At 45.8% G+C, this 142,953-nt stretch overlaps 1 protein-coding gene and 1 long non-coding RNA gene across 6 annotated transcripts; one reads left to right on the forward strand and one right to left on the reverse strand.

Annotated features, from left to right (window-relative positions):
- Window positions 1-48,819: 48,819 nt before the first annotated feature.
- LOC141074830 (uncharacterized) lies at window positions 48,820-81,206 on the reverse strand. The gene is made up of 4 exons (XR_012227216.1): window positions 81,055-81,206; window positions 79,163-79,189; window positions 66,578-66,607; window positions 48,820-49,054 (listed from the first exon to the last, which is right to left on the reverse strand). It is a non-coding gene; the product is annotated as an uncharacterized lncRNA (long non-coding RNA).
- Window positions 81,207-81,272: 66 nt separating this feature from the next.
- KDM3A (lysine demethylase 3A) lies at window positions 81,273-113,999 on the forward strand. Of its 5 annotated transcripts, none has more exons than XM_073562078.1 (28): window positions 81,290-81,405; window positions 81,682-81,871; window positions 82,276-82,454; window positions 90,456-90,611; window positions 92,004-92,114; window positions 92,879-92,981; window positions 93,203-93,327; window positions 93,420-93,489; window positions 93,571-93,653; window positions 93,731-93,883; window positions 97,974-98,140; window positions 98,561-99,093; window positions 99,175-99,376; window positions 100,204-100,418; window positions 100,493-100,645; window positions 100,777-100,872; window positions 108,826-108,953; window positions 109,036-109,195; window positions 109,295-109,467; window positions 110,209-110,445; window positions 110,573-110,744; window positions 110,860-110,950; window positions 111,056-111,186; window positions 111,368-111,487; window positions 111,581-111,720; window positions 112,433-112,609; window positions 112,696-112,830; window positions 113,363-113,999. In XM_073562078.1, the coding sequence occupies exons 3-28, from the start codon at window positions 82,284-82,286 to the stop codon at window positions 113,441-113,443; spliced, it is 4,083 nt and encodes a 1,360-aa protein (XP_073418179.1). In that variant the 5' UTR covers window positions 81,290-81,405; window positions 81,682-81,871; window positions 82,276-82,283; the 3' UTR covers window positions 113,444-113,999. The 5 variants fall into 5 exon arrangements, with proteins under 5 accessions (XP_073418181.1, XP_073418183.1, XP_073418182.1 ...); XM_073562079.1 differs by lacking the exon at window positions 81,290-81,405 and adding an exon at window positions 81,466-81,599; XM_073562080.1 differs by lacking the exon at window positions 81,682-81,871 and having other exon boundaries at window positions 81,273-81,405.
- The last annotated feature ends 28,954 nt before the right edge of the window (window positions 114,000-142,953 follow it).

Raw genomic sequence — 142,953 nt, forward strand, 5'->3', positions numbered from 1 at the left:
ATTTGATGCTTAGATGCGAATAAAATCGGTTCATCGCCGGAAATTCTGATGACAGACGGATCCCTGGACAAGAAATCTTTGTGCGATTTCGTACCGTTAAAATCGGACCGATTTTTTAATGGTTGTGTGTGACTCCAGCCTAAATGTAAAACCGTCTACCCTCCACACCATGCCAAAAAATTATGGAGACGTATGATTTTGTATCCTAACCGTAGATTGAAATAATCTAAACAAATATACAGGTCTGTAAAACTCACAGACAGTATGCAGATGTCATCCATGTACAATCCGTGTTCTGTCTTTTTTAACATTATGACTTGTAAGGGAAGCTTTGTAATTTTTTAAAATATTTTTTTTTTTGCGGGGGGATGGAATATAAGAAAATCACTAATGGTAAGAACAGGCACATGGGACAAACACTGATGAAAATTAGATTGTTTTTTTTTCCCGTATGAAAAAAAACAGACATCTGAATGAGGGCTTACATGTCTTTTAGGATCTTTTCAAGTTCATTCTCAGAGGCGGCGCCCCTCTGTGTTGCTTGCCAAAGCTCACTCATCTACCAACACAGTCTTGGTAAACTTATCTTCTCAAGTTCATTGGAACATACAGCTTGTTCTCTATCCAAAACTTTCCCTTTTGTCAAGGTCATGCTGAAACTTGTCCTGTTGTCCAGTCATATGTAAGCAAAGCATCTATGGGTTATGCAACTTTCTGATACAATATCTGTATATATTCCAGATTTAGATCTTTACTTGCTGTCTTAATTTAGGGTATGTTCACACTCCGTGTTTTTGCCACAAAAAAAAAAAAATTTAATGTCTCGGGCAAAGCGAATGTGAGGTATGAAATCTCATACATATGTTGCTTATTTAGAAGTTATTTAGCAGTTTCATATTTGCAGTCCTTCAGCCGGTTTGCAGAATTTTTCACCCATTCCAATGAAAGGGGAAAAAAAACATAAAAAATGCAAGCAAAAATCCATAGTTTTCATGCAGCTTTTTCTTGCCAGGGGAATCGTTTTTGATGCACAAATGTCTGCAGCTAATGGTGTGCACATACACATGGGAACATTCTTTCTACTAAACATATGGCCAGATTCATTAAAACTTTTTATTATGCTTTTGTCTAGTTTTTGGTGTTTTTAGCCGGATTTTAATTTTTTTTTAAGTTATTTGTTATTAAAAGTCTATTTTATATGTGTTTGCTTTTTATTTATGTTCGTTATGTGTGTTGTGGCTCTTATTTTCCAGATGTTTTCGGCCGATTTATGAATTGCGGCTTTTTAAAAACTCACAAAATGTTGGCGCAAATGTACTCCAGTGTCCCCGAAGTGATTTTTGGTATTTTATGTGCTAACATTTTAGTACATTTTAGCAAAGCATGTGACTATCTGCTCTAAAAAGGCAAAAAAAAAAGTAAAATAAAAAGCAATTTTTATTTTGCGCAAAAATCATGTAATATAATACCACAATACAAAAATAAAGTGCCTTAAACCCCCCTCCCCACAAATGATTCGGTCCCTTTGTGTTTTAACTCCTGATTATTTTCAGGTTCTCGGATTGCTGTCAATGAAAGGGAACATTCTTGCTTAGATTTTTAACATGTTTATAACCAAGTATTTTCCTCGACTCAGGAACTATGCGTTTGTTTTTATTCACTGACATCACGTAAAAATCTTGTATATGGTGATAAATTATCACATAAGGTGTGTTTAAAAAAAAAATAGTAGAATTTTTCAATTCTATATTGAATAACCTTCATTACCTCAAACCGGTAAAACTCTTTTAGCTTCTGAATTAACCCCTTCATGACCAAGCTATTTTCCAGGGGGGGGTTTGTTTCGCTTTAATTTTTTCCTCCCCTTCTTCCAAGAGCGATTTATAATTTTTAATTTTTATAATTTCCCACCCTCACTGCCGTTTGAGGGTTTGTTTTTTTGCGGGACAAGTTATAATTTTGAATCACACCATTTACTTTATCATGTGAAAGTGGGAACAAAAAAATTTCAAGTTGTTTTGAAATTTAAAAAAAAAAGTGCAATGCCAGAATTGTTTTTTTGAGGGTTTTGTATTTACCATGTTTGTGATACGGTAAAACTACGGTCACGGGGTCCTCTCCGATACCATACAATCAACAGAGCGAGGGAAGTGTGAACAATCCCAAGACCTTTATTATAGGCAAAACTAAAAGGTTCATAAATAATCCACCACACTGAGGATACAATAGTCCAGAACACGAATGCAGTTCAGTAACAGGATGAATGTCCAAGGAGATGAGAGTCCAATAATCTAGCAGAGGATAAAATGGGTCCATATGCTTCCCCTTCTCTCTGACGTGCTGTCTTGTCTTCACACGGTCATCACCCCAAAGGGTCTTGAGTTGAACAGCCCCTGTCCTCCCCAGCCCCCTCCTTATGTCCAGGGGTAGGTCAGACAGGTTGGGGTGGTTTTCAGGCCTCCCAGACCTGATAAAGGTGCCTTGGGGATTAAGGCACTACAGGGGGTTCATCAAAAGGCATAGATACAGTCAGGCTGCAGACAGTAAAGGGCCTGTCACACTAAGCGATATCGCTAGCAGTATCGCTATAACGTCACTGGTTTTGTGACGCTATGGCGATATTGCTAGCGATATCGCTATGTCTGATACTTACCTCCGACCGCTCCCCCGCTGGTTAACGCTGATCGCGCGATAACGTCCTAGACCGTTTCTCGTCGTCAGCTTCCTGCTGGGGCTTCCTGCTGTGGAGACGAGCGACGCGTGGACGCGGGCGGGAGGACGTCAGGATCACCTCGTCTGACAGGTAAGTAGCGACCTCCAACCCCTGCAATGTCGCTGGTGAGATCTGCCTGTGTGGCAGCTCACTAGCGACCACTTAGCGATGCACCAGCGATCCTGACCGCGTCATATCGCTGGTCCGGATTGCTGGTGCATCGCTAAGTGTGACAGTACCTTAAGTGAGCTAATTCAATTATCGGACTTTTGGAAGGTAATTGAGACTCTAGACAATATGGGGAATACACGGAATGATACAGAGCAACAAGAGAACACTATGGAAATTTGTAAAATATAAATATACACAAAATGATACCCACATAAAATATCACACCATCACAACTACGGTAAAATTGACCTGACAATATGACTCTTCAGGTCAGTACAAGTATGCAGATACCAACCATGTATAGTTTTAGTTTTATTTAAAAGGAAATTTGTAAAAAAAAAAAACAAATAATTTTTTGCTTGAGTAGCCATCTTCTGAGACCCGTAACACTTTCATTTTTCGGGATCTGGGGCTGGGTGAGGGATTATTTTTTACATTTTTGCTGATACCTTTTGGGGTGGATACGATGTTTTGATTGCCTCTTATTGGATTTTTATTGAAATGTTGCGGAAGCCGAAAAACGTAATTCTGGTGTTTTGATTTCTTTTCTCATTACCCAGTTTACCGATTGGATTAATTTAAGATATTTTTGGTACATCGGACTTTTACGAACGCAACGATGCCAAATATATGTATTTCTTAGGTTTTTTAATTGTTTTATTTTTAATGGGGCAAAAGGGGCGGTGATTTGCTCATTGTTTTTTTAAACCCCTTCACGACCTTGGTCTTTTTTGCTTTTGTGTTTTCGCTTTTTGCTCCCCTTCTTCCCAGAGCCATAACTTTTTTATTTTTCCATCAATATAGTCATATGAGGCCTTTTTTTTTTTCAGGGTGATTTTTTTACTGTTGTCCGACACAATTGATTGTACCATATAGTGTACTGTAAGGCTATGTGCGCACATTGCGGATTTGCTTGTGGAAATTTCTGCGCAGTTTCTGCATCTCTTGGCAGAAAATGCAGTTGAAATTGCGTGTGGCTTTGATGCATTTTTGATGCGGATTTTCATGCGGATTTATATTCATTTTTGTAACCTAAATAAAGATTACAATTCATTTTTTTTAAATAATATATGTCATTTCCTTGTTCAACCTCTTCTTTTTCATTCTCCATTGAAGACCATAATATGATTACATACTGTTCTGCCTTCTTCCACGTATGACGCTGTGTGGAGTCTAGCATACGGCTAAACCCTTCATCCCCTCCCAGTAAAAAGACTGTATGGGTGCTTAAGTCTATATTTATTGAGATGATGTGAACAAGAACGGTAGATGATAACGAATGATATAGTGGAGGAGATTGGTGAACACAATTGTGGATGAGATCGGGTAAAAACTATAAAGAAACAGACAGTACAGTATATCAGTACTGGCAGATAACAACAGCAGCAGTAATACAGGGTGCTATTATAACGGTAGCAGGCATTATTACAGAGGTTGAATAATACAACACACAATGCAGTGAAGAGAGATATCTAAGCAACTTAAGGCTGCCAGCATTACACTAACTGAACAGGGATGCATCTAACTTCACGAAGTGCAAGAACATTGCAACGAGCTAGAAATACATTGCATATATCATGGGGGCTGCATTATGGCTAGCTAGCACAGATACATAGCACTTATCACATAACTGCATTAAACCCTCACCAAAATCCGCTTGACAGAAGCAGTGATTTTGCAGAGAGCAGAACACATGTGAGTAGCTCAGAGATCCGGGAGAAAATGGCTACAAGCTTCCTAGCCCGGGAAACCTGAAGGGGCGGATCTAAACAGAACAACTATTAAAGGGAAAGGATTCTAAATCAATGAACAAGAAAGAAGGGCAAATATGACATCTAATGGCCATAGTTGGAATAGCACTTAATAAACTTCTTGCTGCACATGAATGGGCAGAATACATACCATGCTCAAATATAATGTTTACACCCACAAAACAAAACAAATATAAGTGAATTTACAGTGGGGAAAAAAAGTATTTAGTCAGTCAGCAATAGTGCAAGTTCCACCACTTAAAAAGATGAGAGGCGTCTGTAATTTACATCATAGGTAGACCTCAACTATGGGAGACAAACTGAGAAAAAAAAATCCAGAAAATCACATTGTCTGTTTTTTTTTCATTTTATTTGCATATTATGGTGGAAAATAAGTATTTGGTCAGAAACAAGCAATCAAGATTTCTGGCTCTCACAGACCTGTAACTTCTTCTTTAAGAGTCTCCTCTTTCCTCCACTCATTACCTGTAGTAATGGCACCTGTTTAAACTTGTTATCAGTATAAAAAGACACCTGTGCACACCCTCAAACAGTCTGACTCCAAACTCCACTATGGTGAAGACCAAAGAGCTGTCAAAGGACACCAGAAACAAAATTGTAGCCCTGCACCAGGCTGGGAAGACTGAATCTGCAATAGCCAACCAGCTTGGAGTGAAGAAATCAACTGTGGGAGCAATAATTAGAAAATGGAAGACATACAAGACCACTGATAATCTCCCTCAATCTGGTGCTCCACGCAAAATCCCACCCCGTGGGGTCAGAATGATCACAAGAACGGTGAGCAAAAATCCCAGAACCACGCGGGGGGACCTAGTGAATGAACTGCAGAGAGCTGGGACCAATGTAACAAGGCCTACCATAAGTAACACACTACGCCACCATGGACTCAGATCCTGCAGTGCCAGACGTGTCCCACTGCTTAAGCCTGTACATGTCCGGGCCCGTCTGAAGTTTGCTAGAGAGCATTTGGATGATCCAGAGGAGTTTGGGGAGAATGTCCTATGGTCTGATGAAACCAAACTGGAACTGTTTGGTAGAAACACAACTTGTCGTGTTTGGAGGAAAAAGAATACTGAGTTGCATCCATCAAACACCATACCTACTGTAAAGCATGGTGGTGGAAACATCATGCTTTGGGGCTGTTTCTCTGCAAAGGGGCCAGGACGACTGATCCGGGTACATGAAAGAATGAATGGGGCCATGTATCGTGAGATTTTGAGTGCAAACCTCCTTCCATCAGCAAGGGCATTGAAGATGAAACGTGGCTGGATCTTTCAACATGACAATGATCCAAAGCACACCGCCAGGGCAACGAAGGAGTGGCTTCGTAAGAAGCATTTCAAGGTCCTGGAGTGGCCTAGCCAGTCTCCAGATCTCAACCCTATAGAAAACCTTTGGAGGGAGTTGAAAGTCCGTGTTGCCAAGCGAAAAGCCAAAAACATCACTGCTCTAGAGGAGATCTGCATGGAGGAATGGGCCAACATACCAACAACAGTGTGTGGCAACCTTGTGAAGACTTACAGAAAACGTTTGACCTCTGTCATTGCCAACAAAGGATATATCACAAAGTATTGAGATGAAATTTTGTTTCTGACCAAATACTTATTTTCCACCATAATATGCATTTAAAATGAAAAAAAAAACAGACAATGTGATTTTCTGGATTTTTTTTTCTCAGTTTGTCTCCCATAGTTGAGGTCTACCTATGATGTAAATTACAGACGCCTCTCATCTTTTTAAGTGGTGGAACTTACACTATTGCTGACTGACTAAATACTTTTTTTCCCCACTGTATATCTATATATCTCTATATGTGCGTGTGTGTATATACAGTATATATATTATGTGATGCAGTGACCCCTGTGACAGCTAGGGGGTGCTGTATGGGCTTCCCAGGACATGCATGCAGGCATTTCCTTTATTGTGATGGGGAAATGGTGAGCGGCAGGATTGTAAATGGCCGATATGTATCACAGGGGTGGGTGCCCTGTGATGGAAGCCGGAACATGTGTTGATCAGCAGAGGTACTGCTGATGGTTTCTGTTTTACAATGGGGAAGCTTCCAGGTGACTTGGTTGGATGGCTGGGACCAGTCACCTACAAACCCACCCAGGGGTGTGTGTCTGAACGCCCAAAGTAAAGCCTGTGTGTGTGTTTGTGTGTGGCTGGGTGTGTAAAAAGGACCTGCAGTGAGGTCATGACCATGTGATCTATACCTCAGCTGTGAGCGTGGCTATGTACCATATAATGTGCCTGAGGTGGGTTACATGGGCAGAGAGAGTGTACCTGAATGGTTCAGGCGGCAAGGTCCTGTAAGGCCTGTGTGTTGGCAGATCCTGGGAGTAGGATTGGATCCCTGAAGAGCACATGGGGTAGGCTTTGGACCTGGTGAGGCCGGTATGTTTGGAGATCCTGGGAGTAGGATCGGATCCAGGAATAGCACCCGGTGAGGCCTGTGTGTTGGACGGTCCCAGAATGGGCTGGACGTCCTGAATAGCCCCTGGACAAGCCATGTGTGTGCGCAGAGTCTGTGACGGCCTACGTTTGGGGGAGCTACCCTCCTTCTGAGGATCTGGACTGTCGGTACTGCACAGGACACAAGGACGGTGATCCCAGTTCGGCAGCTTCCCCAGGGACCAGGACTGACAGGAGGTCAGTTGGTGGAGCAGGAGATCCTGAGAATGTAACCCTGGACATGGGGAAATAACTGTGTTTAGTGTGCTGTTCCGTTTAAGTTATGCTTCTATGATTTCTATGGATTGCATTACTTCCATGCTGAGTATAATCGCCTTGCATTTGCTCTGCAGCCATCTGCTGGTCTTTTTTCTATATAGCAGCCTGCAATTAATCAATCCTCATGGCATGCCTTCCACTTCTGGTTCAAGGTTCAGGTCTCCTTTTCCTCCTAGCACCCATTGCTATTTTCACTTTCTCTGGGAGAGACATGCTTGTACCGAGCTGTGAAAGGCATCAGTTTTATGACCACTTTGTTGTTCACATTCTGCATTTCTGGAGAACTTATTGTATTATCAATCATATGCTGTATGTCCAGATTTCTAATTAAACAAGTCTAGACTACACAATCCCTGGTGTGCATCATCTCTCCAGACGCTGAGAAACATTGGTCCTGTCTGCACTGCATTGAGGAAACGAAGATAGGACCTCTCCCAGCCCCTATTCACCAGTCACATCTTCATTCGCCTCATGCGGGGACAGAACATTTAGGCTATAGAGCCTGCGTGCTGGACATGGCACAGCCTGTGTGACCACAGGTCTGAGAGCGAAGCTCTATTATGAACATTCATCTGTCTGATGTAAGACTGTTGCCTTTTCTTCATGTTCCTCAGTGGTTTATGACTGCAAAATAAACCGTATGGACTGTTTATGTGAAAATCCCATGCCTGACCATATTAATTCGCTGCCAAGTGAGTATCCCCCAGTGAGTATCCCCCAACACTAACAGTAAGTGCTATCATACAATATATATATATATATATATATATATATATATATATAAGAACAAAAAGGAAATCCAGCAAGAACTCAGCAAACCAGGATTGGAGTAAAATGGTGCTTTTCTTTATTTCTTCAATAAGGTTAAAAAACGACCCACAAGGATCAGGAACCAGAGTACATGGCAGAAATAAACGCAAATGGGACTACGCGTTTCGGCGACCTAACCGCCTTCTTCACGGTCCAAACCTAATTTTACTCCAATCCTGGTTTGCTGAGTTCTTGCTGGATTTCCTTTTTGTTCTCCTATTGAAGGATTTACTCCTAATCCAGTCCGTGCAGGAACTTGATTACCAGGTGGGAAAGACCCATGAGTCTCATTGCTGCAGCTGGACACTGACATACATACATATATATATATATATATATATATATATATATATATAAAATACCAAGCCCAAGGTTTAGTAATGAACAAGTGTCAGCCAGATACCCACATTAATAAAACAATACTCCCAAAGAGTTAAAAACACACAAACACGAAATCAGCGTGAAATGTAATATCTGTTTATTTTTCAAAATATTTATTAAAAAAAATTGTGTGGGCTCCCACATAATTTTCATAACCAGCAGAGGGAAAGCCAACGGTTGATGTTAATATTGTGGGAAGAAGCCAATAACCATAAAGGTTCCCAGGCTATTAATACCAGCTCACAGATGTTTGCTTAGCCTTTACTGGCTAGTTTATAGGGGAACCCCAGAAAAAAGTTGACATGGGGTCCCCCTATAAAATCGAATCAGCAAAGGCTAGGCACTAGGCAGACAGCTGCGGGCTCATTTTAATAGCCTGGGAAGGGAAGATGTTTATGTTAGGCGTCGGATTCCTGGCACTGCACAGCGGGAATCCAGAGCCAGACATCCTGCGGTCTCTCATGCTCCTCCGACCCCTGCTCAGCAATCATGGCGAGCCAGGCATTCCCCTCAGACTCGTTCTGTGAGCCTGGATGTTGCTGCCACCTCTGGTGCAGCAATGGTAGCGCAACCTGCTTTGCAGGGAACTGCTCCAGAGGCTAAGGCCTCGTGCCGTGCTACTGGGCATGCCCGCAACTTGTCCTCTCAGTGGAGAGCAGGGGTCACATGTGCAGGTCCTATGTCGGATCTGATTGGTCCTTCCCAAAGTACTGGAAGGTCCCGGAAGCGCATGGCTATAAAAAGCCCGCATGGCGGCTCGGCCATGCATTAGTTTAGCATATTATTCTGTGTGTGTATGGTGATGGATGTATGGACTGGTGTCTGACTCATTATGAAACCCCTACCCTCTGATATTACGAGTGGTGACCGAGTGTGAATAGTCAGCTCCAGGGTTGTGGCAAGCTACACGCCACTTGCTCCACACCTACACTAGCGTCCGTCGGCGCCCGGTCCTCGGAGCCGACGCTTGCGGCTTTTCTCTGCCGCTGCGCTGTAGTAACAGCAACTATTGGTGTTCGCGGCTGCGACGCCACACACAGGCCTCTGTGACGCTAACAGGGCCTGTGCCTTTGCTTTAGTGTTCTCCAAGCGACTCTGTGTTTGTACGGAGTCGCCCTTAGCGTTCGGGTGACGTTAACCCGAGCGCAGTCCCGCACCTACTATGTGCGTCTGCCATTGTTCAGCAGCGGTCTTGTCACCTACCGCACGGTGGACCCCGGGCGGCGAACGCACCTACTATTATTTATATTTGGTGCGTTCCGCCGACCCTAACAGTTTATTGGCACCCCCAGGCTAAAAACATCAGCTCTCAGTCGCCTCAGAAATAGCCTCGCTCTTCCCATTTGCCCTGTAGCAGTGGCAAGTGGGGTTCATATTTGTGGGGTTGATATCACCATATATATATATATATATATATATATACAGCTCTGGCAAAAATTAAGAGACCACTGCAACATTTTCAGTTTGTCTGATTTTTCTCTTTATAGGTATATTTTTGAGTAAAATGTAAATTGCTCTTTTATTCTAGAAACTACTGACAACATGTCTTCGAATTTCCAAATACTAAATTTTGTTTTTATTTTCGGAAAATGAGAAACGGTCAAAATAACAAAAAAAATGCAGTGCTTGCAGACCTCAAATAATGCTAAGAAAACAAGTTCATAATCATTTAGAAATGACAATACTAGTGTTTTAACTCAGGAAGAGTTCAGAAATCAATAATTTGTGGCATAACCATGATTTATAATCACAGCTTTCATGCGTCTTGGCATGCTTTCCACAAGTCTTTCACACTGCTTTTGGGTGACCTGATGCCACTCCTGGTACAATAATTTAAGCAGTTCTTCTTTGTTTGATGGCTTGATGTGGTGGTCCTTCATGGCGGCTTGTCCTGCTGGAAAAACCAGTCCTCAGAGTTACCTGAGCAGAAGGAATCAACTGTTTTTCCAGGATAACCTTGTATGCGGCTTCATTCATACATCCTTTGCAAAGATTAACCTGCCCAATTCCAGCCTTGCAAAGGCATCCAGAGATCACTGTGGCTTGTACGCCTCTCCAGGTCTCCGTCTAACCATTAGACAACCAGGTGTTGGAAAAAGCTGGAAATTCGACTCTTCAGAGTAGATTACCTTACTCCAGTCCTGTATGGTCCAATCCTTATGGTCTTTGACAAACTTCAGCCTGGCTTTTTTCTAGCTTTACTTGACTTGAGCCTTGCCTCTAGGAGCCTGTTATGAACTGTTCTTGCCGCGCACTTCACTCCAGCTGCCATTTGCCATCCCTTTTGTAGGTCACTTGATGTTATTCTGCAGTTGCAGAGTGACATTTGAATAAGATTACGGACATCCTGGTCAGTGGAGAGTTGTTTTCGCCCTCTGCCGTTCTGTAGCTTTGCTGTCCCCAGTGTCTGCTGCTTCACCTTGTTGTAATGGACTGCTGTCTTAGAAAGTTTAAGGATGGAGGCAACATGATGCTCACTGTATTCTTATGCTAGTAAAGCCAGAATTGAGCCCTTCTTTTCCTCACTCAAGACTTTTCTTTTCAACTCCTTTGGCATGGTTAAAAGTTTTTTTTTCATTCCTATTACTTTTTGGATATTACTAGCACTTGTTTTGCCATCCAGATTGTTCTATTGCAAGAGGATTGTGAACACCACAGCAGGGTTTTTTATTCTTTCCTTTATTAAATAAGATTTGGTTCAGATGATCACCTAATCAGAAGCACATTAAGTAGAATGAGGTGTACTCTGGTTGTATTTCAATTGACACTGGAATGGCTGGAATGGAATGGCTGTCAGACATGTAGAGAAGCTGACTTTTATAAAACTGTGCAGTGGTCTCTTAATTTTTGCCAGAGCTGTATATATACTGTGTATATATATATATATATACTAGCTGAAGAGCCCGGCGTTGCCCGGGCATAGTACCTAACTGTGGGACCCGCTCTCTTCCTTAACAGCCCCGCTCTGCACCCGCCATCATGCTCTCTCCTTCCACAGCCCCGCTCTCCATCTGCCGTCCCGTTCTATCCCTCCCCAGCCACGCTCTTCATCCGTGTCCTGCTGTCCCTCCATAGCCCCGCTCTCCACCCGCCATCCCGTTCTATCCCTCCACAGCCCCGCTCTCCACCCGCCGTCCCGTTCTATCCCTCTGCAGCCATGCTCTACATCTGTGTCCCGATGTCCCTCCACAGCCCCGCTCTCCACCCGCCGTCCCGTTCTATCCCTCCACAGCCCCGCCCTCCACCTGCCCTCCCGTTCTATACCTCCGCAGCCGCACTCTACATCCGTGTCCCGCTGTCCCTCCACAGCCCAGCTATCACGCTTACCCTTATCTGCAGGAGGGTAGCGTGACCGGTCAGCGGTCCCGGTGTCAGCGTAGAACTTCAGACCTCGGGGCTGTCAGAGGGGCCCGTGTAGGAACACAGTTTGGGAGGTCGCAGGACCTGTGGAAGGGGCGGAGCGCTGGTAGAAGCACTCAGAGGCTGCAGGACCTAGCACCACGTGATCTGTGACGTCAGAGGGGGCGGAGCTTATCGCAGGGACGCTGAGGTGACGGGCAGGGGTCTCAGAGAGCCAGGGGTTTATACAATAGCGATGGTCGGGCAATCCAGAAGTCATACACAGGAGGAGCAATGCGGTACAGAATCAGGCAGAGCAAGAATGGTCAGGGAAGCAGGAGGTCAGGCACGGGTCGGGCTGCATGGTACAAAATCAGAAAGAGAGAGGGTAGTCGAGGGAAGCCAAAGGTCAGAACACGGGTCGAGCAGGACAGTACCAAATCAGAAAGCCAAGAGACAAAAACCAGAAACCAGACCAGATCATGCACACCATAGACACGAAAACAGGCGAGAGGCACTTAGCAAATACAGGGTCGGACACACTCAAGTATGAAGTATAAACGACAGGGAAGGTTGCTCGCCTGTGACTATAAATACCCTCCCTGAGGCCAAAGAGAGGCTCTAACCATTAACCCTTCGCTTGTCAGACCAAAATTCCAGATACCATGACAGTATCCCTCCCTCAACGGGGGGGGCCTCCGGACCCCCAGGTCTTCCTGGGTATCGAGCATGATATGCCCTGACCAGGCGATCTGCGTGTACTGACCTGGCCGGCACCCAGGATCGATCCTCCGGGCCATACCCTTTGCAATGGACGAGGTACTGCAAAGAACCACGAACCCCTCGAGATTGCACAATTTTTTGCACCTCGAACTCCATGTGGCCGCCACTGATATAGGCGGTGGCAGAGGAGTTCCTCTCTCACAGAACCTACCGGTGGACTGGTTATTAAAGGCAAACTCCACCAGTGGTAATGCATCACACCAGTCGTCTTGCAGTGTAGCAGTCAACCATCGAAGGATTTGTTCCAAAGACTGGTTGGTGCGCTCCGTTTGTCCGTTACTCTCCGGGTGATAGGCTGAGGAAAAAGACAAAGATATCCCCAACTTCCTACAAAAGGCTTGCCAAAATTTTGCTATAAATTGTGTCCCCCCATCAGAAACGATATTGGTCGGTACCCCATGGAGACGAATGATTTGGGACAGGAAGTGTTTAGAAAGGACCTCGGCAGACGGTAGTTTAGACATGGGTACGAAATGTGCCATTTTCGAAAACCTATCTACCACTACCCAAATGACGGTATTACCCTTGAAGGGGGGGGGGGGTTGGTAATGAAATCCATGGACAAATGAGTCCATGGTCTTTCCGGAATTGGCAGTGGTACCAATTCCCCGGCCGGCCGGCAATGAGAGCTCTTAGAACGGGCGCACACCCCACAGGCCATGACATGCCCCTTAATTTCTGTACACATTGATGGCCACCAAAACATTCTCTTTACCGCCTCATAAGTGGCCGCAATACCTGTGTAACAACCCTGCTGGCATCACTGCATGGCCTCCCATCCCCCGCACACCAACTTACTTTCTGCTTCAAGCCATGCTGTGAATTCTGTCTGTTGCCAGCTCTGTGCCTCTGCTCTCCATGTTTCCAGACTGTGTGTATAGGGGGGCGGCGTCTGAACTCTCTGGTTCTTATGCAGTCAGGGTGCACCTGTGTAATCTGTCCCTGACCAATCACCTGGAGCCCTTGACTATTTAGTTTCGCCACTCCCACTGAAACATTGCCTGTGCAATGTTTAAACTCAGTTAGCTCCTTGCTGCTGAGCTAGCCAGGCCCTGTCCTATGTCTTGCCTTCTCTGCAGGCTCTTAGTCTGTATTCCTGTGTCTCGGTACCTTGCCTAGCATTTCTCTGTCCGCCTGCCAGGAGGCAGAATATCCTGGTCCTTGAGTCTTGTTCCCAGTGCCTTGTCTGTTCTCTGCCCGCCTGCCAGGAGGCTGAATATCCTGGTCCTTGTGTCTTTGTCCCTGTCTCTCTGTCTGAACTCAGTCTTACCTTTGTCTATCAGTCTCCCTTTCTCCTTGTCCGTGGCTCCCTTCCTTGCTGTGTCTTTCCTTGTGTCCTCCCTATCTGTGCATCTGCACTCTCGCAGCTTTATCTGTGCATCTGCACTCTCGCAGCTTTATCTGTGCGTCTGCACTCTCGCAGCTTTATCTGTGCGTCTGCACTCTTGCAGCTTTATCTGTGCGTCTGCACTCTCGCAGCTTTATCTGTGCGTCTGGACTCTCGCAGCTTTATCTGTGCATCTGCACTCTCGCAGCTTTATCTGTGCGTCTGCACTCTCGCAGCTTTATCTGTGCATCTGCACTCTGGCAGCTTTATCTGTGCATCTGCACTCTCGCAGCTTTATCTGTGCATCTGCACTCTCGCAGCTTTATCTGTGCATCTGCACTCTCGCACCTTTATCTGTGCATCTGCACTCTCGCCGCTCTGCCTGCTCGGCTCACTAGCCTCTCTGTCTGCTTGGCTCTCTAGCCACTCTGTCTGCCCGGCTCCTTAGCCGCTCTGCCTGCACGGCTCCTTCTGCCGCTGCAGTACCTCTTGCTGCAGCTTCTCTCCACAGATCTTGTGGTTCAGCTTTGCTCCACTCCTGCTGCCACTGCAGAACCTCTTTCTGCAGCTTCTCTCTGCACTTCTGCCTTCACCTGCACCCCCTGTGTGAACAGGTCCAAACCTGTTCCTTCTTATTTCACTCCTGTCTGCCTGCATCCATACCTGCACCTCCTGTGTGAACAGGTCCAAACCTGTTCCTTCATATTCCACTCCTGCCTGCCTGCATCCATACCTGCACCTCCTGTGTGAACAGGTCCAGACCTGTTCCTTCATATTCCACGCCTGCCTGCATCCATACCTGCACCTCCTGTGTGAACAGGTCCAAACCTGTTCCTTCATATTCCACTCCTGCCTGCCTGCATCCATACCTGCAACTGCTGTGTGAACAGGTCCCTACCTGTTCCTTCTCAAGCCGTGCCCGCCTGTCCTGTGTCTCAAGCCGTGCCCGCCTGTCCTGTGTCTCAAGCCGTGCCCGCCTGTCCTGTGTCTCAAGCCGTGCCCGCCTGTCCTGTGTCTCAAGCCGTGCCCGCCTAAACCAGTGTCTCCAAGCCACGCCTGTTTGCCCAGTGTCTCCAAGCCACGCCTGCTTGACCTCTATCTGTTGTACCTTCTTGCCCTGTGTCTCAGTCTGCCTGTCAGTCACATCTGTCCAAGTGACTTGTCTCCAAGTGGGATCAGCAGCCACAGCCAGACACCACCCTGGAGTGGCACCCGACAGCTATCTGCCGCACAAGCCTGACCTCACCATCAGAGGCTCCAGTGAAGACCAAGGTAGCTGTCGCAGTCACGCCCCTTCCAGGGTAGTCTGGTCTGTGGCACAGTGGGGCCACAACCCCCGGCTCGCGCCATTCAGCCAAGGAGCGGGCGTGACAACCTGGGTGGGCCCCCAACTTAGAATCGTGAAACTCCCATAAGAGCTTGGACCGTAAGACCTGTGGTACAAACAATTTATTAGGCGGTTTGGCCCTTAGAGCTAAAGATTGAGCCCCCACAATCTCCCGCTCCAACTTTGACGAAAGCTCGGCTATCACCACCCCGGGTTGAAGAATGGATGAGGGAGGATCGGGGGCAGAAAGCGGTTCAAAACTTCGTGACAATGCGTCTGCTTTCACGTTCTTAGAACCAGGCCGGAAAGTTATGGAGAACTGGAACCGGGAAAAAAAAAATGACCACCAGGCCTGTCTGGGAGTCAATCTTTTTGCTGTTTTGATGTACTCCAAATTCTTATGGTCAGTGATAACCGTAATTGGATGTTCTGCCCCTTCCAAAAAATGCCTCCATTCTTCAAACGCCAGCTTTATAGCCAAGAGCTCTCTATTCCCCACATCGTAATTTCTCTCTGCCGGAGAGAATTTCTTGCAAAAAAAAAGCACAGGATCTGAGATTAGTTAATGTAGACGATCCTTGGGACAAAACAGCCCCCACCTCGGACGCATCCACCTCTACCACAAATGGCTGTGACGGATTGGGCTGCACCAGAACTGGTGCGGACATAAAGCAATTCTTCAAACTCACAAAAGCTTGTTTGGCCGGAAGGGACCAATTCTTTATATTGGCCCCCTTACATGTGAGATCGGTAAGAGGTTTCACTATCTGAGAAAAACCCTTGATGAACCTCCAATAATAATTTGCAAACCCCAGAAAATGCTGCAGACCCTTCAGGTCCTGGGGTTGGACCCAATCCGCAATGGCCTGCACCTTCTTGGGATCCATACGAAACCCCTGTGGAGAAATAATTAGCCCTAGAAAAGTTAGCTCCTGCACAAAAAAGGTACACTTTTCTAATTTAACAAACAATTGGTTCTCCCTGAGTCTCTGGAGAACAATCTTAACATGAGATAGGTGAGACTGTTCGTCTGTGGAAAAAAACAAGATATCGTCTAAATAAATGACAACAAAGCGGCCAATCAGGTCCGCAAAAATCACATTAATAAAATTCTGAAAAACTGCTGGTGCGTTAGCGAGACCGAATGGCATCACAAGATTCTCAAACAACCCTTCAGTAGTAAGAAACGCCGTTTTCCATTCATCCCCCTCTTTAATCCTAATAAGATTATAAGCCCCCCTAAGGTCTAGTTTGGAGAACCATTTTGCTCCCGAGAGTTGATTGCACAGATCGGGGATCAGAGGTAAGGGATATGCATTTTTAACAGTGATTTTATTAAGTTCCCGAAAGTCGAGGCAGGGACGCAGGCCACCATCTTTCTTTTTAACAAAGAAGAACCCCGCTGCTATTGGAGAGACCGAAGGTCTGATATGCCCTTTACGGAGACTTTCCTTTATATATTCTTTCATGGCCAAACGTTCAGGCCCTGATAAATTAAACAGACGGGTTTTGGGCAATTTGGCCCCTGGGACTAAATCAATGTTGCAGTCAAAAGGCCTATGTGGGGGTAATGCCTCAGCCTCGCTTTCGAAGAACACGTCCTCGAAGTCTTTCAGGCACTCCGGAACGCCCTCCAGACACACAGAAGACTCCAAGACAGGTTTTGCAGGGGAAACACAACACACAGCTTTATAGGAACACTTATTACATTTCAGACCCCATTTAACAATTACCCTGTTTTCCCAGTCAATTACCGGGTTGTGCCGCTGAAGCCATGGCATACCCAACACCAGCCCTTCAGGTAGATTATCCATGATGAAACATCTTATCTCCTCCTCATGGGAGGAGCCAACCTGTAACACAAAGGTATTGGTGGCATAACGAATCCCCGAACGGGTGAGAGGGGAGGAGTCAATTGCCACGATTTTCAACGGGGTCTCTAACCTGACTGTCCCTATCTTGGCCCTGGAGACGGTGCTGGCACTGACCAGGTTAAGAGAGGAACCGCAGTCCACCAAAGCTGTGGAAAAAAAGCGACATTTGTCTACCAGCAGTTCAACATCAAGCAATAGCTTGGGGCATGAGGAAAAAGGTACCTGCGGGTCTGGGCAGCCTCCTCGATCACTACCCAGACCTAGTAGTTTCCCGACGGCTGGGAGGATGAGGGACAGGACGGACAGTCTCTCCTCCAGTGTCCTGCTTCTCCACAATAAAAGCACAGCTGTTTATCCCGCCGGCGTCTCCTTTCTTTCTCTTTGATGGATGTGGCACCAATCTCCATAGGTATAGCACTGGCCCCCACCTCCTTGCTCTCAGCGAACAGAGGTGAGTCGGAGTGCATCACCCCTCTGGCCCTTAATCGTCGATCCATCCAAACTGCCTGTGTCATGGCATCTTCCAAGGTATCAGGAGGCGGATGCAGGGCTAGTGCATCCTGAAGGCGTTCTGCTAAGCCCCTACGGAACAGACCGCGGAGGGCCGCATCGTCCCAAGTGACTTCCGCTGCCCACCGCCGAAACTCAGAACAATACCACTCTGCAGAGTGCCGACCCTGACGTGCGCTCATCACCATGTCCTCCGCCAGGCGTACTCTATCAGGCTCATCGTAGATACGGCCCAAGGCCTCAAAAAATGCATCCACAGTCGTACGTTCTGGTGCTGTGGGTGCTAACGAAAATGCCCAGGCTTGTGGGGCACCTCGCAACAGGGAGATAACTACCCCCACCCTTTGAAATTCTCCCCCGGACGAGCGAGGTCTCAGGGAGAAAAACAATTTGCACCCCTCCCGGAACGCTCTGAACTCCTTTTTGTCTCCAGAAAAGGAGTCAGGCAGTTTAACCGGGGATTCAGGGGACGTAAGGGATACATTCCTACTCTCGGAGGACATAGCCCCTTGCACAGTATTAACCAGCTGATGTTGGGTATGAGCTATACTGCGCTGTTCAACACTCATTTTCTGGAACATTTGGGAGAGCTGCTTCACTTGCTCCGACAATGCCTGCATGGGGTCCATTACCGCAGCAGACCCCCACACACTCACACACAAGTATCAGAACAGGTAGTAACAGAAGGAAGAGTGGGGGGGGGAGGAAAAAGTAAAGGTCGCTTATAATATCACGCTTACCCTTATCTGCAGGAGGGTAGCGTGACCGGTCAGCGGTCCCGGCGTCAGCGTAGAACTTCAGACCGCGGGGCTGTCAGAGGGGTCCGTGTAGGAACACAGTTTGGGAGGTCGCAGGACCTGTGGAAGGGGCGGAGCACTGGTAGAAGCACTCAGAGGCTGCAGGACCTAGCACCACGTGACCTGTGACGTCAGAGGGGGCGGAGCTTTTCGCAGGGACGCTGAGGTGACGGGCAGGGGGCTCAGAGAGCCAGGGGTTTATACAGTAGCAATGGTCGGGCAATCCAGAAGTCATACACAGGAGGAGCAATGCGGTACAGAATCAGGCAGCGCAAGAATGGTCAGGGAAGCAGGAGGTCAGGCACGGGTCGGGCTGCACGGTACAATATCAGAAAGAGGGTAGTCGAGGGAAGCCAAAGGTCAGAACACGGGTTGAGCAGGACGGTACCAAATCAGAAAGCCAAGAGACAAAAACCAGAAACCAGACCAGATCATACACACCATAGACACGAAAACAGGCGAGAGGCACTTAGCAAATACAGGGTCGGACACACTCAAGTATGAAGTATAAATGAAGTATAAACGACAGGGAAGGTTGCTCGCCTGTGGCCATAAATACCCTCCCTGAGGCCAAAGAGAGGCTCTAACCATTAACCCTTCGCTTGTCAGACCAAAATTCCAGATACCATGACACCAGCTCTCCACCCGCCATCCCGTTCTATCCCTCCACAGCCCCGCTCTCCACCCGCCGTCCCATTCTATCCCTCTGCAGCTGCGCTCTACATCTGTGTCCCGCTGTCCCTCCGCAGCCCCACTCTCTCTCCACAGCCCCGCTCTCTTCCTCCACAGCCCTGCTCTCCCGCTCTCTCCCTCCACAGCCCCACTCTGTTCCTCCACAGCCCTGCTCTCCCGCTCTCTCCCTCCACAGCCCCGATCTCTTCCTCCACAGCCCCGCTCTCCATGCACCGTCCTACTGTATCCGTCCGCAGCCCCGCTCTCTCCATCTGTGTCCCGCTCTGATGCTTCGTCATTGGTTGGTGTCTGATGCTTCATGATTGGTTGGTGTCCCACTCTGCTGCTTCGTGATTGGTTGGTGATACACACACATACATACATTCACTTTTTTATATATATAGATATATATATATATATTTATATATATCTCCACACACATACATGTATATATATTACATAGTCTCCTTTATTATGTATACTGCTGTTCCTTATACAGTGCCCCCTTTTGCCCTCTCTTGCTATGTACAGCACCGTCCCTTACATATTGGATTACATAGAGCCCTGTTTTTTATTACATACCGTCCTCTCTTCTTAGATATATAATGCAATGATGGCTGATGGAGCATGGGAAAGGTTCTTTTCTAATGGAGGAGATGATGGACTGGTAGTCTGGGCACCACCTCCTCCATCAGCAGTCATTTTATATCTAACAAGAGAGCAGACTATGTAATGAAAGACATCGCTGTGAACAGCAAAAATAACAATACACTATGTACATAACAGCAGAGGAAGCTATATAATAAGGGACTGCACCATATATAACTAGAGAGAATGGTATGTAATAAGGGACGGTCTTATACATTACAAAAAGGAAACTATGTAACTAAGGATGAATGGTGTTATACATAATGAGTACACTATATGCTAAGGGACTGTGTTAGATATAATAAGTGAGTAAACTATATACTAAGGGAATGTGCTATACTGTACATAAAAAGTGACTACTATACTGAGGGATGGTGCTATAAATAATAAGCGAGTACACTATACACTAAGGGACTGCGCTATACATAATAAGTGAGTACATTATATACTAAGGGGCTGTGCTATGTATAATAAGTGAGTACACTATATACTAAGTGACTGTGTTAAACATAATAAGCGGTAATAACTTCCTCCACCTCCCCCTGTTCCTAAATCCATTATAAATCCCCCTTCCTCCCTTCCCAATCCCCCCACACCCCTCATTGTCCTGCTCCTGCACATCTCATTATTGTCCTCTCCCCCACCCCCATCATTGCCTTCTCCCCCATCACCACCATCATTGCCCTTTCCACTACCTGCATCATTGCTTTCTCCCCACCACTTCATCATTGCCCATTCCACCTCCTCCATCATTGCCTATTCCACCCCCTCCTTCATTTCCTCCTCCCCTATCATTGCCGTTTCCACCATCATTGTCCTTTCCACTACCACCATCATTGCCTTTTCCCCCACCACCCCATCATTGCCCACTCCACCACCTCCATCATTTCTTCCTCCCCACTACCTCATTATTGCCCTTTCAACCACCAACATCATTGTCCTTTTCACCACCTCTATCATTGCTTTCTCCCCCACCACCACCATGATTGCCCTCTGTCACCCCCATCATCGACTTCTCCCCATCACCCCCACCTTTGCCTTCTCTCCATCACCTCCATAATTGCCCTCTCCACCTACACACACAGCACCATTCACCTCTCTGCATGTTCCCCCACAGAGCTACGCAAGCACGCATGTATGCGCGCACACACACATATACACACACCACCACCACTCATCTCTACACACACATACGTACGTACACACAGCAGACAGCACCTCTCACCTCTCCGCATGCTCTTCCGCAGCCACAGCATCACCATCGCCGGCAGCTTCCTCTCACTGGCACAGCGGCCGCGGCGCTGAATGATGATGTCATCCAGTTGCGCCGCTGACTGCTGTGTGAGACAGGAAGCGTGGGCAGGAAGCAGGATGGATCGCTGCAGCTCTGCTGCCATTTTCTCTTGTAGGCAGTTGAACTGCAGGGATCTCTTCCTGTCTGCCGCACATGAGGGCAATCTGGCCAGGGGCCCCCCCGGGGCCTCGGGGCTGAATAAAGAGGCCTTACTGCCCTCATTATTAGCCGTTCTGCAGGGGCCCCCTGGATCCTCTGGGCCCCAGTATGTCCACCCGAGTTCTTTTAACACCTTTCTGCCATGAGACGTACTATCCCGTCCATGTGTCCTGGGACTTAATTCCCAGGGACGGGATAGTACGCCATAGCGATCAGCGGCGCCCACGTGGTGAGCGCCGCGGATCGCGGCCGGGTGTCAGCTGATTATCACAGCTGACACCCGGCACAATGTGTCAGGGGCGGTCACGGACCGCCCCGACACGTTAACCCCTTGCATACCGCGATCAAACACAATCGCGGTGTACCGGGGGTTAAAGGGAAGAATCGGCAGCGAGGGGGCTCCCTCCGTGCTTCCCTGAGCCCCCCACGGCAGCGCAATGTGCAGCGCTGCTGCGGGGGGCTCCTTCCCTGCAGGCCCCCGAATCCAAGATGGCGACGGGGACCTTCGGGGGCCTGCAGGGAGCCGGCTTCCTCAGTGCCTGCAAAGCGCAGGCACGAGGAAGCCTGCTGCACTGCCTGTGACAGATCGCTGATCTGTCACAGTGATCTGTGATGTGACAGATCAGCGATCTGTCACAGGACAGTGATGTCCCACCTGGGACAATGTAATAAAGTTAAAAAAAAAAAAAGTGTTAAAATAATTTTAAAAAAATCGCCAAATAGATTAGAAAAAAAAAATATTCCCCCAATAAATTCATTTTTTGGAAACAAAAAAAGAAAAAAAACAATAAAAGTACACATATTTGGTATCGCCGCGTCCGTAACGACCTGCCCTATAAAACGGTCCCATTACTGTCCCTTTAGCGAACCCCTTAAAAAATAAAAATAAAAAACGAAGCAAAAAATAATGATTTATTATCACACCGCCGAACAAAAAGTGCAATAACGCGCGATCAAAAAGTCGCATATAAATATCCATGGTACCGCTGAAAATGTCATCTTGTCCCACAAAAAACGAGCCGCCATACAGCATCATCAGCGAAAAAATAAAAAAGTTATAGCTCGCAGAATAAAGCAATGCAACAATAATTATTTTTTATATAAAATAGTTTTCATTGCATAAAACCGACAAAACATAAAAAAACGACCTAAATGAGGTATCTCTGTAACCATACTGACCCGAAGAATAAAGCCGCTTTATCAATTTTATCGCACGCGGAACGGTGTAAACGCACCCCCCCAAAAGAAAGTCATGAAACGCTGGTTTTTGTTCATTCTGCGTCCCAAAAATCGGAATAAAAAGCGATCATAGAATCATAGAATCATAGAATCGTAGAGTTGGAAGGGACCTCCTGGGCCATCTGGTCCAACCCCCTGCTCAAAGCAGGATTCGCTAAATCATCCCAGTCAGATGTCTGTCCAGCCTCTGTTTGAAGACTTCCATTGAAGGAGAACTCACCACTTCTCGTGGCAGCCTGTTCCACTCATTGATCACTCTAACTGTCAAAAAGTTTTTTCTAATATCTAATCTGTGTCTCTTCCCATTCAGTTTCATCCCATTGCTTCTAGTCTTTCCTTGTGCAAATGAGAATAAAGTTGATCCTTCTACAATGTGACAGCCCTTTAGATATTTGTAGACAGCTATTAAGTCTCCTCTCAGTCTTCTCTTTTGCAAACTAAACATTCCCAAATCCTGCAACCTTTCCTCATAAGACAGGGTTTGCAGACCGGTCACCATTCTGGTCGCTCTTTTCTGAACTTGCTCCAGTTTGTTGATGTCTTTTTTAAAATGTGGTGCCCAAAACTGGACACAATATTCCAGATGAGGTCTGACCAAAGAGGAGTAGAGGGAAATAATGACTTCACGTGATCTAGACTGTATGCTTCTGTTAATACATCCTAGAATTGCATTTGCCTTTTTTGCTGCTGCATCACACTGTTGACTCATATTCAGTCTGTGATCTATTAGTATACCCAAGTCTTTTTCACATGTGCTGTCACTTAGCCCTATTCCTCCCATTCTATATATGCTTTTTTCATTTTTATTGCCCAGATGTAGTACTTTGCATTTCTCCCTGTTAAAAACCATTCTGTTAGTTGCTGCCCACTTCTCCAGTTTATTTAAATCTTTTTGAATCCTCTCTCTCTCTTCTCTAGTATTAGCTATCCCTCCTAGCTTTGTGTCATCAGCAAATTTAATCAGTTTACCCTCAATTCCTTCATCTAAATCGTTGATAAAGATGTTGAACAATACAGGGCCCAGGACAGAGCCCTGTGGTACCCCACTTGAGACATTCTTCCAACTGGATGTGCAGCCATTTACGACCACTCTTTGGGTCCGATCACTAAGCCAGTTATGAATCCACCTAACAGTTGCCTTGTCCATTCCATACTTAGTCATTTTTTCAATAAGGATTGTATGAGAGACTTTGTCAAATGCTTTGCTGAAGTCAAGATATACTATATCTACAGCATTTCCTTGATCCACCCAATCAGTGATACCGTCATAGAAGGAAATTAAGTTAGTCTGACATGACTTATTAGTTAGAAACCCATGCTGACTCTGTTTAATCACTTCATTCTTATCCAGGTATTGACATACATGTTGTTTAATAATTTGTTCAAAGATCTTTCCTGGTATAGAAGTCAGACTCACCGGCCTATAGTTGCCTGGGTCCACCTTCTTCCCCTTTTTGAAGATAGGAACAACATTTGCTTTGCTCTTCTCCAGTCTTCTGGCACTTCTCCTGTTCTCCAAGAATTTTCAAAGATTATGGAGAGGGGTTCAAAAATTTCTTCTGCTATCTCCTTCAGTACTCTGGGGTGTAATTCATCTGGACCTGGAGACTTGAATTCATTTAGGTTAGCTAAGTGTTTCCTCACTATCTTTCTGTTTATAGATATCCTGGATTCTTCTATTCCCTTAATAGGACAGTGAATAACAGTTGATGTTGCATTTCCTTTCTGAGAGAAAACAGATGCAAAATAGGAATTTAAAAGTTCAGCCTTCTCAACATCCTGTCTTACCATTTCATCATTTTCATCCTGTAAAAATCCTATAGCATCTTTGACTTTTCTTTTACTTTTGACATATCCCCAAAATCCTTTATTATTGCTTTTGACATCTCTTGCAAGCCTCAGTTCATTTTCAGCTTTAGATAATCTGATTTGTGCCCTGCAGGTTCTGCAGACAGCATTATATTCTTCTTTAGATATGCCTCCCTCTTTCCATTTTATAAACATTTTTTTCTTCCTTTTTAGCATGTGCTTAAGTTCTGTGTTCATCCATCCTGGTTTCCTTAAATGCTTCCTATTCTTCCCTCTTTTCGGAATTGTTAACAACTGTGCTTTGAGAATTTCATTTTTCAAGATTTCCCATCCTTCCTGGACATTTTTGTCTTTAAGGATATCCAGCCATTGGATCCCTCCAATTCTCTTTCTGAATCCCTTAAAATCTGCCTTTCTGAAATCTAACCTTGACGTCTGAGTCTTCACAGGTCTTCCACCTCTAGTAATCCAAAATTCTAAAATAGCATGATCAAAAAAGTCACGTGCCCGAAAATGGTACCAATAAAAACATCAACTCGTCCCGCAAAAAATAAGGCCTCACATGACTCGGTAGGTCAAAATACGGAAAAATTATAGCTCTCAATATGTAGTGATGCAAAAACTATTTTTACAATAAAAAGCGTCTTTTAGCGTGCGACAGCTGCCAAACATAAAAACCGCCATAAATAGTAAATCAAACCCCCCCGTTATCACCCCCTTAGTTAGGGAAAAATAATAAAATTAAAAGAAAATGTATTTATTTCCATTTTCCCATTAGGGTTAGGGCTAGGGTTAGGGCCAGGGTTAGGGCCAGGGCTAGGGTTAGGGCTGAGATTAGGGTTAGGGGTGTGTTGGGGTTAGGGTTGGAGTTAGAATTGGGGGTTTCCACTGTTTGGGCACATCAGGTGCTCTCCAAATGCAACATGGCGTCTGATCTCAATTCCAGCCAATTCTGAGTTGAAAAAGTCAAATGGTGGTCCTTCCCTTCCAAGCTCTGCCATGCGCCCAAACAGTGTTTTACCCCCACATATGGGGTATCAGCCTACTCAGGACAAATTGCACAACAACTTTTGGGGTCCAATTTCTCCTGTTACCATTAGGAAAATAAAAAATTTGGGGCAAAAATATCATTTTTGTGGGAAAAAATTGATATTTTTATTTTCACGCCCGGGCGTTATAAACTTCTGTGAAGCACTTGGGGGTTCAAAGTGCTCACCACACATCTAGATAAGTTCCGTGGGGGGGTCTAGTTTCCAAAATGGGGTCACTTGTGGGGAGTTTCAATAGTTTAGGTACATCAGGGGCTCTCCAAACGCACATGACACCCGCAGACCATTCCATCAAAGTCTGCATTCCAAAACGTCACTACTTCCCTTACGAGACCCGATGTGTGCCCATACAGTAGTTTTCTCCCACATATGGGGTATCAGCATACTCAGGACAAATTGGACAACAACTTTTGGTGTCCAATTTCTCCTGTTACCCTTGGGAAAATAAAAAAATTGGGGACTAATTGATCATGTTTGTGGAAAAAATACGATTTTTTTATTTTCATGCCCGGGCATTATAAACTTCTGTGAAGCCCTTGGGGGTTCAAAGTGCTCACCACACATCTAGATAAGTTCCTTAGGGGGTCTAGTTTCCAAAATGAGGTCATTTGTGGGGGGTTTCCACTGTTTAGGTACATTAGGGGCTCTCCAAAGGCAACATGACACCCGCAGACCATTCCATCAAAGTCTGCATTCCAAGACGTCACTACTTCCCTTTCGAGCCCCGACGTGTGCCCATACAGTAGTTTTCTCCCACATATGGGGTGTCAGCGTACTCAGGACAAATTGGACAACAACTTTTGGGGTCGAATTTCTCCTGTTACCCTTGGGAAAATAAAAAAAATGGGGACTAAAAGATCATGTTTGTGGAAAAAATACGATTTTTTTATTTTCACGCCCAGTCGTTATAAACTTCTGTGAAGCACTGGGGGGTTCAAAGTGCTCACTGCACAATTAGATAAGTTCCTTAGGGGGTCTAGTTTCCAAAATGGGGTCTCTTGTGGGGGGTTTCCACTGTTTAGGTACATCAGGGGCTCTCCAAAAGCAACATGACACCCGCAGACCATTCCATCAAAGTCTGCATTCCAAAACGTCACTACTTCCCTTCCGAGACCCGACGTGTGCCCATACAGTAGTTTTCTCCCACATATGGGGTATCAGCGTACTCAGGACAAATTGGACAACAACTTTTGGTGTCCAATTTCTCCTGGTACCCTTGGGAAAATAAAAAAATTGGTGACTAAAAGATCATGTTTGTGGAAAAAATAAGATTTTTTTATTTTCACGCCCGGGCGTTATAAACTTCTGTGAAGCACTGGAGGGGTCAAAGTGCTCACCACACATCTAGATAAGTTCCTTGGGGGGGTCTAGTTTCCAAAATGGTGTCATTTGTGGGGGTTTCCACTGTTTTGGTACATCAGGGGCTCTCCAAACGCGACATGGTGTCCGATCTCAATTCCAGCCAAAAACGTCAAATGGCACTGCTTCCCTTCCGAGCTCTGCCATGCGCCCAAATAGTGGTCTACCCCCACATATGGGGTATCAGTGTACTCAGGAAAAACTGCACAATAACTTTTAGGGTCCTGTTACCCTTGGAAAAATAAGAATTGAGGGTGAAAAGATCATTTTTGTGGAAAAAATATGATTTTTTAATTGTACCGCTGTACGTTATAAACTTCTGTGAAGCCCTTGGGGGTTCAAAGTTCTCACCACACATCTAGATAAGTTCCTTGGGGGGTCTAGTATCCAAAATGGGGTCACTTGTGGGGGGTTTCCACTGTTTAGGTACATCAGGGGCTCTCCAAACGTGACATGGCGTCCGATTAGAATTCCAGCCAATTTTGCATTGAAAAAGTCAAACGGCGCTCCTTCCCTTCTGAGCTCAGCCATGCGCCGAAACAGTGGTTCCCCCCCACAAATCAGGTATCAGCGTACTCAGGACAAATTGCACAATAAATTTTGCAGTCCAATTTCTCCTGTTACCCTTGGTAAAATAAAAAAATTGAACCTGAAGTATTTTTTTTGTGAAAAAAAGTTAAATGTTCATTTTTTTTTTAAATATTCAAAAAATTCCTGTGACGCACCCAAAGGGTTAATAAACTTTTTGAATGTGGTTTTGAGCACCTTAAGGGGTGCAGTTTTTAGAATGGTGTCACTTTTGGGTATTTTCTATCATATAGACCCCTCAAAGTAGCTTCAAATGTGATTTGGTCCGTAAAAATAAAATGGTGTTGCAAAAATGAGAAATCGCTGGTCAATTTTTAACTCATAACTTCCTAACAAAAAAAATTTTGGTTCCAAAATTGTGCTGATGTAAAGTAAACATGTGGGAAATGTTACTTATCAAGTTTTTTGTGTGCCGTATCTCTGTGATTTAAGGGCATAAAAATTCATAGTTGGAAAATTGCGAATTTTTCAAAATTTTTGCCAAATTTCCATTTTTTTCACAAATAAACACAAGTTATTTGAATGAAATTTTACCACTAACATGAAGTACAATATGTCACAAGAAAACAATGTCAGAATCACCGGGATCCATGGAAGCTTTTCAGAGTTTTTACCTCATAAAGGGACAGTGGTCAGAATTGTAAAAAATGGTCCGGTCATTAACGTGCAAACCACCCTTGGGGCTTAAGGGGTTAAATTTAACTGGTGAAAAAAAATCCAAAGTTTGCAAAAAAAAGCGCCATTTTCCGATATCTTTAGAATCTCCATTATTCAGGATCAGGGACTGCGTGAGGGCTTATTTTTTGCGTGCCAAGCTGAGGTGTTTATTAATACCATTTTGGGATAGATACAATGTTTTGATTGCCTGTCATTGCATTTTATTGCAATGTTGCGGCTACCAAACAAACTAAATTCAGGAGTTTTGTCTTTTTCTCGTTACGCCATTTACCAATCATATTAATTTTTTATATATTTTAATAGGATCGGTCGTTTCTGAACGCAGCAATACCAAATATGTGTATTTTTGAATTTTTGTTTTTATTTTGAATAGAGCAATAAAAGGGGTGATTTGAACTTTTATATACAAGTATAGACCAAAAGTTTGGACACACCGTCTCATTCAAAGAGTTTTCTTTATTTTCATGACTATGAAAATTGTAGATTCACTCTGAAGGCATCAAAACTATGAATTAACACACGTGGAATTATATAATTAACAAAAAAGTGTGAAACAACTGAAAATACTGTGTGTCTTATATTCTAGGTTCTTCAAAGTAGCCACCTTTTGCTTTGATTACTGCTTTGCACACTGTTGGCATTCTCTTGAGTAGCTTCAAGAGGTAGTCACTGGAAATGGTTTTCATTTCACAGGTGTGCCATGTCAGGCTTAATAAGTGGGATTTCTTGCCTAATAAATGCGGTTGGGACCATCAGTTGTGCTGTGCAGAAGTCTGGTGGATACACAGCTGATAGTCCTACTGAATAGACTGTCATAGACTGAATTTGTATTTTGGCAAAAAAAAAGCAGCTAAGTAAAGAAAAATGAGTGGCCATAATTACTTTAAGAAATGAAGGTCAGTCAGTCCGAAAAATTGGGAAAACTTTGAAAGTGTCCTCAAGTGCAGTGGCAAAAACCATCAAGCGCTACAAAGAAACTGGCTCACATGAGGACCACTCCAGGAAAGGAAGACCAAGAGTCACCTCTGCTGCGGAGGATAAGGTCATCCGAGTCACCAGCCTCAGAAATCGCAGGTTAACAGCAACTCAGATTAGAGACCAGGTCAATGCCACACAGCGTTCTAACAGCGCAGCAGACACATCTCTACAACAACTCTTAAGAGGAGACTTTGTGCAGCAGGCCTTCATGGTAAAATAGCTGCTAGGAAACCACTGCTAAGGATGGGCAACAAGCAGAAGAGACTTGTTTGGGCTAAAGAACACAAGGAGTGGTCATTAGACCAGTGGAAATCTGTGCTTTGGTCTGATGAGTCCAAATTTGAGATCTTTGGTTCCAACCACCGTGTCTTTGTGCGACGCAGAAAAGGTGAACGGATGGACTCTACATGCCTGGTTCCCACCGTGAAGCATGGAGGAGGAGGTGTGATGGTGTGGGGGTGCTTTGCTGGTGAAACTGTTGGGGATTTATTCAAAACTGAAGGCATACTGAACCAGCATGGCTACCACAGCATCTTGCAGCGGCTTGCTATTCCATCTGGTTTGCGTTTAGTTGGACCATCACTTATTTTTCAACAGGATAATGACCCCAAACACACCTCCAGGCTGTGTAAGGGCTATTTGACCAAGAAGGAGAGTGATGGGGTGCTACACACTGATGACCTGGCCTCCACAGTCACCAGACCTGAACTCAATCGAGATGGTTTGGGGTGAGCTGGACCGCAGAGTGGAGGCAAAAGGGCCAATAAGTGCTAAGCATCTCTGGGAACTCCTTCAAGACTGTTGGAAGACCATTTCCGGTGACTACCTCTTGAAGCTCATCAAGAGAATGCCAAGAGTGTGCAAAGCAGTAATCAAAGCAAAAGGTGGCTACTTTGAAGAACCTAGAATATAAGACATATTTTCAGTTGTTTCACACTTTTTTGTTAATTATATAATTCCACATGTGTTAATTTATAGTTTTGATGCCTTCAGAATGAATCTACAATTTTCATAGTCATGAAAATAAAGAAAACTCTTTGAATGAGGAGGTGTGTCCAAACTTTTGGTCTGTACTGTATATATTTTTTAAAACATATTTTTACTTATAGCACAGGGGTCATGCCAACCCCCGAGATCATGTGTCACGAGTGCTGATGGAAGGGGTTTGTGACAAGCTTCCAGCACAATCATGTTAAATACCGCTGTCAGAGATTAACAGCGGCATTTAATATGTTAATAGCCGCTGTTGGATCGCAATTCCACCCGCAGCTGTTAGGGGCACATGACAGCTGATCAGATCAGTTGTCATGGGCCGGAAAAGATGCGGGGCTCAGCGCCGGAGATACATCAAAAGGGAATCCATGATTTAATCGTCATAGGTCATGAAGAGATTAAATATTTTTGAACATTTTTTTTCAATTTTTACTGTTTTTGATAGTCCCCGTAGGAGACTTGAAGCTGTGATTGTTCAATCGCCTATGCATCAGCACAGCTCTGTATAGTAAAAATCATGGTCTCCTATGAATGCCAGCTAAACACTGGCTTTTGCAGGAGAATCAACATGATGTCATAACAATAGAAAGCTGCAAAAATTTTCATTACACACTGATTACCTTGATTTTACATATAGAATAAAATCACTTACATACGTGGTTAAAATTGTTGGTACCCCTCGCTTAATGAAAAACCCACAATGGTCACAGAAATAACCTGAATCTGACAAAAGTAATAATAAATCAAAAATCTATGAAAATGAACAAATGAAAGTCAGACTGTAGTGAAACCTCCACCAGGGGGAGCTGGTGAGGGAAGAGAGGTTACACACTAAGAGCCGCAACCCTGAGCAACAGCACAGGTGCCACAGGTAACGAGAGAGAATAGTACAACGAACCGAGTCAGAAACTAGCAGGAGCAGACGTACCAGAAGGAGCAGAAATACACATAGTCAAAATACCAAGCCGAGAATCAGAAAGCCAGAACATGAGCACGGGGTCCAAAACGTGAGACGAAATACGTGGTCGGGGTACAAGCCGGGGGGTCAGATGCCAGAGAGGGAACGTAACAGCATAGACGAATACCAAGAGATGGGGTCAGAGATCAGTCCGGGTCATACACGTGAATATCAGTCAAAGGCAGGAGGGATCACCAGGGTACAAGGGTCAGAGGCTCTAAACTGGAAGCTTGAGCTATCACTAACACTGGTCAGCAGGCTATGAGAGACTGAAATAGCCCAGCTAGCTCCAGAACGAGGCTGAGGAGATTAACCCCCGCATGACCAGTCCGGAGTGAAGACAGCAGAAGATAAACTCCAGACTGGGCCATGACAGTGCCCCCCTCTCAATGGGGGGCCACTGGACCCCTAGGCTTCCCTGGATGACGAGCGTGAAAGGCCCGGACCAACCGATCCACATGGATCGAACGCGCCGGCACTCATGACCGATCCTCAGGACCGTATCCTTTCCAATGGACCAAGTACTGAAGTGAACGACAGAGCATGCGAGAATCCACCACCTGTTCCACCTCGAACTCGGTCTGACCATCTACCATAACAGGCGGCGGGTGCGAGGGAGACTCATCAGAGGAAGGCACCGACGGCTTCAGAAGCACCTTATGGAACACATTAGGAATCCGTAATGACGGAGGCAAACGCAGGCGAAAGGCCACAGGATTAATCACCTCTAAAATCTCATACGGACCAATAAACTTGGGACCAAACTTAGCAGAGGGAATACTCAGCCTTATGTTTTTGTTGGATGAGCATACCTTATCCCCCACCTGATAAGTCGGCCCCATCGAGCGTCGTTTATCCGCAAAAAATTTATATTTGCCCTGAGCCTCCCCAATGTTTCTCTGAACCTCCCTCCAAACCTCCTCCAACCGCAAAAAGGCCGAATCAGCCCCTGGACACTCCGAATCTAGTCTGGAGAATTCACCAAAATGAGGGTGAAACCCATAGTTGCAGAAGAAAGGAGAAGTACCAGTACACTGATTGACACGATTATTGAAGGAGAATTCCGCTATAGGTATCACAGAGCACCAATCATCCTGTCTAGATGTGACAAGACACCGCAGGATCTGCTCCAAAGACTGATTGGTCCTTTCAGTCTGACCATTGGTCTCGGGATGGTAAGCCGATGAAAAGGTCAGACTGATGCCCAGCCTTTTACAAAAAGCTCTCCAGAATTTTGCCACGAATTGCACCCCTCTATCAGACACCACAATGACAGGCACACCATGCAACCGAATCACATGCTCAATGAATAGCTTAGATAGAGTCTCAGCATTAGGAAGGCCCGTTAAGGGTACAAAATGTGCTTGTTTACTGAACCTATCCACAACTACCCAGATCACGGTTTTGCCATTAGAGGGTGGGAGATCGGTGATGAAATCCATGGACAGGTGAGTCCACGGACTATTCGGAATTGGCAGTGGCACCAATTCCCTGGCCGGCTGGTTGTGGGAGGCTTTAGCGCGGGCACAAATTTCACAGGAGGACACAAAACCAGTGACCTCAGAAGTCAACGAGGGCCACCAGAACAGCCTAGTGATGGCTTTACGAGTGGCCGAGATTCCAGGATGCCCACTCAGAGCTGAGTCGTGGAACTTCCGAAGCACCCTTAACCGATACTGGACAGGCACAAAGAGCTTATTTTCAGGTATAGACAGAGGAGCAAGAGATTGGGCCTCACGAATCTCCTGCTCCAATCTCGGGGACACCACAGACACCACCACCCCGCGCTGAAGAATGGAGGAAGGAGGCTCAGGAGGCGATACCGCATCTAGGCTGCGAGACAAGGCATCCACCTTCACATTCTTGGAACCTGGTCTGAAAGTGATGGAAAACGGAAATCGGGAAAAAAAAAGTGACCACCTTGCCTGCCTTGGAGTCAGACGTTTGGCGGATTCGATGTAAGACAGGTTCTTGTGATCTGTAATGACAGTGATACGATGGACAGCCCCCTCCAAAAAATGCCTCCATTCTTCAAAAGCCAATTTAATGGCCAACAACTCTCGGTTACCCACATCATAATTTCTTTCAGCAGAGGAAAATTTGTTTAGAAAAGAAGGCACAGGGTCTTAAGTTAGTTAATGTGGTGGGCCCCTGGGACAACACAGCCCCCCACTCCCACCTCAGAGGCATCCACTTCTATGATAAATGGTTTAGACAAGTCAGGTTGAACCAGTACCGGAGCAGTCATGAAACGTTCTTTTAACAAAGAAAACGCCGCCACAGCTGGAGCTGACCAGTTTTTGAGATCCGCCCCCTTTTGGGTGAGATCAGTGAGGGGTTTGACCACTTGAGAGAACCCCTTGATGAATTTTCTATAATAATTGGCGAAACCCAGAAATCGCTGAAGACCCTTGAGATCTCTGGGTTGCATCCAATCCACAATGGCCTGTACCTTCCTAGGGTCCATACGACACCCCTCAGCGGACAGGATGACCCCTAGAAAGGACAATTCTTGAGTAAAAAATGAACATTTCTCCAATTTGGCAAAGAGTGAGTTCTCCCTGAGCCTCTGGAGAACCGCATGAAGATGACCCATATGACTTTGTCTATCAGAAGAATATATGAGTATGTCATCAAGATAAACAACTACAAAGCATCCAATAAAATCAGAAAAAACATGGTTAATGAAATTCTGGAATACCGCTGGTGCGTTAGTCAAACCGAAGGGCATAACCAAATTTTCAAACAGACCCTCAGAGGTGAGAAACGCAGTTTTCCATTCATCCCCCTCCCGCACACGGATGGGATTGTACGCTTCCCTGAGGTCCAACTTAGAGAACCACCTGGCCCCCGACAATTGATTGTACAAATCAGGTATCAGTGGGAGAGGATAAGTGTTTCTAATGGTTATTTTATTCAGTTCTCGAAAATCGAGGCATGGGCGTAAACCACCATCCTTTTTTTTTTTTTACAAAAAAGAACCCTGCTGTCACGGGAGAGACAGATGGCCGTATATGCCCTTTACGGAGGCTCTCAGAGATATACTCCTTCATAGCAGACCGCTCAGGGCCAGAGAGATTGTACAGCCGGGCTTTGGGCAATTTGGCACCGGGAACAAGATCCACGGCACAATCGAATGGGCAGTGTGGTGGTAGAACCTCAGCCTCCTTTTCGGAGAACACATCCTCAAAATCCTTCAGGTACTCTGGAATACCCTCCAGACTGACGGATGACATAGACACTGTAGCAAGACAATTTTCAGAACAACCAGGTCCCCATTTAACAATATCCCGGGACCCCCAGTCAATAACCGGGTTATGCCGTTGCAACCAGGGAAACCCTAACACCAGGCCAGCAGGGAGGTTATCCAAAACAAAGCATGACATGCGCTCCTGGTGTAGGGCCCCCACCCTGAGGGTGAATTCTTTAGAAATGAAATGGAGACCATCCTTAGTGAGAGGTGTAGAGTCAATAGCCACAATTTGTATGGGAGTCCCCAACCTAACTGTCCCTATCTACAGTGAGCCACCAGCTTAGAGTCAATCAGGTTCAGGGATAACCCACAGTCTACAAAAGCCGACGTATGGAAAAAGCCGTTTTCAACACCAAGTTCCACCTTTAGTAGTATCTTTGAAAATGAAGAAAAAGGTACATGAGAGTCTGGGTGACCTCCACGATTATCACCCAGACTCAGCCGCTTGTTAGTCGGAGGACAGGAGGGGCAGTCTTTTTTCCAATGTCCGGGATCACCGCAGTAAAAACACAACTTTCCATCACATCGCCGTTTCCTCTCCTTCTCCTGGGGGTTGGTGGCTCCCACCTCCATAGGTTCAGATGGAAGCAAAATATCAGGGGTTAGCAGGGAAAAACGGAAACCCTCGCTGAGTAACACCTCTCTCCCACAGTCTCCGATCCATACTGATAGCCTGAGTCATAGCCTCCTCCAATGAGCTGGGAGGTGGATGGAGAGCCAGAGCATCCTTCAAGCAATCCGACAGTCCCTTCCTGAACAGGCATCTCAGTGCGGAGTCGTCCCAGGACACCTCAGTGGCCCATCGACGGAATTCGGAGCTGTACCATTCGGCTGAGTGCTTCCCTTGCCCCAGACCCATAATAGTGTCTTCTGCCACCCTAACACGGTCCGGTTCGTCATAGATAAGTCCTAGGGCCTCAAAGAACCTATCTACCGACATCCGTTCAGGTGCAGTAGGGGGGAACGAGAAAGCCCAGGATTGGGGACCCTCCCTAAGTAAGGAGATAACAATCCCCACCCGCTGAGTCTCATCCCCAGACGATCGGGGTCTAAAGCCCCCGTTACACACTGCGATATCGCTAGCAATATTGCTGTAAAGTCACCGATTTTGTGACGTAGCAGCGATATTGCTAGCGCTATCGCTACATGTGATACTTACCTCCGACCGGCTCCCCCGCTGGTTATCGCTGGTTGTGCGAGAAGGTCCTGGACCATTTCTCGTCGTCAGCTTCCTGCGGCGCTTCCTGCTGTGACGACGAGCGACGCGTGGACGCGGGCGGGAGGACGTCAGGATCGCCGCATCTGACAGGTAAGTAGCGACCCCCGACCCCTGCGATGTCGCTCGTGAGATCGACGCGTGGACGCGGGCGGGAGGACGTCAGGATCGCCGCATCTGACAGGTAAGTAGCGACCCCCGACCCCTGCGATGTCGCTGGTGAGATCTGCCTGTGTGGCAGCTCACTAGCGACCACTTAGCAATGCACCAGCGATCCATATCGTTGTCGGGATCGCTGGTGCATCGCTATGTGTAACGGTACCCTAAGAGAAAACCATAATTTACAACTCTCCTTGAATATGTGAAATTTATCCTTTTTCGCCAGAAAATGTGTCAGGAAGTTTAACTGAGAGTTCAGGAGAGTGCAAAATAACATCTACAGAGTCACCTGGTGGACAAACAATATGAGAGGTGTTTCCCTGCATGGTCTTAGTCTCAGTCAGTTCTTTCTGTAAGTGGGTATGAGACATGACAAGGGACTGATGATTCACAGAAAAGTTCTGCGCCATCTGTGTCAAACTGGACACTTGATCTGCCAAGTTATGCAGCAGATCCATGACCAAAGAGAAAAAAAAAAGTGCAAAATCCAGTTTAAATGTATAGGTTAGTGATAATGTAGTGAAACCTCCACCAGGGGGAGCTGGTGAGGGAAGAGAGGTTACACACTAAGAGCAGCAACCCTGAGCAACAGCACAGGTGCCACAGGTAACGAGAGAGAATAGTCAAGATGAATAAACAAAAGGAAAAAGACGGCACACCAGGGCACACACACCAAATAGAGATAAAGTGAAAAAAGCTTTATTGTAACAAAAAATGCACACACATGTTAAAAACATTTAAAACACTAAAATCAGTGATAAACTGTTACACTATTTCACCCATGGTGGTAAAAGAATATTTGCTCAACACCAGCAATACCATAATAGTGAGCTAATAATAATGTGGCCCTATAAGATCCTATGTGAATTGCATAGATGCAAAGATAGCCATACTCACCAAAGGTTATAGTGCTGTACTGCCTATCCCTACGCGTATCGCTAAGACTTGTAGCTTCATCAGGGTAGGACCTTTAAGGTATTGCTGGTGTTGAACAAATATTCTTTTACCACCATGGGTGAAATAGTGTAACATATGTTGACAAGCTTATTTACATCCTTTTGTCATTATGGTGATATGTCTGTATTAGTAGAGATTCATATACATTGAAAGTATGGTTGTTGTATTGTAACCGTTATATTTTTGCCACATTCTATGACTTCTATGCAGATTATTTTGATTGTCAACATATGTTTTTTATATGTACTACACAGTTTATCACTGATTTTAGTGTTTTAAATGTTTTTAACATGTGTGTGCATTTTTTGTTACAATAAAGCTTTTTTCACTTTATCTCTATTTGGTGTGTGCGCCCTGGTGTGCCGTCTTTTTCCTTTTGTTTATTCATCTTGTCCCTTGGCACACAGGCAGCACCCTATATATTGGATATTGCATTTATGTGGTGGTGCCCGCCTTTTTCTCTGTTCATCTCATGAGAGAGAATAGTCAGATGAACCGAGTCAGAAACTAGCAGGAGCAGACGTACCAGAAGGAGCAACAATACACGTAGTCAAAATACCAAGCCGAGAGTCAGAAAGCCAGAACATGAGCATGGGGTCCAAAACGTGAGACGAAATATGTGGTCGAGGTACAAGCCAGGGGGTCAGATGCCAGAGAGGGAACGTAACAGCAGAGACGAATACCAAGAGACGGGTCAGAGATCAGTCCAGGTCATACATGTGAATATCAGTCAAAGGCAGGAGGATCACCAAGGTACAAGGGTCATAGGCTCTAAACTGGAAGCTTGAGCTATCACTAACACTGGTCAGCAGGCTGTGAGAGACTGAAATAGCCCAGCTAGCTCCAGAACGAGGCTGAGATTAACCCCCGCATGACCAGTCCGGAGTGAAGACAGCAGAAGATAAACTCTGGACTGGACCATGACACAGACATTGCTTTTCAACCATGCTTCCACAGAATTTTATAAAAAATAAATCTCATGAAATAGGCCTGGACAGAAATGATGGTAGCCTTAACTTAATATTTAGTTGCACAACCTTTTGAGGCAATCACTGTATTCAAATGATTTCTGTAACTGTCAATGAGACTTCTGCACCTCTCGACAGGTATTTTGGCCTACTCCTCAAGAGCAAACTGCTCCAGTTGTCTCATGTTTGAGGGGATATTAGTAAATGTTAGGAAGGTACTTAAGAAGCATTGTTGTTATAGGAGCACTTAGAGTATTGTGATCTTCAAAGGTGCACATGTAACAAGGTGACACGGGGTGGTAGTTTACTAAGTTTTGACAATGCGGCGACCGCAACAAATTGCAACACGTAGCGTTCGACGAGGCATCCGCATACATCCGCATGGCCTGTGTACCCAATGATAAAGATAGGTACACAAGCCGCATGCAGACGTAGGCAGAGCTGACCGGAGGAGGTGCAGCAGTGGGCGGAGCTTCACGGAGGAACTAAGCAGCTCTCAGCAGCTCTGCCGAACGCAAATGTGGAGCCGGCCTAAGAACTTTGGAAAACCGCACAGTACATCAATAAAACATTAGGAAGTCGCACGTAACACATGTGCTCATTATTCAGGAGAGAGAAGACAATTGAGGGTCCCCGCCACCTCCTTACACACACAGGGTGCAATATTACTTTATAGGGGCAAAATATGGACATTGTTTTCTAGGGCACTTGCACAGGACATTAGTATTATATAGGAGCAATTATAACATCGAGAGGGCATAAAGGATGCATTTTACTTTGTAAAGGGCATTATTATGTGGGGCATTAAGAGGAGCCCTGTTCTTATACCACACAGCAGGTGCAGTAAAAGACACACATACAGCAGCAGTGGCTCAATATTGGGGAATCAGCAAAATGAGGAGTTTGTGCAGGTTGGAGATAGATGGGACGGGGTCTGGAAATATGAGAAGTGAAATGTGTCTTTGTGTAATCTCTGCAGACGAGTCCTGGCTGGTGAAGTTGTTATGTCGGTCTGGGCCAGATAGAAAAGACGGGAAAAGTGAATGACTCTATCATAAAAAAGTCATCTTTGAGTCACTATCTGTAACTGTACTGTAATATCTTATATGTTCTGTAGGACATATATCTTTTTATCTTTGTATAGAGATTTATTTTCAGTAATAGCATGGTCATTTGCTGGGGTTCCCTATACCCACGACTAGGAGGCACCACCATTGCTGTAAACATAGATACCTGGTTAGGGGTTCACTCAGATACCCACCCCACCTCCCGCCGTGCCGAACAGCCAGCTATACCTTTGCATACAAGCACACACACACATACACCGGCTTATTCTGAAAAGTCAATCAAAAATGCATTTACACATCAGTAATAGAAAAACCATTTACCATATATAAATTCAGCGGAAAGGTATCCAGAAACATGATGTAACGTTCTCATAAACAGTACGTATTAAAATAGATGTACTATCCATACAATATGTAACAAACTGTAAACAATGTATTACTAACATTTATTGGGGAAAAAAAAGCATTGTGAATGCCAAAAGACATGAACACTAAAAATATTGTTGCGCCTGTGTAATGTCATATTTGGTAAGTCCACTAAAATCTGTGCCTCTCTGCCTTATTTGGAGTTTAATTGCAGAGCGTGTATTATAAATATTATTATGGCAGCAGAATACATTATGTTAGTGTACAGAGGCGGAGAACGGAGCACGGGTTTCCATGTGTTGCTGACCGCAAACAGCATCTCAAAATCTCATTGTAAAGGCCGAGTATATAAGGATCTTCGGGGAGTGAGGGAATTATTTGCACATGTTTATTGTAAGACTGTGCACATTTCTATGTTGTGTTGGCAAGTAGATCAGCCTCGCTGTATGCAGGATACATGTCCCAGCGCTTCTGGACAAGTTACGACTGTTTACAGCTGGATATCTGGCTCTGTAAATCATCTACGGTTGTGCTATTTATAACAAGTAATATGAAGCCTGATTATAGTGGCAATATTATCAGCAGGATGGATATTGGCTTACCCAGACCAGAGGCAAAAAGCACGCTGATTGTGGGGTCTATGGTAAGAAGTCTGGGCCAGACTGTCTGGCACTGAACCAGCTACACAGCTTTCCTGGGCATCCTTTGGCTCCGTTTCCTTCCCCTTTGTCCGCTGCCTTCTGTCGTGCTCCATGTCAGGTTTTGCAAGTTTCTAGATGTGGCTCAATTACAATACATCCCATTTAAGGCCCATTAAAACACAAACCTGTGTCTTAGGGTACCGTCACACTTGGCGACGCACCAGCGATCCCGACAACGATGCAACCTAGTAGGGATCGCTGGTGCATCGCTACGAGGTCACTGGTGAGATATCAAACAGTCAGATCTCAACAGCGATGCAGCAACGATACAGAACTGTTATGAGCTCATTTTCTGCTCCACCAGTTGAGAGTTCCCCTTCCGTTCTCCCTCTGGTAGTGACGAGAGGTGGTGAGGTTGGTTTGAGTGGTAGTGATCTGCCACCTGGTGAGGAAGATAGTGATTGGATCTCTGGAGTATCAGACTGGATATAAGACAGCCGACGCCCTATCCTGTTGCTGGTGATTCAGTCTGTTTCTCAGGTCTAGGACTCAGCTCTGTTCCAGTCTTCTAAAGATAAGTTTGTTTTTTTGCTACTGTTCACACTTGCTCTTGTTGGTCTTTTCAGTTTTTTGTTTTGTGTGGTCAGCCAGCCCGGCTGGGCTGTGCTGAATTTCCACTCTTATTTGCCAAATTGCCTTTTTTTGTCTCTTATTAGATTGGCCTCTTTTTGCTCTGTCTCAGAATATTTCAGAGTGCTGATATAGTAGGAGAAGTCTAGTGACTTCAGGGTTAATTTTGCTATCAGTTGTGTTGGACATTTTGTAGGGTTTTTTGGCAGACTGCAGACAGTGTCTTTCCTTTCCTGTCCTTTCTAGTTAGTCTGGCCCCATCATTTGCTCAGCCTATTTTCCTGCCTTTGTGTTTTCATCTTTTTTCACCGTCATTACATGTGGGGGGCTGTCTCTCCTTTGGGGTCTGCTCTGGGGCAGTTAGTTTTCCCTTTTTCCTGCTTTAGGCTTATTTAGTTTCTCCGGTTGTGATGAGGCGTCTAGGACCACCGTAGGAACGCTCCACGACTGCTGCTAGTTGCGTGTTAGGATCAGGAGTCTGCAGTCTGCATAGTTACCAACCTCTTTGGTTTTCTGAGACTTAGCTTGTGTTGTTTTTTATTTCCTCCTCGGCTACCCGTTCATAACAGAATCACCAGCCATACTGCAGATTTCAGGGTACTCAAAAGCAGGAAAAAAAAAAAAAGTGTCAGAATTTTTTTTTTTTATATGCATTTTTTCCTCTTTTTCTCTGGGGCCGTGGGAGGATTTTTTCCAAAATGGAGATTGAGCAATTGTCTGATCGTGTGCGGCTCGCTGCTGAAGTGCAGGGAATTTCCGCCTATCTCGCTCAATCACATGCTGTTGAACCCAAAATCCCCACTCCTGATGTGTTTTCTGGGGATCAGTCTAAATTTTTGAATTTTAAGAATAATTGTAAATTATTTCTTGCCTTGAAGCCTAACTCATCGGGAAGCTCTGCGCAGCAGGTTAAAATTGTCATCTCCTTGCTGCGCGGCGATCCCCAGGATTGGGCGTTTTCTCTGACACCTGAAAATCCTAGTCTGACTAATGTGGATGCATTTTTTCAGGCCTTGGGGTTGTTGTATGTTGAACCTAATTCCGTTGATCAAGCTGAGAGAACCCTGTTGGCATTAAACCAGGGTCAGGATCCTGCAGTTATATTGTCAAAAATTCCGAAAGCGGGCGGTCCTTACTACATGGAATGATAGTGCATTGGTAGCCCTCTCTCAGAAAGGTTTATCAGAGACCGTAAAAGATGTTATGGTGTGATTTCCTGTTCCCTCTGGTCTGGATGGCTCTATGGCATTAGCCATTCAAGTTGATCGGCGTTTACATGAACGTAAAAATACACGGGAGGCGCTGCCACCTTTTGAACAAATGTCTGAACCTATGAAATGTGTGGGGTTTTGTCTAGGGCGCAACGTTGGGAGTTTAGAAGGCATAATAAGCTGTGTTTTTTCTGTGGAGACGTCTCTCATACTATTTCTGTCTGCCCTAAACGAGAGAAACGTTTTGCACACACATTTGCTGTGGGCAGTATACAACCTAAGTTCCTTTTGGCAATTACTGTGATCTGCTCCTTGTCCACATTTTCCACTAAGGCTTTTGTGGATTCAGGAGCAGCTCTGAATCTGATGGATTTGGACTTTGCTAAACGTTGTGGTTTATCCATGACGCCTCTGCAGACACCTGTTCCTTTGAGGGGTATTGATGCCACTCCGTTGGCAGAGAATAAACCTCAGTTTTGGACCCAGGTGTGTTGTGAGCTCATTTTCTCGTTCACCTTTGATATCCGATGAACTCCCTCAACTGGTGAAGGGAGGTCATGAAACTGATTTGGATGGGAGAGACCTCTCACCTGAACAGGTGGATTGCGATTGGACATCCGTAATCTCTAAATGGATATAAGGCAGCCGACGCCCTGTAGGGTTGCTGGTGATTTCTCTGCTCTGAGCTCTGGCCTCCAGTTCAGTTCCTGTCTTCTAAAGCTAAGTTTTGCTCTGTTATTGTTCCATGAGATTTTGTCTGATTTGCTTAGTTTTGTGTTCAGCCAGCCCCGGCTGGGGCTTTGCTGAATTTCCATTTTTGTCCCTGATCGGTTAAATCTCTTTTGCTCTGTCTTCAGAATATATCGGAGTGCTGATATAGGGATTTTAAAGTCTAGTGACTTCAGGGCCGTTTTTCCTATCAGATGTGTTGGGACATTTTTGGTAGGGTTTTTGCGGATTGCAGCCAGCATCTTTTCTGTCCTTTCCTATCTAGTTAGTTGGGCCCCATCGTTTGCTCTGCATGTCTTTCTGTCTGTGTTTATGTTTTCATCTGTTTTCACTGACAATACATGTTGGGGGCTGTCTATTGCTTTGGGGTCTGCTCTGGGGCAGTTTAGATTCCCCCTTTCTTTCTTTAGGCTTATTTAGTTCTCCAGCTGTGAAGAGGCATCTAGAACCACCGTAGGAACGCTCCACGGCTACTGTTAGTTGTTGTGAATAGGATCAGGGGTCTGCAATCCGCTAGTTACCAACCTCTCCGGTTTTCTGGACTTAGCTTGCATTTTTTGTTTCTTCCTCCTCCGGTGACTCATTCATAACACAGGTGATAATGCGAGTTGCCCCTGACCACCAGGAAAATTGTAAATTTTTGATGCTGCATAATTTGCATGACACTAAATTATTGTTCTGGGGTTCCCCTGGTTGCAAACTCATAACCCAATTTTGGATTGGAAATCTGTGTCTGTGGTGAGTTGGGGTTGTCAGTGTGTTCTTAGGGACGCTCCTGTTTTCTCCACCTCTCCTCAGTCTCATGATGTTCCTGATTATCTGGCTGAATTCTCTGATGTATTTAGTGAGAGTAAGTCTGCGTCTTTGCCCCCTCATAGGAGTTATGACTGTGCAATTGAGTTGATGCCTGGGTGTAAATTTCCCAAGGGTCGGCTTTTTAACTTATCTGTACCCGAACATGATGCTATGTGATCCTATATTAAGGAGTCGTTGGAGAAGGGTAATATTAGACCATCCTTGTCACCTTTAGGTGCTGGGTTTTTTTTTGTGGCCAAGAAAGATGGTTCATTAAGACCGTGTATTGATTATCGTTCCCTTAACAAGATGACGGTTAAATATCAGTACCCGTTACCTCTGATGTCTAATTTATTCTCCAGAGTTAAGAGTGCCTGCTGGTTTACTAAGTTTGACCTCAGGGGGGCGTATAATCTTATTCGCATCAAGCACAGGGATGAATGGAAGACGGCGTTTAATACTCCGGAGGGACATTTTGAGTACCTGGTGATCAGGGCCGGACTGGGACTAAAATTCAGCCCTGGCATTTGAAGTTACACAGGCCCACTAGTCACATGGTGACTATATAATATCTTTGTACACTTGTAGTTTACAAGAAGTGAGAGGAGATTAACACGACTATATAACATGTAGTCACAGCTGTGTCCAGTATTTCAGCTCAGTCCTATTTATTGCTTTTAGGTACAGTACTCTTCCCAAATCTCTGTCCCCTTTTGTATGCACGGTGACAGAATTCCTGGCAGAACTGCTCTCTATTGGGCAACCAGACCCCCTGGTCATAGCCGCCCCTATCATACCTCCCAACTTTTGAAGGAGGGAAAGATGGAGAAAGACTGCGGCGGGAAAAGAAAGAAAGAACAGAGAGAGACAGAGAGAGAAAGAAAGAGGGGAAAGAAAGAAAGAACAGAGAGAGACAGAGAAAGAACAGAGAGAGAAAGAAAGAAGTAAAGAAAAGAAAGAAAGAACAGAGAGAAAGAGAGGAAAGAAAAAGAAAGAAAGAAAGAAAGAAAGGGGGGAAGAAAGAACAGAGAGAAAAAAGAAAGATTAGAGAGAGAAAGAAAGAACAGAGAGAAAGAAAGAACAGAGAGAGAAAGAAAATGAGGGAAAGACAGAACAGAGAATGAAAGAACAGAGAAAGAGAGAAAGAAATAAAGATTCTATAAAGATACTATAGCAGTCCGGCTCCCATTGTAGTGCCCACCTGAGCCTCCCGGTGCAGGACCTATCATGATCCGCTCACATGGCCGGCATCCCCGATTCCAAGGCGATCCTGCTGTCTGCGCTGTCGGAGAACACGGTGATGGATCTGAAGCATTCCTGGTTCCGTCACAATCTCCTCAAGAAATTATCTCATTTCCGGTCAGCTTCCAGCACATCACTTCAGGTGGAACGTCATGTGTGTGTTTTAAAATGCTCCTCGGGGCTCCGCCGTGTACTCCTGTGTCCGTGGGAAAAGCCCGCTTTGTATGCTTTGTACACACTTGGCTCCGCTCTGTACATCCCGTACACATATGGCTCCACTCCATACACACACGGCTCCACTCCGTCCACCTCGTACATGCACGGCTCCTCTCCGTACACCTCGTACACGCGCGGCTCCTCTCCGTACACCTCGTACACGCGCGGCTCCGCTCCATCCACCTCGTACACGCGCGGCTCCGCTCCGTCCACCTCGTACACACGCGGCTCCACCTCGTACACACACACGGCTCCGCTCCGTACACCTCGTACACACGGCTCCTCTCCGTACACCTCGTACACACGCGGCTCCTCTCCGTACACGCGTGGCTCCTCTCCGTACACCTCATACACACGGCTCCGCTCCGTACACCTCGTACACACACGGCTCCTCTCCGTACACCTCGTACACACGGCTCCGCTCCGTACACCTCGTACACACGGCTCCGCTCCGTACACCTCGTACACACAGGGCTCCTCTCCATACACCTCGTACACACAGGGCTCCTCTCCATACACCTCGTACACACAGGGCTCCACTCCGTACACACGGCTCCGCTCCGTACACCTCATACACACGGCTCCGCTCCGTACACCTCATACACACGGCTCCGCTCCGTACACCTCGTACACACGGCTCTGCTCCGTACACCTCATACACACGTCTCCGCTCCGTACACCTCGTAAACACGGCTCCGCTCTGTACACCTCGTACACACGGCTCCGCTCCGTACACACGGCTCCGCTCCGTACACCTCATACACACGGCTCCGCTCCGTACACCTCATACACACGGCTCCTCTCCGTACACCTCGTACACGCGGCTCTGCTCCGTACACGCGGCTCCTCTCCGTACACCTCGTACACGCGGCTCCGCTCCGTACACCTCGTACACGCGGCTCCGCTCCGTACACCTCGTACACGCGGCTCCGCTCCGTACACCTCGTACACGCGGCTCCGCTCCGTACACCTCGTACACGCGGCTCCGCTCCGTACACCTCATACACGCGGCTCCGCTCCGTACACCTCGTACACACGCGGCTCCGCTCCGTACACCTCGTACACACGCGGCTCCGCTCCGTACACCTTGTACACACGCGGCTCCGCTCCGTACACCTCGTACACACGGCTCCTCTCCGTACACCTCGTACACACGGCCCCGCTCCGTACACCTCGTACACACGCGGCTCCTCTCCGTACACACGCGGCTCCGCTCCGTACACCTCGTGCAAACGCGGCTCTGCTCCTTACATCTCATACACACACAGCTCTGCTACATCCACACTGTAAATCCTGACCCCACACATACTTACCTCAACCAGCACCATGACAACAGCAGAGTCTTGCAGACGGTAGAGGCAAGGCTGAGCGCACAGGACCTGTGATGAGGTCACAGGAGGGGCGGAGTCAGGGGTGACATGATCGGGGGTCTGGACAAAGGCTCCTGATCATGTGACCCCCTGACTCCTCCCCTCCTGTGACCTCATCACAGGTCCTGCGAACAGAGCGAGCAGGCAAGCGAGTGCGACGCTGTGAGTGGCTGCGGGGGGGAGGGGGTCTCATGCTACGGCGAGGATGGGGTGTGTGTGGGGGGGGCGTGGTGGCTTATCTCCCTGCAGTGCGGGAGGAACTTGAAACTATCACCGCCGTGCCCGTAGAGGGCCGGCGGCAGGAGCAACAGTGGCCGCAGCCGCTGGCAAGCGGCCAGATGATCGGGCGCAGCCGCCCGCGGCCCACATGACAGCGGCCCAGCGGGAAAATGCCCGGTTGGTTATATTGCCAATCCGGGCCTGCTGGTGATGCCTTTTGGACTCTCCAATGCCCCTTCTGTCTTCCAGTCCTTTATGAATGATATTTTCCGAGACTTCGTGGATAAGTTTTTGATCATCTATCTGGATGATATTTTGATCCTTTCTAATGATTGGGATTCCCATGTGGAACATGTCTGGACTGTGTTTCGGATTTTAAGGGAGAATTCCCTGTTTGTTAAGGGATCGAAATGTCTCTTTGGTGTACAGAGGATTTCATTTTTGGGATTTATCTTATCTCCATCGACTATTGAAATGGACCCGGCCAAGGTACAGGCCATTTATGATTGGGTTCAGCCTACTTCTTTGAAGGCTCTTCAGAAGTTTTTGGGTTTTGCTAATTTCTATCGTAAATTTATAGGTAATTTTTCTAGTATTGTCAAACCACTGACTGATCTGACCAAGAAGGGAGCTGATGTGCTGAATTGGTCTCCTGAGGCTGTCTCAGCATTTCAGGAGCTTAAGCGGAGGTTTACTTCAGCTCCAGTTTTACGGCAACCTGATGTCTCACTTCCATTTCAAGTGGAGGTAGACGCTTCTGAGATTGGTGCAGGAGCTGTTTTGTCCCAAAAAGACCCTGTGACTTCTAAGATGAATCCCTGTGCCTTCTTTGCTCGAAAGTTCTCCCCATCTGAACGCAACTATGACGTAGGGAATCAGGAAGTGTTGTCCATGAAATGGGCATTTGAGGAGTGGAGACATTGGTTGGAGGGAGCTAGACATCAATTTGTGGTCCTCACTGATCACAAGAATCTGACTTATCTGGAGTCGGCTAAATGCTTGAATCCTAGACAGGCTAGATGGGCCTTGTTTTTCACGCGTTTTAATTTTGTGGTCTCTTTTCTTCCGGGCACTAAGAATGTTAAGGCAGATGGGATGGGTTACAGTGCCTACAAGTAGTATTCAACCCCCTGCAGATTTAGCAGGTTTGATAAGATGCAAATAAGTTAGAGCCTTCAAACTTCACACAAGAGCAGGATTTATTAACAGATGCATAAATCTTACAAACCAAAAAGTTATGTTGCTCAGTTAAATGTTAAAAAATTTTAAACATAAAAGTGTGGGTCAATTATTATTCAACCCCTAGGTTTAATATTTTGTGGAATAACCCTTGTTTGCAATTACAGCTAATAATCGTCTTTTATAAGACCTGATCAGGCCGGCACAGGTCTCTGGAGTTATCTTGGCCCACTCCTCCATGCAGATCTTCTCCAAGTTATCTAGGTTCTTTGGGTGTCTCATGTGGACTTTAATCTTGAGCTCCTTCCACAAGTTTTCAATTGGGTTAAGGTCAGGAGACTGACTAGGCCACTCCAACACCTTGATTTTTTGGCTCTTGAACCAGGCCTTGGTTTTCTTGGCTGTCTGCTTTGGGTCGTTGTCTTGTTGGAAGATGAAATGACGACCCATCTTAAGATCCTTGATGGAGGAGCGGAGGTTCTTGGCCAAAATCTCCAGGCAGGCCGTGCTATCCATCTTCCCATGGATGCGGACCAGATGGCCAGGCCCCTTGGCTGAGAAACAGCCCCACAGCATGATGCTGCCACCACCATGCTTGACTGTAGAGATGGTATTCTTGGGGTCGTATGCAGTGCCATCCAGTCTCCAAACGTCACGTGTGTGGTTGGCACCAAAGATCTCGATCTTGGTCTCATCAGACCAGAGAACCTTGAACCAGTCTGTCTCAGAGTCCTCCAAGTGATCATGAGCAAACTGTAGACGAGCCTTGACATGACGCTTTGAAAGTAAAGGTACCTTACGGGCTCGTCTGGAACGGAGACCATTGCGGTGGAGTACGTTACTTATGGTATTGACTGAAACCAATGTCCCCACTGCCATGAGATCTTCCCGGAGCTCCTTCCTTGTTGTCCTTGGGTTAGCCTTGACTCTTCGGACAAGCCTGGCCTCGGCACGGGAGGAAACTTTCAAAGGCTGTCCAGGCCATGGAAGGCTAACAGTAGTTCCATAAGCCTTCCACTTCCGGATGATGCTCCCAACAGTGGAGACAGGTAGGCCCAACTCCTTGGAAAGGGTTTTGTACCCCTTGCCAGCCTTGTGACCCTTCACGATCTTGTCTCTGATGGCCTTGGAATGCTCCTTTGTCTTTCCCATGTTGACCATGTATGAGTGCTGTTCACAAGTTTGGGGAGGGTCTTAAATAGTCAGAAAAGGCTGGAAAAAGAGATAATTAATCCAAACATGTGAAGCTCATTGTTCTTTGTGCCTGAAATACTTCTTAATACTTTAGGGGAACCAAACAGAATTCTGGTGGTTTGAGGGGTTGAATAATAAATGACCCTCTGAATAAACTTTTCACAATTTAAAAAAAATTAAACAAAGAAATAACATTCTTTTTTGCTGCAGTGCATTTCACACTTCCAGGCTGATCTACAGTCCAAATGTCACAATGCCAAGTTAATTCCGAATGTGTAAACCTGCTAAATCTGCAGGGGGTTGAATACTACTTGTAGGCACTGTATATGGACAGTCACATGTGGCATCTCTGGTCAGTAACATATTATTGCATTTTTGTATACTAGAGGAGCACAATTCAGGGGCAGAGACCATGATTCCAGCTATGTCAATTATTGGGCTATATGTTGCAGTTTCAATAAAATCAGACTTTTATTAATAGAAAAATATCACAATAGGACTAGGTGTCTTGTGCCATGTAGTCCTCCTGCTCTGTATAACTTTGACCCCAGGACTTATCAGCCTTCTGACAATGTACAATGTACACAGAAAGCTGCCAATCAGTGGTGTGGGTGGAATTATACAGAAAAAGCCGCTAATCAGTGGTGATGGCAGGGTTCATCATTCCAAGCTCTGCTAGATCTGAAGAAGAGAAAACAGGGATTATATTAAAATTACAGCATGCAGAACAACAAGTGACACATCGCTGGAGTCAGGATCTCTGCTCCTACATCATGCTGCTCTCAGATAACATAGCAAAAACCTGGTGACAGATTCCCTTTAAGTTTAAAGAGGCCCACTCTGAAAACACTTACACGCCGTCTCCCTATTTACCTGGAGACTTCTCCCTGTCACATTACCACAGCGCCTCAGCAGTATCACTGCTGCTCAACACATGCATCAGTCTCCATCTCAAGGCCACCCACCTTGAGATACATTCTGATCATTCAGTATCCTACACCTATTAAGACAATGGAAATGCTTATACGCCTGTCCTGGGACACCCACACAGCGCCCCCTAGCGGACACAGTGGTCACTACACCACAAAAGAAATTGTTACCAAGACACTGGCAGTAAAACATACTAAAGCTCATCACAGCATCCAGTTTCTCCAGGCCTTAGTGGAAAAAGTTCTGCAAGATTATAAACTAAAAAAAGAACAGGTTCTTGCTATTGTAACGGACAATGCTTCAAACATGATAAGTACAATTAAACTGATGAATGAGAGTAATGAACAACAGCTAGAAGAAAATTTAGGATTCAGTATGCTTGAGATGGAAGGCCACGGTGCTGTTCATGTAACTGAGGAACAAACAGATATTACAACAGAAGAACAGCAAAATTACACTTTAGAAATAGATGATCTTGTTGTAGCTGCTTCAAAACACTTTCATATTCATCACATGCGCTGTGTGGTGCACACGCTGCAGCTGGCAATAAGAGATAGTCTGCAAGAGGGACATGCTGGAAATCTGATTGGAAAAGTGTGGAAATTGGTTATTGCCGCCAGAACCCCTAAAATTGATTCCATCTTGAAGAGACGTGCTGGGAAAGGGGCAATTGTCGATCAAGCCACTTGGTGGGGCAGCACTTATTTAATGATTGAGCAATTGCTTTAATTAAAACCATTTCTTATAGATATGGCGAACCCTCAGGTAACCCTAAATGAAGGTCAAAGGACACAGGTGGCTGAATTGAAGGAATTGCTTAACCACCCATTTACCGTGACTAAAAAATTACAAGCTGAGGATTTAACTCCTGGCATTTTCATAAAGGAGTGGAAGAACTTGCTATTTTGCCTGTCCCAAAGAGGAGGTTTAATTGCAGATGGCATTTCTGCTTTAATGAAACGGAGAGAGACACAGCTATTGCAAAATAACATTTTTCTGGCAGCTGTTTATGTGGACCCAAGTAATTGTATACTGCTTGATGATCAACAGCTTACTAAAGGAAAAGAAGCTTTGACTGAGGTAGCAGTTAGGATGAGTGGCCTACAGGAGGACTGCCAGGCGCAAGAGGACTTGGGTCCTGACAGTGCTACTGCTGCCATATTTTCATCCTCATCACCTCATCAGATGAGGAGTTTGACTTTGACAAGTATTTGGAAGACATGGAGCAGGCAAAGGGTTGCCGCAAGGAAAAAGAATTCACTCTGTCTCCTATAGCAAGTAGATTGACCATATTTCAGCAAAATGTTTCACTTGCTCTCAAAGAAATAAAAAAATTCAACCGTTCATCAAAACTGACTGTGCATGAGGCAATTCCTTTATACCCGGAAATTTTTAGAGATGTTGCCCATGTGGTTACGGCTTTGCCTCCAACCCAAGTTAGTGTAGAGAGGTTGTTCTCCGGCCTTAAAATTATTAGGTCAGATTTGAGGTCATCTACGAAGGAGGATCTGATGGAGGCAATTCTATTTCTTAGAACAAATTCATAGACTGCACAAATGTTATTTAGTATGTTTTTTGTTGAAAACTGATTTTTGCCACTTACATAGTTTATTACAATGAATTGAGGCTTGCAAGAGAAGTCAAAAGCAATAACAAAGGATTTTGGGGATATGTCAAAAGTAAAAGAAAAGTCAAAGATGCTATAGGATTTTTACAGGATGAAAATGATGAAATGGTAAGACAGGATGTTGAGAAGGCCGAACTTTTAAATTCCTATTTTGCATCTGTTTTCTCTCAGAAAGGAAATGCACCATCAACTGTTCTTCACTGTCCTATTAGGGAATAGAAGAATCCAGGATATCTATAAACAGAAAGATAGTGAAGAAACACTTAGCTAAACTAAATGAATTCAAGTCTCCAGGTCCAGATGAATTACACCCCAGAGTACTGAAGGAGATAGCAGAAGAAATTTTTGAACCCCTCTCCATAATCTTTGAAAATTCTTGGAGAACAGGAGAAGTCCCAGAAGACTGGAGAAAAGCAAATGTTCCTATCTTCAAAAAGGGGGAGAAGGTGGACCCAGGCAACTATAGGCCGGTGAGTCTGACTTCTATACCAGGAAATATCTTTGAACAAATTATTAAACAACATGTATGTAAGTACCTGGATAAGAATGAAGTGATTAAACAGAGTCAGCATGGGTTTGTAACTAATAAGTCATGTCATACTAACTTAATTTCCTTCTATGACAGAATCACTGATTGGGTGGACCAGGGAAATGCTGTAGATATAGTATATCTTGACTTCAGCAAAGCATTTGACAAAGTATCTCACAGTCCTTATTGAAAAAATATTAAGTTGAGTGTGCCAACAATTTTGTCCAGCCCATTTTGGGGTTTTGTGTGACACTTAGTCCAATTTTCCTTTTTGAACTGTTTTTATGTATTTATTTATTTTTTTGTGTTGTTCCAATACACACAAAGGAAATAAGCGTGTAGATATAGTATATCTTGACTTCAGCAAAGCATTTGACAAAGTATCTCACACAATCCTTATTAAAAAAAAATGACTAAGTATGGAATGGACAAGGCAACTGTTAGGTGGATTCATAACTGGCATAGTGATCGGACCCAAAGAGTGGTCGTAAATGGTTGCACATTCAGTTGGAAGAATGTCTCAAGTGGGGTACCATAGGGCTCTGTCCTGGGCCCTGTACTGTTCAACATCTTTATCAACGATTTAGATGAAGGAATTGAGAGTAAACTGATTAAATTTGCTGATGACACAAAGCTAGGAGGGATAACTAATACTAGAGAAGAGAGAGAGAGGATTCAAAAAGATATAAATAAACTGGAGCAGTGGGCAGAAACTAACAGAATGTTTTTTAACAGGGAAAAATGCAAAGTACTACATCTGGGCAATAAAAATGAAAAAAGCATATACAGAATGGGAGGAATAGGGCTAAGCAACAGCACATGTGAAAAAGACTTGGGTATACTAATAGATCACAGACTGAATTTGAGTCAACAGTGTGATGCGGTAGCAAAAATGGCAAATGCAATTCTAGGATTTATTACCAGAAGCATTCAGTCTAGATCATGTGAAGTCATTATTTCCCTCTACTCCTCTTTGGTCAGACCTCATCTGGAATACTGTGTCCAGTTTCCATTTTAAAAAAGACATCAACAAACTGGAGCAAGTTCAGAAAAGAGCGACCAGAATGGTGACCGGTCTGCAAACCCTGTCTTATGAGGAAAGGTTGCAGGATTTGGGAATGCTTAGCTTCCAGAAGAGAAGACTGAGAGGAGACTTAATAGCTGTCTACAAAAATCTCAAGGGCTGTCACATTGTAGAAGGATCACCTTTATTCTCATTTGCACAAGGAAAGACAAGAAGCAATGGGATGAAACCGAATGGGTGGAGACACAGATTAGATATTAGAAAAAACTTTTTGACAGTTAGAGTGATCAATGAGTGGAACAGGCTGCCACGAGAGGTGGTGAGTTCTCTTTCCATGGAAGTCTTCAAACAGAGTCTGGACAGACATCTGTCTGGGATGATTTAGTGAACCCTGCTTTGAGCAGGGGGTTGGACCAGATGGCCCAGGAGGTCCTTTCCAACTCTATGATTCTGTGATTCTATATGTAATTGATATTACATAGTGTATTACATATTTATAATTTATTACAGTTTTTTGTGTTCTAAAGTTGTATTCCAATAAATATATATTATGTTCTATCTAAATATCTTGATTATTGTATCATAAAAATGATTAAATGTCTGATGTTCACATTGTACTACAATACATTTTTCACTTAAATATAAGCAATATATGTGGGAGTCGGAGTCGTGGAGTTGGTGTAAGGGAAATTGAGGAGTCGGAGTCGCAGGTTTGGCTTACCGACTCCACAGCCCTGCCTTAAAGGGTTATTTTCTTTACTTCAGAACAATAGAGAAGAGATACTTCATGGGGTGCACCTCAAAGTCTGCAAAAAAGCCTGTTAATGCCCTCAAGAGTGGAGGCGGAACTAATCAAGCAGATTGTATGTAGGGCAAAAAGTGACTGCACAGTGGTCCCACCAGGTAAGCTGCATTTAGACTGAGGGACGAGAAGCAGTATGAAGAACTTGGTGGGGAGAAGCAGTATGGAGAACCTGGGTAGTGGGAGAGAAGCTGTACGGAAAACATGGGGGGGGGGGAATCTGTATGGAGATCCTGGGGAGAGGGGAGAGTAGATGTATGGAGAACCTGGGGAGGGGGAAGCTATAGGGACAACCTGGGGAGGGGGAAAATCTTTATGGAGAACCTGGGGAGGGGGGAGAAGCTAAAGAGGACAATCTTGGGAGGGGGAGAAACTATATGGATAACCTGGGAAGGGGGAGAAGCTGAATGGAGAACCTGGGGAGGTGGGAGCTGTATGAAAAACCTGGGGAGGGGGGTAGAAGCTGTATGGAGAAACTGGGAACATTGGAGGGGAAGAAGCTATATGGAGAACCTGGAGAGGGGGGAGAAGCTATATTGAGAACATTGGGAGCTGTATGAAGAACCTGCAGAATGGGGAAGAGGCTGTATGGAGAACCTGGGGAGGGGAGGAGGGAGAAGATGTATGGAGAATCTGGGGCGGGGGGAATCTGAATGGAGAACCTGGGGCGGAAGGGGGAAGCTGTATGGAGAACCTGAAAGCTGTATGGAGAACCTGGGGCGGGGGGAAGATGTATGGAGAACCTGTATGGAGAACCTGAGGAGGGGGGGAGAAGCTGTATGCAGGGCGTGTCATCCACATGAAGGATGATGATTGTAAGAAGTGAGGAGACATTGGATCAAGACCAGAGCAGCCCAGCGGACCAGACTGTGCCACCTATGGACTCCTAATGGTCTGAAAATAATTCCCTATCAGACGGATAGGGAATAACTTTCAAACTTTAGATATCTGCTTACAGTCGTATATGGGGCTGACCTGACACTTTAATTGACTGCTGTACTAAATTTGTCAATGTATTCATGTACTTGTAAGGGGTTACTAAGATTGTTCATTATTTATTTCTGCTTACTGTATAGATGTACATTGGTCTATTGAATATACTGCACGACTCGTTATGTGTAAATAATGTTATGTCCTTTACCATTTTATATATGTAAAATACTTGTGTTGGGAAAGTGCAGTACCTAGGCAGTCCACAAGATGGGGACCTAATAGTGTTTAGTTACAGCACATTGTAAATACACTGCTCAAAAAAATAAATGGAACACTTAAACAGAATATAACTCCAAATAAATCAAACTTCTGTGAAATCAAACTGTCCACTTCGGAAGCAACACTGATTGACAATCAATTTCACATGCTGTTGTGCAAATGGAATAGACAACAGATGGAAATTATTGACAATTATCAAGACACCCTCAATAAAGGAGTGGTTCTGCAGGTGGGGACCACAGACCACATCTCAGTACCAATGCTTTCTGGCTGATGTTGTTAGGCGTCAGATTCCTGCAGCTGCACAGCGGGAATCCAGAGCCATACATCCAGCAGTCTCCCATTCCTTTCCGACCGCTCAGGGACCTGCACAGCAATCGCAGCGATCCAGGCGCCCTGCTCAGACCAGCTCTCTGGGTCTGGATGTTGCTGCCACCTCTGGACCAGCAACGGTAGTGCAACCTGCTTTGCAGGAAACCACTCCAGAGGCTAAGTCCTCTCGCCGCACTACTGGGCATGCCCACGAGACGATCTCCCAGTGAGATCGGGGGTCACGTGCTCAGGTCCATGTCCTGATCTGATTGGCCTATCTCTGAAGTCTGGAAGGTCCCGGAAGCGCATGGCTATAAAAGGCCCGAATGGCCGCTCGCCCATGCGCTAGTATAGACTATACTTGCTATGTGTGAATGGTGACGGATGTATGATCCTGGTGACTGACTCATTAAGATTCCCCTTCCTCTGATATTACGTATGTGGTTAGGGAATTAGTGTTATAGTCAGCGCCAGTCAGTGGCAAGCCATACGCCACACTGCATACCGCACCGCTACACTAGCGTCCGATAGAGTTATGCCTCACGGCACTGTCGTACAGCGGCAGTAGTTACCGCCGCGCTGCAGTTAGCAGCACTTACCAGGCGTCCGCGGTAGCGACGCCGCACGCACGGTAGGTCAAGTCGGGCACCGACCTCTGCCTTGGGCCGTGTCCTGCGACCGTATACCGTGTGTGCAAGCCAGCTGAGACCTGTGAAGCTAACAGGCTCGGCGTTTATGCTTTACTTATACTAAAGCGCCTCTGTGAGGTTAACAGAGTCCGCTCTGCGCACCTCGGGTGACGTTTAACCCGAGCGCAGTATACCGCCATATACCGAGTCTGCCATTATTCAGCAGCGGTTGTTACACCTACTGCACGGTGGACCCCGGGTGGCGAACACACTTCCTATTATATATATTTAGTGCGTTCCGCCGTCCCTAACAGATGTTTTGCTCACTTTTGAATGTTGTGCTTCCACACTCGTGGTAGCATTAGACGGACTCTACAACCCACACAAGGGGCTCAGGTAGTGCAGCTCATCCAGGATGGCACATCAATGTGAGCTGTGGCAAGAAGGCTTGCTGTGTCTGTCAGCGTAGTGTCCAGAGGCTGGAGGCGCTACCAGGAGACAGGCCAGGAGACGTGGAGGGGACCGTAGGAGAGCAACAACCCAGCAGCCGGACTGCTACCTCAGCCTTTGTGCAAGGAGGAACAGGAGGAGCACTGCCAGAGCCCTGCAAAATGACCTCCAGCAGGCCACAAATGTGCATGTGTCTACACAAACGGTTAGAAACCGACGTCCACAGATGGGGGTTGTGCCAAACCTCCAACTCCGACTCCTCAATTTCCATGACACTGACTCCAACTCCATGACTCTGACTCCCTCATACCATGGCTGTGGAGTTGGTAAGCCAAACCTCTGACATCAACTCCTCAATTTCCATGACACCGACTCCAACTTCGACTCCACTAAAATGGGCTCTGACTCCGACTCCACAGCCCTGAAATTAACTGAGCTTTATTTACTTCTTGCTTTAAATATTCTGTTTGGTTTTGCTCTACAGCTACAATAAGTCTGTGCTAAAAACGGCATATAGTAGCTCTCCGCCCGCAGTCTTTGATTGGAAATGCATGCATGAAACTATGCCAACACTAGATGGAGACATTTCTCTAATTTTCTTTAGATTAATGATGCTTCACACAGGAAAGTGTGTTTCACACAGGAAATTGCAACAATGGAATGTTTACAACTATGTTTTAAAATGCATACTAAAATGCTACAGCATAAAGAATAATAAAGTCCAAGGACAATTTGAAACCCTGAGGAAAACACAGCAAAAATTACAACAATACTACAACAAACTACAGACCCTTCAAAAATCTTTCTGTACTAAAATGTTTTGTCATTTTTGCTCTGTGTAGGGGTATGATAGGAGCATAGAGAAAATTCATGCATATGTAACCTACGTCTAAAAAAAAATGCTGGCTGCCAAAAGAATAAGAACACCCCAAACTTTAATCATTTTATAACTGTTTATTTGTTCTGAGTACGCTGATACCCCACATGTGGGGTAAACCACTATTTGGGCGCATGGCAGAGCTAGGAAGGGAAGCAGCGCCATTTGACGTTTTTGGCTGGAATTGAGATCGGACACCATGTCGCGACTGGAAAACCCCTGATGTACCTAAACAGTGGAAACCCCCCACAAATGACACCATTTTGGAAACTAGACCCCCTAAGGAACTTATCTAGATGTGTGGTGAGAACTTTGAACCCCCCAGTGCTTCACAGAAGTTTATAACGCCCGGGCGTGAAAATAAAAAATTCGTATTTTTTCCACAAACATAATCTTTTAGTCACCATTTTTTTTATTTTCCCAAGGGTAACAGGAGAAATTAGACCCCAAAAGTTGTTGTCCAATTTGTCCTGAGTATGCTGATACCCCATATGTGGGAGAAAACTACTGTATGGGCACACGTCGGGTCTCGGAAGGGAAGTAGTGACGTTTTGGAATGCAGACATTGATGGAATGGTCTGCGGGTGTCATGTTGCCTTTGGAGAGCCCCTAATGTACCTAAACAGTGGAAACCCCCCACAAATGACCCCATTTTGAAAACTAGACCCCCTAAGGAACTTATTTAGATGTGAGGTGAGCACTTTGAACCCCCAAGGGCTTCACAGAAGTTTATAATGCCAGGGCATGAAAATAAAAATATCGTATTTTTTCCACAAACATGATCAATTAGTCCCCAATTTTTTCATTTTCCCAAGGGTAACAGGAGAAATTGGACCCCAAAAGTTGTTGTCCAATTTGTCATGAGTACGCTGACACCCCATATGTGGGAGAAAACTACTGTATGGACACATGTCGGGGCTCGGAAGTGAAGCAGTGCCATTTTGGAATGCAGACTTTGATGGAATGGTCTGCGGGTGTCATGTGCGTTTGGAGAGCCCCTGATGTACCTAAACTATTGAAACTCCCCACAAGTGACCCCATTTTGGACACTAGACCCCCCACGGAACTTATCTAGATGTGTGGTGAGCACTTTGAACCCCCAAGTGCTTCACAGAAGTTTATAACGCTCGGACGTGAAAATAAAAAAATCATTTTTTTCCACAAAAATGATATTTTTGCCCCCAATTTTTAATTTTCCCAAGGGTAACAGGAGAAATTGGACCCCAAAAATTGTTTTACAATTTGTCCTGAGTAGGCTGATACCCTACATGTGGGGGTAAAACACTGTTTGGGCGCATGGCAGAGCTTGGAAGGGAAGGAGCACCATATGACTTTTTCCAACTCAGAATTGGCTGGAATTGAGATCAGACGCAATGTTGCATTTGGAGAGCCCCTGATGTGCCCAAACAGTGGAAACCCCCAATTCTAACTCCAACCCGAACCCCAACACACCCCAAACCCTAATCTCAGCCCTAACCCTAGCCCTAACCCTAGCCCTAACCCTAATGGAAAAATGGAAATAAATACATTTTTTAAATTTTATTAATTTTCCCTAACTAAGGGGGTGATAACGGGGGGTTTGATTTACTATTTATGGCGGTTTTTATTTTTGGCAGCTGTCGCACGCTGAAAGACGCTTTTTATTGTAAAAATAGTTTTTGCATCACCACATATTGAGAGCTATAATTTTTCCGTATTTTGACCCACCGAGTCATGTGAGGTCTTATTTTTTGCAGGACAAGTTGACGTTTTTATCGGTGCCATTTTCGGGCATGTGACATTTTTTTATCGCTTTTTATTCCGATTTTTGGGAAGCAGAATGAACAAAAACCAGCGTTTCATGAATTTCTTTTGGGGGGGTGCGTTTACACCGTTCCACGTGCGGTAAAATTGATAAAGCGGTTTTATTCTTCGGGTCAGTACGGTTACAGTGATACCTCATTTAGGTCGTTTTTTTTATGTTTTGTCGGTTTTATGCAATGAAAACTATTTTATATAAAAAATAATTATTTTTGCACCGCTTTATTCTGCGAGCTATAACTTTTTAATTTTTTCGCTGATGATGCTGTGTGGCGGCTCGTTTTTTGCGGGACAAGATGATGTTTTCATCTGTACCATGGATATTTATATGCGTCTTTTTGATCGCACGTTATTACACTTTTTGTTTGGCGGTATGATAATAAATCATTATTTTTTGCTTCGTTTTTTATTTTTATTTTTTAAGGGGTTCGCTAAAGGGGTTAACTAATGGGACAGTTTTATAGGGCGGGTCGTTACGGACGCGGCGATACCTAATATGTGTACTTTTATTGTTTTGGGTTTTTTTATTTTCAAAAAATAAATTTATTGGGGAATATTTTTTTTTTTTTTTTTTACTAATTTATTTGGCGATTTTTTTTTTAAATTATTTTTACACTTTTTTTTTATTTTTTTTTTACTTTATTACATAGTCCCAGGTGGGACATCACTGTCCTGTGACAGATCGCTGATCTGTCACATCACAGATCACTGTGACAGATCAGCAATCTGTCACAGGCATTGAAGACTTCCTCTTGCCTGCGCTTTGCAGGCACTGAGGAAGTCAGCTTCCTGCAGGCCCCCGAAGGCCCCCGTCGCCATCCTGGATTCGGGGGCCTGGAGGAAAGGAGTCCCCCGCAGCAGCGCTGCACATTGCGCTGCCGTGGGGGGCTCAGGGAAGCACGGAGGGAGCCCCCTCCCTGCCGATGCTTCCCTTTAACTCCCGGTACACCGCGATCATGTTTGATCGCGGTGTGCAAGGGGTTAACGTGTCGGGGGCGGTCCGTGACCGCCCCTGACACATTGTGCCGGGTGTCAGCTGTGATAATCAGCTGACACCCGGCCGCGATCAGCGGCGCTCACCACGTGGGCGCCGCTGATCGCGGTAGACGTACTATCCCGTCCATGGGCATAGGGGCCCGGGTCCCATGGACGGGATAGTACGTCTCATGTCAGGAAGGGGTTAATATCCCACATCATCCCGTCAGCCAGAACCACCGGACAACTGCCACTAATATCCCACATCATCCCGTCACAGCCGCCGGACTACTACCCTAATATCCCACATCATCCCATCAGAGCCACCAGACTAATATTCCTAATATCCCACATCATCCCGTCAGCCAGAGCCACCGGACTACTACCACTAATATCCCACATCATCCTGGGGTCAGAACCAGAGCGCTGAGTGGAAAGGCCCTAGCTTCCATACCGGGGATCCCTTTAAGAGAGGCCTGGCGTCAGAACCAGAGTGCTGAGTGGATTTGACCTGACTTCCATACCAATGATCCCTTTAATAGAAGCCTGGGGTGAGAATCAGAGCGCTGAGGGATTTACCCTAACTTCCATACCGGAGATCCCTTTAAGAGAGGCCTGGGGTCAGTACCAAAGCGCAGAGTGGATTTGCCCTCACTTCCATACCGGGGATCCCTTTAAGAGGGGCCTGGGGTCAGAATCAGAGCGCAGAGTGGATTTGCCCTCACTTCCATACTGGGGATCCCTTTAAGAGGGGCCTGGGGTCAGAACCAGAGCGCTGGATGGATTTGCCCTGACTTCCATACCGGGGATCCCTTTAAGAGAGGCCTGGGGTCAGAACCAAAGCGCTGGATGGATTTGACCTCACTTAAATACCAATGATCCCTTTAAGAGAGGCCTGAGGTCAGAATAAGAGCGCTGAGAGATTTGCCCTAACTTCCATACCGGAGATCGCTTTAAGATAGGCCTGGGGTCAGTACCAAAGCGCAGAGTGGATTTGCCCTCACGTCCGTACCGGGGATCCCTTTAAGAGGGGCCTGGGGTCAGAAACAGCGTGCTTAGCGCAATTGCCCTAACTTCCATACCAATGATCCCTTTAAGAGACCATGGGGTCAGAACCACAGCGCTGAGTGGAACGGTCCTAACTTTCATACCAATGATCCCTTTAAGAGAGGCCTGTTGTCAAACCAAAGCGTTGGATGGATTTGCCGTAACTTCCATACCGGAGATCCCTTTAAGAGGGAAGATGTTCCTATGGGATGGAGGATGTGTGATGGGTATATGGGAACGGGAGGGGGTGATTCATTTCTGTCATGTGCGCTCTGCTCCTTTTTGGGGGGCAGACAATGGCTGGGAGCTTATGTTTCCGGGGATGCTAGATTTTTCCCACCCCGCCACTGTCTGCTGAGGTGTTGTCGTGGAGTGAGAAAACTGTTGCTCATAGCAACCAATCACAGCTCAGCTTCTTTTAAACAGCTCTGGTGAAATGAAAGATGCTTCGTGATTGGTTGGTGATACACACATACATTCAATTTTACATATATAATATCTATAATATAATGCTAGGAGCATCACTCCTTTATAGATATTGTGATATTGCTATTGTGATAGACTCTGACATGATCAATCTTCTGAACTTATCAAGAACGAATGGATAATGCGCCTGTACTTGGGAGTTATCAGTCCCCACACTTGTCAATTCCCACAGGAATCAGCAATCATTAGCAATAAGGCTATGAGATAATATGTTGAAAAACACCTTGCTTCCCCTATAAACACTCTTCATTTCAACCAATAAAACCAGAAAGCATTTGAGACCCGACGTGTTCTTGTCTTCTGCTTTCTCCCTGCACGTAAAATATCTCCCTACGATTTGGCCACAGACAATTAAGAAGAATCACACCTTAGTGTGAGTGCATCCACAAAATGACTTTGAAGGCCCTATATAAATATACCCTAAAGTGACACCATTCTAAAAACAGCACCTTTCAAAATTCTCAAAACCACATTTAAGAAGTTTATTATCGCTTCAGGTGCTTCACAGGAATTAAAGCAATGTGGAAGAAATAAAATGAAAATTTGGCATTTTCACAAGGGTAACTGGAAAAATTGGACCATACAATGTGTTGTGCAATTTCTCCTGACTGCATCGATACCCCATATGTGTAGGAAAACTACTGTTTTGGGCGCACGGCAGGGCTTGAAATGGAAAGAGCGCAGAAGATTGCAGATGCCATGTAACAGTCAAAGAGCCCCTGACATGCCAAAACAGAAGAAACCCACAAGTGACTCCATTTTGGAAACTACACCTCTTGAGAAATTCATCTAGTGGTGTAGTGAGAATTTTTAACCTTCAGGCTATTCAAAAAATTGTATAACATGCTGAGTCAATGGAAAATTACCATTATTTCTACTAAAACGTTGTTTTGGCCCCAAGTTTTTAATTTTCAAAAAGGATAAATAGGAGAAATTGAATGGTACAGTTTGTTACGGAATTTCTCCTGAGTGCACCGATACCGCATATGTGGTTCAAAAACTACTTTTGAGATACACTGCAAAGCTCAGAAGGGAAGTAGCGCCATATTGGAGTTCAGATGTTGCTGGCACATTGGCAGAATCCGAGTGTCACAGGTTTACCACGACAGAGAGGAGCCAGAAGACCGCAGCATCTGATTTATCCTACTCTTGCACGGAATAGAAGCACTTCACCTTCATGTTAAACGGTGTAAATTTCTTTAGACAGTGAAAAGGTTAATCGGCTCAATTGAGAGCTCCTGGAAGCTTTTCTATGCTAAGGCTTACAGCTGTGCACTGTTAGCCACTCCCATCTCCTATATAATCTGGGCCCTGGCTAGCACTCATTGCCAAAGGTAGCTTATGCTGCATGGTTGGAGGTTGTTGGTGGTTGCTATTGGAGAAGGCGTTTGGTGGATTTATCTGTGACTGTTGCTAGGTTTTGAGTGTGTGATAATTCCCTTTATTCTCCTACTTTGGTTTAACAGCATCCTCCACTCCCAGATGTTTACCTCTTTTATTTACGTGTATATATTTGTATGATTGGTATTTTCCTTTATTCCTGTTCGTATTACCTTGTTCTTCTGGTTGGTGTATTACGGTACACTACTACACACCTCTTACCTGGGTAGGGGAAGGGTACAGACTGAGGGCGTATTCTAAGGCAAGATACATAAACTTTGTGTCTTCACCATCAGAAGTAATCTGGGGAACAGGGTGAGCAAGGGCGCCCCTTGCATTAGGAACAGGGAAGAATCACCTGTTCCTGGGACACTCGACATCCAGTTGGAAGAATGTCTCAAGTGGGGTACCACAGGGCTCTGTCCTGGGCCCTGTATTGTTCAACATCTTTATCAACGATTTAGATGAAGGAATTGAGGGTAAACTGATTAAATTTGCTGATGACACAAAGCTAGGAGGGATAGCTAATACTAGAGAAGAGAGTGAGAGGATTCAAAAAGATTTAAATAAACTGGAGAAGTGGGCAGCAACTAATAGAATGGTTTTTAACAGGGAGAAATGCAAAGTACTACATCTGGGCAATAAAAATGAAAAAAGCATATATAGAATGGGAGGAATAGGGCTAAGTGACAGCACATGTGAAAAAGACTTGGGTATACTAATAGATCACAGACTGAATATGAGTCAACAGTGTGATGCAGCAGCAAAAAAGGCAAATGCAATTCTAGGATGTATTAACAGAAGCATACAGTCTAGATCACGTGAAGTCATTATTTCCCTCTACTCCTCTCTGGTCAGACCTCATCTGGAATATTGTGTCCAGTTTTGGGCACCACATTTTAAAAAAGACATCAACAAACTGGAGCAAGTTCAGAAAAGAGCGACCAGAATGGTGACCGGTCTGCAAACCCTGTCTTATGAGGAAAGGTTGCAGGATTTGGGAATGTTTAGTTTGCAAAAGAGAAGACTGAGAGGAGACTTAATAGCTGTCTACAAATATCTAAAGGGCTGTCACATTGTAGAAGGATCATCTTTATTCTCAATTGCACAAGGAAAGACTAGAAGCAATGGGATGAAACTGAATGGGAGGAGACACAGATTAGATATTAGAAAAAACTTTTTGACAGTTAGAGTGATCAATGAGTGGAACAGGCTGCCACGAGAAGTGGTGAGTTCTCCTTCAATGGAAGTCTTCAAACAGAGGCTGGACAGACATCTGACTGGGATGATTTAGCGAATCCTGCTTTGAGCAGGGGGTTGGACCAGATGGCCCAGGAGGTCCCTTCCAACTCTACGATTCTATGATTCTATGATTCTATGATTCGACAACAGAGTTGTGAAAACGAGGTGCAAGAACAGCAGAACCCCCCATAAGTGATCCCATTTTACAGGCTACATCTCTCAATGAATTCATCACAGGTATGTCACAGAATTTTATACCACTGGACGGTGAAGAAAGAATAATTACATTTTTTACCACTAAAATGTTGCTTTTAATTTTTATAAGACCTAAAAGGAAATAATGGATCTCTTTGTTTGTTGTGCAGTTTCTCCTGAGTGCACCAATACCCTACATGTGATCAGGAACTACATTTGAGACACAGTGCAAGACTCAACTCAGAATGGAAGAAGCACCATAATATAGTGCACAATTTATTGTTATGGTTTGGGGGTACCATGACCCACTGGTAGAGCCCCTGTGTTAGGATTCGTATCCAGCAGCTCTTGTGCACTAGGCGACAACTCTTCCCTCTGAGGTATTCAGCTCGCTGGACAGTTCTGTGCTAACCCAAATACTTGTACCTATGTTGTTTCTGATGGTTCCCAGCCTTAGTTCCTTTTTGTCTCCACCCTGAGTTTCTGATTGGCTCCACCCTGATTGAACACTCTATTTAAACCTGGAATTGCACTCCCTTCCTTGTGAGATTATTGAGCTACCACTCCAGCCTCTAGTCAATCTTCCTTTCACTTTCTGCTCATCCTCAAGATTATACTGATACTCTGTGTACCGACCACAGGCTTTCCCTGACTACACGACATGCTGCTCCTTTAAACTACATTGCTGCTCCTGTGTACCGACTTCTTGGCTATCCCTGACTACGCTACCTGCTGCTGCCCCTAGTTGTTGCAATACCACTGCTCCAGGCCAGGTCAGCCCCTAACACCCTGAGGTGCCAGAACAGACGAAAACCCCATTAGTGACCCTATTTTACAAACTACACCTCTCAATAAATTAATTAGGGGGTGCAGTGATCATATTGACACCACAGGTTTGTCACAGAAATTTATACCATTGGGCAGTGAAGAAAAAATAATTATATTTTTACCACCAAAATTTTATTTTAGCCACAGATTTGACATTGTCACACGGGGAAATGGGTAAAAATGGCACCAAAATTGTCACACAATTTCTGCTGAGCAGCAAAACAACTTATATGTGGCTGTACAGTACTGCTTAGCCATACGGCGAGACTCGGGAGGGACAGAGTGATATTTGCTTCCTGGAGGGCAGATTTTACTAGAATACTTTGCAGACTCCATATACAGAGCACGAAAGAGCTACAAGAGCAGAATCCTCCCTCAAGTGACATAATTTAGCAAATTACACCCCTCTGGGAATTTATCTACAGGAGTAGTGACAATTTTACTTCATGGGTGTTTTCCAGAAACAAGCAGCAGTGGATGTTGCCGATTGAAAATTGCAAATCTGCCATTGCAGTGACCAGTATGTTGCAGTGACCAGTACATTATGCCCAGCTCATGCTTCTGTAGACAAGAACCTGTAAATTAGGCGGGCTCTCATCACTAAAAAAATGCCAAACATGTGAACGCTAAATGTGGTATAGGCACACTGGGGCTCAGAAGGGAGGGGGTACTTGGATATGGGAGGGCAGAATTTAATGGATTTCTTTTGGGGGGCGAGGAGCCACAAACTGTGGCCAACTGTACTTTTATGCAGGCTTAAAAAGTACACCTCTGGATCATAGGCCAGATGGCATCCACAGTGCTTCCATCTGCCTCATTATAGGGAATCTTCCGCCAGAGATTCCGTCTGAATTACGTTTTTCAGAGATTCACATGGAAAACCAGGTGTAATCACTCAGCGTAGAGCGCAGGATAAATGTGAGCGTAGCCTTACTGAGATCTTTGGGAGGCAGAATGAACAAATCAACAGTAGGTGAAGAATTGGTTTTATTTATTTTTTTACGCCATTCCTCGTGTGGTATAATTGATTTAATTACTTTATTCTTCTGGTCAGTGCGATAACAGATAAACCAGATATATATAGTGTTTTTTATGCTTGGATGCTGTCACACACTAAAAGACACTTTATTTTTTTTGCAAAGCAAGTGTTTGCATCGCCATTTCTTGATATAATTTTACTGTATTTCTGCTGACAAAGTCATGTAAGGGTTCGTTTTTTGCAGGACAAGTTGACGTTTTTATTTTTATTTTTGGGCACATAACATTTATTGATAGCTTTCTATTCTGATTTTTGGGACGCAGAATGAACAAAAATCACAAATTCAAATTTTTTTTTATGCTGTTCACCGTGTGGTAAGATTGATAGGCAGATTTATTCAAGTGAGCACGATTACAGCGATACCATAGTTATATCATCTTTTTATGTTTTGCTGCTTTCAAACAATAAAAACTATTTTATAGAAAAAAGAATTGGTTTTGCATCGCTTTATTCTGAGAGCAATAACTTTTTTTATTTCTCTCAGGTGAGAGGTGTAAAAAGATTGTTGATGATTATAGGAAGCGATTGATTGCAGTAATTTATTCCACAGGGTGTGGAACCAAATATTAGGCTGAAGGTGCCAACAATTTGGCCGGACAATTTTTGAAGTTTTGTGTGAAATTTAGTCCAACTTGCCAGTATTTCTCTGTTTTTTTTTTTGTATTGTTCCAATACACACAAAGGAAATAAACACATGCATAACAAAACGTGTAATAGCAATCATTTTCTGAGAGAAACCCTTCATTTTCTGTAACTTTTTCAAGTGTGCCAACACTATCGGGAAAGACTTAAATTATCATGAATTTAGTCACTTATTTACCTGTGATGAGGATCTGTGGATCTCCTAGAGCTATATAAGCATGCAGAAATGAAAAAAAAAAAACAAAGTTACAAAATGCAACAATTAAAAAAAATAATAATGAAACATAAACATGTAGTGATTGTAATAAATGCACCTCTAATTATTTTTATTCACAGTTAAATTCTTGGCTTAGTAGACTTATGAAGTGGAAATATCGTTTTTTATATTATGCTTTTACAATTGAACTGGCAGAACATTTTTTTTTTCAAATAAAAATATATAAAATATAATTTGTTAACAATAAACATAAAATATTGATTTCATATTATATTCAACGTTTGGGTGCATGGCAGGGCTCAGAAGGTAAGAAGCGCTATTTAACTTTTTGAATGAAAAATTTGCTGGAATAATTAGCAGACAGCATGTCGTTTTGGAGAGCCCCTGATGTGCCTAAACAGTGGAAATTCCTCAAAGTCAGGGTCGGTGCTAGGGGCAGGCTGAATAGGCAGCTGCCCAGGGCCCTCGCTCCCCCAGCCACTGGCATGCGCGTGCCACTAATAGCGGCACATCACGAGGCCGCTATGGGGCCTGAGTCACGGGGGGCCAGGTGCCAATGCCACCTCCCCCCCTCATCATTCCCCTCTGCCTGACACAGTGGCTGCACGATGAACCGTGCTGTGTGATGGGCAGTGGAGCTTCTGAGACGTGCTGCAGAGACCAAAGCCGCATGGGAATGAGGAGAGGTTATTATAGTCTATGGAGGAGACTGCATTATATTCTATTGGGTGGCTGCATTATATTTTATGTACGAGCTGCATTATACCCTATGAGGGGACTGCATTATTCTCTATGAGGGGGATGCATTATTCTGTATTAGGGGGCTGCATTATACTCTGAGAGGGCTGCATTATACTCTGTGTGGGGCTGCATTATATTCTATGTGGAGCTGAATTATTTTCTATGGGGAGCTGCATTATAGTCTATGGGGGCTGCATTATATGCTATGGGGGCTGCATTATACTCTGAGGGGGCTGCATTATACTCTATGGGGGCTCCATTATACTCTATTGGGGGCTGCATTATTCTATATGGGGGTAGGCATTATAATCTATGAGAGGGCTGCACTATACTCTATGAGGGGGTTGCATTATACTCTAAAGGGGGCTGCATTATACTCTTTCGAGGACTATGGGGGTGCATTATACTATATTAGGACTGTATTCTACTCTATCAGACTATGGGCAGTACATTACACTATATGCACTATCTGGGATCTGCATTATACTGTATCGAGGACCATGGGGAATACATTATACTATATGAAGAACTATGTGGTGCATTATACTATGGGGAGTGCATTGTACTACATGGGAGGGCTATAGGGTGCATTATTCTATAGGGAGGACTATGAGGAGTATATTATACTATATGAAGGACTGAGAAGTGTATTATAATATTTGGAGGACTGAAGAGTGTATTATTTTACTATATAGAGGACTATTGAGAGTGTATTATACCATATGGAGGACTACAGGGAGTGTATTATACGATAAGGGGGACGATGGGGTGTGTATTTACTATATGGAGGACTCTGGTGCACATTATACTATATGGAGGACTATGGGGCACATTATATTATATGGATGACTATGGGGTGTGCATTATACAATGTGGAGGACTATGGGGCACATTATACTATATGGATGACTATGGGGTATGCATTATACAATATGGAGGACTATGGGGCACATTATAATATATGGAGGACTATATAGTGAATTATACTATGTGAAGGACTAGGGGGCGTATTCTACTAAACAAGCAAAATGCTGCCCATTCATTGAGTGATTGGATTGTTTATTCCAGAAGAAAAATCATTGTTCTCAGCAGCCCCCTGGTGAAAACTGCAGATATGCTGCTGATAACATGAAAATGTAAAGGGCCTGTCACACTAAGCGATATTGCTAGCAATATCGTCACTGTTTTTGTGACGTTATAGCGATATTGCTAGCGATATCGCTATGTCTGATACTTACCTCCGACTGCTCCCCCGCTGGTTATCGCTGATCGCGCGAGAACGTCCTGGACCGTTTCTCGTCGTCAGCTTCCTGGTGTGGAGACGAGCGACGCGTGGACGCGGGCGGGAGGACGTCAGGATCGCCTCGTCTGACAGGTAAGTAGTGACCCCCGACTCCTGCGATGTCGCTGGTGAGATCTGCCTGTGTGGCAGCTCACTAGCGACCACTTAGCGATGCACCAGCGATCCTGACCGCATCATATCGCTGGTCAGGATCGCTGGTGCATCGCTAAGTGTGACAGTACCTTAAGGGGACAGATTAATCTACTAGTGATTGTTCTGTCACCATCACTGTTCCTCAGCCAATTTAAAGAGGCCGTGAAACAAGCACCAAGCGACTTCAATATTGTCGCTCACGCTTGTTTAGCGGCCTGAACTCAGAGCATATAAATGCAGCCGAAATGTTTCTGTGTGATGGTGCAATATGTGAGCATTTGGGGCCCATTTTAAACTTTTGCCAGTGCCCCACTTTGTCTAAAACCGGCCCTGCCCCAAGTGACATGAATTTGGAAACTAGACACCGTAGGGAACTTATCTGGATGTGTGGTGAGCAACTAGAATTCCCAAGTGCTTCACAGCAGTTTATAACATTGAGCTGTGAAAATTAAAAAAAAACACAACACTTTTTCCCACAAAAAATGGTTTTTAGCCCCAAATTTTGCATTTTTATAAGGTTAGCAGGAGGAATTGTACCACACAATTTTGTTGCGCAATTTCTCATACCCAAAATGTAGAGGAAAACTACTGTTTGGCTGCACTTCAGGGTTTGGAAGGGAAGGAGCGCCATTTAACTTTTTGAAAGCAAAATTTGCTGGAATAATTAGCGAACGCCATGTCGCCATGTTTGGACAGCCTCTGATGTGCCTGTACAGTGGAAACCCCCCAGATATGACCCCATTTTGGAAGCAAGACCCTTCAGGGAATGTATCTAGATGTATGGTGAGCACCTTGAACCCACAGGTGCTTCACAGAAGTTTAGAATGTAGAACTGTGAAAATATAAGAAATCACATTTTTCCCACATAAATGATAATTTAGCCACACATTTTTGATTTTCACAAAGCAACAGGAGAAAATGTGACCTATAATTTGTTATGCAATTTCTCCTTAGTATGCAGATACCCCATATAAGGGAGTAATCTACTGTTTGGAAGCATGACAGGGTTCAGAAAATAAGGAGTGACGGTTTGAAACGCAAACTGTGAAAGAATGGTTTGTCGGTGTCCTGTTGCGTTTGGAAAGCCTGATGTGCCTAAACAGTGGAAAACCATATTGAGTGACCTCATTTTGGAAACAAGACCCGTAAAGCAATCTATCTAGATGTGTGGTGAGCACCTTGAACCCACAGGTGCTTCACAGAATTTTACAACACTGGTCTGTGGAAATTAAGAAAAAAATAAATGTTTTCACCCAAAAATGTTGTTTTAGCGTCATTTTTCCATTTTCAAAAGGATAGCAGGAGAAAATGGACCTTAAAATTTATTGTGCAATTTCTCCTGAGTATGCCGATACCCTATATGTGGCCGAAAACTATTTTTGAGGGACAGTGCACAGCTCAGAAGGGAAGAAGCATCAAATTGGAGTTCAGACTTTGCTGGACTGGTTTGAGGGTGCCATGTAACAATGGCAGAGCCCCAGGATGGCAGACCCCCCCCAGTATGAGACCTCATTTTACAAACTACACCTTCAATGAATTCATTTAGGGGTGCAGTGATCATATTGATACCACAGGTGGGTCACAGAATTTTATACCATTGGGTTTGTGAATAAAAAAATAATTACATTTTGATCACCAAAATTTTGTTTTAGCCACAGATTTTACATTTTCTTATGGTGAAATGGGTAAAAACGGCACCAAAAGTTGTCCCACAATTTCTGCAGAATGAAGAAATACCCCATATGTGGCTGTACAATACTGCTTAGGCCTGTTTCACACTTCCGTTTTTTCAAATCCGTCAAAATCCGTTGGTTTCCGTAAAAAAACGGATCCGCCATTTTTTGCAGGATCCGTTTTTTTTTGTCCCATAGACTTCCATTAGTGGTTACCGCGGATCCATCAAAAAAACGGATCCGTTTTTTTAAAAACGGATCCGTTTGCATCAGTTTCCGTCAAAAAAACGGAAACGGATCCGTTTGGCGGACACAAAAACGGAAGTGTGAAACAGGCCTTAGCCATTCGGCGAGACTTGGGAGGGACGGAATGCTATTTGCCTCAAGCACAGATTTTTCTAGAATATTATGCAAACTCCATAAACAGAGCCTCTAAGTGGAAGAAGAGCAAAATTCCCCTTCAAATTACCCCATTTTGAAAATTATATCCCTTTGGGAATTTATCTGCAGATGCAGTGACGATTTTGACTCAATGGATGTTTTCCAGAAACAACCAGTATTGGATGTTGCTGAATTAAAATTACAAACTTCCGTTGTAATGACCAGTACGTTGTAGTGACCAGCTCATGCTTATGGAGACACGCACCCGTAAATTAGGTGGGCTCTCATCTCTACAGAAATGCCAAACATGTACACGCTTAATGTGGTTTAGGCACACTGTGGGGCTCAGGAGGGAGAGGGGCATTTAGATTTGGGAGCACAGAATTCGCTGGATTTCTTTTGGGGAGCGCCAAGGAGCCATTTTGCTTTTCCAGTGCCTTTGTACTACTAATTACATGGAAGACCCTAATATTTCTGTTAACAGATGACAGACCTGTGTGGGGACTTCTTTTTTTTGTGGATTGAGTTGAAGCTTTTGTTAGGAACATTTTACATGTTTGCGATCACAACATTTATCCTCTGCTCTACGCTGAGCACTTACATCGAGGTTTCCATATAAATCTCTGACTGACGTGATTCACATGAAACCCTGAGGGATCCATTCACTATAATGAGGCAGTAGAGTTACTCTGGACTCTGTCTAGCCTCTGTTCAGTGTTGTCCTTCTTTTCACAGATGGCATTTTTATGCACGCCTAAAAAGACGGAAAACGCAAAATCTCATGTCAGACCGCGTCTAAAGTGCCTCCATCTGTCTCCTTATAGGGAATTTTCCACTGGTGGTTCCGTCTGAATCACGTATTTCAGAGACTTACACAGAAAGCCTGGTGAAAGTGTGCAAGCACAGTATAAATATGTGCCAAGCCATACTGTGATCTTTGGTGGACAGAATGAACAAATCAACAGCAGGTGAAGGATTGATTTTATTTATTTTTTATGCCATTCCTCTTGCGGTATAAGTGATTAGACGACGTTATTCTTCGGTCGGTGCGATTACAGCGACACCAGATTTATATCGGGTTTTTAAGTTTGGCTGCTGTCACACACTAAAAGATGCTTTTTATTGCAAAAACATTTTTACATCCCCATATTTTGATAGCTATAATTTTCCATATTTCGGCAGACAGAGTCATGTGAGGTCTTAGTTTTTGAAGGACGAGTTGATGTTTTCATTGGTATCATTTTCGGGCACATGACATTTTTTGATCGGTTTCTATTCCAATTTTTAGGAGGCAGAATGAACAAACACCAGCAATTCAGGATTTTTTTTTTGTGGGGGGGAGTTTATGTCGCTCTGTGTATGGTAAAATTGATAAGGCAGGTTTTTTCTTTGGGTCAGTACGATTACAGTGATACTCCATTTATATAGTTTTTTTCTGCTTTGGCACTTTTACACAATAAAAACTATTTTATAGAAAAAAATAATTATTTTTGCATCACTTTATTCTGAGAGCTATATATTTATTATTTTTCCACTGATGGAGCTGTATGGCAGCTTGTTTTTTTGCAAGCAAGATGACGTTTTCAGCTATGCCATTTTTATTTACATTAAACTGTGTTCCAAATTATTATGCAAAAAGAGTTTAGGAGTGATAAGGTTAGAAATTTTTTGTTTGTCATTTAGGCTGTGGGCCCACGTAGCGTTTTAAAACGCTCACTAAAAACCGGACTCCTTCCCAGAAATCGCGTGGTTTTTTCCGCTCGATTTTACCGCGATTATGATCGCGATTTTCGCGTGCGATATTCAAGCACTTTCCAAGCGATTTGAAGCATCGCTTGGAAAGTGATTGACAGGTTGGTCACACTCGTCAAATATAGTGTTTGACAAGTGTGACCAGGTTTTTACTATTGAGGCCGCCTATGCGGCATCAATAGTAAAAGATAGAATGTTAGCACGGGACATCAGTAGGTAAATATACCCCGATTTGTTATTCTTTTTTTTACAGGGGTATGGTACCCAGGGCCTGGAGGACAGTCTCCTCTCCTCCACACCGTGGGTACCAACCGCACATGAGACGCTTAATTTCCCGCATGGTGGGCATAGCCACATGCGGGAAGTAAGCGATTCTCATGCATTCCTATGGGTGCGGAATCGCGGCAATTCTTTGCGATTCCGCACAAAAGAATGAGCATGCTGCGATTTTTTCCGCGATGCGATTCCGCCGCGGAAAAAAGCGCAGCATTAGCACAGCATGTGCAGAATGCCATAGGAATGCATGGGGGGCGTTCTGTACACGATTTTTAAGCGTTTTTGCAGCGTTTTTGTGCCGAAAATCGCAGCAAAAACACTTAAAAATCGCTACGTGGGCACATAGCCTTAAACTCATTGATGGTGATGTGTGTCAGGGCTCTTTATATCACTGAAAGCAATTGCAGATACCTGTGCAAATTAGTTTGGCAGGTGTGTCCAAATAAAGGCAAGACTACTTAAGAAGGCTGTTCCACATTATTAAGCAGCCTACATTTTTTGCCAAAATGGGAAAGAAAAAGGATGTGTCGGCTGCTGAGAAGCAACAAATTGTGGAGTACTTAGGTCAAGGCATGACTACAATCAACATTGCCAAGACACTTCATCGTGATCATCGCACAATCAAGAAGTATGTAGCTGATTCCCAGCACACATGTGTGCGTGCTGATAAGGAGAAATTGAAGACTCTTTCCAACAGGCAATTGCGTCAGGTTAAAAGAGCAGCTGCAAAAATGCCTTGTCATAGCAGCAGAAAAGTTTTTGAAGCTGCTGGTGCCTCCAACGTCCACCGAACAACAAGATGCAGGGTCCTTCAGAGGTTTGCAGCTGTGCGTAAGCCATCCTGTCGACCACCTCTATCCACTGCACACAAGCAGAAACGGCTCCAGTGGGCCAAACGATACATGAAGACTGACTTCCAAACTGTTTTGTTCACCGATGAGTGCCGTGCAATGCTCGATGGTCCAGATGGATGGAGTGGAGGATGGCTGGTTGTTGGACACCCCATGAAAACATGGCTAAGGCGCCAACAAGGAGGAGGTGGAGTAATGTTTTGGGCTGGAATCATGGGGAGAGATTGTCGGCCCCTTTAGGATCCCTGAAGGGGTAAAGATGAACTCCATAATCTATGTGGAGTTTCTAAAACAGCACTTCCTGCCATGGTTCAAGAGGAAGAACCATGCTTTCCGCAGCAAGATCATTTTCATGCATGATAATGCACTGTCTCATGCTACAAATAACACATCTGCATCTCTGGCTGCTATGGGCATAAAAGAGGACAAACTTATGGTGTGGCCACCATCTTCCCCTGACCTCAACCCCATTGAGAACCTCTGGAGCATCATCAAAAGGAGTGTCTATGATGGCGGGAGGCAGTTCACATCTAAGCAACAGCTCTGGGAGGATATTCTATCCACGTGCAAAACAATTGAAGCACAAACCATCCAAAAACTGACAAATTCAATGGAGGAGAGAGTTCAGAAGCTTCTTTCGAGCAAGGGGTCCTATGTGCAAATGTAACATCACCTAGAATAAAGTTTTGACTTGAAAACTGTTTGATTTCATTTTGTAATAAGCTGATAATGCTTATAATTTCACAATTGACCATTTTTTTGTTCAAAATAAAAATAAAAAGGTTGAAAACTCTGCTGTGCATAATAATTTGGAACATGCATTTTGAGTGTTTATTATTTTTAAAAATATTCTGTTTTCATGGGCAGTTTGTTCAAAAACATTGCAATTATACTAGAATATTAGATGACTGGAAAATAACAATGACTGCAATTCATATAGGTAATTTAGAAAAAATATGAGGAAATATTTTTTGCATAATAATTTGGAACACAGTGTAGTCTTTTTGATTGCGTTTTATTCCACTTTTTGTTTGGCGTGACGATGAAAAAGTTTCATTTCTTGCCTTTTTTTACGTTCTTAACTGAAGGGGTTAACTAGTAGGACAGTTTTATAGCCCGGGTCATTCCAGACATGGCGATAACAAATATGTGTAATTTTGTTTTCTATTATTTTTATTTATGGGTACAATATATATTTTATTTATTATTATTTTGTGATTTTTAATTTTGACAATTTCTAACAAACTTTTTTTTATTAAGTCCCTCTATGGGAATTTCACTTTCTGCAGTTTGATAGCAGTTATAAGATGTAGCAATGCAGTAGCATTGCCATACCTTATAACTTGTCAACCCTGCTGAAACAATTGAGTTAGATCATGCACTGTGTATGATCTACCAGATGACCCAGCTGTCATTATGACGACACGGGGTTACCATGGCAACGATCGGGCCCCTGCGATGATGTTGCGGGGGTTCCCTCTCTCTGCATGCCTGCTATATGCTGTGAACACTAGTGATCGCAGTATTTAAGGGGGCTAAGTACAGAGAGCGGTGTGGGCATTGCTCCTGCACCATGTGCCAGAATCAGCTGACACCCGGCGGTGTTTGATCATGAACAGTCTCTGTACACGCAAAACTGCCAAGACGTATCCATGCGTTCAAGGTAAGTACCTAGCAACTTGGACGTATGGATATGTCCAAGGTCGGGAAGGGGTTCTTCATCAAAATGTTAGGTGACCATAAAATAATAAAGCCTATATTCCCCTCTCATGCCAGCACCGTTTCCGTGGTGTCAGCACTCACTCTCCCGGGGCTCTCATTCAGTGTTGTGACATCGGCTCCCTATCAGCTGAAGTCCAGGCTGCAGCTAATCTTGAACTTCCACTTCATGTTCTATTTGTCCAAAGGCGGGGACAGTGACGACAGCGTTGAGCCTCTCTGACCTTTCCAGGCGCCTGTGCCCTACCGGAATATGCTCTGCCCTCAACAGGGCAGATAAGTACACCTGCGCAGGAGCCATGAAGCAAGCAGGAGGACGGCATCCCAAGAAGATGGGAGGCGCCGGACCCGGACCTGCCATACCCATCAGACCGGACCGCCCCCCTCACCCGGTGAGTATATTAAAACTTATTTTTCTTACCTTTCAGGGCGGAACGGAGCATTATAGAATGCTGTAGATAAGCCCAGAAAGGAGGTGGCCACATCTTATAGCGGCCAAAACTGCTGACAGGTTCCCTTTAAGTTTCTATTTTTTTATTTATCTAATGTGAAATTTTAAAAAATTTAAGCAAATTATAATATTTTACCACATTAAGAAATTATTTATAATACAGTTGTGGCCAAAAGTACTGACACCCCTGCAATTCTGTCAGATAATACTCAGTTTCTTCCTGAAAATGATTGCAAACACAAATTCTTTGGTATTATTATCTTCATTTAATTTGTCTTAAATGAAAAAACTCAAAAGAGAATGAAGCAAAAAGCAAAACATTGATCATTTCACACAAAACTCCAAAAATGGGCCAGACAAAAGTATTGGCACCCTTAGCCTAATACTTGGTTGCACAACCTTTAGCCAAAATAACTGCGACCAACCGCTTCCGGTAACCATCAATGAGTTTCTTACAATGCTCTGCTGGAATTTTAGACCATTCTTCTTTGGCAAACTGCTCCAGGTCCCTGATATTTGAAGGGTGCCTTCTCCAAACTGCCATTTTTAGATCTCTCCACAGGTGTTCTATGGGATTTAGGTCTGGACTCATTGCTGGCCACCTTAGAAGTCTCCAGTGCTTTCTCTCAAACCATTTTCTAGTGCTTTTTGAAGTGTGTTTTGGGTCATTGTCCTGCTGGAAGACTCATGACCTCTGAGGGAGACACAGCTTTCTCACACTGGGCCCTACATTATGCTGCAAAATTTGTTGGTAGTCTTCAGACTTCATAACGCCATGCACACGGTCAAGCAGTCCAGTGCCAGAGGCAGCAAAGCAACCCCAAAACATCAGGGAACCTCCGCCATGTTTGACAGTAGGGACTGTGTTCTTTTCTTTGAATGCCTCTTTTTTTCTCCTGTAAACTCTATGTTGATGCCTTTGCCCAAAAAGCTCTACTTTTGTCTCATATGACTAGAGAACATTCTTCCAAAAAGTTTTAGGCTTTTTCAGGTAAGTTTTGGCAAACTCCAGCCTGGCTTTTTATGTCTCGGGGTAAGAAGTGGGGTCTTCCTGGGTCTCCTACCATACAGTCCCTTTTCATTCAGATGCCGACGGATAGTACGGGTTGACACTGTTGTACCCTCGGACTGCAGGGCAGCTTGAACTTGTTTGGATGTTAGTCGAGGTTCTTTATCCAACATCCGCACAGTCTTGCATTGAAATCTCTTGTCAATTTTTCTTTTCCGTCCACATCTAGGGAGGTTAGCCACAGTGCCATGGTCTTTAAACTTCTTGATGACACTGCGCACGGTAGACACAGGAACATTCAGGTCTTTGGAGATGGACTTGTAGCCTTGAGATTGCTCATGCTTCCTCACAATTTGGTTTCTCAAGTCCTCAGACAGTTCTTTGGTCTTCTTTCTTTTCTCCATGCTCAATGTGGTACACACAAGGACACAGGACAGAGGTTGAGTCAACTTTAATCCATGTCAACTGGCTGCAAGTGTGATTTAGTTATTGCCAACACCTGTTAGGTGCCACAGGTAAGTTACAGGTGCTGTTAATTACACAAATTAGAGAAGCATCACATGATTTTTAGAACAGTGACAATACTTTTGTCCACCCTCTTTTTTATGTTTGGTGTGGAATTATATCCAATTTGGCTTTAGGACAATTCTTTTTGTGTTTTTTCATTTAAGACAAATTAAATGAAGATAATAATACCAAAGAATTTGTGTTTGCAATCATTTTCAGGAAGAAACTGAGTATTATCTGACAGAATTGCAGGGGTGTCAATACTTTTGGCCACAACTGTAACTGAAGGGAAGGCTTTGCCAAACCTGACCTACATTGTAAGTAAATGGAAACTCTGGAAGATTCACCTCATTTGATGTGGATTTTACATGAAATGCTTGTGGATAACTTACATGTCTTGTACTACTGTTTGCAGAACGATTGATGCTTTTTTTCTATTTTTTTTTTAAATTATACTTAATAATATCTGTACATTTTTTAATTGGTTTCAAATTTTAAAATAAAAAATAATATATAACCTTACCTCAATGTTATTATATTATGTATATCTAATTATTATAATTGTTAAATTAAATTGGTTCTTATTCTTAATGTGTAAATATATATTCACATTACATATATATAAATATATATATATATATATATACTTTATTTATATGAACCTGATGGTATTTCAGTTTTAAGCTGTTTTTAACAAACTCAAAAGTTAAAAATTTATATAAAATTTTAATCTTTAAGTCAAATAACATATTTAGTATTAGCAAATTGGTATATTTGTGGGATTCCTCATATTTTTTGCTTAAATATATAAAGGCTTTTCGCTTTATAAGCATATATAAACGATAAGTAAAAATTAGATTCTTAACTTTAACGAATTAGCTAATAAAATGTGAATTTAATCAATTTTGGAGAATTTTCCAGTCAGATGTGAGACATAAAGCTTGGACTAAATGTCTTCATTAGTTAACTTCGTTACTCAAGATCGATATGAGGCTCGGTCTGGATGGAGAAAATTCATCGTCCATATATAATGCCCGGATTGGTTCGTGAGACTAGAGCCTAGCATAGGTATTAAGGGCTCAGACCAGATTGAAGGGGTTAATTTGACACCCCTATGTTCAACCATTATTTTCTTGGCTCCAGTCATTGCACAGTGTATGTGTGTTGACATTCCAGATCTGCATACGGTTTCCATCCGGCCAATGCTGGAGTTGATTGGTGGGGTGGAGTCCCAAGTATCGAACTCCTACTGATTTTAATAAGTGATCAATCCTAAGGACGTGACAAGTAGTGGAGAACCCCTTTAAATCTTTAATGACTGATCAGCCTTATTATAAATGATCGACAGGTGAACGATCATTCCGCCAATGCAGGGACCCACATTTTGCCCATTGCAATGGTTGAAAGCAGCAAAACTCAGCCAAGTAATGGTCTTTATAAACAGACAAAAATTTGGGTGTTTTAAGCAAAATTTCCAAGACGGACGACTTCTATTAAGCGAATGACAGGGGGCAAGGAAATAAGTTGGCAACATCAATTCTCATTAACTTTGGTCTAATGTTCATGGACACCTTTAGAATATGTAATAAAAAATATGTAAAATGATAGGGTCGTTCAAACCAATATGATTAAATAATATAAAAAAGTAAAAATGTATGTAGTTAATAAAGTTCTGAAATAAAAGTTAATTATAAAAATAGTACTATTTATAATATTAAACAAAATACGTAAAATTATAGGGTCGTACTTACCTGTGAATCCAACTTTATTGAGCTACACTGTAAAAATATATTAAACAATATATAAAAAATGAAAACATTTACGTACTTAATAAAACTGCAAAATAAAAATTATAAAAATTGTATTATTTATAGTTAAAAAACTAATTAAAATTATAGGGTCGTTAGTACTGACAAACCAAACTTTATTGAGCTATACTGTAAACATGTATTAAATATAAAAATGTACATAGTTAATAAAATTATAAAATAAGTCAATTATAACATTTTTTATTACTTATAATATCAATTTTGAAATTCTAGAACTTTTGTCATCCCATCGGTGCCACCTATGTAAAAAAAAATTCAGGAAAAAAATACAGAAACTTGGCGAAAACCCGATAAAGTCGCAGATGTTGGCGTCTTTCTTATCAAGGATCCGCCATTTCTGTAATTTTATTTATTCTTTTCTGACAGAAATACAATCTAGAACAACAAATGTTATCTAACAAATAACCTTCAGAGGTCTTTTTTTTGTAAATTGTAATTTTCACCTCTTCTGAGGTAATTTCTATGTAAATTGTAATTTACTCCTCTTCTGAGGTAATTTTTTTTTTATAAAGGGGTCATTTTTAACTCTCCTGAGGCAATTTTTTATTTAAATTGTATTTTTCCCCTCTTCTGAGATACTTTTTTTGTAAATTGTAATTTTCCCCTCTTCTGAGGTAATTTTTCTATAAAGTGTAATTTTACCCTTTTATGGGTAATTTTTTTGGTACATTGTTATTTTCCCCTCTTCATGGCTAATTTTTGTTATAAAGTGTAATTTTCCCTTTTATGGGGTAATTAGTTTTTGTAAATTATTTTCCCCTCTTCTAGGCTAAAGGGTAATTTTCCCCTTTTCTAGGGTTTTTTTTAAATAAAGTGTAGTTTTCCCCTCTTCTGAGGTAATTTTTCTATAAAGTGTAATTTTACTCTTTTATGGGTAATTTTTGTTGTACATTGTTATTTTCCCCTCTTCTGGGCTAATTTTTGCTATAAAGTGTAATTTTCCCCTTTTCTATGGTATTTTTTTTGTAAATTGTAATTTTCCCCTCTTCTGAGGTAATTTTTCTATAATGTGTAATTTTACCTTTTTATGGGATTTTTTTGTACATTATTTTCCCCTCTTCATGGCTAATTTTTGTTATAAAGTGTAATTTTCCCCTTTTCTATGGTATTTTTTTTTTGTACATTGTAATGTTCCCCTGTTCTGAGGTAATTTTTCTATAAAATGTAATTTTACCCCTTTATGGGGTAATTTTTTTTGTCAATTATTTTCCCCTCTTCTAGGCTAAAGTATAAATTTTCCCCTTTTCTAGGGTATTTTCTTAGCGTAATTTCCCCTCTCCTGAGGTAATTTTTCTATAAAATATAATTTTACCCTTTGATGGGGCAATTTTTGTTATAAATTATTTTCACCTCTTCTGAGCCAATTAAAAAAAAGTGACTAATTACTTCCACATTTCCATATCGTAACTGTAAATCTGACCCCAACTTGACCATAAATGATCTTTATTCAATAGATACATTTTGTCCACCATCGGTAAACTGACTTGTGCTTTCTGCATTGTAGCCAGTGACTCATTTAGCAAACTCCTGTCTTTAATTTCCATTTCCCGTCATTAATAATGACTATTTAGTGGGAAAACCGAGCAGAAAGCCCGCCTTTTTCCAGTCAGAACCATCGCACAATGAGCGGTGGGTGGGCTATGCCCAAACCGCCCGCCATTACGAGTCAACTCAACTAGTGGAGAGAGCACAAAATGGCCGCCAACGTGTAGCTCCCGCCCTCCAAGCCGCGCCACTCGGGGAGACAAAGCCTCGCGGCGGTGCGGGGGTTGGACGAGTCCAATAGGCAGCGCTCGGGGGGGTCAGGGACGTACCGAGAAATCGCGCCTCTAGCTCCGCCGTTACTTATTGACTTCTTGCTCTATTTGTTTTTGCCCAACGCGTCGAACGAACCAAGATGGCAGCCAAGAAAACAAGGCGCAGCCTCGCTTTGGCTATGACATGACTAATGGGATCGTTCCGAAAACCCTCCCCCCGGCACCAGCTGCCTTCCTGCCCCACCCCCTCCTTTAGACACTTTCTCCCCGCTGCGGATGCAGAGAGCTGCACGTAGTCCATGCCTTTAGTAAGCCAAACCCGCTTCTTCCGCCGACCGGAACTATTTCCCCACTTTGCCGTCGCCGAGTAGCCGCTCTTCTACATCTTCCCGTGTGTTTCTTACTTCGGTAACCGATAATCCTTTAAACCGTTTGTCTCCTACTCTATAAACCCGTTGTTAGTCTGTGGGCGGATGGCGGACTTTTTCGTGTCTACGGTGGCGGATGGATACGTAAAATAGTCGCTGTGATCCCCTTTGCTGTGAGGGATTGCTCTAAGTTGAAAGTGGAAGGGGAGGAGCTACGGGCGCTTGGCAACTCAGGTTTGATCGACAGACTCACTACACCAATGGTTCGCTAGTACACTGCATCTCAGCCCGCCCCTATCTCCTCTTCCTCCAATAGGTGCTGGAGGGGCGTGGTTTGCAGGGTCGCGTGCAGTGTTTGTCCTCCTCTCCTGCATAGTAGTGTCCTGGCCGGAGCGAAGAGCAGGGGGCAAGCAACAATAGATCGGGCGCTGACTGTTGCACGGCGCTGCTGCCTCTGCTATCGGTCACTGAGCGATCACCGGTGCATGACAGGGGCCCTAGTAACGGTGAGTACCAGGCGGTTCCCCGGGCGGCAGTAATGGCCGTGCTTGCTTGATAGTATGCGGGGTTTATCCTCCTTTCACCCCAGGCTAATTAGCATATATGGGGGGTCATTAGCATATATTATAATGAGGGTGGTCATTCTAGCATGGCGGGGATAGTCTGCCTCTGCACATATGCGTAGCCCGCTGCTTGCGCCAATTCTTTCCATTGCTAACGCGTATTTTGCGTCGTGACTTTTGTAAGTTTAGGGAGAGTGCGGCGCCTTTTGTGGTCTATTTAGGGTTAAAATTGTCCTTTTCGTTCCCTTATTTTGTCAATAAAGCTTGTATGGCGTGTTGTCCGCACACTTGCTCCACAAACCTTTTTTTTTTTTTTTTTTTAAATTTGTACTCTTTTACCCCTTTAGGTGTAACCATGCTGGTGCTAATGCACCAGGGGACGGTCCACGTGCTGGTGGGGCAGAGGTTCACCTGCGTTTTGGGGAGTAACCAGCAACTGGACGTAGCTCAGATCGAGGACTGGCCGTGGAGGAGCGGCATCATCCGGGCCGTGTCTCACAAAGACATCAACTGCGCCGAGCTGAAGGTAGGTGGCGTCCGCGGGTGACGCTGGCGGACGGTGCGCGTCTTATTATTACGCCGTAGTCGTCTTTGCTGCTGCATTATGTTTGAGGTTGGCCGGTGGCCGGTTTTTCAGTTGTGAGTGCGGCAGGGTCTGAGGCCGCGTCACACATCTGTCATATCGGGACCGGCTCAGTGTCCTCGTCTGGACTCTCGTTGCCCTATGAGACTTGACTACACCGTACTATGACCAAGAGTGTTGGAGGTGTGACACCAGCTGCCGATCCCGTAGTCCTCACACATGGTTCTGTTGTTGCCATTGACTGTCTTGTTGTCTACACCTGTGAATATCTTTTGTCATGAATCGTCCGGTGCAGTCTGAGATGGGGCCGCGGATCCTGAGCACCCCGCTCTGCCCTGACTTCTGTACTTTGTGTCCGGTCTTGGGACATGTCTTCATATTGTAGTGTTCAAGGTGAGGCTAATTTCCTGCTTTGAGGGCTCTAGTCTTCCCCCGAAGACTAACTGAGACTGGCTGCTTACTTGGGGATGTATAAAGCTTTCAGTTGGGGGTCATTAGACCAATGGCTGGGACCAGGAATGAGCGGATCACTTTGTGCAGCTTCAGCCTATGGTCCAGGTCAGTGCTTTTTGGCTGTGGACAGCAGCTTCCCGTTTCGGCATTTGATTCGCTAGCCCAACTTGACGTCATCAGTGTAAGCCGAGATCCTGGGATCCTGTAGTGTGTGGAAACTCGCAGAGCTCCTGACCACTAGCCTGGCGTCTCACCAGACGATCCGCTCATCTCTAGTTGGGACCTGCGTCCGTAACGCGCATGACCCTTACTACTGAAACTGACCAAAGTATTGCTTCTTGAAGCCATCTGTGTCCACAGGGCTGTGAGGGTCCGGGTGACTTGTCAGCTTTCTTTGTGTGGGTGGGCTTCACCATAACATGCATCGGTCTATAGTAAGAGCTTATTCCTTACACATACTCCGGCAGGCTGAGCCTATGCCATAGCGGTGTTCTCATCTCAGTCTTAAGATCTGCTCCAAGCATGGCTTGTGTTGTCATACCGGCAGCTCCCCGCGTGTCTTATTAGAGGTAGCAGCCCATTGCCGTCCTACTCTACAGAAAGGGCCAATGTCATAAAGCAACTCTGAGATGGGTTATACTGGGAGGTGAGAGGCGTCAACAATGGATGACCGAGTATCACACATCACATACTGATTAATAAGACCTGCGGGTCAAAGCACAAGAACTGGTGTCTGATGGAAGTCATGTAGGTTGCACCTCCTGTAAGGACTGGTGTCTGATGGAAGTCACTGGGTAGCACCTCCTGTAAGGACTGGTGTCTGATGGAGGGCACGTGGGCAGCACCTCCTGTAAGGACTGGTGTCTGATGGAGGGCACGTGGGCAGCACCTCCTGTAAGGACTGGTGTCTGATGGAGGGCACGTGGGCAGCACCTCCCGTAAGGGCTGGTGTCTGATGGAGGGCACGTGGGTAGCACCTCCTGTAAGGACTGGTGTCTGATGGAAGTCACTGGGCAGCACCTTCTGTAAGAATTGGTGTCTGATGGAGGTCACGTGGGTAGCACCTCCTGTACGGACTGGTGTTTGATGGAGGTCACTGGGCAGCACCTCCTGTAAGGACTGGTGTCTGATGGAGGGCACGTGGGCAGCACCTCCCGTAAGGACTGGTGTCTGATGGAGGGCATGTGGGCAGCACCTCCTGTAAGGACTGGTGTCTGATGGAGGGCACGTGGGCAGCACCTCCTGTAAGGACTGGTGTCTGATGGAGGGCACGTGGGCAGCACCTCCTGTAAGGACTGGTGTCTAATGGAGGGCACGTGGGCAGCACCTCCTGTAAGGACTGGTGTCTGATGGAGGGCACGTGGGCAGCACCTCCTGTAAGGACTGGTGTCTGATGGAGGGCACGTGGGCAGCACCTCCCGTAAGGGCTGGTGTCTGATGTAGGGCACGTGGGTAGCACCTCCTGTAAGGACTGGTGTCTGATGGAAGTCACTGGGCAGCACCTTCTGTAAGAATTGGTGTCTGATGGAGGTCACGTGGGTAGCACCTCCTGTACGGACTGGTGTTTGATGGAGGTCACTGGGCAGTACCTCCCGTAAGGACTGGTGTCTGATGGAGGGCACGTGGGCAGCACCTCCCGTAAGGACTGGTGTCTGATGGAGGGCACGTGGGCAGCACCTCCCGTAAGGACTGGTGTCTGATGGAGGGCACGTGGGCAGCACCTCCCGTAAGGACTGGTGTCTGATGGAGGGCACGTGGGCAGCACCTCCAGTAGTAGCGAGGAGTGCTAGATGATCCTGTTAAATTGTACAAATATAGAGCATATTGTTTTGTACGGTAGATCTGGCTTCTCGTTATCAGTGGACGGCCGCAGACTGCTTCTACCTATACGTTATGGAAGCCGCCGTCACCCCGACCTCCCATAGCTAGTATTGGACTCGATGGTCTAGGATGTAATGTGACTGAATATAGATGTATACTCGTGGCCAGGAGACTGATGCTGCCCTGGTGCAGAGGTAGAAACCCGCAGCCAACCAGAAGCTGAATCTCCTGTACAAGTGTTATAGGGGAGCGATTGTATATGAACGCCCCGGGGGTCTCCGTATACCCCTGTGTGTCTGGTGTGGGGCATGTACACGAATCTGTCCTTGCCCTATAGGACTTTATGCAGGATATAATGGAAGGTTCTTCCAATATCATTTCCATAATTCGTTGATGAAGATGAAGCACTGCTGTGGTATTATAGGGTCACGTCTCTCGGTAGTGGGGGTGATTTTGAGGATATTTGACATATAGCGCAAGGATTTACGGCTGCTGTTGACCTTGGTGGTCTTGTCATACTGATAAGTGCAAGGAAACGGCAAACTTATGAAAAGGAGAGGTAACGTCCTCCAAATCCAAATGATTGGCAGTACAGTGTCCGTTTACGACAAAATCGGATGGAGCCGTTTAGTGCGGTGTTGAGGGGGGGGTCTTCCCCAGCTTTGGGAACGCTTGCAGGTGATCGATGCTCATCTGGTGGCTGCTTCCCGTCTCCGTGCTGTTGCCTCCTCCCCAGCTGTCAGTCACTTCCTGTTTTGCTGGCCATGCTGTCTGTACGTGCTGTCGACTCTGCAGCACCAGAGTAGCGCTGTAAGTTTGGAACACCGTGCCAGTGTGGGCTCAGGGGGAGGAGGTTTTTTTTTTTTTTTTATTTATTTTTGGAGCAGACATGATTTATTGGGGGGGGGGGGGGGGGGGAATTGGCGGGCGAAGCATCTCCATGCAGCGCCCAGTCTTTGCTATGTGCCCGGCTCTTGGACGCACCATAGGGTTATTCGGTGCCATTGCTAGTCAGTTACAGGATCAGTCGTAAGCGGCGGCCAGAAACGAGTTCCATGTGTGCATTGGGTAGATGACGGCTCTTGGCTCCAGCACAGCTGCGGCCATACTTTACATGGCCGTGGCATCTATGTATCAGGCAGTGATTAATCCCTCGTGTTGCGCTGACGTCTCTTGTTTGTGTTGGTTTCTTCCTGTTTAGGTTCAGCCCATTTAATGGCTGCATCCACAATTTAAGGGTAATGATCGGCAATGTGGGCGTTCTCCGACCACCTCTGCCTACTGTAAGTGTTGGCACCATAGTGCACCCATTTTGTTGCTGGGCAGACAGAATTCTATTACTCATGTATTGTGACTACTGGGATCCCCTGGCTTTTTTGATGTTGCGTTTTCTGTTTTTAGACGCGCCTATGTCTCAGGCACATGGCTGGATTCACAGGCAGTTAGTAAACCATTGTCTTACCCATGAACATCCTTTGCTAGTGTGCTGCTGGGCGGCCGCTGCGCTCCCCACCCCCAGCTGGAATGCATTTGGAAGTTCCTCTGTGTACGTGCCGTCTGCCTTCCCCGGGAGGAGGGGGAATGCTTATGGAGAGTGTAAACTTGGGCTCAGCAGGAGGGGAGCGCCCGGCCAGCGTGTAGTAGTGACTCATGTTATATGAGGGGAGAGCCTCGGCTCATTCTGACATGACTGGATGTGACAGCGTGGGCTGGAGGGACGGGTTTCGTGGTTTTCTTTGATCAACGCATTTTGGAAAGTGCAAACGTGATATTATCAGAGAGCAATGTTGCTTGTGATCTTATGTGCCATGTTGTTGTCACCTGCTGATTTGTCTTTTTTTTTTTTTTTTCCCGTTATATCATTTATTTAGTTTATTAGTTATCACAAATCTTTAAGCTTTGTTAGCTTTTTAGTGGAAGCTTAACCCTAAGGAGGACGTCTTACATTTGGTGTCACATTTGCATACTCTCTGTTTATGTTTATACCCCGTAACTCCTCCCACAAGACGTCCCAGCCAGTCAAAGCCTTAGTTTCATTTTCAGCTCAATGTTCATTGGCTTATGGGAGAAGCCATGTGAACTATGCCATTGGATGCCCGTCTTGATTCTGTCTTGTTAATTCTGTCTTGTTACTAATTTCCACCATCTTCATGGATGTCTTGTAAATTGGAATTTTGATCATTGATTGGGGTTTAGTTGGTGTGGTTGTTTTTTGTTTTTAAACCATGTATCCTGTAGCGTTGAGGACGCCTACTGGTTTCTTCAGTCTTTGCCCTGGACCTAGTTGCAGGGGATGGTCCCAGTTGTCAGCCAGATTGTGGGAATGGGCCGGGAGGAGACGGGAATGTTTGCTGCTTGCATTGCAAATGACATACTATAAAAGGAGGCCATGCGAGGCTTTGTACTGTGCTAGTGATATGGACGGACGAGGAGGATTATTCTGGCAGCTGGGATCTTCAATAGGCTTATGTGCGGAGCCGAGAGCTTCATTCAGGATGGGCTATTTCCATATGGGATAATTGGGTAACAAAAGCGCTGACAATGAACAGAATCTGCTTTTACTTTTATCAGTCTTGGAGAATTAGAGGAGCTGAAAAGAAGATGCATTCTAGGGCATTTATGGCATATCACCAGTCTGTAGGATGTTGTTCACCCTACTGGGGCCCCGGCACCCACCGTCAGCCAGACATCTTCCCGTAGAGCCGTCTATGCCTATCCAGCGCTCCTCCAATGACTTACGACCAAGCCATATTTTAGGGGCAGATGTGGCTCCTTGTCCATATGCCATAAATGTAACACCCCAATTAACGATTGATGAACACTTGGCTGAGCAGGCGGATAGTCCCAATAGGGAAAGGGGAATAAGTCGGTGTCTGGCCCTTATTTGTTTCATTACTAAGAGATTTGTGACTGTTTAGACGGCTGGCTAGGCCGGCCATGGTTTACAGGGTACGGGGAGTTTAGATCTGATGACGCTCGTGCTTAGTACATATAAATATTGCTGCCGGTTTCTCCACTCTCGAGACTGTCAAGCTCCTCTCCTGCGGCTGATCACAGGAAGTAATAGCGTGTGCAGCAGATCGTAGATAAGTCACACGCTTGGTTTCTGTTTCCTCTCAAGATAAACCTGTAGTAAAGTTGGTGACTGGATTATGTAACTTGTGGTCGGAGGGCCTCGTATCCTGTGCAGGGGTCCACACTGTGCTGTAGCTGACAGCCTCCAGCACTGACATTTCATGTGGTTCCTCTTTTCCCTAAATTGTCTCTATGATGGTTATTCAAGGTCTGGTCTGATAGTTCAGAGCCACATGATGATGACCTGACCATGCTCCCACAAATATTCAGTCCAGGATCCATCTGTGCTTGATGGAAGAGGTCAGACTGGTTCACCCTTTCTACCACCTCTTCGTGTGTGGTGGGAAATCTCTGGCTGTATTTGGTTAAAAGTAGGTAAAAATGATCCCCTTTGATGGATTTTGGCACAAGGTCATTTTGGAAATTTTGCCTGTCTCGTTCTTGGTGGAATCGCTCGTGCAAGCGATCTTATTGTAGAAGAATATCACCTAGCGAGTCCCCATTACAGTATAGAAGACCATTTTAGGGCAGGATAGGATATGGGTTGAACTAGATGGACTTAAAGTCTTCAACCTTAATAACTATGTATTTTAGGAGAAATGTTCCCCCCTGGGCATGTGATGAGTTAAATCGCCACATCGTGATGAGACGTGTGGTTGGTGGAGTGTTGATGAATTTTCCGTCTGGTACAGGAGATAGGGGAGGACGTCACCCCATTCATAGTCCTTCTGGGCGCCTCCTCCCTGTGCATGTAAACATCGGATCATTAGCCACGTGGTGGCACGTCCCTCCCCTGGTATTAGAGGAGGGCGGTGGTGGTGCCCGCCCTCCGGTGGTAATACAGAGCACACACTTCTGACTACTCCTTTTGTAACCACCTCGCCTTCCATCTGACTCCACAGATCTGCAAGTCTGGTATTTCTGAGCTTTTCTACATCTGGAACCAAGCAACACTTTTTTACATTTATGCAGTGTGTGTATAGTGGGGGAGATGATTAATTGGCAGTTCCGTATCAGGGGTCCCTTATCATAGTGGTCAACATTTCCCACCTATAGATAAGACAGCAGATGACCTAAAGCTTTGCTGGCCATCAGCGGTTTTTTCTGACCCTCTAATGTATGCTCGGCCCAGTCTAGTATGCACGTGCTTAGGACTATTTTCCTAGAGAACCACCGTTTGGATAGACATGGATAGGGTTCAACAGCGGTCCCCTCCACTTTACTCAGATACGTGCACCTTCTATTCGGCCAAGCATGCTTGTTTTCAAGCTACTTAGTTGCTGCAAGTCACCTGGCGGCTGCGTTGGCCATGTTGAAATCCCAACTTGTCTGATCTATCTCTTCCCCCCGGGATAAGTGTGGATAGAATCCCATATATATTACAGTCAATGTTATTTTTTTTCCTGCTGAAAAGAACGACTTCATCCAACCTCTAATATTTGTGGCCAGATTAACATACTCCATACTTATTATAGCCCCCAACATCTGCCTCTTATCACCTTCATTCACATCGGTGTAGTCTAAAAGTCTCATAAGGGAGAAAAAGCACATAACAGACAAGCAGTTTTTAGAATGTCAGTTTGCGCAAAGCAGGGGGGATTCCTCCGTCTGCCGGGCTCCTCCTGGGGGGGGGGGGGGATTCCTCCGTCTGCCGGGCTCCTCCTGGGGGGGGGGGGATTCCTCCGTCTGCCGGGCTCCTCCTGGGGGGGGGGATTCCTCCGTCTGCCGGGCTCCTCCTGGGGGGGGGGATTCCTCCGTCTGCCGGGCTCCTCCTGGGGGGGGGGGATTCCTCCGTCTGCCGGGCTCCTCCTGGGGGGGGGGATTCCTCCGTCTGCCGGGCTCCTCCTGGGGGGGGGGGGATTCCTCCGTCCGCCGTGCTCCTCCTTTGGGGGGGGATTCCTCCGTCTGCCGGGCTCCTCCTGGGGGGGGGGGATTTCCTCCGTCTGCCGGGCTCCTCCTGGGGGGGGGGGGATTTCCTCCGTCTGCCGGGCTCCTCCTGGGGGGGGGGGGGGATTTCCTCCGTCTGCCGGGCTCCTCCTGGGGGGGGGGGGGGGATTTCCTCCGTCTGCCGGGCTCCTCCGGGGGGGGGGGATTTCCTCCGTCTGCCGGGCTCCTTCGGGGGGGGGGGGATTTCCTCCGTCTGCCGGGCTCCTTCGGGGGGGGGGGGGGGGATTTCCTCCGTCTGCCGGGCTCCTTCGGGGGGGGGGGGGGGATTTCCTCCGTCTGCCGGGCTCCTTCGGGGGGGGGGATTTCCTCCGTCTGCCGGGCTCCTTCGGGGGGGGGGGATTTCCTCCGTCTGCCGGGCTCCTTCGGGGGGGGGGGGGGGGGGGGATTCCTCCGTCTGCTGGGCTCCTCTTGCTGTCTGCCCTCCCGTTGTGGGCTATACCTGCATGTGACTGGCACAGATTATAGTCTAGATGCCTGCGATTAACAGCCTTGAAGACGAGGGTGTTATTTTCTGGCTGGGGTCCATTCTGTATGTGGGATGGATGAAAACCGCCCGTGGTGTCCACCCAGCGTTGCCTGTTATCTAATGACTCGCGTACATCGTATGTCGTGTGGTGCCAACCACTCTCATACTTCTCGTGTCTGCAGGTTTGCGTGGAGTTTGAGGATGAGCCATGGGAGAAGAGGACGTGGATCGACGTGTACGGCTCCCAGAGCCAGTTATTTCTGGTGGAGCACATCTTGGCCATCGCAAACCGCAAATGTCCGAGTAACCCGTCTATGTCTGTACTGTGCCCGGCCATGGTGAGTATTGCTGTGTACTGACCTGTATGAATAGAACGAGGGTGGGCACATGTGGCCGCCTCTCTGTTTACAGCCCATTTTTGGCATCGGTGGGAGTCCCAGCTGTTTTATCCTCAAGCTGTCACCACCTGGTGAAGTTGTAGTTGCATATCTCCTTAGACCAATGCAGAAAACGGAGAATTATGGAGGGTCGCGGTGAAGGAGTTTGAGCAATCATCTACGCGCTGTGATAAAACACTCGGTCCAGTCTTGTGGAAACGTCCTGAATGTTCAGACTGCTCACAGCAGGAAGGGAAAGGCAGAAAACTGGCCCGTAAATCCCCAGCTGCTGTCAGATCACAGAATCTGGTCCTGGCAGAGTGAAAAGGACGCAGATTCGGCTGATTCCTGCAGCTCCGGCTCAGAGGCCTTGGCCAAGATAATCGAAACCTGCAGACAGACATGTAAAATAATACAAGAACTATATGCAGCTTTCTACTTCTGGTTGCTCCAGCTCCGCACCCCTGATGATCATCTTCTGATTGCAGTGGTCTCAGACGTCGCTGACAATTGTACTGTATGCAGTCAGTGGCATCGGCTGCAGACGTCGTGTGTATTATATAGGCTGTGAGATGATGATTTTTTTTTTTTTTTTTTATTTGCATCATAAATCTAAAGTTTATCAACTTTGGAAATAGTCTTTATGAGAAACGTGTCACCGTTTTGCTACCGTCATGTCGTTACCTGCTGCTGCTCCTGACATAGATCTTACAGTCCGCAGCTTGTGTCTGCTCTTCTTTATTTCATTTTTAGAGATAACGGCAGGGTGGGGGTAGGAGGAAAGGCACAGCTTATCAGTACGGATAGTGGAAAGCATCCATGTTTTCAGGGAAGGCAGATTGCACAGGCTGTAAAGACGGCACACAGCGCAGTATGTCGAGTGAGGAGGGGGGGATCAGGGATCATACAAGCGGCATATTAAGTCAGGAGCAGAGTGAGGGGGGAAATCGCACAATGCTCCCCATCGTTGTATTCCTCCTGAGAAAGGAAAGTCATTTCAGGATAGAGGCTGTGCTGGCGCACGAGCCAGTGAAGACTGCAGCATCCTGGAATCGCTCGCCTCAGATCTCACAAGTATTTCTGGGAGGGACACATCCTCGAGAAATTCTGAAATTTGGATCGTGCTCCAAACTGCATATGAGGGTGTAGGAATGAAGGTTGTGCTACAGCCCAGTCCTCCTGTTTTCCACGGTGAAGATGTACATATCCATAAAAAGGGAAACCAAATGTTAATTTCACTGTGATGTCTTGATGTTTATGGTCCAAATGTTACAAGTCTGATTAATGATTAGACAGATGTTTCTACTAATGTGTTTTTTTTTTTTTTTTGTTTCTTTCTGTCCTTATCTACAGCAATATAAAGTGTTGATGAGCAAGGTGTCCATGCAGCCCATGACCTGCATACAGTTTCTTGGAGATAAACATAAAGTTTTCTTGAGCGAGGATGCCGTGGAGGCGTTACGGGTAATTGGCCGCCTGCATTTCTAGTGCCCTTTATTAATGAGATGAGGAATCGTATAAACTAACTGGTAAAAACACGTCATCTACTAGACTCGCCTGAACCGGCATCTGCCCAGCTGCACGATGGCAGACAAGTAGAGTTTTCTACGACAATGTAGAGAAATAAGATTTTTCTCAAACTGAGAAAATAAAGCTAAACTTTTTACTCTTAATTAGCCCTGAACTTGTTGTTTTTTTTTTTCTTTAGGGTACATTCACACAGTGCGGTCAAATTATGATGTTCACAGCATCATGTGAATGTACTCTCAGGATGCCTATTACTATGCCTCATGTGTGTATGTACACAGATTGAAAAATTCTGGAGATTTTTTTTTTTCTTTTTTCTCCTATCTTGTTTTCATTTTTTTTTTTTTTTTTTTTTTTTTCCCCCCCCCCCCCCCCCCTCCCTTTTTTTCTTTATTAGTACATTTTGATCAGGCTTTTACGGGCGCAGCTAATAGTTTTTTTTTTTTTTTTTAATTTTTAAGGGGACTAGTACCTGCAGTCATTTTGCTTGCTTGTTCTATGTACTATATAGTGTAATTGTCGTCGTCCGATGAAGCCCGACCTCTGGCTGCACAGGAGGACTATGATGGCAGACACGGCTGCCACTTTTACAGACTGGTGTCGGCCATGTAACGCTCACACAGACCCCAGTGCTGATGTACTACAGAGGAGTGGAGGTCCTCAAGTCCCGCCATGAGCTGACTGTCGTCTTCTTATTACAGGATCGGGAGAGCTTGAAACAATTTATGCACGGAAATCGCACGTTTAACAAGGCCTTCCAGGAGCTGATAACGAAGAGCGTAGATGAAAATCGCATACTGCAGGGTGAGTTCACATGGTTTTCTGCTACATTATTGGGGCTTCTTGGGTAACCCACGGCTTACATGGGTCTGCCAATACATTTCATCCTTGCATTACAATGGCAGCCTTTTTATTTCACTTGCTTGGCTTCAGCCCATACCGCTTGTATATAGCCATAGAATAGAAACGGTAGACCGTGTAGCATCCGTATATATCACCCATTTTATTTTTTTTCTTTTATAAAGGTGCCAAAAATGTAGTTGGCTCGTCTATAAAAGTGTATAGCATGAAAGATGGGTATCAGTGGTTCAACGCGACGGTAGTGAATACGAACACAACCACCCGGACGCTGCAGATAAAGTGTGAAGAGGTGAGAATCCAGCCGTGCCTTACTGTGGCTTCGGAAAAATTGCGAATCGCCAGTATCGTTGCGTTGCATTTATTACCTGTGTCCTCCATTAGGTTCCCAATCTAAAGATTATTGATCCAGCCCTTATTCACGTGGAGCTGTTCCATAACTTCATTGAGAAAGGTAAAGATCTCCTCAACTAATGTAAGATGTCACGCCGGTGTCGTGTATCAGGTATACTTGCTGACGACTCGCCTATTTTAGCTCCAGTAAAGGTGAAACCTACAAAAAGGCGGAGTGAAGGTGGGATGCTGAAAAGGGAGGCGAAACAGAATAAAGTGGAGAAGGTAGGTGACCTCATAGAAACCACTCGTGTTTGCACGTGTGTCCACAGATTGTCATGTCTATCGTGCCCTCATTTTAGGCACCGGCTAAGGACACGAAGAAGCCGAGCTTCCTTACCTACTCCAGAGATGACGGGAAGACGCTGGTAGTGGTGGACAACCCAAAGTCCTCAGGGAAACCTCTTAAGAATCTCACGAAAGCGTCACCGAAAAGTGAAAAAGCAGAGCAATCGGTGAGTGCATGTCACCGGCATACACTATAGGGATGGAAGAGGTCCGATCAATACCTTCTAAGCTATTGTCTAGGACTGGACTGCCTTCCAGGATGGTCAGCTTTTTTTTTTTTTCCTAAAACAGACAATCTTTCTCTGAATTGTGTAGTTAATAAAGTGATGATCTTATGTATATGGTTTAGTTTCTTTTGTTGGCTCATTGCTTTGTCTATGTTGATATTGGGACTCCGATACGGTGTACAAAGTATTAGTTTACTTGGCATGGGTCCTTGGATCATTTGTTGGTTTCTAAGAACACCGTTTTGCTTGACTTTTAATTATATGATCACTTAAGGAAGAGAGGGAGGAATTGCTTGTGAGCTTTATTTTCTTCTTTCTTAGATGTTCAGTGGAATCCGCCATGAAGATTTTTTTTATTGTTGAATTGTCTTGAGAGTATTGTGCTGTTCAGTAATTAAGCCGATATTATATATTTTTTTCAAATTCAAGTTTTTATTTTTGTATTTAGAAAGTACAAGAAAATACAATACAAATAGTACAGGGGGTAAAATACAACTATAAATCTATGCATAACTACAGTACATTGGGGGTATAGGGAGGATTTTCCATTAATATCCCAATCAAGCGTGTGTTTTTCCATATGAAAGATAAAGCGAGAGAGGGAGCGGACTGTGGCAGACCACACAACAATCAATAGAGTGCGATTTATGAACATCCCGGATAATGATAGTCGGGGTCTTAGATGGTAGTAGTCAAGAGTTTTGGAAAGCCTTCCAGTCTCTCCAAGACACACAGTATCTATGAACATTAGCCGGTGAGAGGGCAGTCAGATGCCCCATCTCATTAAGGAGAGAAATCTCCGCAAACCAGTCCTCCACAGTGGGCGGAGTAGTGCTTTTCCAGTGCCTTGGAATGACCTTCTTAGGTAGGCTATTGGCGACCTTTTATACAAGCGTTTACCTATTGGTGACATTGATAGGAGGAGGGCTTTCTGGCGTATTGGGGATGGTCAGACCTTTTATTTTCTCAATCAAGGGAACCACCTTTGCCCAAAATGTATTTATTATAAGGCACCCCCAACCATATGTGTGACATTGTCCTCTCTCCACATCGCCAACATCTGTCTGAGACCACTGGGTACCATCTAGAGATAATTTTGAAGGAGGTTTCCTGAGCTTTGGACCCTGTTGAGATTTTATGTATTAAGAAGAAACACTTATCCAAATGTAAATCAGCGAAGGACTTCCCGAGTTCAGTAGTCAGAATTAACCTTCGGGGAAGCAGCTCTTCCCTGTAGTGAGTCGTTGAGGGGGAGCAGCAAAGTATTGGAGACGACACAAGAAAAAGAATATCTGATTGGATTTGTTTAAACCGAGAAATCTATTTGCAGATAGGTCTGGTGGGAAATTCGGATTATCTGAAATCGGGAGCAAAGGGCCCTGGGGGTCGATTAAGGATAAGCTTTTTTTATGGGATCTCAAAGCCAGAACAGTAATGTAGGTTGTATATGACATGAGGCCAGGAGAGGGAACAGTTAAATGAGCACACCATGGGAGAGTGGGTAAGAGCTTTAGGACAAATGGAATGAGCTAGTCTGACCCATAGTTTCCCCTCCAAATGATGGAAGAAGTCCAGGACTCTAGTGTGTACTGCTGCCATGTAAATACTTAATACAATCCGGAAGGCTAAGGCCCCCCCTTGTTTGTGTCTGATCAGAACTTCTCCACGAATACGTGGGACGCCCACTTGCCCAAATAGATCTGCAAAAGATAGTACGCAGCCTTTTCCAAAAAATTGTAGGGAATTGCCATGGAACGGTTTGAAAGAGGTATAAGAGTTTAGGTAAAACGTTCATTTTTAGAATATTTATTCTGCCGAACCAGGAAAAATCTTTCACCGTCCAAGAATTAAGAGGCCCAGAGTTAAGATCAAATAGACGGGAGAGGTTTTTATGAATACGAATTCCTATGTATTTAATGCCCTGTGAGGGCCAGGTAAAGGGGAAAATTGGACTGGATGGAATCTTGTGTGGATTTGGGGAGGGTATCACTGAGTGCCCCTGACTTAGCTGCGTTGACTTTAAAACTTGACCATGTGCCAAAGTGATCTATTTCAGCTATAACAGCAGGGATGGATATACAGTACAGCTCTGGCAAAAAATTAAGAGACCACTGCACAGTTTTATAAAAATCAGCTTCTCTCCATGTCTGACAGCCATTCCATTCCAGTGTCAGTGGAACTCCAACCAGAGTACACCTCATTCTACTTAATGTGCTTCTGATTAGGTGATCACTTGAACCAAATCTTATTTAATGAAGGAAAGTATAAAAAAAAAACCCTGCTGTGGTGTTCACAAGCCTCTTGCAATAGGACAAGCTGGATGGTAAAACAAGTGCTAGTAGTATCCAAAAAGTAATAGGAATGAAAAAGTAACTTTTTACCATGCCAAAGGAGTTGAAAAGAAAAGTCTTGAATGAGGAAAAGAAGGGATAAATTCTGGCTTTACTAGCAGAGGGATACAGTGAGTGTCATGTTGCCTCTATCCTTAAACTTTCTAAGATGGCAGTCCATTACAACAAGGTCAAGCAGCAGACATTGGGGACAGCAAAGCTACAGACCGGCAGAGAGCAAAAATGACTCCACTGACTGGGATGACCGTCATCTTATTCGAATGTCACTCAGCAACCGCAGGATGACATCAAGTGACCTACAAAAGGAATGGCAAATGGCGGCTGGGGTGAAGTGCATGGCAAGAACAGTTCGTAACAGGCTCCTAGAGGCAGGGCTCAAGTCATGTAAAGCTGGAAAAAAGCCTTTCATCAATGAGAAGCAAAGAAGAGCCAGGCTGAAGTTTGCCAAAGACCATAAAGATTGGACCATAGAGGACTGCAGTAAGGTAACCTTGTCTGAGTCTAATGGTTAGATGGAGACCTGGAGAGGCGTAGAAGCCACAGTGTCTTGCACCCACCGGTGATGATCTGGGGATGCTTCAGCAAGGCTGGAATTGGGCAGGCTAATCTTTGTGAAGGACGTATGAATCAAGCCGCATACAAGGTTATCCTGGAAAAACAGTTGATTCCTTCTGCTCAGGCAATGTTCCCCAACTCTGAAGACTGGTTTTTCCAGCAGGACAATGCACCATGCCATCAGCTAGGTCAATCAATGTGTGGATGAAGGTCCACCACATCAAATCCCTGTCATGGCCAGCCCAATCTCCAGACCTGAACCCCATTGAAAACCTCTGGAATGTAATCAAGAGGAAGATGGATAGTCACAAGCCATCAAACAAAGAGAACTGCTTAAATTTTTGTACCAGGAGTGGCATAAGGTCACCCAAAAGCAGTGAGAGACTGGTGGAAAGCAGCCAAGACGCATGAAAGCTGTGACTAACAATCATGGTTATTCCACAAAATATTGATTTCTGAACTCTTCCTGAGATAAAACATTAGTATTGTTGTTTCTAAAGGATTATGAACTTGTTTTCTTAGCATTATTTGAGGTCTGCAAGCCGGCATTTTTTTGCTATTTTGACCATTTCTCATTTTCTGGAAATTAAATACAAAATTTATTGCTTGGAAATTCGAAGACGTCAGTAGTTTATAGAATAAAAGAGCAACTTACATTTTACTCAAAATATACCTATAAAGAGAAAAATCAGACAAACTGAACATTTTGCAGTGGTCTCTTCAGTTTTTGCCAGAGCTGTATGTGGTTGAGTAATATATATAGCAGGACATCAAAAGCAAATGTGGAGCGTTTGTACTCTGTGTCTCCCACCTTGATATCGGGGTTATCACAGATTGAGAGCAGGTGCTCCATCACTAGGATGTATAAGAGGAGGGACAGGAGACATCCCTGCCTTGTTCCATTGGTTATTATGAAAGGTGATGATATTGTTCTATTTATCGTCAGCCTAGCTGATGGATTGCAATACAGGGCCATGATTTTGGCTATGAAAGGGTCCCCTACCCCAAGCTTTTTAAGAGAGTAATATATGGCGTACCAGGAGATTATCGAGCGCCTTCTCAGCGTCTAATGTTCTCTTTTTTTTTTTTTTTTTTTTTTTAATTATTATTATTATTATTAATAGACTGCATCAAATCCGGCACCCAAGCAGTCAGTGCCGGTTGGATTTGGAGAAGCCTTGCTGGGATGTACCGCCACTACGCCTTCCAGCCCAAACCAATCCTCCCGGGCGACTCCACCCCAGGCAAACTCTCCACCAAGCTTTGGGGCTTCAACACCAACACCTCCAGGGTAAAACTATTCAAAAGTCTGAAATAAAAAGAAAATAATAATTTTGGTGCAAAGATTTTATATTTAAGGTTTTATGTTTCCACTTTGTTAAAAGTGATCTCCAAAAGCTTTTATACTTGGCTCCTTTGCCTTGCTCTGGACTCCTGTGTTTCGGCTGGAGCAGTGACTTCATGTCTTCAGCGCTGCAGGCAATCACCGAGCTTAGCGGCTTGGCTGCAGCAGTGATGCGCTCTGTTAACGTGAGATTTACAGAATCATTTGCTCTTTTTTCTTTTGTTGGGTATATAAAAGCATTTGGAGTCCTCTTATTATGGGAAAATCGCAATCCTATAAAATAGTTTGAAACAGAATCAGATCTGAATCTTTTATATCCTAAAAATACTCATAATAATCTGAAATGATACCTCCTTCTCCGTTCAGGAAATGTTCTCAAAACTTGCCAAGCGAGACGTCCTCCATTCTGAATGGTGACGGGAAGGAGGAAGAGGAGAACTTATTCCTCAGCGCTGCAATGGCGCAGGGCAAGGGGCTCGGATTTGGCCTGACTGATAAGTCCACCGCCGGTGCTTTTTCCTCGGGGGCAGGCTTTTCATCTTGGTCCAGCCAGGCGAACAGTGATAACGGGCAAAAAGCACAAAACCTCTTTGCGGCCTTTACAAAACCCTCAACCGTGTTCCCCAAGGGCTTTGAGTTTTCCGTGGAACGCTTTCCTGACAAAAACACCTTGACTGTGAAGGACTCCCCGCGGTTGGGAAGCTCCGAGGCTTGTAAAAACCTAGTGCACCAACCGCCAGGTGTATTCAGTGCGGCCCCAGCGACTGAGAACAAAACCATCATTCATCCGCCGCTTGTGAAAAGTGAATTCAAGGCTAAACCGCAGAACATCATTCCTGGTCAGAAAGCACTAAAAATGGAGGTCTCTCCCCACAAGAGTCCCATTAAAAGTGACGGCGGTGAGTAGTAGGCAGAAGAGGAGTGACCGCAGTGCTCGGTGTCTGTGCTATTGGGTTTCTAATTTGAGTTTATCTTTCTAGTCACTTACCCCAGATCTATATTGCTGGACCCTCAGAAGCTGAAACGGCTCCAATCAAGCGGCAACTGCTTTGTCCAGGATGGCTCCTGCAACGACATCGCCCCACACCTACACAAATGCCGAGAATGCCGCCTGGACCGGTTCGGACGGAGCAAGGAACAGCGGGATGCTGCGGTCTTCTGCCGCTTCTTTCACTTCCGGAGGTGAGTGTCGCGACACCTTGTTTTGATTCGGTGCCATTGTTGTTTTCTGAGAGTTGCAAGAAAATTAGATCATTGTCTTGTTGAATGTGGAAACTTAAAGTGGTCGTCCAACTTATGAAAAGTCATCCAGTCGGTGGCCAACAGCGTTCACATGCTGTGCCTCTGGCCTCACCACTCAGGAGTGGGACACATGAAGCCAGTAGCAAAGCACGTGGATGATGAGGCTACTGACTGGCAGCAGCTAAGTGCGAGGACCACCAAAGCATTGGCATGGGGGATGGAGGATCCATTGTATTTCTTTCTGTATCTTGCAACTTTTTGTTGGAAAATCCCTTTAAATTGAAAGCCTAAGGGTATGTGCACACGGTGCGAATTTGGCCGCGCCGATTTTGTAAAATCTGCAGGTCAAAAGACCTGCGGATTTCTCTGCGGTTCTGCCCTGCGGTTTTTCATCTCCTCAATGGAGGAGATGGCAAACCGCAGTGGAATCCGCAGAAAGAATTGACATGTCAATTCTTTCTGCGGTTTCAAAACCGCAGAAAAAACGTGTGGAAAAATCTGCACCGTCTGCACTGCGGTTTTCGTTTTCCATAGGCTATAAAGGTACTGTACACCGCAGTAAAAACTGCTGCGGTTCCGCAGCAGAATCCGCAGCGTGTGCACACCCTAAAATTCTGCCTACCTGCAGCCACCCCTAGAGGGAGCGTTTTGCCTTCAGTATGTAGTCAGCTCCTACACTCCCTCTAGTGGCGTCTACAGGTGGGACATTCTGCCAGTCTTTTACAGCTGACGTCTGTTCACACATGACACACTTTTCTCGTCCCCAGGTTGCACTTCAATAAGCATGGATTACTGCGTGAAGGAGGTTTCCTGACCCCCAGTAAATACGACGCCGAAGCAATAAACCTGTGGCTTCCCTTGATAACCAACGTTGTAGATTTGGACCTCGACACGGCCAAGTACATCCTAGCGAACATCGGAGACCACTTCTGCAAGCTTGTGATGTCCGAAAAAGAGGTTATGGCTTCTGTAGATCCTCAAAGTAAGAAAAAAAGACGAAAACGATGCAGAATTTCTGTATAGGTCTCGTCCACTTAACCTATCTGTCCTCTGCAGAGCAAGTGGCCTGGAAACGTGCTGTGCGCGGCGTGCGGGAGATGTGCGATGTCTGTGACACAACCATCTTCAACCTCCATTGGGTTTGTCCCAAGTGCGGCTTTGGGGTGTGCGTGGACTGTCACCGGATGAAGAAGAAGAGCCTGAGCAGTGGTGAGTGCTGTGCTGTAAAATTCTGCGTTGTCACTCGTTTTATCCTTTTACTCTTCCTTTACCGTTTTGTACCGTTTATAGTTGCTGCTGCTGTTGAATTAAGGGATTTTTTTTCCCATTTTTTAATAAAGGCAATGATGAAGCGGATTTTGCATGGCTGAAATGTTGCAAAGGGCAACTGCACGAGCCTGACAACTTAATGCCGACCCAGATCGTACCGGGGAAAGGTAAGTGATCCTCACGTATACGGCTTCGAACTTCCATTCCCCATGAAATAATAAAGCTCGAGCATCTTTACTCAGAACTCTGTATTGTTCTGTCCCTCTGTTATTCTTCTAGAAAATGTATAAAGATTTGACAACTGTTGTGTGTTAACCGTTGTGGTGTCACAATCCATTCGGATTGTGTTACCAAGCAGGGCTCCCTTTTATTACGCCATTGGGAATAACAGGAACGGGGCAATATATAAGTCTCTATACAGGGGAAATAATGGAGGATGGGCACAATGTGTAGGTCACTATTCAGGGGGAATAATGGAGGATCGGCACTATGTGGTGTAGGTCTCTATTCAGGGGGAATAATGGAGGATGGGCACAATGTGAAGGTCTCTATTCAGGGTGAATAATGGAGGATGGGCACAATGTGTAGGTCACTTCAGGGGGAATAATGGAGGATGGGCACAATGTGTAGGTCACTATTCAGGGGGAATAATGGAGGATGGGCAACAATGTGTAGGTTAGTGTAATGACAAAAAAAAAAAATTTTATGAAACCATGTGCAATGGAGGAACTTTTATGGGTTATTTAAGAATAAGTATTGCTTTTTTTGTTTTTTAAAAAAAGTTCCCCCTTTCATTCAAATGAAATAAGGCAAAAATTGTTTTTTCCCCCCAAAAAAGGAAATGCAATTTTGCATTATTGAAACGATAATAGTAATAACTAAGCAACTTTTATTATTCGTTTTTTAACAAATACGGTATAAAACAGTTAATTATAAGTACAATATGTACAAAAGAAGTGTTTAAAAATTATTTTTTCCTATGAATTTTAGATTCAAAAATTCAATTTGTTTCGATTTCGCATGTAGTTCCTCCATCAGTTTTACAGCACGTTCAGCATGTTAGATCTGGGAATGTCAATTAATGACTCCTCGACCAACCAGTGCGCCTTCAAACACTTAATTGCCGCCTTCTTCTGCCTTCGCCGTTTCTCGCTGTTGAACAGAAAACTGAAGTTTCCAAGAATTTGGCAGTTCGTTGCATCCGCGTGAGATTGGAGAGCTTTTCAACATATGGAATACTTGGATCCCTTTTATGTTGAGAATAGGAGGACAGATTCCTCGTCCAGATAGACCTGTTTGCCTTTACACTGTTGCTGGAATTTCTAGAAGACATTTTCTGAATGACCTGTCCTGCACTTCTTGATCGTAAAACTTTAAGCTTTGCACTGAAAATGAAAAGATAATACTAAATTACAAAATATTTTTAAATATTCCAGAATGTTCTAGATGTGAATAAAATACCACTTTTTGTTACAACTTAGAAAGATATTTTCTTTATAGATTTAAATTAAAACACGAAAAATCTTTTTTTTGAAATGAAAAAGAGGGGGAACTTACTCTGTCGCCTAATTGGGGGACACAGAACCTTGGGTGTTATGCTGCTGTCCACTAGGAGGCGACACTATGCATAATCTGAAAAAGATTAACTTTGGCTCCTCCTCTGCAGTATACACCCCTGGACGGCGTCAGCCTTCTCCAGTTTTTGCTTAGTGTCGCAAGGAGGCACACCTTTTTTCTTCCGTTTTTTTCCTTTTTTTCACAGAAATACAGATGAAGAAAAGTGGGTCTCCAGCGAGACTCCCGGCATGGCTCCCTCCTCGGTCCCCTATTAGGGGTACCCGGTTGAGGTCGAGGTGGTTTTTTTCCCCATGTCGCTCCCTCCCCAGTCCCTCGGGTCCTGGTTCGAGGTCGAGACCCCCCTCCTTCCCCAACCCCTTTAAGGGGTCTGGGTTGAGGTTGAGGCGAGGATGAAGACCCCCTGACGGTGACAGACGCACCCTCCCTAATCCCCCCACAGGGGGTATTAGGTTGAGACGCTTCAGGTAGGGTCGGAGATCAGGCGGCATTTCGCAGCTTCCAGGGACCCCAGGCTGGCTGAGGGATCCTGTTGGGGCCGGAGGAGGGTGCAGACTGGATGGCACAGCAGAGACAGGGCTTTTCTGCGTCCCTGTCTCTGCAACAGCAGCGGCTCCATAGCGCTTCATGGGCACCCCATACAAAAACCGCTACCCCCACCGCTATCCAGTCGACCACTCTGGGGGGGTCTGGTACAAATCCCCCCCCCCCCCCCCCGGACTACCGCGCCGCTCTGGAGCCCTCCTGGGCATCAGGCTTCTAATTTAGGCCGCGGCTTCGGCCTAGCCGAAGCCGCCGCCTTTTCCCCGCCCTCCGGATGACCAAAATGACACGCTGGAGTGTCATAGAAGGGGCGGATTGAGGCAGAAAGGGCGCGTTTTTACACAGCCCAGCGCGCCCTTTTCAGCTCTCCTCAGAGCCCCGGTGGCCATTTTTTCTGGATGAGATCCAGGAGAGGAGCATCACAGCGGTCTCCGGGGGGCACAGAACTTGGATCTGTCGGCGCTGGACCTAGGGGCACACTGGTGGGGTAAGCTCACAGCTGGGTTCTCATTACTCAGCTGTGAATCTATACTTCCTATAAGGCTTTCTGTGGGTTCCCTCTGCGTAGCCACCCCTGTACGATCCCTTATAGCCAGCCTCTGTGCACTATGCCGGGCTCAAGGAAGAGATCCAGGCAGGAATGTTTCTATGCATTCTGCACAGCCTGCAAAGCCACGCTCCCTAGTGGCAGCACGTATCCGCACTGCCGGGACTGCATCCAGAACTCTGGGTCAGAACCCCAGGGAGTCCCTACTGACGCTTCAGTGTCACAGGCCACGCCGGAATGGGCAACTCAGATGTCTCAGTCTATGTCACAGTCCATAGACAACCTAACTGCTACATTACTGCAAGCTCTGCAGAGTCGGGCCCCGGCTATGGACGGTACACAGCAAACGGACAGCTTGTCTCAGGAACATGCTGCTTCCGACTCTCACAGTCGTAAGCGGACCCACAGGTCTCGATCACCTAAGTCGTACTATAGCACAAGGTCGTCCCCCTCTAGGGAGAGACAGCGTCATTCCAGGTCTCCTGGGCAGTCCCCTGCCACAGACAGACAGTGCAATTTACCACAGGGATCCCCCATCACAGAAGACCCCCGCCCCAGGTCGCCCTCCAGGGATCACCTTAGCGAGGCACAGGATTCGGAGGGCATCTGTGACTCCGACTCAGATAATGAAACGGTCAGGTCCGTGGTACCTTCTCCCCCTAGCAATACAGCGCTAGTTGAGGACATAATTTCTGCCATTCATCGGGTGCTAAAAATTCCAGAGTCGCCCCCGGAAGTCCCAGAACATAGGATTTGCTTCGAAAGTGTTCAAAAACCACCTAAGGTCTTCCCTAATCACGATGAGTTTGAGAAAATACTTACCAAACAGTTTGCGCAGCCTGACAAAAAATTCGCTAATCGCAAATATTTGGAAGCGAAGTACCCTTTCCCACAGACACCAAACAATGGACAGATCCACCTGAAGTGGACCCTCCGGTTTCTAGGCTAGCAGCGCAGACTTTACTCTCTCTGCCGGATAGCTCAACCCTCAGGGACGCAGCAGACCGGCAAGTAGAACGCATGGCTCGTTCTATTTTCGAAGCGGCAGGCGCCTCTCTGGGCCCTGCATTTGCTTCAGTTTGGGCATCCAAGGCCATCCTGGCTTGGGCCAAAAAACTACAGGAGGGTCTTCAGGCTTCAAATCCTGAACTCTCGGACCAAGCGGTCCAGATGGCAGTGGTAGCAGACTACATGATTCATGCAGCCCTGGATTCCGCCAGAGGTGTAGCGGGAATAGCATCAAACGCCATCACGATCCGACGCATCCTCTGGCTGCAAGAATGGAAAGCGGATGCGGCCTTAAAGAATTCCCTCACGCGACTTCCGTATTTTACTGGAAGACTTTTCGGCGAAAAGTTGGACACCATGATAGCCAATGCCACTGGGGGTAAGAGTACCTCTCTCCCTCAACTAAAACCGAAACGCACGTTTAAACGAAGAAACCAGACACGATTCCGATCCTTTCGGAATTCCTCAGGCTGGTCCGTTTCGCGCCCAGTGCAAAACCGCAACCGTTCTCCACGCAGAGACAACCCACGGACTCAGCAGCGACCGGACAGGGCTTGGCAGTCGAAAGCAGGCCAAGCGAAACCCAAGGGAGGAAAACCTCAGAACTTCACTTCATAATGACTCGAGACCTCCGGAAGACACCCCACCAGTAGGCGGCCGACTTTTACTCTTTCAGCAAGTCTGGCTGCCTATTACAGAAGACAGGTGAGTCAGGGAAATAGTGTCTTCCGGATACAAGATAGAGTTCACTTCCGTTCCACCGAACCGGTTCTTCCTTTCTGTTCCTCCAACACCACCAGAAAAGGCTCGTGTTTTCCACCAAGCGGTTTCCTCTCTCCTTCAATCAGGAGTTGTGGTGCCGGTTCCCGCGAACGAGAGATTCCGAGGATTCTACTCAAATTTGTTCGTAGTCCCCAAGAAAGGAGGCGGCGTCCGACCCATACTGGACCTAAAACAGCTCAACAATTACGTACGGGTCCGTCATTTCCGCATGGAGTCCCTCCGGTCCATCATTGCATCCATGGAGCAGGGAGAATACCTCGCCTCCATAGACATACAGGATGCGTATCTCCACATACCAATTGCTCCTGCCCACCAAAGGTTTCTCAGGTTCGCGGTCAACCAAAACCACTACCAGTTTGTCGCACTTCCGTTCGGACTCGCCACGGCTCCAAGAACGTTCACCAAAGTCATGGCGGCCACCATGGACGTCCTGCACTCAAGAGGCATCCTAGTCGTCCCGTACCTGGACGACGACCTCGTCAAGTCTCCCACTTTCAAAGACTGCGAGGTCAGTGTCTCAATCACTCTAGACACTCTGAGTCGCCTGGGATGGCTAGTCAACCTACAGAAATCGTCGACCATCCCAACTCGGACTCCCTAACATTCCTGGGAATGGTATTCGACACTGCCAGGGGCCTGGTGCTCCTTCCCAAGGATAAGACACTGGCCATCCGTCTGGGAGTTCGCACACTCCTTCGCAGTCCTCCTCGATCTCTCCGGTTTGCCATGAGAGTCTTCGGCCGGATGGCAGCAGCAATAGAGGCAGTGCCATTTGCCCAGTTTCACCTCAGGGTCCTTCAACTAGCCATGCTCAGATCTTGGGACAGGAACCCCTTCTCCCTCGACAGGGAGTTCAGGTTGACGTCATCAACCAGGAGGTCCCTGCATTGGTGGCTCAAACCAACCTCGCTTACACGAGGGAAGCCATTCCTCTCAAGACAATGGAAGATCCTGACTACCGATGCAAGCCTGACAGGCTGGGGGGTGGTGCACCTACATCACAGGGCACAGGGCAAGTGGTCACCGAGGGAAGTGACATTGCCCATCAATGTTCTGGAAATCAGGGCCATTCTCTTGGCACTGAGAGCCTTTCATCACTTGCTTGCAGCCTCGCACATACGGATACAGTCGGACAATGCCACGGCTGTGGCATACGTGAACCACCAAGGCGGGACCCGCAGCGCCCAGGCGATGAGAGAAGTGGCTCATATCCTCCGCTGGGCGGAAGACACAAGGTCGGTACTTTCTGCGGTACACATTCCGGGTGTAGAAAACTGGGAAGCAGACTTCCTCAGCAGGCAAGGAATGGACTCGGGGGAGTGGTCTCTCCATCCCGAGATTTTTTACCAGATCTGTCAACGCTGGGGAACCCCGGATGTGGACCTAATGGCATCCCATCTCAATACCAAGGTTCCCAATTTCATGGCCAGGACACACGACCCGCGGTCGCTCGGAGCGGATGCCCTGGTCCAGGACTGGTCCCAGTTCCGACTCCTGTACATTTTTCCACCCCTCCCCCTAATCGCCAGGGTCGTGAGGAAGATCAAGCAAGAGGGAGTTCCGACCATCCTCATCGCGCCAGACTGGCCCAGACGTACTTGGTACGCCGACATCGTCCAACTTACGGCAGACACCCCCTGGCGTCTACCCGACCGTCACGACCTTCTGTCTCAAGGTCCGTTCTTCCACCAGAATTCAGGGGCTCTCAATTTGACGGCATGGCCCTTGAAACCTGGATTCTAACCCAGGCAGGTTTTTCACCGGCAGTCATTACAACTATGATCAGAGCAAGGAAGCCTGCCTCCGCCAAGCTCTATTATCGTACCTGGAGAGCTTTCTTTTCTTGGTGCGAATCTCATGGACAAGTCCCACTCCCTTATTCCCTCCCGAAGGTACTAGGTTTCCTTCAATCGGGCCTAGATGCCAAGCTATCCTTAAGTTCGCTTAAGAGTCAGGTGTCGGCGCTTTCAGTCCTTTTTCAAAAGCGCATTGCTATTAAACCGCAAGTAAGGACTTTCATCCAGGGAGTTTCCCGATTGGTTCCTCCCTACAAACGTCCGCTGGATACGTGGGACCTCAATCTGGTCCTGACAGCATTGCAAGCTCCACCCTTCGAACCTCTTAGAGGAGTTCCACTCTCCATTCTGTCTCAGAAAGTGGTTTTTCTAGTGGCGATCACCTCGTTACGCAGAGTGTCGGAATTGTCAGCACTTTCCTGCAGACGGCCTTTCCTAGCCTTTCACCAGGACAAGGTGGTTCTCCGCACGGTACCATCCTTCCTTCCGAAGGTTGTGTCCAACTTTCACCTTAATGAAGAGATTTCACTGCCTTCCCTTTGCCCGGTTCCGGTTCATAGAGTGGAGAAGGCTCTGCATACGCTTGACCTCGTCAGAGCATTGCGAATTTACGTGTCCAGGACTGCACCTTTCCGGAAATCTGATTCCCTCTTCATTCTTCCGGAAGGTAGTCGCAAGGGGTTGCCGGCTTCCAAGGCTACCCTTGCCAGGTGGATCAGGTCCACCATACATGAGGCCTACCGACTTAACAGTTCCCCTCTTCCGGCCGGTATCATGGCACACTCTACACGGGCAGTAGGGGCCTCCTGGGCCATTCGGCATCAGGCTTCGGCACAACAAGTGTGCAAGGCGGCCACTTGGACTAGCCTACACACGTTTACGAAACACTACAGTGTTCATACCCAGTCCTCAGCGGATGCGAGCCTGGGTAGACTGGTTCTGCAGGCGGCAGTACCCCAAGTCTAAGGGACTGTCAGCACAATATTCGTCCACTGCTTCCCACCCAGGGACTGCTTTGGGACGTCCCAAGGTTCTGTGTCCCCCAATTAGGCGACAGAGTAAAGGAGATTTTTGTGTACTCACCGTAAAATCTCTTTCTCTTAGCCTTTAATTGGGGGACACAGCTCCCACCCTGTTGCCCTTACGGGCCGTTGTTTCCTGTTGAGTTCTCATATTGTTCTTTGAGCTCGTACATAGTAGCCTTCTTACAGGCATGGTTATGTTATTTGGTTACGTTCCTCCTTATGCTTTGGCACAAAACTGGAGAAGGCTGACGCCGTCCAGGGGTGTATACTGCAGAGGAGGAGCCAAAGTTAATCTTTTTCAGATTATGCATAGTGTCGCCTCCTAGTGGACAGCAGCATAACACCCAAGGTTCTGTGTCCCCCAATTAAAGGCTAAGAGAAAGAGATTTTACGGTGAGTACACACAAATCTCCTTTTTTTGAATATTTTACAAATTTGATGATACTAATGTCATTTGTATGGAATTGTTCCACCAATGTAAGGGGTTTCATTTTCGTTTTGCAAAATTTGTAAAATAGTCATCACCCTAGTGTAGGTCACTATTCAGGAGAATAATGGAGGATGGGCACAATGTGTAGGTCTCTATTCAGGAGGAATAATGGAGGATGGGCACAATGTGTAGGTCTATATTCAGGGGGAATAATGGAGGATCGGCACAATGTGTAGGTCACTACTCGGGGAATAATGGAGGATGGGCACAATGTGTAGGTCTATATTCAGGGGGAATAATGGAGGATCGTCACAATGTGTAGGTCTCAGAGTAGATCCTCTAGCATTTTTATGGGGAATACAGGTAATTACGAGCAGGTCTTCGGTCTGTGACTAATCCTTCCTCTTTTCCAGCTCTGTACGATGTCGGAGATGTTGTCCACTCTGTAAGGGGCAAGTGGGGCATAAAGTCCAATTGTCCCTGCTCAAGCAAGCACCAGAAGCCTTTACCTAAACCGGTGGTGAAGGAAGAGCCGAAGCAGGTGTGTGCTTCTGACTGTAGGCTGCGTTGGGGGCTTTAGGAGAAAGGAGGTTGTGTTCATGACTGTACTATTCTCGTTACAGAGTTCTTGCTCTGAACTCACAAATGGATCCCCTCCCCCTAGCAAGAGTCCCGCACAGGATTTGTTATCGGCTAGTAGTAAAACGCCTTCATCTTCACTCTCTGGGCCTTTAAGTTGGCTGACAAATCTTCCAAACACAAACGTGAACAAGGAAAACAAAGGTGAGTGTGACGGCACAGGTTCTCCCCTGGAGTACCGCCGTACCTGCTCGGTTACACGCCTGATTGTCTTCACGTGTGTCTTCTATCATCTGCCTCCAGATAACCTCTTCACATCCACGTTGAAAACGGAAAATAAAGCACTACCCTCTTTCGCTAGTTTTGGAAAGCCGGCCTCCGCACTGCAGCCGTTCAGCAGCTCCATATTGTCCCCAATGAGCAGCAACAGTTCTGGATTCTTAAGGAACCTCCTCAATTCCTCCACCAGCGTAAAGGTGAGCCCCTGTGTGTGTCCAATCACTGACATTAGGAGTTAATTGGGGGCTCCCTAAAGATGAGGTGATTGGGCATGGAGTATTCCTCCATAGTCTGTCTCTTCAATTAGATTCGTGGCAAGGGCACATGACACCACTCCTGAAAATGATGCCCACTGAAGAGCAGTCCCATGCTGGGGTGCTGACTCAAAGATTCGGGGAAGTAAAAGGCATGGGGACAAAAAAGAAACATGGGTGTCCTAGTCAAGAAGGTACATTGAGGTTGAATGGGACTAAATTTCTTATTGGCCGGGGAAGAAAAAGATGAGGGAGACTTCCAGACAAGTAGAGGAGCTGTAGATGAAGAACCTTGCAGCTTGCAGAGCCTCCACGGACCTTGCTGCGCCTCCAAGGACCTTGCAGCGGAGGAGGGTGAAGGAGTGAGAGGTTTTAATGGCATCGTACTCCTAAACCCATTTACTCGCCTCCAGTTTTCTGTGTCCCTTCCAATGATACAAGCCAGAAAAAATGACACAAAGATACAACCCTTCCCCTCAGTATCATTACTCCACTTGTCCACAAGAGGTTTCTTGTATTACCGAGCAGCCATGTAAGAATATAATCTGACGTGGGTTTCTATAAGGAATCTTGGAACATAACTAGATGGTAGACAATTCTGGATCTCCTCCTTTTGCACAGCCTCAAGTCGCAAACACAGATTTGAATATTACTGTAAAAGCCATTTTTGTTTTTTGTCTGCAGCCTGAGGGCGGTGAGAAGAGCACGCCTAAATTGCTCGACGACATATTTGCGTCTTTGGTTCAAACCAAGCCCATGACTGATCCAGAAAGGAAGCCGCATGGTCTCGCCATTCAACCCAGTCTGATGGGATTCAACACGCCGCACTACTGGCTCTGCGACAACAGGCTGCTGTGTCTACAAGATCCCACTAACAAGAGCAACTGGAACGTCTTCCGCGAATGTTGGAAACAAGGGCAGGTGCGTTGTCCGGTCCATGGACTTTGTAGTCTATCATCTCACTCTGATCCTGACTGCACACTCGCCATCTTATGCAAGCAGCCATTGTGCGAGGCTTTACCTGTGCATTATCTCGTCTCTCTTCCAGCCGGTCATGGTGTCTGGAGTGCACACTAGATTGAATACCGATCTCTGGAGACCCCAATCCTTCAGGGATGAATTTGGGGAGCAGGAAGCGGACCTGGTGAACTGTAGGACCAACGACATCATCACGGGAGCAAGCGTCGGTGAATTCTGGGATGGCTTTGAAGACATATCCAGTACGTATGGTTTCTTATTTGACAAACCATAGTTTAGATAAATGAGAGTTGTGATGTGTGTTTTTACGGCTGGGGAATAGCTGACCGTAAAGAAAAATGAAACCTTGTGTTTCAGAACGCCTTAAAAATGATTCTGGAGACCCCATGGTTCTAAAACTGAAGGACTGGCCTCCGGGTGAAGACTTCAGAGACATGATGCTGTCACGGTATGCTTTCCACTTTATAAAGCTTGGGGAACGCTGGTGTAAGGTATAGGTGGACCCCAACATTAGATAAAGTGCGTGCAGTGACCTCATCATTCCCTATTACAGGTTTGATGATTTAATGAAGAATATTCCACTGCCCGAGTACACCAGGAGGGAAGGAAAGCTAAATCTGGCCGCCCGGCTACCTCCTTACTTCGTCCGCCCTGATTTGGGACCTAAAATGTACAACGCTTACGGTAAGTAATTCGGGTTTTAGTAGACGGCTTCTACTTTATTAGCGTTTGGATTTGACTTTTTTTTTTTTTTTCTTTATTTGGATGAATCGGGGATGTTAGACCAGAGATAAGAATGTTATAATGGATCGTCCATCTTGGTATTAACGATATGCCTTTATTTAAAAAAAAAAAAACAAAACAGGTTTAATTACACCAGAGGACCGGAAATATGGTACAACCAACCTCCACCTGGATGTATCCGATGCTGCCAACGTGATGGTCTATGTAGGAATCCCGCAGGATGAGGGCGATCAGGAGCAAGGTTAGAATTCCTGTTTAGTTTATGCAAAACATTATTTTTTTTGTATTTCGTCACATGAAATGTTAATCGTTCCTGCTGTTTTCTATTTAACAGAAGTGCTCCGAACGATACAAGATGGAGATGCGGATGAATTGACCGTGAAGCGATTTGTGGAGTTTCGGGAGAAGGCGGGTGCTCTGTGGCATATCTATGCAGCCAAGGACACGGAGAAAATCCGACAGTTCTTGAAAAAGGTGCGGAAAATTCTGCCTAAATTCCCGACTCCCTACACACCCAAATATACCAATCTTGCACTGACGGGCCTCATAGACCTCATTGCACGGACGGGCAATCAGAGAACGACCACTAGCTTCACTTTGGTCGGGAGAGCCACGGCCAGACCACACATTAAAGGCCAAGATCAGAGCAATATACATGGTTGTCTGAATGAGGCAGAACACATATGACCCCCTAATAGAGACCAACTATCCGCTGCTACCACCCGACGCTTGTTCTACTACACCTGCTTGGTGTAGTTCTGTACTGGAATGATCATCATCCATGTACGCAGGCTATTCTGCAGCATAGTGAGGGGGGTGCAATTAAAATAGTTTTTCTTCACTGTTATAACAATATCATATTCATTCCCATAATTCTGAAGATAAAAGGGAGACTGAAAAGTGAGGAGTTTTATTTTATAGAGTACTATTAATTCCACAGCGTTTACAGACATTATTATCCCTGTCCCCATTGGGGCTCACAATCTACAGTCCCTATCCTGTCTTTGGAGCGTGGGAGGAAACCCACACAAACACGGGGAGAACACACAAACTCCTTGCAGATGTTGTCCTTGGTGGGGTTTGATCCAGGACCCCAGCGCTGCAAAGCAATAGTGCTAACCACTGATCCACCGTGCTCTGCACAGTGCTAACTGCTGAGCCAACTGTGTGTTGCCGTCCTCTTTAGGTGTCAGAAGAACAAGGCCAGGAGAACCCAGCAGATCACGATCCCATCCACGATCAGAGTTGGTATCTGGACAGTATATTGAGGAAGAGGCTGCTCCAGGAACATGGGGTTCAGGGGTGGGCCATTGTACAGTTTTTGGGAGATGCCGTCTTCATTCCAGCGGGAGCCCCCCATCAGGTACAAGTATGGTACAGGCTTATGTCACACGCCGCTCTGTCATCACGCTCCCTGACAATCGTGCGCTCATCCCAATCTCTTCTCAGGTTCACAACTTGTACAGCTGCATAAAGGTGGCCGAGGATTTTGTATCTCCGGAGCACGTGAAGCATTGTTTTTGGCTGACTCAGGAATTCCGCTATCTCTCCCATACACACACAAACCACGAGGACAAGCTTCAGGTAACCAGCCTCCATGCGGGGTCTTCATCATTGCAAATCCTGCTCTATCAGTTGTGCCAGTTTTTGTTATTTATTTTTATTCCCCCATCACTATTTTTGCCTAAAATTCAATGTAAAAATGAGATTGTGTATCCTGGGTGGTTGGCCAGATGTCTATTCTTTGCCACTTACAGACCGAAGGTAACAGTAATGTAGGTTTCAGTTAAAGGGGGTTGTCCATGCTCCACTGCTAGCATAAAATAAAGGCAGTGCATGCTTATTTCCTGGATCAGAGATGTTTGCCAATCGCCTTCCTGTGTCTTCTAGCAGCAACGTGACCACGTCTAACGAAGGCTGCAGGCCCATCACCGCTGTTGGGCACAGCAGTTCAATCGGAGGTTCAGTGCCAGCCCAGGATTTCATTGATTTTATGATTGGCAGTGAAATAAGTGTATTCCCTTTAAGTGCTACGAGCGAGCGTTCGGCACTACCTTGTGTGTATTGCTGGTCTTGGCGTACTTCTTGTATAATCGTGTCTGCTTTCTCCCTGCAGGTGAAGAACGTGATCTATCATGCAGTAAAGGATGCGGTCGCAGTACTAAAGGCAAATGAAGCCAGCCTGGGGAAGGTGTAATGCTGATCCTGGATTCACCGGACAAACGTCCACTGGCAGCTCTGATTTCCCTCCTCCCATCATTAGCTCTATGAACTTTACCTCGTACCCAACATGAACTTTATAGGAGATGTTTACAATCCCTGCGATCGACCGACGATCACCACAAGTTTGCTTCTGCATTGCCCGAGCGACGACCAACTCCTCTCTTCAGAGGTGCCATACTGTATATCATTTGATGGGGGGGGGGGGGGGGAAAGAAAACCAAAACTTTTTCTAGACTGTACAATATATACCTCTTGTTTTTGGAGACTTTCTGAAAACATTGTGTAAACCTGTTAAAATATGCTTTTTTTTTTTTCAGTTTTTTTGGGGGCGGGGGGGTGCTCGTAGGACGGTAACATAAAAAAAGGATTTTTTTTTTTTAATACACTGCAAGCTGTTGTAGCCATGAAGCGTAACTAGAATGCGCGTTCTAAGTAAAATGTAAATAAGCAGGCTCTTATAATTTTACATTGATCTAGCACTAAGCACTGATGTGCCTGGAATTGTGTAATTAAATACTTTCTGATTTAGATTTTGTTGGCTCGTTTGACTTTTAATTTAATTAACGTTACTTCTGGGTTATTAGACTCGTTTTTTTTTTATATATATATATATATATATATATATATATATATATATATATATATATATATATATATATATATATATATATAAACCCTTTATCAGAGAAAGTGTGTGTGCTGGTGGGAGGGATGAAGATGGCGGCCGGATAAGGCTGGGTCTTCAGAAACCTTTTTTTTTTTTTTTTTTTTTTTTTTTTTTTTTTTTTTTATTCCATACTTGAGAAGAAACTAATAAACAGTAATTTGTTTGTATTTGTGGTGTTTTTGCTTTGAATATTATATATATTTAGGTCGTTATCCCACTGTCTTAGCTCTTCCGACCTGGTACAATGAAACCTCTCGAAAAGACTACTCGAATGATGGGCTATTGCTAGAATGCACCATGACTTTAACACTGGGAGTGGTCTGACATCTGGGGACCCTCACTGTGAGGATCAGTGAAGTAATGGCCGCAGGGTCACCCAACTACGGCAGCCTGTTAGGCCCTGCCATAAGCATGGTCTAACATGCTTCCGTTAGTATGACAGGTCTAATATTTTGCAGTGCATGTGTCCCATACTAAGATGACACAGAACGATGCAATTAAACTTGTAAAAAATATTTATAAAAAAAAGTATAGAAAAAATGTTTTGCAACCAAAAACATTGTTGATTTATAAAGGTAAAGTTAATTGGTATGTGAACGACTCAATCCATTGAAACTCCCCCTGCTTCACCCTTACAACAAACATTGTAAAAAAAAAACAAAAAAAAAACCTTGACACAATTTTTTTTCCCCTTCGCTCGGATCGGACTGAGAAAAGATGGATTTTTGGTTCTTACCGTAAAATCTCTTTCTTGGAGCCTTCATTGGGGGACACAGAATACCATGGGTGTATGCTGCTGCTGCTAGGAGGCTGACACTATGCAAAAACAATAAAATTAGCTCCTCCCCGGCAGTATACACCCACCGACAGGCACCAAGCACCTCAGTTGGTGAAAAAGCAGTAGGAGAAGCAACGAGAAAAAACTCGAACCATATGTACCAACCCAATAGGGGACTCTAAGACCCAACACGGTACAACTGAAACAGGGAGGGTGCTGTGTCCCCCAATGAAGGCTCCAAGAAAGAGATTTTACGGTAAGAACCAAAAATCCATCTTTCTTTATCGCCTTATTGGGGGACACAGAATACCATGGGACGTCCCAAAGCAGTCCCAAGGGTGGGAACAGCAAAAAGGAACGAAAGTAACCGAAAGGCTCAGGTCGGCCGGTGAGCCACCGCCGCCTGCAGAACCTTCCTACCAACCACAGCATCAGAGGAGGCCTGGGTATGAACCCTGTAGAACCTCGTGAAGGTGTGCAAAGATGACCAGGTTGCAGCCTTGCAAATTTGCATGGCCGAGGCCTGGTGACGAGCAGCCCACGAAGTCGCCACAGCCCGGGTGGAATGAGCTCTTACTCCCGGAGGGGGCCGCTTTTCCTGAAGACGATACGCTTCCAGAATGGTAGAACGAATCCAGCGAGCGATCGTGGATTTGGAAGCCGGAAGGCCCTTCTGGCGACCTTCAGAGATGATTAGCAAGGAATCGGACAGACGGAAGGAGGAGGTCCTGGCAAGATAGACACGCAGGGCTCTAACTACGTCCAGTTTGTGGAGAGACTTCTCAAGAGGATGAGATGGAGCCGGACAAAAAGAAGGAAGGACGATATCCTCATTGATATGGAAAGCGGAAACCACCTTTGGAAGAAAAGAAGGAACGGGCCTGAGGACGGCTTTGTCCTGATGGAGAATGAGGTAAGGGGAACGACATGACAAGGCCGCCAATTCAGAAACTCTTCTGATGGAGGAAATGGCGATCAAAAAGGTGACCTTCCAAGAGAGAAGGGACAAAGGAATGTCCTGGAGAGGCTCGAACGGCGCCTTCTGGAGCGCGCTAAGAACGAGGTTGAGATCCCACGGGTCTATTGGCGAATGATGAGGGGGAGCCACGTGGGAAACCCCTTGTAGAAAGGTCTTGACCTGTGGTAGAGAAGCTAGCTCTCTTTGGAAGAGGATAGAGAGAGCGGAAACCTGGCCCTTGAGCGTACTGAGGGACAGACCCGCGTCTAACCCAGCTTGAAGAAAACCTAGGATAGACGGGATAGAAAACGACATTGGGAAGACTCTTCTATCATCGCACCAACGGAAAAAAGCCTTCCAGTACCTATAGTAAATGCGGGAAGAGGCTGGTTTCCTGGCTCTGATCATAGTTTGAATAACCTGACTGGACAGACCTGATTCCTTTAGAATTGCGGTCTCAATGGCCATGCCGTCAAACTCAGAGACTGAGAATTCTCGTGGTAAAGGGGGCCTTGCGAGAGAAGGTCTGGACGGTCCGGAAGCCTCCAGGGAACGTCCGCGAGCATGTTGACCAGTTCCGCGTACCAAGGCCGTCTTGGCCAATCTGGAGCAACTAGAATCACTGGTACGCCTTCCGATTTTATCTTTTTGACCACCCGAGGGATCAATGCCAGAGGCGGGAACAGATACGGAAGTTGAAACTGGGACCACGGAGTCACCAGTGCGTCGCATGCGACGGCTAGAGGGTCCCTGGACCTGGCTACGAACTGCGGCACCTTGTGGTTCATCCGAGATGCCATGAGATCGATATCCGGGGTGCCCCAACGGTCGCATATCTGAGAGAAAACCGCGGGGTGCAGGGACCATTCGCCGGACGCTAGGCCCTGGCGACTCAGAAAGTCGGCTGCCCAATTTTCCACCCCTGGAATATGGACGGCGGAGATTGTCGGAACGTAACGTTCTGCCCAGCGGAATATCTTGGCCACTTCTGACATTACCTGTTTGCTGCGCGTACCCCCCTGATGGTTTATGTACGCCACGGCCGTGGCGTTGTCCGACTGAATGCGGACCGGCTTGCCGGAAAGGAGGGGCTGCCAGTGAAGAAGGGCCAGGAAAATCGCCCTGATCTCCAAAAGATTGATTGGAAGGAGAGACTCCTGTGGCTTCCAGCGTCCTTGGGCCGCTTTCCGATGGAACACGGCTCCCCATCCTAGAAGGCTCGCATCGGTGGTGATGATTTGCCACTGAGGCGGAAGGAAGGACCTCCCTTGGAGAACTGACGCTGGCCGTAGCCACCAAGTGAGAGACTGCCTCACTCTGAGAGGAAGCCGAATAGGACGGTCCAAGGACATCGTGGTCTTGTCCCAGGCTGAAAGCAGAGACAGCTGGAGAGGGCGAAGGTGATACTGCGCAAAGGGCACTGCCTCCATGGAGGCCACCATCTTCCCCAGGACCTTCATGCCGAACCGAATGGGAATGGGAGCAGGCCTCTTGAGAGTTTTGATGCACTTGGACAGAGTTGTAAATTTTTCCTTTGGAAGAAAAACACGGGCTAGCTCCATTCCAGAAAGGTCAGACGCTGGGAGGGGACCAGAATGGACTTCTCCTTGTTGACTAGCCAACCTAGGCAGCTGAGAGTGTCCAGGGTTATCTGAAGGCTCCGGAGACAGTCCTGGCGAGACGAACCCTTGATCAAAAGATCGTCCAGATAAGGGATGATGAGGATCCCTCTGGAGCGAAGGATGGCCATCACAGTCGCCATCACCTTCGTGAAAACCCGGGGCGCTGAAGCCAGGCCGAAAGGAAGAGCTGTGAACTGAAAGTGGTCTCCCTGAAACGCAAATCGAAGATACTTCTGATGTTGCACACATATTGGAATGTGGAGATAGGCATCCCGAATGTCCACCGAGCAGAGAAATTCCCCGGGCTCCATGGAAGCAATCACCGACCGAAGAGACTCCATCCTGAAATGAAGAATCTTCACGTGGCGATTGAGCAATTTGAGGTCCAGAATAGGACGAAGAGAGCCGTCTTTCTTCGGGACTACAAAGAGATTGGAGTAGAACCCGGAAAACCGTTCGTCTGAGGGAACGGGAACAATGACTCCGGCGGAAAGAAGGGAGGAAATGGCCTGCAGAAAACCCGGAAACTGGGCCCGCTGTCGCGGAGGCCGAGACCGGAAAAAACGTCTGTTCGGGAGTGAAGCAAGTTCGATTTTGTAACCGGATGCGACGAGTTCTCTGACCCAAGCGTCGTCTACAACGGACAGCCAAGCATCCGCGAAAAAGGAAAGTCTGCCGCCCACCCTGGAAGAAATTCCAGGTGGGGGTGACCCGTCACTTAGACGAAAATCTGCCGGAATTGGCTCCTGCAGATCTGGAATATTGTCCTCTAGATCTCCAGCGAGGAGCGGGTTTGTAGGAAGGTTTCCTCTGATCCCGCTCCCTGGTGGCAGGCGGCCGATCCTGTTGAGTGGCTCTCTCCGTGGCAGAGAAGGGACGAAAAGGCCTGAATGGTCGAAACCCCCTTCTGTTGAAGGGACGTTTTGGTCGAGACTGGGGAAGCGAAGAACTTTTGCCTCCAGTGGCATCGGAAATTATCTGATCCAGCTTTGCTCCAAAGAGCCTAGAGCCATGGAATGGCAGATTGGTAAGCGACTTTTTCGAAGTAGTGTCCGCATTCCATGACTTTAGCCAAAGGACTCGGCGTACAGCTACTATGTTGCTGTTAGCCCTTGCTACGCAGCCGGCCGCGTCCAAGGAGGCGGCCAAAAGGTATTTTCCCGCCTGGTTAATCTGATCTGCAAGATCTGCCAATTCGTCTTGAGGAGCTGACGCTAAGATGCCTCTGCGAAGGATTTTTGCCCAAGCGGAAATGACCTTCGCCACCCAGGCGGATGCGAAAATAGGGCAGAAAGAGGCGCCAGATGCCTCAAAGATAGACTTAGCCAGAGATTCAATCTGCCTGTCAGTAGAATCTTTGAGCGACGCCCCGTCTGGCAGAGAGCGCACCGTTTTAGAGGCTATCCGGGATACTGGAGGATCTACCTCTGGAGCCTTGGACCACTTTGAGAGCAGTTCTGCGTCAAAGGGGTACAGAACGTCCAAATACTTGCGGCCTGAGAAACGTTGTTCAGGGCGCTCCCAGTGTTTGGCTAAGGTAGTATTGAAATCGTTGTGATTGGGAAAGGTTCGGGACGGAGGTCTGGCTCGTCTAAGGACAACCGAGCTTTCCTGAGCTGGAGCCTCATCCTCTTTAAGTTTTAGTGTTTGGAAGATAGCTGCAAGAAGACTATCGACCATGTCCCGCGTTTTAGAAACGCTGTTCCCCTCAGAGCTAGCTTCCGAATGAGAATCATCGCCTGACTGAAGGCTGTCATCTGAGGAAGGAGAAGGAGGCCTGGGAGCGGAAGGGCCCTGCGAGCTCGAGGACGAAGTGGACAGAGCCCGCTTCCTAGAAGACCTTCCCCGTCTGTCTCTCTGAAGGTCGCGGTCAGGTGCGGACGACTCACCCCGAGAGGTGGTCGGGGCAGAGGTGGCTGAGGATAGCTGAGGTAATCGTTCTAAAACCTGGACCAGCGACTGTGATACTTTTGTCAAGTCAGAAACAGACTGTGACATTGTAACGGCCCACTCCGGGGGGAGAGAGGAGGGAAGAGCGCCCTCCGCCCGGGACTCTGTGCGCTCCTGAGATGCTGACATATTGGAAGGACTGCAGGGGGGGCAGAATGGAGACGACTGACCCGATGCCCACTTCTTTTTACAGCGCGCACAGGCGTAATAGATAGCGGTGGGCCTGAAGCAGAGATCCCCTGAAGGGTTGGGCATAAGTAAACTGCACTGAATGGCCGCAGGATTTAAGGAATAACTGCCGAGGAGAGCTAATCTTTGCCTCAGAGCAGAGCCTACCGAGATTCTGTGAGCAGCAGAAAACGCTGAAGTGTCCCCCAAACAGCGCAGGAAGGAGTGAAACAACCAGGAAATCCTTGTGCTGGAGGCTGGGGGCGGAGCTTAGCGGCCGCTCCATGACTGGTTAACAGCGAAGGAGAGGGCATGGCCGAAGGAGGAGGCTGGCATATGAAACGAAAAGGAGCCCTGTGATGGGCTAGTAAAGGCGCGCTGAAAAGAGCGCGCTCAGGAAGGGAGGAGGGAGCACAGCGATGAGGAGACTGTGAGGGAAAGTGAAAGTGAAGACGGCGCAGCCCCATGCCAGCGCCGACAAAACGGAGCTGATCTGACAGTGGCCCTGGGAAGTCTGCCTCCCCTGCTTGTGACGCTGTGTGGTGAGTGGAGGAATCCCCAGGGTCTCCCTGGGAGTGAGAAACAAGCGGCGTGAGCGCGCGGCAGGCAGAGAGGGCGGGAAATTCAAAAATTGTGGACCTGAAATCACAAAGGTACAACTTCTGCCATTCACTGAGGTTATGCGGGGCCGGAGGGAACGTACAGGCACTTACCTGACGTCCCTGAAGAGGATGACCACAGGGGCCCACGGGGAAACGGCAGGCCGCTGGGGGGAAGGGAGTCCTCTGTACCCGCATCCTGCAGAAGACGGCTTGAAACACCTGCGATCGCCGTCTTCCTCTCAGCCCTGTCCCGAGAGAGGGGTGAGGAGGGGGATTCGGCAAGGACTAGCCACCTGTCCACAACCCTTATCACCGGAAGGCGAAAGGGAAAAGTCCTGCCTGCGGTACTGAGAGTTGCGATGTGGATGACACCACACTGCTCGCTCAGCCGCATGATATGGGAAATCAGGGTGACAACTACACTCTGTTTCCCGATGGAAAATAACCTAAAAGACAAAAGAGGGAAAAATTAAAAAGTTCAGACTAAACCTGAAAAGAAAAATGCGGATCTGGGGAGATCCCGGTCCGCCTCCTACAGACACTAAGCACAAACTGAGGTGCTTGGTGCCTGTCGGTGGGTGTATACTGCCGGGGAGGAGCTAATTTTATTGTTTTTGCATAGTGTCAGCCTCCTAGCAGCAGCAGCATACACCCATGGTATTCTGTGTCCCCCAATAAGGCGATAAAGAAAAAAAAATCACAGCATGCTGCGAGTGGTCGCGTGTATCAAGTAGTGATGAGCGAGTATACTCGTTACTTGAGATTTCCTGAGGATGCTTGGGTGATCTCCGAGTATGTGGATGTGTTCGAAGATTTAGTTTCTGTCACCGTAGCGGCATGATTTGTGCCTGCTAGACAGCCTGAATACATGTGGGTGTTTCCTAACAAACAGGCAATGCCTACATGTATTCAGGCTGGCTAGCAGCCGCAAATCATGCAGCTACGGCGACCGAAACTAAATCTCCGAGCACACCAAAATACTCGGAGATCACCCGAGCGTGCTCGGGAAATCTCGAGTAACGAGTATACTCGCGCACATCATTAGTTTCAAGTCAATGGGTGTGATAAAAAAAAAAAAATCACACCACACACGGACCATGCGTGTGTTGTCAGATTTTTCTTTTTTACATACCCATTTCAAGGTAAACCTGAAATCTCATCAGCCAAGTACACTAAATTCACAGCCCCAACCGTCAGCATAGAATAGATATATAGTGATATATATAATTACTAGCACAGTTGCTTGTAGTTTTACTGTACATGTATTTAGCGGGAAAATGGTGTGTGTGTGTGTGTGTGTGTGGGGGGGGGTCCCCCTTATTTGTAATAACCAGCTGAGAGAAAGCAGACAGCTGTGAGAAGATAGTCTGGGAAGGGGCCTATATGCATGGAGATTCTCAGCCTATTGATATCAGCTCACAGCTGTCTGCTTAGCCTTTACTGTTTATTAAAAAGGGGGGATAGCACAAAGAAATGACATGGGAGCCCCCCCCTATTTTATATATGCAGACAGCTGCAGGCTGGTAGGGGGCCATTGATATTGGCCCCTTCCCAGACTAATAACACCAGCCCACAGCTGCCTCAGAAACGGTGCATCCATTAGATGTGCCAATTCTGGTGCTTAGCCTCGGCTCTTCCTGAATGCCCTGTTGCTGTGGCAAACCGGGGTAATGGTTTAGGGGTTGATGTCAACTGTCTGCTGATATCAAGCCCAGGGGTTAGTAATGCAGAGATGTCAGACTCCCCTATTACTAACCCTGTAGTCAAAAGAAATAAACACTCATGAAAACGTTCTCTTGATTGTGAAAAGGAGGGGTAGGAGGGAAAATCACATGGCGCTGCTGGAAGACACCTCCAGGTAAGGCTAATCCCTGCAGTATGGATGGTGTGTCTGCTTCCTGTCCTGCAGAACCCAGCGCTGCCCCAGCCTCAGTAAGTGAGGAGAGGGTCCTAGCCCAGGTTCCTGGGTACAGAACTATAGTGGGGTCCTTTTAAGGCCCCGTCACACACCGCGAGATCGCTGATTTTGTGACGTGCCAGCGATATCACTGTGTATGACATGCATCAGAGACTGACCGCAGGTCTTGCAGGTGGCGAGAGTAGCCAAGAAAACTCCACTCCCCTTGGAGGATGCTTCTCAGCTTAAGGATCTGATTGATAGGAAGGTGGAAAGCCTGCTGAAAAAAATCCTGGGAGACTTCCACCTCTTCTCTTAAGATCAACATAGCTCCCACCTGTCTTGCCAGATCCCTCTTCCGGTGGATAGATCAATTGGAGAATCACATCTCTCAGGGGACCTCAAGAGGGCAGTTATTAGACTCATCCTTTACTCAAAAGGGCGACCAGATTCTTGGCTGACGCCTCTGCAGAATCTGTCCGTATCGCTGTCAGGTCCCTAGTTCAGTTCAACTCCGCTATAAGGGCTCTTTGGCTTAAAATGTGGAATGGGGATGTCACTTCCAAGATCAAATTGCGCTCCATTCCCTTTAAAGGTGAATGTCTTTGGGCCGGCTATTGATGAGATACTGGAGAAGGCCACAGACAAAAGACTTACTGAGCAGAAAACCGCCAAGAAGCACTTTATTCGTGCCTCTCTGCCTCAGACCCCTGAAACCAACGGTAAAGGAAAAACTGGGAGATGGAGCTATACGAAAGGGAGAGGCAAAAACATCCTTGTCCCTCAGCAGCAACACCCAAGAGGACAAGCAATAACTCCGTAGGAGGGGAAGCTCTCAAATTTTTTCCATCAATGGCAGGTCATTTCCCATTCCCGGTGGGTCCTCAATGTTATCAGGGATTGCCGCCTTATAGAGTTCGAATCCTCACCTCCTCGGCGTCTAAAGGCCCCATCTCACATAACGAGATCGATGGCGAGATTGCTGAAACGTCACAGGTATTGTGACGCAACAGCGACCTCGCTATGTGTGACACATAGCGGCGACCGCCCCCCGCTGGATATCACTCATCATGCTCGAATGTCCTAGGCCATTTTTTGTGTGTAAATCATGTTTATTGAATTAACAATATTTAAATAAAACATTGCTTTCAACAATATCATGTCTGGTTCTTGAATGAAAAACAAATTGCATATTAATTCCATTGTTGCGTACTTAACACCAATATTTTCTAAATGGAATAACAACTATTAATACCATTCAGTCCAGAAAATTATCATTCACAAAACAACCTCTGTGTTGTGTATTCTCATGAAAATTAAAATAGAGGATTGATGAACAACATTAAAATAACAGGAAAAAAAAATTAAAAAGTCAGAGGGAAGAAAAGAAAAAGGAAAGAGGAAGGAAGAGAGGAGGAGAGGAAAAAAAGGGGGACGTAGAGGTAAGGAGAAAGTTATAAGTAGAGGGTCAAGTAATCCAGACCCCCCCTCGAGCACTTTTGTGTCCTCCGTCCCAAACGGAGGAGATAATAAGTTGGTGAAGACCATTTTAAGCCAAAGACAAACAGGTCAAACCAAGTGAACAAGATCTAAAGTGTACAGAATATTTCTGATGCTATCCTATATATGAATCAAGGTCCCGATAGCCAGATATCTAATTCCGGGGTTTCCCTGAATGCTAGCCAGGAGGCCCAAGTGTTATATAGTCTGTCAGGGTTCCCTGTGGTTTGAATCAGCAAATACTCCATTCTATAAATATCACTGAGTTCTGCAACAAATTCAGAGCAAGAAGGGTATTTCTCTTGCTTCCAAAACCGGGGGGGGGGGGATCAGATTCCGAGTAGCCGTGAGAAAGTGCCTGAGGAGATTCTTCTTAAACCTGGAAATTGACATATCACATAAAGATATGAGTGCAAGTTCCACTGTAGGTTGAATTTGACATATTGATAGCCTGTCGTAGAGATCAAAAATCGACAACCACAACTTCTTTATAGGCGGGCAGTCCCACCATATGTGAATATATGTTCCTTTATCCTGTAAGCATCTCCAACATGTGTCCGGAATCACCAGAAACATAGAATGCACCATAGAGGGACACCGGTACCACCTTGTTAAAATCTTATAGCTCCTCTCCTGTGATACCGAGTGTAACGACGTTCTAAATGTAAATAGAAACACCCTGCCCCTCTCCTCTTGAGATAGGAATCTCCCCAAGTCATGCTCCCACTTTGAGAAAAATAATGGGAAGTCATGTGTTGGAGTCTGATTTTTTTTTAAAAGATTGTACAGCAAGGAAGCCGTGTGGGCCGGCGGGTCCGCCGTGACACAGAGCTCCTCGAAGGGAGTTAAAGGTCTCCTGATATCATTTTGTTTGGATATAGCAGTTATAAAACTTCTTAGTTGTTCATAAAAGAACCAGGCACCTGTGGTTGGTACTCCGCCCTGAAATATCTCATCCAATGACCTCATATCAGATCGATCCACAAAATCATAAACAATAGGACGTGAACTCCTACACTTATCTAGATAAAATTTCCTATTAAAACCAGCAGGGAATTAGGGTCATCATAAATAGGAGTCAGTGGCCCAGGAGATGTTGAGGTCTGAAGAGCCCTGTGCCTCTGTTTAGTAAATAAGATCTTGTTCCTGGTCAGAAACGGCAAGGTGGCTCCCCCCTTCCCCCCACCCCCTGTGGACCACAGTATTATTTGAGGATCACTACCATTAAGATCACTTTCCAAATTGACCCATTTCTTGCTATCCCTGCTATGATATAAATCTAGAATACAAGTTCCCAATGATGCACGGCTATAAGTTAGAAAGTCCGGTAGGCCAACTCCACCCATTCTTTTAGGACAACTTAATAGGTGGTATGATATTCGAGCCCGTGTATGGGACCACACAAACCGGGAAATCGCTTTTTTAAAGGTGGGAAAAAAAAGGAGGCAGGTAAATATATGGGGATCGTTTGGAAATAATAAAGAAGGCGTGGCAATAAGTCCATTTTAATTACATTGGCTCTACCAAACCATGATAACGGGAGTTTGTGCCATTTTTCTAGGTGCGCAACTTTTCCACCACGGAGGCTTGTAATGATATATTCAGAATCTCAGATTTATGGGAGTTAATTTTAAAATTACTTAATAGGCCAAATTCATGTAGCTCTGAAATAATGTTTGGTAAGCTTATTGTGGGGGAGGTGACATACAATAGAACATCATCCGCAAAAAGTGCCAATTTGTGTTCTTCTGACCTTAATTTAACTCCTTTGATGGAGGGGTTATTTCGTATTGCGGTGGCAAGGTACTCCATTGTTAATATATAGAAGGGGGGGAGAGTGGACATCCCTGCCTCGTACCGTTCCTAATGGGGAATGCGTCTGAGAGAGCACCATTCACCTTAACTTGTGCGCTAGGACATATATACAAAGCTGAGATCCTCTGGAGCATTACTCCTTTCAAGCCAATTCCTTGTAGAGCTTGAAACATGAAATCCCAGTGTACCCTGTCGAAGGCTTTCTCAGCATCAATCGACAGGATACACATGGGGTCCCCCTCCCTCTCCGCCCTATCAATGATATAGTCCGGATGGTATTGTCTCTCACCTCCCGCCCTGGAACAAAGCCCACCTGATCTTGATTTATCATTTTCGGAAGAAGGGGTCCCAATCTTTTTGCGATAATTTTTGCGTAAATTTTAATATCTAGATTTATTAAGGATATTGGCCGGTAATTGTTACAGTAAGAAGGGTCTTTGCCTGGCTTAGGTAAGACCGTGATGTGAGCGGTCAAAGCCTGGGAAGGAAAGGATCCTCCCGAGGAAATAGAATTACACATTGCGAGGAGCACTGGGCTCAACGAGTCGGAGAATGACTTATAAAAACCAGCTGTATACCCATCCGGGCCAGGACTCTTTCCCTGTTTTAGGTCTTTAATTGTTTCAGACACCTCCTCCAATGTGAAATCTTTTTCTAAGTCTGTCAGTTTGTCCTCCGATATGGGAGGAATACCATTTTGTTGTAAGTACATATTAATTTTATTGTGAAGTGACTGTACTGGTAGATCCCTAAAGTTTTATAATAGTCACTGAAGCCCACAAGAATATCTCCGATACTGTGTACCTTCCCCCCCCCCCCCTTGTTTTGATAAGGGGTATATAAGTGTTTAAGTCATGCGGGTGTATAGCTCTGGCCAGTAACTTGCCGCTTTTATTTCCAAGTTGATAGAAACGGTTCCTGAGCCGTTCCCTAAAGCATCGTGATTTTCTGGTCCAGTAAAGCCAACATTTTTTGTCTGGCGATAGAGAGATGTGCAAATGTAGCGGGGTCTAGATCACGTTTATGTTTACTTTCTAGTTTGTAAGTTTGATCTGATAGATTGGATAACTCCGCGATTTTCTCTTTTTTCAGTCGAGCACCATGTGAGATAAATACCCCCCTCACAACACTTTTTAAAGCTTCCCACTTGATAGGAGGGGATGTGGGATCTTCACCATGATCAATTATAAAATTGGATATTGATCGTTCCTCCTCTGATTTGCACAAGGCGTCTTGAAGTAAATTCTCATTCAGGCGCCATGAGAACCCCGATTTTGCATTTGATTGTAATATGATGGAAAAAAATATTGGGGCATGATCTGACCATAGTATTGACCCCACATCCGCCTCCACCGGCAGATCTAGCAAGTTGTGTGATATAAAAAAATAATCTATTCTACTGTAAATGTTGTGAGAAGAAACTATAGTCTCTAGTGTCAGGGTGGAGGACCCTCCAAATGTCCACCAATCTCATGCCGCACATCTGCTTCTTAATGTGATTAACAGAGGATAAGGAGTATGATGTCCTACCTGAGGAAACGTCCACCGCTGGGTTCATGGGGATGTTAAAGTCCCCCCCCTAATATCACAGGAGAGGAGCCAGTGAAGTCCTCAAGGCGTCTCTTGCATTCTGCTCCAAATTTCCGCTGTCCTTGGTTAGGGAAATATACGTTAGCTATAACCAGTTTGTGGGTTGCGCATGATATTAAGAAGATATATCTGCCTTCCGGGTCTATTACAGAGTCTAGAACCTTAGGCATGAAAGTTTTATGAAAGGCTATTGAGACTCCTTTTGACTTAGAATATGGGTTAGAACTATGGTACCATTTGGGGTAATGTTTTGAAACGCATTGTGGTATAGCACCAGTTTTAAAGTGGGTCTCTTGAAGCATTAAAGCCGAGACCTTTTGCCTATTACTTGTGGTCAGGACCTCTCTCCTTTTCTCAGGTATGTTCAGCCCCTTAACATTAAAGGAGCAAAACTTAATTTTATCCATAATCTGATGGGAATCATACGTCTCCAATTATTAGACATCCGCTCGAGGGAGGGGCCATGACACCTATATAGAGATTGGGTAAAGTAAGGGGTTGGAAAGGGAACAAGAGGTAAGAAGTGAAGGATTCAGAGGGATAAGAAAAGAGGGAAAAGTAAGGAATACCTGAAGAGTCACATGGGAGTAAACACTCCAATTTTTATGCATCACTGATGCTGGTTCTGGTAGAACACTACCCAGATACCCCACCAGGAGAGAGGAAGCCCAGAAAAGACCCGAGACTCCCTCCCCAGCCTAACAAATCTAGAAAAAAAGACAAAACATTCAGGTATCGCTGAACATCTGCATATATCAAAAACATTCAAACTGATATATGTCAAAATCAAAGCAAAACAGAACACTTGTATATATATATATATCCACGAGAATGTATATATTCTTATCCAGACGGTGTTTCTATTTGGGGAACACTCCACTTGTATTCAGGCTTGTCGCAACCCAGGACATGACAATACCGGGAGAAGTCCTCAAGTCGGATTAGAGGAATCTCCTCTGCTGCTTCTCTTTTTGGACTGCTGAACCTTTAGCCATCTGGGTGGTGCCCCTGGAAGCGTTGGGCCCACAGGACACTCCGGGAGATCTATCATGGGGAGTTCAAAAGGCACCCAGAAAATTTGTCAGGTCACCAATCCGTCGAAAAGAAGCTGTTTTGCCTCCTTTGAAGGCTGTTAATTGAAAGGGATAGCCCCATCTATATGGAATGTCTCTTTCCTTGAGTTCTGCTAACAACGGCTTCAAGGCTCTCCGCAGTTGCAGTGTGCGCCTTGACAGGTCTGACAAAATTAGGATTTGTTGATCTTTGTATCTGATGGAACCCTTTTTCCTGGAAGCTGTCATTATGGCCTCCTTGATTCTGTAATAGTGAACTCTACAGATTATGTCTCTAGGACGCGTATCTGAGGTAGATTTAGGTCTGAGTGACCTGTGGATCCTGTCAAACTCAATAGGTCCACCATCTTTGTCGTCAAGTATGTCCAGGAAGATCCTCTGAGCTGTGCGATCCAACTCGGCGGGGCCAATAGACTCTGGTAGGCCGCGGATACGTATGTTGTTGCGTCTATTGCGGTTTTCCAAGTCCTCCAGACCCGATGAGAGTTCCTCCATCCTGAGAGTGTGGTCAATTATGATATCCCTATGTGCCTGTAATTCTTGGGAAATATCTTCCTGTGTTTTCTCCACATCCTCGATTCGTGTGGTAAATTCCTTCTGTAAATTGTGGATTTCTTGTTTATGAGCATTTTCTAATCTGCACGCGAACCCTTCAAGGTCTTTCTTAGTGGAAAGTGCTTTTATAAACTTGCTTAAATCTGCAATACTCATTTCTTCCTTGGCTGCATTATCTTCGTCCTGTTCATCAGACATTGTTACAGGAGAGCTGTGTGAGGTGATAGTTCCACTTCCAGAGAGTCAATCTCGAGATGTATATTGTGATAAAGATGATCTGGTGTTTCTGGCCTGGGGGTTGGGTTTAGGTAACGCTTCATGTCTTGTAGAGTGGCCCCCTGATTTGAATCTGCGTTATGTTCAATAGCTCGTCTGGTTTTGCCCATAGGTGTCTGTAGTTTGCTTCAGCTGCTATTTTAGAAAGGCATGGGGAGGTGGAGTAGTCACTCCATTAGAATCGGTCCTCCATCAGCAAGCCCCTCAAGTAGAGCGTCTATATATTTGAAAATGCGTTAGGGTCGTGCACTCAGCTCCAAAAACATAACCAAAGGGGAATATGATTAATGAAGAAAAATAGATCAGAGTATTATACCAAGTTCCAACACTAGGTGGCGCACTCAAGTCTCTGTATTGACAGGCTAAGCAGAGATTTCTGTGTATAATCTTCATAGAATATTCACCCTGAGGTCCAAATGAGATATAAATAAAGGCTGACAATTGTTGGAGATTGAGGTCAAGAGATTTAAAGGCAAAACAAACTTTAATAAGCTGGTAATTGTGCCTTCATAACTTTCAGTTCCAGTTGAGGCAGGTAAATATACCTTTTTATATCCACTGTTCCCCAAAATGGCGGCCGAAGCGCTCGGTGGGAAAAGTCCTCTGTACTAGGGGGTAATGGCGGGGGCCATTCTATATCGGCTTCCCCCCCCCCCCCCCCCCGTTCCACCACAGCTCTCTTCTCTTAGTGCCCAATTCCACAGCAGCTCCCAACCAGCAGTCTGCCAGCACAGGGCTCAGCAGGGAGAGTATGGAGTTAAAGGATATATGCAGTGAAGCGTGACCGGAGTGGGGGAGCGGGGGAGGATATCTTCTTACCTCCACTCCACCGTCCCTAGGCAGTAAGCGATGGTCCCCGGGAGCAGGCTCTCTCCAATGCACCCTCCTCCAACTGACTCCAGGGTAAGCTCAGCTTTGTCCCGCCACGTCCCCACCTTCTCTCATGCTGCTCCCAGGCTCATAATGGATGCCTCTGTCTGCAGGGCAGCCGCAGGTCAGACCTCCAGCACCGGCTCCTCTGCCACCACTCCTCTCCCACAATGCAGGGGTCTGCTCCCCCGGCCTCCCGCGCCACAAGTCTAGCAGGAGGTGAACAGAAATCAGGCAAAAGTCACATAAAACTCGTGAAAAATTGGTTTTCCTTTGAGGAGCTCTCAATCCTGTGTCTTCCTCATCGGATGCTGGGCACGCCCCCCTTAAAGCCGGATTTGGATACAAAATGATTTCCAAAACTTTAAACATCCGAAGGAGCACTGTGCAAGCGATCATATTGAAATGGAAGGAGTATCATACCACTGCAAATCTACCAAGACCCGGCCGTCCCTCTAAACTTTCATCTCAAACAAGGAGAAGACTGATCAGAGATGCAGCCAAGAGGCCCATGATCACTCTGGATGAACTGCAGAGATCTACAGCTGAGGTGGGACAGTCTGTCCATAGGACAACAATGAGTCGTACACTGCACAAATCTGGCCTTTATGGAAGAGTGACAAGAAGAAAGCCATTTCTCAAAGATATCCATAAAAAGTGTCTTTTAAAGTTTGCAACAAGCCACCTGGGAGACACACCAAACATGTGGAAGAAGGTGCTCTGGCCCGATGAAACCAAAATCGAACTTTTTGGCAACAATGCCAAACGATATGTTTGGCGTAAAGGCAACAGAGCCCATCACCCTGAATACATCATCCCCACTGTCAAACATGGTGGTGGCAGCATCATGGTTTGGGCTGCTTTTCTTCAGCAGGGACAGGGAAGATGGTTAAAATTGATGGGAAGATGGATGGATCCAAATACAGGACCATTCTTGAAGAAAACCTGTTGGAGTCTGCAAAAGACCTGAGACTGGGACGGAGATTTGTCTTCCAACAAGACAATGATCCCAAACATAAAGCAAAATCTACAATGGAATGGTTCAGAAAGTCTTAGTTACTCACCGGTTAACGGTATTTTTCGGAGTCCATGACAGCACCACCTGAGAGAGGGGATCCACCCCTTAGGAACAGGAAACCTACAGATACAAAAGGGTGGCACATCTCCCACGCATCAGTTGGATTACAGAGCACAAGAGGACTTCCAAGGTTAATGCATGATTTATGTACAGTATTCTTTACAATTATAAACTTTTACCACCAGTGAGCATATACAAGAAATAGACGTGCACACCCCAATCAAACTATAAGGGAGGGAATATACGGGTGCTGTCATGGACTCCGACAAATACCGTTAACTGGTGAGTAACTAAGACTTTATTCGGTCGTCCATGACAGCACCACCTGAGAGATTTACAGAGAGTAATATCAGCTTTAGGGAGGGACTACAGCCTGCAGCACCCTTATACCAAAAGAGAGGTCTGTGGAAGCACCCAGGTCTAGCCTATAATGACTATAAAAGGTGCTCGGAGAGGACCAAGTAGCCGCCTTACAAATCTGGTCAATGGAGACTTCTGATCTTTCGGCCCATGAGGTTGCCATGGCTCTGGTGGAATGCGCCCTCAGCTTCCCGGGTGGCGACCTGCCCTTTGAGGTGTATGCTATTGAAATCGCCTCTCTAATCCATCTGGCTAGTGTATTTTTTGATGCTCTACAACCTTTCCTGGGGCCTTGATGAGAGATAAATAGGGCATTATCTTTCTTCCAGGGATCGGTGACTGTCAGATATTCTATGAGGCCTCTCCTGACATCCAGGGTGTGTAGTTTCTTTTCCTTCTCGTTAGTTGGATTAGGGAGGAAGGATGGAAGAACTATTTCCTGTGTCCTATGGAAACTAGACACTACCTTCGGCAAGTACGCTGGGTCAGGACTAAGTATTACCCTATCCTCTTTGAACTGTAAATAAGGAGGACACCTAGATAAAGCCTGGATATCGCTTATTCTGCGGGCTGATGTTAGAGCTACCAGGAAGGCTACCTGGAGGGACAGGTTTTTTAGGGAAGCCGACGAGATGGGTTCGAATGGGGTCTCTGTCATAGCAGTGAGGACTAGGTTCAAGTCCCACGGCATGAACCTATCCTTCATTATTGGCCTGGATCTACCTGCCGCCTTAATGAACCTGCTTACCCAATAATTACCAGTGATGTTACAGCTAAACAGAGCCCCCAAGGCTGACACTTGTACTTTAAGGGTACTGGTAGAGAGCCCCATGTCCAGACCTTTTTGTAGGAACTCTAATATCTGCATTATAGGCGCTGAATCCCCAGCGACTACTCCTGAGTTTTGAAGGAATTTCTTCCAAATTCTGACATAAATTTTTGTGGTAATGATTTTTCTACTCTTAAGTAGGGTGTTAATTAGGTCTGCGGAGAAGCCCTTCTCTTCTAATAATGACCGTTCAAACTCCACGCCGTCAGATGAAGGCCAGCCACCTGAGGATGGAAGACTGGGCCCTGGGACAGGAGATCCGGGATGTCCGGCAGAACCCAAGGATCGGACACCGACATGGTCCTGAGGCATGAGAACCATGCTCTCCTGGGCCAAAATGGAGCGATGACTATAACCCTCGCTCTGTCTTTCCTGATTTTCCTCATCACCAGGGGTAGAAGAGATAGGGGAGGGAAGGCGTAGGCTAGTTTGAAGTCCCACTTTATCAGGAAGGCATCTACCGCCAGAGGATTCTCTCTGGGATTTAGGGAGCAGAATTGTTTCAATTGCCTGTTGTCTCTGGTGGCGAAGAGGTCTACCTCTGGCTATCCCCACTTTTGAACAATCAGATTGAATATGGAGGAGTTGAGGGACCATTCCCCTTGCTTTAGCTGATTGCGGCTTAAAAAGTCTGCCGTGATGTTGTCTCTTCCTTTTATATGCAACGCTGTTAAAGATAGAAAGTATTGTTCTGCTAGATGGAACAACCGCTCTGCTACAATCATCAGGGGTCTGGAACGGGTCCCGCCTTGGTGATTGATATATGCCACGGTGACCTGATTGTCGGAGAACACCCGCACGTGATGACCCTGTAGATACACAAGGAGCTTTTTAGCCGCCTGTTCTACTGCTGTCAATTCTTTTACGTTAGATGACATTCCTAACTGATCATGTTGCCATTGGTCCTGGACTAATATTTCACCCATATGAGCTCCCCAACCGTAAGGACTAGCATCCGTGGTGACTATGCGGGTTACGTTATACTCCCAGGGCACCCCTTTAGACAAGTTATCCTTGTCTAACCACCACTCTAGGGACTCCCTTGTGTTACGGGACAAGGTTAGATGACCCTCCAAGTAACCCCCAAGGACTTTTTGATGTAATAAGACCTCGCTCTGTAGTTTCCTTGCATGAAACTGGGCCCACTGGACTGCCGGGATACAGGCCGAAAGAGAGCCTAGAAGGGACATGGCGTTCCTGAGGGACATGGTGGGGTTATTGGAGGCGTTCAGGATCTGATAATGGAGGCGAACAAGCTTCTCCGGAGGCAGACGGCATTCCTGTTTTTCAGAATCCAGGGTTAGGCCCAAGAATTGTTGGACTTTCATTGGTTGCAACCGAGACTTTTTGACGTTCAGCAACCATCCTAACCGTTCTAGGGCGGACATTGCCTTTTGTAGCTGTTGTAAACAATGATTCGCCGTTTTACCTACAATAAGAAAATCGTCCAGGTAGGGGATCACCAGAATGTTCGATTCACGTAGATGGGCCATGACCTCCGCTATTACTTTAGTAAACACTCGGGGAGCGACTGCCACTCCAAAAGGGAGGGCCGCATATTGGAAATGTCGAATTGACCCATCCAACTGAACCGCCACTCTGAGAAACCGCTGATGGCCTGCATGGATGGGTATATGGTAGTATGCGTCTTTCAGATCTAACACCACCATAAAGCAGTTTTGGAACAGCAATTTTATTGCAGATTTAATTGTTTCCATTTTAAAAGGACGTATGACCAAAAACTTGTTGAGGGCCTTAAGGTTTATTATTGTCCTAAAGGAGCTGTCTGGTTTGCGGACCAGGAACAGAGGGGAGTAGAATCCCTTCCCCCATTCTCCCTCTGGAACCTCTATCAGGACTTTCTTGGCGCACAGGTCATGAACCTCGGCCTCCAGGGCAGCTTGTTCTGAAGCAGACGACCTGAGTGGGGTGATTTTAAATTGATCAAGGGGAACCCTAGAAAACTCTAGTCGTAGTCCCACGGCTATTATCCCCAATATCCAGCTGCTATTAGAGATCAGAGACCAGGATGGGTAGAAGGCAGCTAGTCTCCCTCCTACCGGGGTAACTAGTCATTGGGGCGGCTTTTTCGTATCTCGAGCTGGACCTTCCTGGCGCCCCCCTCCAAACATGAATCCTGTACCTTTCCTTTTTTTCTCCTCCCATCTGCCCTGATCTCTGGACGGCCTTTCTGGTAAAAGGACGTCTGTACGAGGGGTTCGGGAGACTGGGAAATTTCTTTTTGTCATCTCCAGCTTTCTCTAACAATTCGTCCAAGACAGGGCCGAATAGGTACTCCCCCTCGCAGGGAATGGAACAGAGACGGGACCGGGCTTGAATATCTCCTGGCCAACATTTTAACCAGAGCGCTCTTCGCGCTGCATTAGATAGACCCGCGGCTTTAGCCGCCATTCTTGCAGAGTCTGCAGAAGCATCGGCTAAAAACGCCGCGGCATTCTGAATGATCGGCAAACTTTTCCGAATAGATGATCTTGAAGCTCCGTCTTTTAGCTCGGAATCCAGCTGATCTAGCCAGACCATCATCGATCTGGCTGTACAGGTGGCAGCTACCGCTGGTCTTAACGCGCCTGCTGACATCTCCCATGTCCCTTTAAGAAAAGAATCCGCTTTTTTATCTAGCGGATCTTTCAAGGAGGCCATATCGTCAAATGGTATGGCAGATTTTTTAGATGCTTTGGCTACTGCTGCGTCTAGTTTCGGGGCTTTATCCCATCTATTTACTACCGGGTTATCAAAGGGGTATCTCCGCTTAAAGGCTGGTGGCATGGAGCCCCTTTTTTCCGGTCTCTTCCATTCTCTGTCAATTAGGTTCTGAACCTTATCGTTTAATGGAAAAGCTCTGCGTTTTTTGGGGTCTAGACCCCCGAACATTATGTCCTGTGCTGAGAGTTCCCGTTTTTTTGTCCGCTACCCCCATGGTGGACAGTATCGCTTTCACTAATCTGTCCATCTGGTCTAAGCGGAAGCAGAACCGGCTAGAGTCTTCATCCGAGGAAGACGACGAGGAGTCCGAGGAATTATCGCCTTTCCCAGGGGCGACTGAGGTCTCCGAGCCTGAACCACTAGCCTCTCTTCTCCTAGAAGGTTCTCTTTGAGGTAAGACTTTCATTTCTGCCCTGATCATCTCTCTCAGGTTCGAAGTGAAGTCAGGTGTCTCTTCCGCTACCTGCATAAACGGGGGAGAGTATAAGGGCCTGACAATCTACCCCTGGACTCCCTGTCTTTAATAACCCCTACCGTTTGCCGAATGCATGGTTGGCATAATTTTTTAGGGTGGCCATCTGGTAGGGGGGAACTACAGAGGGCACATTCCCTGTGCTTCTGTTTTCCCATAGCCTTCTTCCCCTGAAAAAAAACATAAGGGAACACTGCATCAGGGTACATTCACGGAGATCTCTTACCCATGCAGATGAAGCAGGTACCGGATCACGGAGGGAGGCAGGGGGGTCCTTTCTGGAGGAACTTTCGCGGCTCTGGTCGCTAGTTCGTCTCTGTTTTTTCTGCTGGCCACTCGCATGCGGTTTTGTCGTGGCCTGTTTTTGCGGGCGCTCCTGCGCCTCGTCCTGCTGGTCCAAGGGGGCTTCTGTTGTATCCATTGCTGGGGCCTTCAGAAGCACCCCAGCGGCATCCCCATCTGCCTTATATGGCCTCCTGGTGTCCGGGTCAGCAGGTATCCTGCCATAGCACCACTCACCCGGCTTTCCGCACTCCCTCCCCCATGCTCCGGCCCCCCTCGCCTTACCCGGGTCGCCGCGCGACCCCCGGACGGGCATGCACCCGCGGCGCGCGCCGGAGGCCGGCCGGCACCCGACTTCCGGTATCGGCGCTATCGCTCCGCCCCTTCCGCCGCGTCACTTCCGCCGCTCATCAGAGCCCTGCGGGAGCGCGCGCGAAGGAGCCGCGCAGCGCCTCCTGCCCGGAATGCCCCACTGCCCCTCTGCGCACGCCGCCATGAGCTCGCCAGGGGCCAGCACTGACCGGGAGGACCGGGCCTGGGGAAGCGCAGCAGGACCGGGGCATACATACCAGGTGCTGGCGTTTTTGGAGACGGCATCCACCGGACCCCTGCTCCACCTGCTCCGTCCACTGCCGTGGTGACCTACCCGGCCCCACCGTGGCGCCTCCAGGGACCCCGCACTGACCGAGGTAGGAGACCCCCTCGCTACCTGAGTCGGTCAGCCGGCCTGGGTACTCAACGACGACTCCATGACGGACGATCTGTAGAGAGTCCTGTCCTCTAGGAACAGGAAACCAACTGATGCGTGGGAGAGGTGCCACCCTTTTGTATCTGTAGGTTTCCTGTTCCTAAGGGGTGGATCCCCTCTCTCAGGTGGTGCTGTCATGGACGACCGAATAAATAAACGTATCCAGGTGTTAGAATGGCCAAGTCAAAGTCCAGACCTGAATCCAATCGAGAATCTGTGGAAAGAGCTGAAATCTGCTGTTCACAAACGATCTCCATCCAACCTCACTGAGCTCGAGCTGTTCGCCAAGGAAGAATGGGCAAGAATTTCAGTCTCTCGATGTACAAAACTGATAGAGACATACCCCAAGCGACTGCAGCTGTAATCGCAGCAAAAGATGGCGCAACAAAGTATTAAGCTAAAGGGGCCGAATAATATTGCACACCCCACTTTTCAGTTTTTGATTTTCCACAAAAATTTAAAATAACCAATAAATTTCGTTCAACTTCACAATTGTGTCCCACTTGTTGTTGATTCTTCACCAAAAATTTACATTTGGTATCTTTATGTGTGAAGCATGATATGTGGGAAAAGGTTGAAAAGTTCCAGGGGGGTGAATACTGTCGCAAGGCACTGTAAGTTCCACTTCCAACAATATCTTTGAAAAGGAGGAAAAAGGTACCTGAGAGTCTGGGTGACCTCCACGACAATCGCCCAGACTCAGCCGCTTGTTAATCAGCGGGAAGGAGGGGGAAGTCCTTTTTCCAATGTCCGGGATCTCCGCAGTAAAAACACAGCTTTCCTTCACGTTGCTGTCTCCTTCTCCTTGAGGTTGGTGGCCCCCACCTCCATAGGTTCATACGGTGGAAAAACAGGATTAGCAGGGAGTAACGGAACCTCTAGCTGTGTAACACCTCTCCCCCTTAGGGCCCCTTCACACATAGCGACGCACCAGCGATCCCAACAACAATATGACCTTGTCAGGATCGCTGGTGAGCTGCCAAACAGGCAGATCTCAGCCGCGATCAGGACAGCGACAACGCGGGTAACAAGCCCGCACGTCGCTTAGTTACCTGCTGTGTACCTTAGATACCAGCGTGCTGGTGCAGGGAGCTGGTAACCAAGGTAACAGCGGGTTTCTAAGCGCCGCTGGTATCCAAGTGCATTTTACATGTACTTATTTATTGGCTGTGCCGGTTTACAAATAGATTATTATTAATTTTTGGGCAAACGTGCAATATGGCTCCCTGATTTGACAGCAGTATCCCTGTGATGTGATTGTATTTTATGGATATTACTCAGTAGCATATTTTGCATCATAATATATTGTAATTTTTGTCAGGAGCTTAACTAAGGGTTCGGGAGAGTGCAAAGAAACATTTACTGCATCACCAGGTCGACTAACAGCATGAGGGGTGGTTCCCTGCACAGTCTTAACAGTCTCCGTCAGCTTTTTTTGTGAGTATGGAACGTGGCTAGGGCCCGATTTTCCACCGATAAATCCCACATCATCTGTGTCAAACTGGACACCTGATCCGCCAAGTTACAAAGTGGATCCATGACCAGAGAAAAAAAATGCAAAATCCCCTTTAAATGTATGGGTCAGTGATAGTGTAATACTGCTGCAGTGCAATATATTTCAACCTCCACCAGGGGGTGCTGGTAAGGGAAGAGAGGTTGCACACACAGCGTAGCAACACTGAGTAGCAGCACAGGCGCCATCAGGTGGTGAAAGAGTGGTCAGGCAAGCTAAGTCAGAAACAGTCATGAGCAGAAGTACCAGAGGTCACAGCATAACACGTGGTCAAATACAAGCCAGAAGTCAGAGCCAGACCGGAGCAAAGGTAACCGAGACGTGAGACAGTAAAACAGGTCAGAAAACAAGCCGGGTCACATACCAAGAGGTCCAATCACAGGGAGCGAACACTAAGACAAGCGGGCTGGCAGGAAAGGGAGGTCATGGGAGCAGAGTAAACGGGCAGAGGGCAAAGCACGGTATCAAGGGGTCAGCTGCTCTAGCTTGGGAGCATGAACTATCACTGACGTTGGTCTGCAGGCCACAGCAGACTGAAACAGCCACACAGAACCCAAAATGAGGCAGAGGTTAACCCCCGCATGACCAGACAGGGGAGAGAACAACAAGAAACAAACCTTGGCCTGGATCATGACATCTCTATTCTTCAGTCTGGAGTGGCTCAGTTGCGGACAGAGTCCTCGTGTTCCATCCCTTTTTGCATGAGAATTCTGGGCTGTGTGGTGTAGAATCTTATCTTTTTAGAACAAGTCAATGAGCACCCTGGATCAATGTGTCTGCCTCTCCATTCAAGTCCGCAGAGACTTCTCTGGTGGTTAACAGCCACAGCTCTGATTTTCAGCAAATCCTTCCTCCCTCATCAATGGAAGGTGGTTACAACCGATGCCAGTCTCTTAGGCTGGGCAGCATTGTTCAACCATCACTCTGGTCTCTGGAGGATTTCTGCCTCCAGATTAACCTGTTGAAAGGACCATCTTCCTAGCTCTCTCCCGCTTGTCGTCCCTCCTGAAAGACTGATTCCAGTGCAGACAAACCACCTGCAGTTTCTTAGCTGAGCCATCAGGGGGACCAAGAACCCATCAGCCATGAGGGAAGCTGCTAGCATTCTTCACCGGGCTAAGCTGCACGTTTCACAATTCCAGTGTGGAAAACTGGCAGCAAATTTCTCTCAGCCAAGAAACTCTGGATCTGGTGGAGTGGACTTTATTTCCAGATATCTTCAGTCAGATTTGCCTTCTCTGGGGCACCCCAACGTGAACCCTTTTGCATCTTGCCTCAATCATAAGGTCCCATCCTACATCGCCAGGTCCCAAGAGTCTTTGCGGTAGACACTCTATAGGCATAATTGTCTCTTGTCTATGTCCTCTACTTGGTGCTTTCAAGGGAGTCAAAGCGGAAGTCTTCCTTTAAGCCTCTTTCTGGTATCTCTTCTAAAGCTCCTTTTGTGGAATGTGGCATTCCTGGTGGCCATGACCTCCATTTGTAGGAGGTCTGAGTTGGGTGCCTTATTCTGCAGGGCTCCCTTTCTTGTCCTTGACTAGGACAAGGTGATTATTCATCTGATTTAATCTTTTTTTCAAAAGGTGGTTTGGGCTTTCCACCTTAATTAAGACAATGTTCTCTTCTCTTTTATTGTGTCCCCGGTTCATTCCCAGGAGAATTCATTTAATTATTAACTAAAAATTTGTCCCAAACCAAAATGAAGCAGTGGCACTTCAAAAATATAAATAACCTACAGGGTTCTGAAACGCCCCCGGAAGAAGCTGCGGGCGAAACTCGCGTCGAGGCGAGGGGGCACTCTCAACTCACCCTTTTTTGGATTGCGGGTCATCTCTTCTCAGGTATATATCTCTGAGTATTACTTTACTAAACGGGGGTTATATGCTTTATGTCTAACAGCATTAGGTTGCAGCAATCTCTTTGACGGAAGTGTAGCACCTTTTTTACTAGTGGAATTTGCCAGTCTGCTATAAGTTACTTTTGGGATATATTACTTGGGACATTATATGATTGTTGATTATGAGCATTTAAAACATGGGCCAGTTTTGATATATATGGAAATCCTTTGCTTATGTGGTATATGACCCGTTCAATATATTTATTTGATACATTCCATTTCTGGTGTTTAGTTGGTGCCCCCTTCTGGGTTTTTTTGTGTGAATGTGTTCTGTGCCATAAAGATTTGTAAACAAATATTTTTTTTAACTATTATATTAATAAAATTATTTTTTTTTTATGTTTTCTTTTGTGGATCTCTTCATTGGGTCTGTTATCTAATCATATCAGAAGCCTATAGGGTATTTGCATTCATTTCATTGTCTGGATCTACTAAGAATCATCATGACCTATCTTTGTTACGGGAGCCTTTCAGCTTTCCGTTTCTATGTTTTGTGACTCCAGACTGACCATGAAAGTGCTTGTCAGCTTCCAAGACCAATGCTCAATGGATTACCATGGAATATAGAGGAATCCTTTAACCCCTTACTGACCGCTGAAGGGATAGTACATCAGCGGCCAGTATCCCCCGCTTTGAGGTGGGCTCTGGCGGTAAGCCCACTTCAAAGCCGCGACATGTCAGCTGTTTTCAACAGTTGACATGTACCCGCAATAGGCGCGAGCGGAATCGCTATCTGCTCGTGCCTATTAAACTAGTTAAATGCCGCTGTCAAACGCTGACAGCGGCATTTAAATGGCACTTCAGGACGCCGGTCCGGAAATACGTGCATCACTGACCCCCGTCACGTGATCAGGGGGTCATCAGTTTGTTGGCATAACAACCACAGGTCTCCTCGAGACCTCCATAGTTGTTGATGACGGATTGCTATGAGCACCACCCGGTGGTCAGTGCTCATAGCAATGCAGTAAATCTGCTACATATAGTCGATCTGAGCATCGCCTATATGTAGCAGAGCCGATCAAGTATGGCATGCTTCTAGCCTCCTATAGAGGCTATTGAAGCATGCCAAAAGTTTAAAAAAAAAAAAAAAAAAAGTGTTTAAAAAAATAAAAAAAACAACCCCAAAACATAAAAGTTCAGATCACCCCCCAATCAAAATAAAACAATAAAAAAAGTCAAACCTACACATATTAGGTATTACCGAGCTCAGAATCGCCCGATCTATCAATAAAAGAAAGGATTAACCTGAACTAAACAGTGTAGCGAGAAAAGAATCAAAACGCCAGAATTACGTTTTTTTGGTTGCCGTGACATTGCATTAAAATGCAACAACGGGTGATCAAAAGAACGTATCTGCACAAAAGTAGTATCATTAAAAACATCAGCTTGACATGCAAAAAATAAGCCCTCACTCGACCCAAGATCACGAAAAATGGAGACGCTAAGGGTCTCGGAAAATGGTGCAATTTTTTTTTTTACCAAATTTTGGAATTTTTTTTTAACCACTTAGATAAAAAAGAACCTAGACATGTTTGGTATTTATGAACTCGTAATGACCTGGAGAATCATAATGGCTGGTCAGTTTTAGCATCTAGCAAACCTAGCAAAAAGCCAAACAAAAACCAAGTGTGGGATTGCTCTTTTTTTTTTTGCAATTTCACCGCACTTGGAATTTTTTTTTCCCGTTTTCTGTTACACGATATGTTAAAACCAATGGTATCGTTGAAAAGCACAACTCGTCCCGCAAAAAAATAAGCCCTCACGTGGCCATATTGACGGAAAAATAAAAAAGTTATGGCTCTGGAAAGAAGGGGAGCGAAAAACGAAAACTCAAAACCGAAAAATCTCCGGTTATGAAGGGGTTAAGTTCAAGGGACAACACTTGAAAGGCAACACTCGATTTCAAATCTGCCCTCACCTATGCTAAACAGGCCGACTTCACAACCCTCGTATCTTCCCTATCTTACAACCCAAAACAGTTATTCAAAACTTTTAACTCCCTCCTCCGCCCACCACTGCCTCCTTCAACCTCCCTCATCTCTGCCGAGGACTTTGCCTCACACTTCAAAAACAAGATTGACCAAACAAGGCAAGTCTTCATCACTCAACCACCACAACCCCTTTGTATACCAGACCAATGCCCAAACCTCATAACCTCACTCTCCAACATCACTGAAGGGGAGCTTAATCGTCTCTTCTCCAAATCGCACCTCACAACCTGTGCACTTGACCCCATCCCATCTCCTCCCCAACCTCACCACCACACTTATCCCATCCCTACCCCACCTCACTTCTTCAACCTATCACTAATGTCCGGTACCTTCCCTTCTGCTTTCAAGCATGCCACAATCACGCCTATCCTTAAAAAGTCAACCCTCGACCCAACTGCTATGTCCAGCTATCGCCCAATATCGTTGCTTCTATTCGCTTCCAAACTCCTGAAACAGCACGTCCACGCTGAACTTTCCTCCCACCTATCATCTAACTTGCTCTTTGACAATCTACAATCTGGTTTCCGCCCCCATCACTCAACTGAGACAGCCCTGACCAAAATTACCAATGACCTACTTACAGCCAAATCAAATGGACAATACTCTATACTCCTGCTTCTAGACCTGTCCTCTGCATTTGACACAGTTGACCACTGCCTCCTACTACAGATCCTCTCCTCCTCGGGCATCAAAGGCCTCGCCCTATCCTGGATCTCCTCATACCTTTCCAACCACACATTCAGTGTCTCCCACACCACCTCCTCATCCCACCATCTCTCTGTTGGGATTCCCCAAGGCTCTGTTTTAGGACCCCTACTCTTCTCAATCTATACACTTGGTCTGGGGCATCTCAAAGTCCCACATATTCCAGTACCACCTTTATGCTGATGACAATCAGATCTACCTCTCTGGCCCAGACGTCACCTCTCTGCTGTCCAGAATCCTGGAGCATCTATCAGCCATATCCTCCTTCTCCTCTCGCTTCCTCAAACTCAATGTAGACAAATCTGAACTCATCATCTTTCCTCCATCTCACAGATCTTTACCCGACCTAGCTATAACAATTAATGACATCACACTTTCCCCAGTACCAGAAGTCCGCTGCCTCGGAGTAACCTTTGACTCTACCCTGTCCTTCAAACCGCACATCTAAGCTCTACCTCCTGTCGCCTCCAGTTCAAAAATATTTCCAGAATCCGTCCTTTCCTCAACCCTCAATCTACTAAAATGCTTGTGCATGCCCTCATCATCTCCCGCCTCGACTACTGC

The sequence above is a fragment of the Dendrobates tinctorius genome, unplaced genomic scaffold (assembly GCF_039654945.1).
Source record: "Dendrobates tinctorius isolate UK_male_01 unplaced genomic scaffold, ASM3965494v1 ptg000334l, whole genome shotgun sequence".
In the NCBI taxonomy this organism is placed as follows: domain Eukaryota; kingdom Metazoa; phylum Chordata; class Amphibia; order Anura; family Dendrobatidae; genus Dendrobates; species Dendrobates tinctorius.

What these genes read in the sequence shown, in the direction of transcription:
- KDM3A (XM_073562080.1), top strand. Translation starts at nt 82,284, where the DNA reads ATGCTGGTGCTAATGCACCAGGGGACGGTCCACGTGCTGGTGGGGCAG. An exon ending in TCAACTGCGCCGAGCTGAAG is followed by an intron (nt 82,455 to 90,455) that starts GTAGGTGGCGTC and finishes TCGTGTCTGCAG; the next exon opens with GTTTGCGTGGAGTTTGAGGA. An exon ending in CAGCGGGAGCCCCCCATCAG is followed by an intron (nt 112,610 to 112,695) that starts GTACAAGTATGG and finishes ATCTCTTCTCAG; the next exon opens with GTTCACAACTTGTACAGCTG.